Consider the following 139,898-nt stretch of genomic DNA (forward strand, 5'->3'; position numbering starts at 1 on the left):
TCTGTTCTCCGCTGCATCCTTTCCAGTTTATCAGCATCTTTTAGCTGTTCATATAATAATTATTATTATTATTTTATTTATATAGCACCATCAATGTACATGGTGCTGTACAGAGTAAAACAGTAAATAGCAAGGCCCTGCCACATAGGCTTACAATCTAATAAAATCATAATAAAACAATAAGGAGGGGAAGAGAATGCAAACAGGCACTGGGTAGGGTAAAACTAACAGTATAGTTTTACCCTACCCAGTATAGTTTAAAACTAACAGTATAGTTTTACCCTACCCAACTAACATCCTGGACTTCCTTTTATTTGTCCTGGATCTCCCACCCATCAGTTTCATGGAATGACCCCCTTGGGTTCTAGTATTTTGAGAGAGGGAGAAAAATGTCTCCCTGTCCACATTCTCCACACCAGGCATAATTTTGTACATCCCCAACTCCTTTCTACAAAATTCCCCCAGCTGCTGGTTTTACGCTTGTGTTACTCTGCATTGTTGGAAACCTTGTATAGATTAAAATTTGCTGGTAACATAGCTCACCCTGCATGCATATTAGGTGGAAATGGGCAATATTTATAAAGGAAGGAAGCAGCTATGCAGTTTTCACCGAACTGAGCGGAATCACAGTTGACACACTATGCACCAGGAGCATAATGCATCACCTTCATGGATCACTTCCCCGGTCAAGAACACACAGAATAGTATAATGCCAATCTGAAGCTCATGGCAACATTTCAAAGAGATGTTTCCCTCGTGTTGCCATTACTAAAATAACGTATTTTTTTCTGTCTTGGAGCGAGCTCTGAAAGAGCGAGGCCAGCTGTAGTAAGTGCTTATTGGCTAGAGCTTGTGACCCCACCAACTTCCTTCCAAATCCCCAGAGCATTTCCAGAGCCTGTTTTAAAACATTTATTATTATTTCTTAAGCCGCCCCCCGCCCCCCATAGTGGGAACAATGAACATATACAGTGATGGCCAAAATTGTGGACACTTTTTGAAATTTTCATGTTTTGCAACTTTGCCTGCTTATAGAAAATATTCTGTTCCACAAAATTCCAATGTTTATATATCAATTGAAAGACCTGATTCACGTAATACAACAACCCTGCTTCTTTTCCTGGGTGTCCAATCAACTTTATCCTCAGCAGATGGATAAAGTAAGTGAAAGACACTACAATGACCTCCCAAGTTAGTTGATGCTGCTACATCCATCATCCCACTGTTCCAGAAAGAGTCTCAAAGTTACTTGGAGTTATCTTTTCCTCATAGCTCTGTGCCATAGGCATGTTCATGGGATATGCCAGGTGTGTCCAGGCACACCTAATTTCCCGGGGCCTCCTCTGCTTTCTTGCGCCCTCCTCTGCTCGAATTGGGGCTTATAAGGAGGACAGGAAAGTGCTTTCCAGAGCCTCCGGAATGAGCGTAAATGCCCCAGAAAGTGCACTTTCCCACTCCCCACTGCTAGAATCGGGGCCTTAAAGCTGCACACCCTAATGAGATGAGCTGTGCACCCCTGTGCTCTGTGCATTGAACAACAGTGTACGATACAGAAATTCATCAAGTTAAGTTTTTGCCCTTACTGTAAAAGGCTTCTTCTTCTGCTGGAGTTCTGTTTGCTCGGCAGCGCGGGAGCCACCGCTGGTGAAATGCGCTCAAAGTTAACAGTCTGAAACGGTTGCAAGGTGCTGCATTTAGAAATTAAATAACACAGCTCTTAAAAGCACCAATATTTATTTACATAGAAACAGCTCATATGAAAGCAACCATGGTTTGCTGATGTCACAAAATCCAACCTTGGGGGCAGTTTATACATTCTCTGGAAGCAAGTAGTACAGCTTTGGCTGGACTGTACCACTGCACTGCATGTATGAGGGGATGTTTGAACGCTCCCCGCCTTGCCATTCTTCTTGCACACAGAAAACTAGCACACCAAACAATAAGCTACGTAGAAACTATCTCCTTTACAGGCTAGATTTCTACATGCAGAGGTTTCTCCCATAGAGGAGCTTTCAAATATGCAACCCTATCCCTGCAGCTTTTCCTATATTCAGGAAAAGTTTCACCACTTGCTTACTTACAAGTAGAGCCAGTTTATTTAAAGAAAGCGGCTGCCTGGTAAAATCCCACTGCTCCCACCATCTCTCACTCAAGGGTTTCCACCAAATAAAGGAAAGGGTACAGAAGATCCATATCTACAAAAAAAAATGTAAAACATCTTTTCAAAACAGTCTCTGAATCACAATACTTCATTAAACCCACAACTCACAATAAGCAGAATATTCTCAAGTAGACACTGCTAGCTTGGCAGCCTGAGTGAAAAACAAAAACACACAACTTTGGTTCACCACTTTTTTTTAGCATGCAAGAGAACCCAGATGTGAGGAGGAGCAAAACTTTGCAAAATGATTGATATATATGAGAGCAAATTTAAAAACAAGATACAAGAGATATCCATCCTGTCAAAAACAGGCCAACGTACAGAGGACAAGCTTTTGTCAGAGCCATCTTATCAGCACACAGCACTTTGGGGCGGTGAAGATATACCCATATCAATTCTCCTTGAAGCTTATTGGCATATACATACGTACAGACACATATATATTATATAAGATACCCTATCTTACATTTTACAAAATGTGTTGGCTTCTGCCAAGGGGGAATAAAAGGAACTCTGAAATTGTCATTTGACGTTTACGAAAATGAGGCAGTTTGGTGGCAGATGGATCAGTGCTATAGTCTTTGCCAGGAACATTCCAGATTGTGGACTCACAACAGTCGTGCAAGACATAATTCCAAAAACCAAGCGTCTCACAGTGAAGTAATGTGGATTAAAAGTGTGGAAGGCTTTTCCGACACAGAGGCACCAAAGTGGGACATGGCACCAAAACAGCGCACCTCTGAGTGTGTTGATAAAAATGAAGGGTGAGACAGACAAAGTCTCTTGGTGCCATGAGCTATTGCAACTAAAAAAGAGAGCTTTCATGTTCCATGGCAGTCTTCCTCTAAAGACAGAGAACGATTTTCATTACGCTCTCCTTGCATGATTCACTAGACCTGCCCAGTTGCAGCAAAGCATACACACACACATGCCTCCACTGTCCAGGAATCTGTTTAGAATTTAAGGCATCCACATTTTGTGGGTGGATGCTCAATTAACCCAACCGAAAGCTAAAACCAGCCATTAAGGTCCTCTTTTTGCCCTTCTCCTTTAAAGCCAAGGAATGACACCAGCTTATTTTTAAAACCAGCTGACATATAAATAGATGCTCTTGAAAATCAAGGGGGTGTTGGCTGCTTGTGCAAGGGACAGATAGGACAGGGCTCATGGTGTGTGCATGTGTGTGGGTGGGTGCTTTCGTTCCTCAACGTTTGCACACAAAAAATCTTATGAAAAGAACATGTTTTTAGGCTTTCTCATCAAACGTGAAATAAACAGGGCAGCTACTATGTCAAATTGATCTGAGAAAGCAATGCTCTCTCACCATTGCACCCTCTTGAATGAAAAGGCGGCGATATAAACGCTGAAGACCCTTACAGTTAAATGAGGTCCAAGCTTACATATTTCAGGTTAAAGGAACTCAATTGATCCTGGGACCCAGAAAACATCCCCTCCCTCCAAAAATTTTTTTATAGTGTTGGTGCCTGATTAAAACACAGCATTCAATTGATCACCTGAGAATTTTCTTTAAAATTTAATTTATAAAGAGAGTGCATACAATTCGGGGGTGAAACCCAGACGGGACTCGCTTTTGTGTAAACATGAATAGGAATCCATAAATCTGCATAAATTTGAATATGGATAACTAATTCTGGAGGGGAATCAAAGCATCCCTCTTTGTCTTTAAGAGCACACCCATACCCAAGGGAGCAAGCTCCATTTTAAAAGAAGCATTCCCTCTGAAGGAGCAGGAAAACCTCTTCTAAGATGGCGACTATATCAGCCATGGATTTATTTTTTTAAAAAAGCTATTAAAAACAATTCATTTTTAAAGAACTGCTTCCTGACTAAACCAGGGGCATGTCTTTAAACTGAAAGTCTTTTAAAATCAATTAAACTAACCAATTAAATCAAATAAAACATTGCAAGCGCAGCTCTTCCAGTTGAGGCCTACTGCAATGGAGGGGAAACTACAAGAAGCAGATGGTTGCTTAGCAACTGCCTTTAGGTCCTGGTCCTCTCCTCCGCAGCTTCCAGCAGAAGAAAGATGGGAGACAGTTGCTAGGCAACCATGTGCAACATTTTTTAGGAGATCCACAAATTGCTCCGGTCCTCTTCAAGTCAATAGCAGTCTCTGGCTTGCAACAGATTGCTAAATCAGTGTTTTTTGGGGGGGGCTGGGAAGAAACCCCCCCCCCCGCCCCAAAAGCATGCTAACCCTACTCCCCACAATACACGATTTATTCATTTGTTTTTAAACGCTAAAACGCCAATGGAAACATGGATGTCGAAAGAGGATCCAGGCGGCCAGGGCTTCCAATACATCAGCTCATTTGCTCCAGGTAAGTTGAAAGCAGAGGGTCAGGCGGCAAAAAGTTGGTGTGTTTGTTGCTGACCTTCATTTGGCGTTTGCCTTCGTAGTCGGAACCTTGGGATAAAAAGATTTAAAAATAATAATTTTAATTGCCACTAAAAACGCCCCCTCCAATTCATAGCATCCTGCCCAATTTTGACTTTCCTATATGACCAGAAATGGCATAAAACATTAATCACATTGGCAGCATTAATAGTATTAGGGTGACCCTATGAAAAGGAGGACAGAGTTCCTGTATCTTTAACAGTTGTGTAGAAAAGAGAATTTCAGCAGGTGTCATTTAGATGCATGCAGCACCTGGGGAAATTCCCTCTTCAACAGTTAAAGCTGCAGGAGCCCTGCCCTTTTGACCAGATTCAAAAAAGGGCCACGCTCCTGTAGTTTTAACTGTTGTAATGAAGAGGGGATTTCACCAGGTGCTGCATGCATACAAATGACACCTGCTGAAATTCCCATTTATTTATTTATTTTATTTTATTTATTTATTACATTTATATACCGCCCCACAGCTGAAGCTGTCTGGGAGGTTTACAACAGTTAAAAACAGTTTCTGTTAAAGATACAGGAGCCCAGTCCTCCTTTTCATAGGGTTACCCTAATAGTATTGGCAACATTAATTGCACTGGCAGACCAACTCCCAGCATCCCTCGGGGCAGGTCTAGTCCAAGGAACTGCCAATGGGTTATCAAGGCTTATTACACAACCGGCGTACATTTTAAATAGTCCTTTTCCATGCACCAGTTACACACATACACAATACAAATCTTATTTAAACACCTGCAGCCGAAAGGAGGGCAAATACATGCCTCTGCCTCTTGCTGATTATATATGCAAATTGTTTTAACTATTGCTTGTAAGCCACCCAAGCTACTGTAAAACTGGAAGGCAGGGCATCATTTTATTAAACAAGCGAACAAAATTTTAGATGCCTCTTCTGAAAAAGGCCGTGAGAGGGGTCAGAGCTGAAGCCCCTCCAAGAAGTCACTCCACCCTGTTTCTGACCTTGAAACTTTGCCCTACAGTTTACGGAGAGACTGGCTGCACTTACTAAATGGAGAAGGAAACTATACATGCCCAGAAGCACCCAATCATTTATTGATATTTCATTACATTTCTTAGATTGTTATACTGTCCCGTAGCCGAAGCTCCCTGGGTAGTTCACAAAAATGTCACAGTTCCTGTATTAGGTTTGGGGGCTAAGCCATGACCTGCCAGCCAGAACCTTCTGGCATTCAAGAGGCAGCTGGACAACCCTCTGTCAGGGATGCTTTAGGGTGGATTCCTGCATTGAGCAGGGGGTTGGACTAAATGGCCTTCTAGGCCCCTTCCAACTCTGCTATTCTATTCTATGATTCTAACCTAGCACTAGAATTGGATCCCTTCCAAGGGTCCTTCTCACAACTTTTAAGGACCTGAGAATGCCCTCTACACTGCCAGGTCATCAATTTAAATGGGTATTTGCGAGTGGCTTGGTTATCCATCCACCTGGAAGGCCAGATTGTAAGCTGGGAGGAGGCCAAGGTCTCACTGGAAGAAAGAGATAATGGTACGGGAGCAGCAAGCAAGCTGAAAAAACCTACACACCACACACACACACATATATATAATTGAATTTAGTTCTCACTGGCAGAGGCGAGGTCCATGTACTGGCAGAGGGCATGAAGGAGCAGCCGTTCAAAGCTGCAAGGAAGAAAGCAAAGACATTTTATTAACCTTTCCAACAGGTTCACCAATGACATCCTGGAGTGGGAGCAGATATTATATATATATCTCCAAGTATATCGGCCGCAAACAAACTGGCCAATAACAACGCCCTGCATTCCATCTTTCTCTGGAGACCTCAGACCAACTAAGCAGGAACCCAAATGGACATTAGGCTTAAACCCACCGCCCTGCACACCATTAAAAAAAGTTTCTTTTTTTAAAAAACATACTAATCCTCATTGACTGTGGAGTTAAACTTAAGAAGGTGGTTGTGCCTTTCTGAAGGCTGATGGGGACTTAGCTTTTAGTTGCTGGAGGAAGGTCCCCCCCACCTCCATTCTGTGATGCCAGACGTGTGAACATCTGCAGGCTGCATCCAACCCTCAGCGTTATTTTATGCATCTCCTGTTACTTCCCCATACCAGCTGCTGCTGTGAGGTGAACAAGAGAGAAACCAACAGGCAGGCAAGATGCATGAATGAGCTCAGCTGCCCAGCCGCAGAGCATGATGGCTAAAGTAGGACAAGCATCCTTGGCAAAGGCAGTCTATCCACTGCACTCCATGGCCGGAGCTCTGAGCTTGCAGTCCACCCTGGTCTTTCTCTCTCTTTTCTTGCAGCAGCGGCTGGATCCTGCACCAGCTGCTGATGCTGCAAGAAGGCTTGCGGGCAAGCGCAAGCTTGGAGGCCCAACCATGGAGTGTGGTGGCTAGAGCAGCATAGCGTCATTTGTAAGGATGACCTAGCCATGGGGTCTCCAACATGGTGCCCGTGGACACCTCTGCCCACCAGACTCCTTCCTCCTCCTGATTTTAATTATTTTTCGCTTCGCCTACTGCAAAGCGAAAGGCTGACCTGCAGCGGCATCTTTATTTGGGTTCAGAAATGTAGGGTTTTTTTGTATTTTGTAGCTCAGCCCTCACCTCTGCGTTGTACTTAGGTTCTTGGGCACATTACTTTTCTTTTAGTCTCACCAATATGCCTTCCCAAAAAAGGAGAAGAATATTTTGTAACCGGCCATGCGCACCATGACAGCCATTTTATAAATGGGCACGCCCCCACCCCATGGCAACCATTTTATGAGAGTGCCCACAACATTCTCTCAAAATTCCAAATGACCCAGAAAGTTTGGGGACCCCCGCATCTCAAACAAACAAACATGGCGAGGGTACATAGACTGTGGTCTAAAACACTGAGAAACTTTGGCATGCCGAGTGTAACCAAGGCCAAAGCAATGGCAAACCAGCCAGAAACATGGAAACCGTTGTTACCTATTGTCCATCATTGCCGTGTAGACGGCGTGAGGGTTAGCGGAGAAAAAGGCCAGTAACTCCTCCTCCAAACCTTCCAGGGTCCCCTACAAAAATAAGAAGCAAGGTCTTTTAAGCAGGGATGCATGGTGGTACACTGAGGAAGCGAGTAAGGAAATGTCTACCCAAGACAGACCTCAAGGGGAGCGCCATTAAGGACCCAGCATTTTGGAGACTCTCCAATGGCACATTTGGACATCTTAAAGGGACCGCGGCTGATTTGAATCCTAATCTTCACATAGCTGGCCCTACCGTGAGAAAAGGTGACAGGGCTTGCTTAAGGCCAGAGGTGGGGAAATTGTGGCCCTCTACAACTCCCATCAGCGCTAGCGAGCAACGCCAAACTTGTGGGATGATGTGTACTGTAGGCCAAAACATCTGGAGGGCCGCAAGCTGCCTCCGTCTGCTTTAGGATCCCTTTTTCAGCTGTTTGGAGGGAAATTACCTAGCCTGGATTTGCAAATTTGTTTAACTGGAATTATAGCCCAACGACGAGTTGCAGATTGTGTCGTGATTCAGATAGATAGTTCCTTGATAAAATGGACCATCAGTTTACGCTTAACTAAACTGAATCTTCACGAAATAATGGGGGATGTCCAGAATGGATGTATTTTGTGTCCGAAGCCCCAAGCTACGGCACAGATATCAGAAGTTGCCAAAGCCTTATTTCATATAGGGGTTAATCGACAGAATTTGGGGAAGTATTTTCAATATAATGTCACTGTTCAAGCCTTTAATTATTATATTCATTTTTTTTTCAGCCAGCCTTCACTCACCTGGTCCCCCCTAGAAGTTTTTGGACCAACTCCAATCAGTGCCAGCCAACATGGCCAATGGTCAGGAATGCTAGGGAAAATATTTGGAAGGCCCCAGCTTGGGTAAGGCTGGCTCAACTTTTTAGAAAGCAGAGATGTGTTAGGTAGGCATTGGACAAATGTCCTGGCATGAAAGACTCTCTGACTTCTACTTAGCCTTACTAAAATAGCCTGATCTTTTCAAAATGGTGGACATGGACACTTCTCTTGCCTCGTGCCGGGTTCCCTGCCCCTCTTGATTTTAATTTAAGATTTTTAAAATTATTTTATAACTGGCAGGCTGCAAAGCAAAGTGGTGCCTTCTTTCTTTCAGTTCCAAAGAGTGGCATGGTGTTTTGCAGCTCAGAAACCACCTCTGCCTTGTATTTAGATTCTTGGGCAAGTGACTTTACTGTCAGTCTCACAAGTACACCTTCTGGGAGGGAAGTGGGTATTTTGTGGCTGGCCAGGCCCACCACGGCAGCCACTTGGAAGATGGAAAATTAATCTCAGGGCTCATCTACACCAAGCAGGATATTCCACTATGAAAGCTGTATATAAAAGGCAGGAGCCACACTACTGCTTTATAGTGATATTGAAGTCTGGAAACAAAGCCCTATGAAGAGAGACTGAAAGAACTGGGCATGTTTAGCCTGGAGAAGAGAAGATTGAGGGGAGACATGATAGCACTCTTCAAATACTTAAAAGATTGTCACACAGAGGAGGGCCAGGATCTCTTCTCGATCCTCCCAGAGTGCAGGACACGGAATAACAGGCTCAAGTTAAAGGAAGCCAGATTCCAGCTGGACATCAGGAAAAACTTCCTGACTGTTAGAGCAGTGCGACGGTGGAATCAGCTACCTAGGGAGGTTGTGGTCTCTCCCACACTAGAGGCCTTCGAGAGGCAGCTGGACAACCATCTGTCAGGGATGCTTTAGGGTGGATTCCTGCATTGAGCAGGGGGTTGGACTCGATGGCCTCGTAGGCCCCTTCCAACTCTGCTATTCTATGATTCTATGAAGTGCACTGCAGGATCTACACTACTGCCTTATAGTGGTACTGAAGGGCACTGACAACTGCTGGGGCCCGTGACACATCTACATCAATTTTGCTGCGTGGTTTTATCCTGATTGTGCTTTTTATACTCTATTTTGTATTTGTGACTTTAACCTGTTGGTTGTTTTATTATGTTGGTTGTTTTATTATGGTTTTAATTTTTGTGAACCGCCCAGAGAGCTTCGGCTATTGGGCGGTATAAAAATGTAATAAATAAATAAATACACCAAGCAGGATATAACACTATGAAAGTGGTATGAAAGCAGTATACGGTATATGGCATGGGCCCCAACAGCTGTCAGTGCACTTCAATACCACTATAAAGCAGCAGTGTGGCTCCTGCATTTTTATACTGCTTTCATACCACTTCCATAGTGGAATATCTGCTTAGGGTAGATGAGCCTTCAGTCTTAGATTTGGTTTATTCCTTGCACAGAGAAGATTGAAGGATGATGGAAATAATTGCCTTTATGGAGCAAGGACTAAAGAATATAATTTATTTATTTTTTGCTTTTTCTTCTTGAGGCCAGAGATAATTGCTGGTAATTCCCTGAGAATGGAGCCAATGATTTAATCATAACATCTTCAGGGGGTGAGGTAAGGCTGTTGCTTGGAGACTAAAGAGAGAATCTATTTCTATTCAGGGGGAGAAGAGAAATGTTTAAAGGCAGAAGGACCTGTTAAAAGGCAAAGGGCCTGTTTTGAGGGGATGATCTTGTTAGCCTGCTTTTGAAGGGGAAAGTCTCTAAGGCCGTAGCTAGACCTAAGGTTTATCCCAGGATCATCCCGGGTAGGGTTGCCATATGTCCCGGAAAACCAGGAATGTCATGGTTTCCAAGCATTTCCAAAATGTCCCGGCCAGTCAGTCAAGAATCCCGGATTCCTGTTCCATCTGGCCATTCCAACCTCCGAAATGGTGCCTTGAGCCTGCTCAGTGGAGTGTAAGCCTCCATATTGAAGTCTCCTCTAGCTTTTGAGAACTAGCGGAGAAATATAATTTAGTGTCTTTTTTTCCTCCTGTTTGTTTGCTTAGACTGTTCTTTGCCTATTATTTATTTGCTTAAGTACTTTAGGCTGCAATCCTATGCATATTATTTAACTTAATGGGATTTGTTTCTGAGTAGATACACATAGGATTGCAGTGTTAGATAATTTAAGCTTAGATAGCTTTCTTTCTTTCCCTAGACTTTACATATTGCTCAGTTAAAAAAAAAAAATCCTAGCCGCCCCCCTCCAAAATTGTCCCGGTTTTGTGGATTCAGAAAATGGCAACCCTAATCCCGGGTTTGTCCCTGCCTGAGCGCTGGATGCCCTGTGTGGCACTTAGGACCTTGCTAGACGGAGATTTAGCCCGGTGCTCGCCCCTGTGCGTCCAGATGACGCACAGGGGATCCTGGAGTCAGGCAGGGGTGAAACTTCCCTGGGCGCGGGGTAAGTGAAACCCCATTTAGCCCGGTTTTTCCCGCGGTCCCGGCCTCAGGTCGGGCTGAGGCTGGGACCACGGGCGTGTGGACCATTCCGCTGCTTTTCCCGGGTACCGCACTTATGTGCTGTGCCCATCGGGCTGGGGGAGGGGAACTGCGGTGGGGGGGAGAGATGGGGACCAGGGGGAGGAAGAGCGGACCAGGAAGGAGAGATGGGGGGGAAGAGCAGAGCCAGGGTGGGGAGATCACGGCCGGGTGGGTGGGTGGAGGGGACATTGGACATGGTGGGCGGGTGAGCAGGCAAGCGAGCGAACATGGCAAGTGGGGGGACAGGCGAGGGGGCCGACAGGCGAGCGTGGAGGCGGACGGGTGAGCAAGGGGGAGGACGGGCGAGCGGGGAGGCGGGAGGAGGAGTGAGCAAGTGGGGGGGTGAGTGAGCGGATAGGCGAGCGGGGGGGCAGGCGAGCAAGTGGGGGGGCGGATGGGCGAGTGAGCGGGCGGGGGGCATCAGACATTGGGGGGAAATTGGGGGCACCCTTTAAAAAAAAGAGACTTACCTTATCATTGGTGTGGTCCTGCACACAGGGCCCCTTTAAGTTTCTTTAAAACTGGCCGACGTGACGGGGCTTTCCCTTTCCCTTACCCCGTCACGTGTCATGTGTAGACTGGGGCGACGGCCCGCGCTAGCTGCAGCGTGGCCTCGCCCCTACTCCCCACCAGATTAACAGGTAGGTCTAGCAAGGCCCTTAGATGAACAGGTTTGACCCCAGGACAATCCTGGGATAAACCTTAGGTCTAGTTGTGGTCTAAGTCAGCATTTCTCAAACTCTGGGCTGGGGGCCACTGGTGGGACTCAGTCCAGCCACTTTCAGATGGGTCTCAATGCTGCAGCCCACCCAGTACCACCAGCAGGAGAGAAGGATGAAGGAAACTGGCAGTGAAGCCAGTTCATTACAAGTGAAATGTGAAAGAAATGGGGGGCAAGAAACAACAGGGATGTGTTTAAGAACGCTTTGAGACGCATGTGGGGAAAACAGTAGAAAATAGGAAATCCTCCACTTAGAGCCTCTGGAACAGCAATCTCAGCCTGAAACTGGGGTGGGGTGCTGACGCATGATACCTCCAGAACCAATATCTATATTTAACTTAAGGAAAGTTGGATTATGGAACTGCCTGCCACAACGAAATCAGTGGTGGCACAGGATTTAGCAATTTCCAGAGAGGGTTTTAATTTGTTTTTAAAGGTGCATATTTATTGTTTCATACTGTATGCTTTTATCTGTACGCCGCTCTGAGATCTCAATGATATAGGGCGGGATATAAATGTTTTAAATAAAGAAATAAATTAGGTATCAATACAAACATTATTTATTTATTTATTTATTTATTTATTTATTGCATTTATATACCGCCCCATAGCCAAAGCTCTCTGGGCAGTTTACAAAAGTTATATCAGTAGCTGGCAGCTGAGGGCATGTCTACACCAGCCCTATATTCCGGGATCGTTCCTGCACATCTAAATGCCACACAGGGGATCCCAGGAGCAGGGTGATGGATGATCCCTCCATTTGCCTGGGATAACGCTTAGGTGTAGAAAGGGCCTGAGATGGCCAAATTCCACCTCAGTATGCCATCATAGAATCATAGAATAGCAGTTGCAAGGAGCCTACAAGGCCATCCAGCCCAACCCCCTGGAATCCACCCTAAAGCATCCCTGACAGATGGTTGTCCAGCTGCCTCTTGAAGGCCTCTAGTGTAGGAGAGCCCACAACCTCCCTAGGTCACTGATTCCATTGTCGTACTACTCTAACAGTCAGGAAGTTTTTCCTTATGTCTAGCTGGAATCTGGCTTCCCTTAACTTGAGCCTGTTATTCCGTGTCCTGCACTCTGGGAGGATCGAGAAGAGATCCTGGCCCTCCTCTGTGTGACAACCTTTCAAGTATTTGAAGAGTGCTATCATGTCTCCCCTCAGTCTTCTCTTCTCCAGGCTAAACATGCCCAGTTCTTTCAGTCTCTCCTCATAGGGCTTTGTTTCCAGACCCCTGATCATCCTGGTTGCCCTCCTCTGAACATGCTCCAGCTTGTCTGCATCCTTCTTGAATTGTGGAGCCCAGAACTGGACACAATACTCTAGATGAGGCCTAACCAGGGCCGAATAGAGAGGAACCAGGACCTCACGTGATTTGGGGACTGGCTCTCCCAACACTGCTATTTTGTGACTGGTGTATGTGTGTGTCAGTCATTTTCGGCTCTTTCAAATGAAAGTGGAAAGTTTGAGAACCCCTGGGTTGGCCTTTGGCTTAGGGGAAGCGGGTTTCATGGACAAATAAAATGATAGGTCAGATGGACTGAGGAGATGGCAGGAAGAAGGCTACTGGGAGAATATCGATCAGATTCGCATCTTTTCTAACCAGACCCTGCTGAATTGCACAATGGGTCAGGAAGCTGGAAAGCCCACATGGCCAAAACCAGCAGGAGAATATCAGACGATTAAAGGCAGAAGATACGGAAGAAGACATGCCTACGCCAGTTTTAGACCATCTCTGATGAATCTAGAGAGAAATTCGAACCAACACAATGGAGAATGTGAAGGATTAGAACTAGATGATGTTCAAAGAGAAAGTTCTTTGTGTGCGTGTCACATAATTATAAACTGAAACGTTTTCTTCTTTAGGGAAAGCATTTGGAATAGTAAGAATGTACTGGTCAAACTCAGTTGCACAGAGGGGTAGGCAGTTATAAAATTGCCATAATATTGATATAACATTTTGACAGGTTTTTTTTTTTACAAGTACCTATAAACCTAGTTAAAATAAGATTTAATCATTATACTTTGATCTAAAATTCAGCCCTGGCTCTAGATTTGCATAGTTCATTGTCAATTGACTTGTATAATATTTGATCCTAGAACTAGTAGAATTTTTCTTTTGTTCTACATGCAAACAGTAGAATGCATAGAAATAAACATGTTTCGGTGTCCATAGCTATTTGCCTTCTATTAATTGTTCTTCCCATTTTTGCTTCAATTGTTATATACAGTAGTCTCTGCTCAATCATTTTCAGCCTCATTGTTCTGACACTGGCTCTCCCTAATTTCAAAGACTTCTGAAAATGTGTCTGTATTCCTATGTGTATTTTTTCCAAGCTTAGTTGTATTTTAATTATTTTAAGAAATGTAAGACAAAATAACTTTTAAAATTAAATTATCCCAACAAGAACCCTTGCAATAAGTATGGTGAGAACCAGTGTAGTGTAGTGGCTAGGGTGTTAGACTGGGACTCAGGAGTGTTAGACTGGGACTCAGCCATGAAGCTCACTGGGGCCATTGCTAGACGAGGTCTTGTGAGGCCCGGTCTCCCTCCTGTGCATCCAGATGATGCACAGGGGATCCAGATGACGCCGGCTAAGACCTCCCTTAACCCGGGATAAGCGGATTCGCTGAGGCCGGGGCTGCGGAAAGTCTAGCGACTTCCGTGGCTTTTCCCAGCTGCTCGCTTACTCGCGAGTAGCCGGGAGAAGCCACGGACTGGGCACAACGCTCATAGGAGCGCTGTGCCCATTGGGCCGGGGGGGGGGGAATCACGGGGGGGGGGGAGATAGGGGTCAGGGAAAAGGCTGGACCCGGCAGGAGAGGGGGGGGAAGAAGAACGGGCATGGGCACGGGCATCGGGGGTGGGGGAAGACGAACAGGCATGGGCATCGGGGACGGGGGCAGGGGAAGAAGAATGGGCATGGCGTACGGGGGGCGGGGGAAGAAGATAGGGCATGGGCATGGCAGATAGGGGGTGGGGGAAGATGAACGGGCATGGGCATGGCGGCCGGGGAAGGACGGGCACGGGGACAGTCATGGCGGACGGGGGGGAAAGAAGAACGGGGGACAGGGCATCGGGGACGGGGGGAAAGAAGGACGGGTGACAAGGCATGGCGGACGGGGGGAGGACGGACAAGCGAGCGGGCAAGGGGGGGCATCAGGCATTGTGTGTGTGGGGGGGAATCAGGGGCAGGGGGAGTGGGGACCCTATATTTATTTTTTTAAAAAAACCTACCTTCTCCGGCGGTGCGCTCCTATGCACATGGCCCTTTAAGGTTAAAAAAAATGGCGGACGCAATGGGGCTTTCCCTTGCCCCGTCGCGTGTTACGTCTGGAAAAGGGCGACGGCGCGCGCTAGCTGTAGCGTGCGGTCGCCCCGACTCCCAGACGGATTATCCGGTAGGTCTAGCAAGGCCCTGGGTGACTTTGGGCCAGTCACAGACGCAGCCTAACCAATACCATAGGATTGTTGAGAGGCTACAATGGAGAGAAGGAACATCATGTAAGCAGCTTTGGGTTTCTTGCAAGAAGAAAAATGGTGATGAATCTTCTTCTTCTTCTTCTTCTTCTTCTTCTTCTTCTTCTACTACTACTACTACAAGAATACGGTAGCGTACGACGTCTTTCTTGAGCTCTACCAGATTGATTTTGAGAAGAAAGCTTGAGAAAAAAGTTTTGAAAATCTGAACAGCTCAAGCTTTGGGCAGCATGGAAAAGGAGAAAGACTGGGCAAAGGGGAGTTTAATGCATACTGTGGGTGTGATGTAATATGCGACACAGTGTACGTGTGCAAGTGTAATAATGCTTACTCCTGCGAGTTCTTAAGAGGGCTGAGCCAATGAAAGGACAGGCACAGAACTCCTTTGAAGAAGAAAAATCAGTTGGTGACAGAGGAGGAGGAAGAGAAGCTGAGGAGAAAAAGCAGAAAGGACACCAGAAGGAGAAGAGAGAGAGAAATCTTACATCATGTGTTGTTGACCTCAACATCCAAGAAATAGTAAATGGTCTTTTAAAAAAGAACAAGGGAAAAAGCCAAATATATTTTTATCCAATCATTTTCAGACTACTAACTCCCATGGCAATATGGGATTTGCAATAAAATAATAATAATAACAACAACAATAACAATAATATAAAATAAAAGCTAGACAACATAGAGAATGAAGGATATTAGAGGGCTATTTTCCAATTCAATATCATCATTTTTGATACTAGAGAGAGAGAGAGAGAGAGAGAGAGAGGAAACTTTTTATTCACACCTTAGTATATTCTATAAACAATAAAAAGGCTAAAATGAAGGAAAGGAATCATCGTTTAAAGCTGGACATTAGCTTCCACAGAGGCAGCCTATTCTAACACAGCAATCGATCAATCCCAGATACAGGGGAATTCTCCTCCCAATTTTTCAGAGACCCGTTAATCACGTCATAGATCAATCTCTGCCCAAAAGTGATCCCAATCCACGATAGTGCCACGGGGCATCTACCCACAAGCCAACATACTTTTTAGAAACAAACTTCCTTTTTCAGGTCGACTTCTTAAATAATAATTGAGTTTTCCGCTCCTGTATTCTAGCTGTTTATTTTTGCTGGCTCCTTAATCAATAGTATTTATAATTACGTTGCTGAGCATCTCTGGCTGAGAAGCAGCATAAAAAACACACAACCAGCAACATAAAATATAATGCAACCTGTTGTGAAATGGTTGTTCTATAGGGTTACCATCTGACCAGGAAAGGCCAACCTAGTCTGCTCCTAAGCCTTTAAGCAGGCACAGAGATCCGTTGGTGAAGCAAGGAAAGAAGCGTTGCTTCCTGCCGAATCTTTTATGAAATCTGCACGGAGCTTAGGAGAGTTGGCAATGCAACTTCTCTGCCTTCCAGGTAAGGCACGCATCTGGGATTTTCTAATCCTGCTCCGACACCTTTAACAGCAGCCCGACACTCAAAAATTTAGCAGGTGAAACTTTTCCTGGCATGGAGAGAAAGGCATATTCCTAGGGTGACCATATGAAAAGGAGGACAGAGCTCCTGTATCTTTTACAGTTGGATAGAAAAGGGAATTTCAGCAGGTGTCATTTGTATGCATGCAGCACCTGGTGAAATCCCCTCTTCATTACAACAGTTAAAGCTGCAGGAGCCCTGCCATCTAGACCAGATACAAAAGAGGGAAGAACATACCATGGGGATCCGGCTTCGCTTGAGCGTCGTTCGCAAGCGCCTGCTGATGCGCTGGAAACACTCTTTGGGCGAGTACGCGGGGTGCTCTGCAGTGGCAGAGAGGAAGAGAAGGAAAGCGTGATGCAGAAGGAAACCCACAAAGCAACACCTGTGTGGCATAGTGGCTAAGGTGACTGGGAGTCAGGAGATCCGGGTTCGAGTCCCCCCTCGGCCATGGAAACCCACCGGGTGACTTTGGGCTAGTCACAGACTCTCAGCCCAGCCTACCTCACGGGGTTGTTGTGATGAGGATAAAATGGAGAGGAGGAGGATTATGTACACTGCCTTGGGTTCCTTGGAGGAAAGAAGGTGGATATAAATGTAATAAATAAATAGATTTGCCTTCTCTTCACCACAGTGGTGAAGCGGATCATAGAATCATAGAATTGTAGAGTTGGAAGGGGCCTACAAGGCCATGGAGTCCAACCCCCTGCTCAATGCAGGAATCCTCCTTAAAGCATCCCTGACAGATGGTTGCCCAGCTGCCTCTTGAAAGCCTCTAGTGTGGGAGAGCCCACAACTTCCCTAGGTAACTGGTTCCATTGTTGTACTGCTCTAACAGTCAGGAAGTTTTTCCTGATGTCCAGTCAGAATCTGGCTTCCTGCAACTTGAGCCCATTATTCCATGTCCTGCACTCTGGGAGGATTGAGAAGAGATCCTGGCCCTCCTCTGTGTGACAACCTTTCAATCTTCTCTTCTCCAGGCACCAACTCTTCAAGAAGGAAGCAGAGAAGCTGGAGCGTGTTCAGAGGAGGGCAACCAGGATGATCAAGGTTCTGGAAACAAACCCCTGTGAAGAGAGACTGAACGAACTGGGCATGTTTAGCCTGGAGAAGAGAAGATTGAGGGGAGACATGAGAGCACTCTTCAAATACTTAAAAGGTTGTCACACAGAGGAGGGCCAGGATCTCTTCTCGATCCTCCCAGAGTACAGGACATGGAATAACGGGCTCAAGTTACAGGAAACCAGATTCCGGCTGGACATCAGGAAAAACTTCCTGACTGTAAGAGCAGTGCGACGGTGGAATCAGTTACCTAGGGAGGTTGTGGGCTCTCCCACACTAGAGGCCTTCAAGAGGCAGCTGGACAACCCTCTGTCAGGGATGCTTTATGGTGGATTCCTGCACTGAGCAGGGGTTGGACTTGATGGCCTTGTAGGCCCCTTCCAACTCTACTATTCTACGATTCCATGGTTCTGTGAAACATGCCCAGTTCTTTCAGTCTCTCTTCAATGGGCTTTGTTTCCAGACCGACGCCAGGGTTCCCTTGCTACTGGAGGTGGGCCTTCAGCAGATGTGCGACCTTGCCTACCCTCGATGCCCCTGAAGCTGGTGGCCACTTCCTGTGGTTCCAGCATCACTAGAGACCCGCCCCTTTTGCCACGTCTGGTCTGTTTGGGAGGAATCAGCTGCCATACCTTTCCACTTGACCTCAGCTTTGTCGCTCAGCTTGCTTTTCTGCTTCTTTCTAGCCTCTTCCTCCAAATACAAAAGGACTCGCTCCTGTTCCTCACCGGACCGGTTCATGAAGTCATTCCAAATCTAGCCAAGAGACACACAAATGTGTAACACAACCTCATGCCTACCCTGTTACGAACACTGGTTGCAGTGAGCCATAAAGAACACTATTAATTAAACATTTATATCCCGCCCTATATCACAAGGATCTCAGGGGGGCGTACAGATGAAATCATACATCCAAAATAGAACAATAAATATACAATTCTAAAACACATTAAACCATTAATATGTTAAAACCAGTATGAAATTTTAGAACAGTAAAATCCAATTAAAACAAGACTAGAGATTTTAAGGCTGCATGTTTCAATCCAGTTAGTTGGCAGATCAATAAACTGATGGGGTGAGCAATCCTAGGCCCCTTAGACTGTGTCTGGGGGACATTGGATATTTTCAGTTTTCTGGCTCCAAGCTCAGAGACAGGGCTTCAAGCTCGGAGCCAGGAAACCCTGCAAGCTTGTAGGAGCTGAAAGGGGGGACTTCCTGGGGGCGGGGAGGGCAGGAGACTGGGGATGTGGGGCTATGAGGTATCCCCAGCCGTCCCCAGCCTCCCTCTCTCCCCCTCCCCAAAGCTCCTGCTAGACAGGCAAAATCGCCCATCTAGCTCAAATGCAGGGAATGCCTCCTGCTCTGCATTGGATACTCGTAAGCCTCCGACTTCGGAGGCATACAAGTCTCCAGGGTGCATCCTATAGGATTGTTTTAAAGTGGTATTTGGCTCCGTTGCATTTCTGCCACATAAGGAATAAATGACAATTTTTTCAAAAGGCAGCCCTTGCTTCAAGAAGTAACCCTTTCCTGAGTAAACATGTTCCCAAAACTAGTCACCAAGAGGTATCTTGGTGACGGTAGTTTTAGGAACACGTTTACTAAATCAGCCTTCCCCATCACGGTGCCCTCCAGACGTGTTGGACTACAACTCCCATCATCCCAAGCAAGCATGGGAGTTGTAGTCCAACACATCTGGAGCGCATCAGGTTAGAGAAGGCTAACTTAACTGGCACTTAGAAGGTGGAAGAGGGACCGCTGTTTAGGCTTCCCACATCCATAGGTTCCAAAAACCACCCACCCCCAAACCCCAGGCCTCTGCCAGGTTCGGGGCAAGACTTGAAAGGGGAAGATTCAAGAGGCCCTCAAGAGGCAGCTGGACAGCCACCTGTCAGGGATGCTTTAGGGTGGATTCCTGCAATGAGCAGGGGGTTGGACTTGATGGCCTTATAGGCCCCTTCCAACTCTGCTATTCTGTGATTCTATGATCAGGAAAAACTTCCTGACTGTTAGAGCAGTACGACAATGGAACCAGTGACCTAGGGAGGTTGTGGGCTCTCCCACACTAGAGGCCTTCAAGAGGCAGCTGGACAACCACCTGTCAGGGATGCTTTAGGGTGGATTCCTGCATTGAGCAGGGCGTTGGACTTGATGGCCTTATAGGCCCCTTCCAACTCTGCTATTCTGTGATTCTATGATCAGGAAAAACTTCCTGACTGTTAGAGCAGTGCGACGGTGGAATCAGTTACCTAGGGAGGTGGTGGGCTCTCCCACACTAGAGGCCTTCAAGAGGCAGCTGGACAACCATCTGTCAGGGATGCTTTAGGGTGGATTCCTGCATTGAGCAGGGGGTTGGACTCGATGGCCTCGTAGGCCCCTTCCAACTCTGCTATTCTATGATTCTATGATTTACAAAGGAAAATGATTGGGCAGGGAAGTATGGCCCTCAACATTCACTGCCTCTGCTCCGAGATTTGTTTTTTAAGGGGAAAAGACATGGAGAATCCTGTTTTTATCCTCAGAGACACCTATCCTAACAGGGAGTGGTTATCTCCTTCCAACGTCCACCAAACGTCACCTCTGTTGAGGTTGTGCCAACATCCTGATTTATTTATGCAACAACAGTGGTTTCTATAGGACTTTCAAAGCACACATGAAGCATTGTGCAAAGAAGCAAGATGGCCAGGAACAAGCAGGTGTGACTAAGCCCTACGTCTTCCCCTGACCTTTACTCGTCATCTCCCTTAGTCAACACTTTCCTTCACTCTTCAGTCATGGATTACATTCCTTGTGGATTACAATCATGACGTCGGCCGCTCTGTGGTTTTATGGCAGGGCTGCGTGCCACCCTTGCAGAACTGGCATCCAGCACAATTAAGTTTTATGAGAAAAGGGCAAATGGTTACAAGCCCTCCTGATTTTTTATTTGGGCTGTCACTTCCTTGAAGGGACTGGAATTCAAATGGATTAACGGAGCTTTCCTACGGGGACATGAAGGGAGAATCCATAGCAGAAGAACCGCGAAATCCCCAAACCCTGCGGAGCTAGTGTGGATTCCTGCACTGAGCGGGGGGTTGGACTCGATGGCCTTATGGGCGCCTTCCAACTCTACTATTCTATGATTCTAACCAGGCTGGAAGCAAAGGCACAGGATTTCTTCCACTCTTTCTTCTGCCTTTTTTAAAAATTGTTTTTATTTAATTATTTGTTTTATTTTCACCCTGATTTTCCCCTCTGAATCCAGGGCCAAAATAGTTTCCCCCCCTTCTCTAGTCAATCACTGCTATGGCAGAGCCCCAAAAGCACTTAGAGACTGATAAAACCCTGCAAAATATGGACCAATTGCATTTCATCCTTGCCATGCTAACCTTCTGTGTATCGTTCCAGTTTTAGTATAAGTGCTGCCAAACGAAGCACAAATTACAAGATTCTCAGTCTGGATGGTATTTAAAGGCTACAGGAGGAGGTATTTCCAAGCTAGCATGAACAACAAGGTGTTTTGGTTTGTTTTTCCTTCTGAATTTTACAGACACAACCCTTTTTCCTATTTCCATTACTTTCCTGCCTCCAAATCCTGAATTGCAAAATTTTAAAAATGTATTTTTAAAAAAGAAAAAACCCTGTCTGAAATAGTTGAGTGCAGAAGTGGATGAGCTGGTGGGAGAAAGGCTTGGGATGTGTCATTGCTTCATTTGCATAGAATCCACCCATAATGCAATGGGGCAAATGCCAACCAACCAGGGTGGTTAAGCCAGAAAGCCAAGCTGTGTTCAGAAGACACCTTAAACCATGGCTTTAACCAGGGTGGTTATGCCAGAAAGCCAGGCTGTGTTCAGAAGACACCTTAAACCATGGCTTTAACCAGGGTGGTTATGCCAGAAAGCCAAGCTGTGTTCAGAAGACACCTTAAACCATGGCTTTAACCAGGGTGGTTAAGCCAGAAAGCCAAGCTGCATTCAGAAGACACCTTAAACCATGGCTTTAACCAGGGTGGTTAAGCCAGAAAGCCAGGCCGTGTTCAGAAGACACCTTAAACCATGGCTTTAACCAGGGTGGTTATGCCAGAAAGCCAGGCCGTGTTCAGAAGACACCTTAAACCATGGCTTTAACCAGGGTGGTTAAGCCAGAAAGCCAGGCCGTGTTCAGAAGACACCTTAAACCATGGCTTTAACCAGGGTGGTTAAGCCAGAAAGCCAAGCTGTGTTCAGAAGACACCTTAAACCATGGCTTTAACCAGGGTGGTTAAGCCAGAAAGCCAAGCTGTGTTCAGAAGACACCTTAAACCATGGCTTTAACCAGGGTGGTTAAGCCAGAAAGCCAGGCCGTGTTCAGAAGACACCTTAAACCATGGCTTTAACCAGGGTGGTTAAGCCAGAAAGCCAGGCCGTGTTCAGAAGACACCTTAAACCATGGCTTTAACCAGGGTGGTTAAGCCAGAAAGCCAGGCTGTGTTCAGAAGACAACTTAAGCCATGGCTTTAACCATGGTGAATAAAGCAAAAAGCCTTATTCACCATGGTTAAAGCCATGGTGGTTTAAGGTTTCTTCTGAACGGGCCCAATCCTATGCATGTTTAGACTGAAAAGAACCCTTCAACTCCCAGCACTGTATTGGGGAGGACATTTTCCTCATCTATACATGCATAGAATGCGCCTTTAAGGTTTAATGCTCTTATTCATTTGGAACATATTTATTTATTACTTTTCCACTCTCTGGGTGGTTCACAAAAATTGAAACCAAAAATTCATATCCTTGAAGATGCTAAAAGCACTGGGCGTGAGCTACTTCCAAGTTCAGGTTTAACAAGGTTTGCTTTGATCTGGCAACTCAGGTTTTGCAGTTTATTTTGGATTGCCTTGCGAGGAAATGAGGTCTTGCAAAGTGGCTTGCTTTAACTTCGCACTGGATCACCCATTCACTCAGGAAGTCTGCACAAAGGTGAAGCTATCATGAACAGAGGCAAAGCTGGGGAGTGCAGAGAGAGAGATAATTTCAAAACGGGAGGGGAATCTGCATCCAATTTGCAAGCATCGAATAAAACGAGCTGGTGGCTCTGGAGCTCTCTGAAAAGACACGACACGTACTTTCACGTAAGTCTCATTGCTGCAGGCCTGGGTGAAGATGCTAGGCGTGGCGGGGTGGGCAAGCTCTCCTTCTTCCGTGGTGCATTCGTCCCGCTCAAGTAAGGTCATTAGGTAACGTGCTGTAAAAGACACAGAATTTATGATGAAATGTACAGGCTCAACCTCTTCAGCAAGCTAACTGGGACACTGAATGGCAACACCCCAGATCTGACATTGTGCCCACCAGGGATAGTTATTGGCTCCTTAGTGACCGGGCAGGCACCACGGCACCTATCCTGTTATGATTGCAGGTTTGATATCGGAGAAAAGTCACTATCGAATTGTTCCAGCGGAATGGACGGGTAGCTGGGTTAATCCATCGCAAAGAAAAGCTAATAGAGTCTTGTGAAGTCTAAAAGATTAATGGATTTATTATTGCAGAAGCTTGTGTGGGTTCAAAGCCACTTCGAAAGATGCATGAAGTGTTCTATTCCGTTGACGGACAAGAGACAGAAAGCAAGAAACACACTTTTTTAAAAACTATGAAAATTATAAAATGCAAAGGTTTTTTTAAAACAACAACTTATTATTATTATTATTTATTTATTTATTTATTTATATAGCACCATCAATGTACATGGTGCTGTACAGAGTAAAACAGTAAATAGCAAGACCCTGCCACATAGGCTTACATTCTAATAAAATCATAATAAAACAATAAGGAGGGGAAGAGAATGAAAACAGGCACAGGGTAGGGTAAACAGGCACTGGGTAGGGTAAAACTAACAGTATAAAGTGAGAACTATAAATAATTATACCCTTTTCGTAGTATTTAGGTGCCACAAAGCTCCATCTTGGTTTTACTGCAATAAACTAAGGCCTCATCTACACCAAGCAGGATATAGCACTATGGAAGTGGTATGAAAGCAGTATATAAAAGGCAGGAGTCACACGACTGCTTTATAGCAGCATTGAAGTGCACTGACAACTGTTGGGGCTCGTTAATACATACTATATACTGCTTTCATACTGCTATACCCTGCTTGGTGTAGCTCCAGCCTTTCATATACTGCTTTCAAACCACTTTCATAGTGCAATATCCTGCTTGGTGTAGATGAGGCTTAAGGGTGCTAGTCCTCTGGAATTTGTGATCACTGATGATACATCTGAGATTTACATAGAAACGCTACATTTCAGGGCCTGCTAACCCTTGTTTTTCCTATGGGCCCTCCTATGGAGGGCAACCAGGATGATCAGGGGTCTGGAAACAAAGCCGTATGAAGAGAGACTGGAACAACTGGGCATGTTAAGCCTGGAGAAGAGAAGATGGAGGGGAGACATGACGGCACTCTTCAGATACTTAAAAGGTTGTTACACAGAGGAGGGCCAGGATCTCTTCTCGATCCTCCCAGAGTGCAGGACATGGAATAACGGCCTCAAGTTAAAGGAAGCCAGATTCTGGCTGGACATCAGGAAAAACTTCCTGACTGTTAGAGCAGTATGACAATGGAACCAGTTACCTAGGGAGGTCATGGGCTCTCCCACACTAGAGGCCTTCAAGAGGCAGCTGGACAGGTATGCTTTAAGGTGGATTCCTGCATTGGGCAGGGGGTTGGACTCGATGGCCTTATAGGCCCCTTCCAACTCTATGATTCTATGATATATATCACCAAGTATAACACTTCAAGTGTCCAGTGAAGCAAACTAGTCCATGCAAGTTTCTACCACAATAAACACGTTTTCTTTTTCCTAAAGCTTTTAAAACTTGATGTTGTGCAGACTTCTACTGTTACTTTCTACTGTTAGTTTTACCCTACCCTGTGCCTGTTTGCATTCTCTTCCCCTCCTTATTGTTTTACTATGATTTTATTAGATTGTAAACCTATGCGGCAGGGTCTTGCTATTTACTGTTTTACTCTGTACAGCACCATGTACATTGATGGTGCTATATAAATAATAATAATAATAATAATAATAATAATAATAATAATAAGGTGCCACTGGGATTCTCTGTTGTTTTTTGCCCACTAATTAGCATTTATGGGACAGTTTTGAAGAACCTCACATCGTTTTTAGGTTACCAAAATAACATATTTTCCCCTCCAGGAAGCACAGCCAGGGAGAAGCCCCACAAAAGGCTACGCAACAGGGAATGCCGTGAACACACGAGAGCAATTTGGTGGCTGGAAGTCCACGAAGCTAAGAGCAGGGCCACGTCAAAGGAGTGAGGGAAATAAATTTCAGAAATGGATTTGAACGTTTCCACCATCTGGTGCCCAATGGAGGTGTTGGACTGCAGCTCCCATCACTCCCATGCTGGCTGCGAATGATGGAAATTGCAGTCCGACATATCCAGAGGGTACCAGATTGGAGACAGTCTTGCTCCAAGACACAATGCTTTTGGGTTTTTTTCCATTGAACTCTTTGGGCCAAAACAGACATTGCTTTCAATGGTGCCTTTTTAAAATTTACATTCTAGAGTAGGTGCAGGTGGGCCCAGTTCAGATTTCAAAGCTCCACCTCCTCCCCACACTGGGGTCCCGAGCCAGATCAGGAGCCCTGCGCCTACTCTAGGGTAAAAACAAAAAGGCCTCATAGCTTCTAGACACACATTTAAAGCTGTGTCTCTTCGGAGCCTTATTCCGAGAACCTCTGCGACGGAGCTGCCTAGAAAAGGCGCAATACAGGCTAAACTTTTCAAATCCTTACTGTTTTCCAGGCGCTGCAGGCTCTTCCGCCCTTTGGCCTTGGGGATGAGGTCCGAGTTGCGGATGGCTTGGTTGATGTAGTAGTGTTTCCTTTTGGCTGGGGAGAACCGTTTGGTGGAAGAGTTTGCCAGAGGTGGCAGGCAGTCTTCGATCCTTCTGCAAGGGAGGGAAACCAGATGTGGCCTTTTGATGGTCAGTGAGTTCACGGCCCTTGGCGTAAGAGCAGTCTCCACTCTGACCCGTAAAGGCCCTCTCTACTACCGGCCCTCATCAGCCACGAGACCAAGATGGCATCTCAACGTACGGAGTTAGTTCAGCCTACCTTGCAGGGTTGTTGTGAGCTGAGGGAGGAAAAACTAGACCTACTCCTACATCTCCCTTCATCCACCCTTTCTCCACAGCGCTCCACTCTGGCAAAGGGGACAAAATGAGGGGAGCAAAGTAACATGACTGAATGCTCCCTCCTAAAAGAGCAAGAACATCATACCCACAGATAGAAATGTACCACCATATCAAAGACAAGGATTTGGGTCCAGCCATCTTCCTGACATTCTAGTTGTTTACATGCAGGGATTCTTCTCTCTCTCTCTCTCTCACTCTCTCTCTCTCTCTCTCTCTCTCTCAGAACAGTCAATCAGATGTGCCTCAATCTGCATCCCCTCAGCAAGAAGCAAATCTAAGGGCCTGTTCAGGAGACACCTTAAACCATGGCTTTAACCAGGGTGGTTAAGCCAGAAAGCCAGGCCACATTCAGAAGACACCTTAAACCATGGTTTTAACCAGGGTGGTTAAGCCAGAAAGCCAGACCGTGTTCAGAAGACACCTTAAACCATGGCTTTAACCAGGGTGGTTAAGCCAGAAAGCCAGGCCACGTTCAGAAGACACCTTAAACCATGGTTTTAACCATGGTGGTTAAGCCAGAAAGCCAGGCCGTGTTCAGAAGACACCTTAAACCATGGCTTTAACCACGGTGGTTAAGCCAGAAAGCTAGGCCGTGTTCAGAAGACACCTTAAACCATGGCTTTAACCAGGGTGGTTAAGCCAGAAAGCCAGGCCACGTTCAGAAGACACCTTAAACCATGGTTTTAACCATGGTGGTTAAGCCAGAAAGCCGGGCCGTGTTCAGAAGACACCTTAAACCATGGCTTTAACCACAGTGGTTAAGCCAGAAAGCTAGGCCGTGTTCAGAAGACACGTTAAACCATGGCTTTAACCAGGGTGCTTAAGCCAGGAAGCCAGGCCACGTTCAGAAGACACCTTAAACCATGGTTTTAACCATGGTGAATAAGGCTTTTTGCTTTATTCATCATGGTTAAAGCTGTGGTTTAAGGTGTCTTCTGAACACAGCCCGGCTTTCTGGCTTAATCACCATGGTTAAAGCCATGGTTTAACGTGTCTTCTGAACAGGGCCTAAGAGTCATCCAGACACACTTCTTTTGGAGGAAGCAGCCACCTCCGTGATGGTCTACAGGCTACCGACTGCAGTAGCCAACAAAGGTTCACATAGTAGGAATAAGACAACTTGATCCTCCGTTCCCCCACTCAGGCCACAGCTAGACCTAAGGTTACTGGATCCCCTGTGTGTCACCTAGATGAACAGGTTTGACCCCTGGACGATCCAGGGATAAACCTTAGGTCTAGCTATGGCCTCAGTGTCTTCCAAATGGCTTGGAGTTCCAATCCAACACATTTGGAGAGTGCCAGGTTGGAGAATGCTGACTTAATCTTCCAAAAACACTCTGTCACTCGGGGGGGGGGGGAAGCCCCGCAGTAGCCCCTAATCCAGGAACGTGGTGTGGTTATTATTTCCCCCCCAAACAAAAGTTCTCCTTCACGCGTTTCCCTTCCAGAGATGAGCAAGGAGATGTATTGCTTCATTCTGGATGGCTCTGTTTCCCTTTCAAATGATGGGTTCTGGCATTTCCTATTTTCTGAAAGGGGTGTTAGAAAGTGCACAGCGGTCAGGGGACAGCAGCCTCTCCACTGGGGCTTCTAGAGAGATCCAAAAAGGACCGGTCCTCTCCATAAAAGGAAGCAATGCACCTGACTTCCCGTCCACAATAGCAAAGCCCTAAGAAACAACTGTCAGCCCACATGAGAACATCAGAAGCGCCCTGATGCTGGATCAGACCAAGGGTCCATCTAGTCCAGCACTCTGTTCGCACAGGGGCCAACCAGCCATTGGCCGGGGATGAACGAGCAGGACATGGTGCAACAGCACCCTCCCACCCATGTTCCCCAGTGAAATCCCACCCACACTTACTAGGGAGTAAGCACCATTGGACACAGCAGGGCTTATGTCAGAGTAAAAGTGCATAGATTTGTACTAGCTGGCTGCTTTCTGTGACTGTTGGGTCTGGGCCTGGACAGCCCAATTCTTAAAAGTCTTTGCAACCTGCAATTATTGCTGTTTATTCCTCTTAAAACACTTGGGGAGGGGGGAATAAACAGCGTGCTTTCCCTATGGCCAGCGCTAAAGCATTTGAAGCCTTCCTCTCCAGCTACCATCAACTCTAGCCAGGGATGATGGGAGCTCTACTCCCAAAATCTGGAACGGGCACCTCTAGCTTGCGGGGTGGGTGGGTGGAGCTAAAAGGGAGGTATGATAGAAAAATGCAGCGTCCAGTTTGATAACCTGATAACCGGAACTAGAAAGTTCGAGCATGTGAGACCCACTCTGGCCCGCTTGCATTGGCTGCCTGTACGTTTCCGAGCCCAATTCAAGGTGCTGGTTTGAACCTAGGACCACCATACCTGACGGAACGCTTCTCCCAACATGAACCTACCCGTACACTACGTTCAACATCTAAGGTCTTCCTCTGGGTGCCTACTCCGAGGGAAGCTCAAAGAATGGCAACAAGGGAGAGGGCCTTTTCAGTGGTGGCCCCTCAATTATGGAATGATCTCCCCGACGAGGCTCACCTGGCGACAACATTGTTATCTTTTCAGCGCCAGGTCAAGACTTTTCTCTTCTCCCAGGCATTTAACAACATTTAACAGCATATGTTGAGTTTTTTAACTAACCCCAGAATAGTTGTTTTAAATAGATATTGTTGTTTTTGTTTGTATTTTATGCTTTTGATGGTTTTAAATTTTGTATAATTGTTTTTAATGTTCACTGTTTTTAACTTTTGTAAACCGCCCAGAGAGCTTCGGCTATGGGGCAGTATATAAATGTAAATAATAATAATAATAATAATAATAATAATAATAATAATAATAATAATAATAGAAGTGCATAGGATTATAGATATATAAAGTGTATAGGATTATAAGTATGTTTTTCTTTCTCACAGTATACTAAAGCAAATGAGTTGAACCTTTTTCAGACTGAAGGCCAAATGCAGTTCTGGAGAAGCTTTTGGGGGCTGCATTCCAGTGGTGGGTGGGGCTGAAGGAAAAGAGGGATGGGCACCCCAAATACCAACATATTGTACCTTTAGGTTCCTCCTGCCAGTAACTAAGTTTTAGGAGAGGCATTTCAACATTTTAGAAGGGGTGGGGACTGAGCAAAATCTGGGAGACCAGCAAAGGATTGGTGGCCTAGAGAAAGCCCCCCTGGCTATTTATTTATTTAAAACATCTCTTGGCCGCCTTTCAGGGTAGAAGTCCTCACAAGGCAGCTTACAACAATAAAATACATAAAGAAATAAAACACGATCAATTAAAAAAAACAAAAAACCCAACAAAAAAGCCAGCAGGAACAAGAGCAACAATAATATCAATAGCAATACTCATCGTGGGAAGGCCATGGTAAAATGAAATGTTTTTAAGGCCTTCTTGAAAGCCTGCAAGGATGGTGCATGGCGGACCTCCGATGAGGGTTTGTTCCAGAGGTTTGGGGCCACCACAGACAAGGCCCTCTCCCAGGTGGACACCCGCCTAATTGCCCTCACTGGTGCCAAGCAAGCTGGGTTTGGTTCAAAAGCCTTTCACTGGAGCTTGGTGTTATTTAAGGACACTGCCACAACATTGGCTTTCGACGACGGATTTGGTGGGGCGGAGGAGCCAGGGCGGCAGAACGGAACCTCCACCTTTAGAGGCATGGTACCGCTGGATACCAGCTGCTGGGCGACACACCACAGAGGCCAGCTGCTGCTGCTGCTGCTTCCTGGTGCTGCCCAGGGGCACCATGTTGGCTCAGATTCCCGATGTCAAAATATATCAGATTCCTGATTCTATTTGGGGCAGTCTCTTTATTAGAATGCAAGCCTATGCGGCAGGGTGTTGCTGTTTTATTCTTTTACTATGTGCGGCACCAGGTATATTGATGGTGCTATATAAATAATAACAATAATAATAATGATGATGATGATGGTCAATAAAATCACCAGCTCCCAACCTATTGAAACAATGGCAAGGGTGCTGCCCACCCCCGTTCCCCTACTCACCCAAAGGGCTGATCCAGGGGGGCTCGTGGCTGCTCCTCTTGGGGGGGCCTTACACCTCCATTCTCTCCGCCCTTCAGGACCACCATGGCTGGTCCGGATTGTACCCCCACCGCTGCTGAAGGTCGGCGGAGCGACCTGACCTGGCCCAGGCGCTGCCCGCCCGGCTGCGAACGCCCCAGGAAGCAGCGTCAGCCCAAGCGGAGGGAGGCGAGGCGAGAGGCGAGGCCGGGCTGGAAGAGGCGGTGCTGCTGCTGCCGCTGGGGGCCTGCGCCGGATTTAACCCTTCCTGCCGGGATGGGAGGAGGAACGGGTGGCGATTGCGGGCCGGTGCGGCCGCCCGCGCAAGGGGAGCGCGCCTTTACGCGCGGAGCGAGGCGAAGAGCTGCGGGGCGCTGGGTTGCGCTGCACGCCAGGGTCCACAGCAGCCTCTCTGCCCCCAACCTGGCGCCGCCCTCCGGCTGGGTGGGACTACAGCCTCCATCATCCCCAGCTGGGGATGATGGAGGCTGTATTATTATTATTATTATTATTATTATTATTATTATTATTATTATTATTATTATTATTATTACATTTATATACCGCCCCATAGCCAAAGCTCTCTGGGCGGTTTACAAAAGTTTCAAAAAACAGTGCACTTTGAAAAGAAATCTACAAAATTTAAAACCATCAAAAGCGTAAATACAAACCAAAACAATGTCCATTTAAAAACAACTGTAGGCTGTTAAAAACAGCATATTTATTTATTTATTTATTATTTTTATTTAAGGATTTTTATGCCGCCATTCAGCCAAAAAAGGCTCTCACGGGGGCTTACAAAAGTATTTCTTGACAGTCCCTGCCCACAGGCTTACAATCTAAAAAACATGACACAAAAGGAAAGGGGATTGGGAGGGAGGGAGGAGGAGGAGGGGGTACGGAAAGCAAATTCTGGCACTACAATCTTAGTTGTAAAGTTCAGCAGTTACAGTTGACAGCAGGAGGGAGGGGGCTCTCAGCTGGAGCTGGACCCATGCACAGTGGAGAGGTGCGACCTGACCTGGCCCATATGCTGTTAAATGCCTTGGAGAAGAGAAAAGTCTGGACCTGGCCCCGAAAAGATAATGTTGCCGCCAAGCGAGCCTCCTTGGAGAGATCATTCCAGAATTGGGGGGCCACCACTGAAAAGGCCCTGTCCCTTGTTGCCATCCTCCGAGCTTCCGTCGGGGTAGGCACCCGGAGCAGGATCTTAGATTATTATTTTTTAAATGTAATTTCTTTATTAAACTCTATTTAAACAAAGTGGTTAAAAAAGTTATATGTGTGTATATATATGTGTGTGTATATTTATATAAAAGCATACAAGTCAGACAGCTTTCTTAATAAAGACACAAACAGAGACCTCACGATTTCTGTAGATGCTGAACCGAGCTGGTTTCCCTCAATGTTAAGCGCATTTCCTTAGATGTTGAGCACAGTGTATGGGTAGGTTCGTGTCGGGAGAGGCGTTCCGTCAGGTATTGTGGTCTCAAGCCGTGTAGGGCTTTATAGGTCAAAACCAGCTCGGAAACATACAGGCAGCCAATGCAAGCGGGCCAGAGTGGGTCTTATATGTTCAAACCTTCTGGTTCCAGTTATTAATCCGGCTGGCGCATTTTGCACAAGCTGCAGCTTCTGAACTGTCTTCAAAGGCTGCCCCATGTAGTGTGCATTGCAGTAATCTAATTTGGAGGTTACCAGAGCATGGACAACTGAAGCCAGGTTATCCCTGTCCTGATAGGGGCCTAGCTGAGCCACCAACCGCAGCTGGTTGAAGCCACTCCGTGCCACCGAGGCCACCTGAGCCTCAAAGGACAGGGCTGGTTCTAGGAGGACCCCCAAGCTACAGATCTGCTCCTTCAGGGGGAAGGCAACCCATCCAGAACAGGTTGCGCACCCACTGTCTGGGCAGAAGACCGTGTAGTCCCACCATGGCAAGATGGTGAATCGTTGGTGTGCCCAGGGGATGTAGCATATCATTGGTGTGTGTGTGTGTGTGTGTGTGTGTGTAGAATTGTGTTGCATTTGCCTCCATTCAACACAGCGGGATTCACTCCTCAGTGAAGACGCATAGGATTGCATTGCTCCTGCTTATTGCTGTTCTTTAATAGGGCTGAGTGGTTTGAATTTATTTTGCAGCTTAAGCTGCAACTCCCAGCTTTCGCCAGTCAGCATAGCAAGTTGTAGAAGTTTTTTTAAAAAAATCTAGGATTGCACTCTTATTAATTTATTTACTTGCTCTTATTAACATTTATATATCTCCTGATCCGCTAAAAAGTCATCAAGGCAGTATGCAACAATTTAAAACAACCAAACTTTGCAACCCTAAATCCAAGGACATTAAAAACATTAAAAACATCATCCAACATTTGGAGTTTTTATATTGTGTTTGAATGAAAACCTTTTTAGCATCTTTTGTGTTTAACTTCTTTGCATTGTAGAGTTTTTGTGTGCTTTACCTGTACTGCATCTGTAAAGTTGATCTGACCATGACGGTTGAAAACAACAAATAAACGGTCAAATATTGTGTTTGATTGTTGTTTAACTTTTTTCCCCCCTTTTAAAAATGTAACCCGCTTGGGAAAACTCTTTTGAAATGTGGCGTGTAACTAATTTTAAACAAATTGTATTAAGTCTGGTGTTTGGGTGCAGAAGGGGATGAGCTGGTGGGAGAAAGGCTTGGGATGTGTCATTGCTTCATTTGCATAGAATCCACCCATAATGCAATGGGGCAAATGCCACCCAACTATTTCAGACTTTTTTAAAAAACACATTTTTTAAACTTTGCAATTCAACATTTAAATGCAGGAAGGCAGTGGAAATAGGGGGAAAGGTTATATCTGTAAGATTCAGAAGGAAAAAACAAACCACTTTATTGTTCACCCTGACATGGAAATATCTTCTACAGTAGCCTTTAAATAATCTCCTGAGAAGTAGGGAATTTGTGCTCGCTTCGGCAGCACATATACTAAAATTGGAACGATACAGAGAAGATTAGCATGGCCCCTGCGCAAGGATGACACGCAAATTCGTGAAGCGTTCCATATTTTGCAACCCTTTCAGCAGTCTCCAAAACGCAGATTATATTTTTTGAGAGAAGTGGTTTGTTGCAAAGTACACATCTCTCAACGTGGTGCCCTGCAATTGCCTGGGGTGGTGAAGTCAAACACATCAGGTCCCATTGACAATTAAGTTCTTCTTTGCACCTTGTCAAACATCTGGAATGCCAAAAATATATATATATCTTGTGTTCACATCAATGCTGCTATATTATTGCTGATTCTTGCACCATCAATGTGTGTATTAATTATAGTTATAGTGAATAACAACAATGGCATTTTAAATTCCTCCCTTCGTTATAGTTGTATAGTGTTTAATTATTTTTGGTTTTAATTGAAATTAAGCCCATAGCTAGACCCAAGGTGTATCCCTGGATCGTCCAGGGGTCAAACCTGTTCATCTAGGTGACACACAGGGGATCCAGTGCTCAGGCAGGGGCGAACCCTGGATGATCCCAGGATGAACCTTAGGTCTAGCTGTGGCCTAAGTGATATTGTTGTCAACAACTATGAATTCTTTTCTTCTGATTAAAAGACAGTGGCCCAGTTCAGACAACACGCTAAACCAGTGGTAAGACCCACACTGAAAAAGCCCTCCTTGGCCCCCACGGTATTGGATAACTACCGGCCAGTCTCCAACATCCCATTTTTGGGCAAGGTATTGGAGCGTGTGGTGGCCTCCCAGCTCCAGGGATTCCTGGATGAGACGGATTATCTAGATCCATTTCAATCTGGCTTCAGCCCCGGTTATGGGACAGAAACAGCTTTGGTCGCCTTGGTGGATGATCTTCGCCGGGAACTGGACAGGGGGAGTGTGTCCCTGCTGGACCTCTCAGCAGCGTTCGATACCATTGACCATGTTATCCTTCTGGGCCACCTTGCTGGGATGGGACTTGCAGGCACTGTTTTACAGTGGCTCCGTTCCTTCCTGAATGGACGGACCCAGAAGGTGGTACTGGGGGACTCCTGTTCTACTCCTTGGCCATTGGCCTGTGGAGTCCCTCAGGGCTCTGTTTTGTCCCCCATGCTATTTAACATATACATGAAACCATTGGGAGAGGTTATCCGGAGTCATGGGGCGCGGTTCCACCAGAACGCTGGTGACACCCAACTCTACTACTCCTTTCCACCCAATTCCAAGGAAGTGGTTTCTATGCTAAACCGGTGTCTGTTGGCAGTAATGGATTGGATGAGGGCGAACAAATTGAAGCTTAATCCAGATAAGACAGAGGTGCTCCTGGTCAGTCGAAAGGCAGATCAGGGAATAGGGATTCAGCTTGTGTTGGATGGGGTTACACTCCCCCTGAAGATGCAGGTCCGCAGCTTGGGTGTACTTCTGGATTCAGCCCTGAGCCTGGATGCCCAGGTTTTGGCGGAGTGCATTTGCACAGTTAAAGCGAGTGCGCCAGCTGCGCCCGTTCCTAGAGATGTCGGACCTGGCCACGGTGACACATGCCTTAGTTACATCCCGTTTGGATTTCTGTAACGCGCTCTACGTGGGGCTGCCTTTAAAGAGCGTTCGGAAACTCCAGCTGGTTCAAAGAGCTGCAGCCAGATTGTTGACCGGGGCTGGTTACGGAGAGCATAAAACTCCCGTTAAAACAGCAACACTGGCTTCCAGTCGGTTTCCGGGCACAATTCAAAGTGCTGGTTATCACCTATAAAGCTCTATATGGCTCGGGTCCAGGTTATCAGAAAGACCGTATTCTCCCTTATGAGCCTGCCCGTGCTTTGAGATCTTCTGGGGAAGCCCTTCTTTCAGTCCCACCATCTTCACAGGCGCCCTTGGTGGGAACACGGGAGAGGGCCTTCTCGGTGGCTGCTCCGGTGCTTTGGAACTCTCTTCCCAGGGAAGCTAGACCGGCTCCCTCCTTGATGGGCTTTCGGAAGCAGGCTAAAACTTGTTTGTTCCGGCAGGCCTTTGGAGAATAATCTGCCCCCCTCCCGCCCCATCTATGTTAATGGCTTATAATTTTGTTGTGGTTTTTATTTTTTTTATGTATGTTTTAAACTTTGTAAGGCTGCCTTGAGGCCCAGTATTGGGCAAAAGGCGGGATAGAAATAATAATAATAATAATAATAATAATAAAAAAAAATAATAATAATAAAAATAATAATAAAAATAATAATAATAAACCATGCTGCTTAACCACAAAATGGTTCCATTTTGTGTTTGAGCAGCATGGTTTAGCGTGTTGTCTGAACAGGGCCAGTAGAATAGTCTTAAATGTATCGTCATTACTATTACACTATCATTGTGCTTATTATTATTATTATTATTATTATTATTATTATTATTATCAGTACTAGAAGACAAATCTCTGCCCCTTGGAATTTACAATCTAAAATTTGGCACAGGGCCATAAACTATTTTATTTTATTGCTTATGAAACTATCTTGTGCAACAGCCGTGGATCTGCAACAGCTGTATAAAACTAACCTGAGAACTTGCTTGAAGGGCAGAAAAATGCCTATAATAAATAATAAAAACAACAGAGAATATTGTTTATTTTCCCTAATACTAGTGTTGGTGTAAATAATAACACTAATGGTAGTAAGTGGTGTTGTGTGAATGAGTCCTGCCAGTACTGAAAACAGATTTGAAGGGTAAATGGATACACAAGAGGTTGTGAATTAGTGCAATTTGCAAAGGTCAGGATCAACTCATGTGGAATTTGCAAAGAGTAAAGATCTGCAAAATATGGAACGCTTCACGAATTTGCGTGTCATCCTTGCGCAGGGGCCATGCTAATCTTCTCTGTATCGTTCCAATTTTAGTATATGTGCTGCCGAAGCGAGCACAATCTCACCTCTGGCAGCATTGCCTTTTAAACCTCTTTCTTGGTAATATTTTCATATTATGATGAGTAGATATTATTGTACCATTCTCTTCCCCATTCTCTCCCCACCATTCAATATCTCTAAAACTCTTTTCTTATTTTTTTCCTACTAATTTTAAAGTAAATTTATCGGGTTCTTCACACCTTCTGTGCCTGGCTGTGCACGATGGGAAATCACGTATGCAAATGTACGCCTTCCCTTCTAAAGTTGGGGAGGGAGGATAGAGGTCCTCAGGTTCAATTAGTTTATCTTTTAAACTGCCTGAAAAGAAATTTGAATTCTCCCACTAAGAGAATTGTACAGAATTAGGAGGAAACACACGTCTATCTGAGGCGGTCTAGTTTTTTTTTTTTAATTATTTGATTGAGGTATTTCTATCAGGCACTTTTTTAGACAGCACTAGAGGTGGGTAAGGAGACCCCTGCTAGCAGGAATTGGCGCAGGCGCAGGACAACCAGGATAGAGCTAGGTAAGTGGGGCAGGAATGGAAGAGTTCATTTTTCCCGGGGGGGGGGACAAAAAAAGAAAGAAAATGGATGTAGCAGCCACATTGTTTTAAGGATGGTATAATTACCCTTAATAAGCAACTTCATGGGCAGGTTTTACTTCCAGGGTCACTTTTCTTTTCTTGTATGGACTCCTGAGCCAATTGATCTTTGTGGGGGGGGGGGGGAAGTAATTTTCAGAGTTCTGATTAAGCTTGAGATTAAATGTGCAAAATTAGTGCTCTTTACATTTCTATTTGTTTCAGTCTGATTTGGAAAAAGAAAAAAAGCTTTCTGGGGTGGGAGAAACAATGGTCAAGTAATAGTAGCCCCGTTCAGACAACACGCTAAACCATGCTGCTTAACCACAAAATTAACCTTAATGCATGCCATTAACCATTTTGTGGTTAAGCAGCATGGTTTAGCGTGTTGTCTGAACCAGGCCATTGTGGTTAAGCAGCATGGTTTAGCGGGTTGTCTGAACCAGGCCATTGTGGTTAAGCAGCATGGTTTAGCGGGTTGTCTGAACCAGGCCATTGTGGTTAAGCAGCATGGTTTAGCGGGTTGTCTGAACCAGGCCATTGTGGTTAAGCAGCATGGTTTAGCGGGTTGTCTGAACCAGGCCATTGTGGTTAAGCAGCATGGTTTAGCGGGTTGTCTGAACCAGGCCAGTTGTCAGGTCAAGGAAAAGAATCTGCAAAAATCATTTTCAAATGCGCATATTGCGGCATTGTGACATGCATAGGGTGACCATATGAAAAGGAGGACAGGGCTCCTGTATCTTTAACAGTGGCATAGAAAAGGGAATTTCAGCAGTTGTCATTTGTATATATGGAGAACCTGGTGAAATTCCCTCTTCATCACAACCGTTAAAGCTGCAGAAGCTATACTAGAGTGACCGGATTTAAAAGAGGGCAGCTTTAACAGTTGTGATGAAGAGGGGATTTCACCAGGTTCTCCATATATACAAATGACACCTGCTGAAATTCCCTTTTCAATACAACTGTTAAATATACAGGAGCCCGGTCCTCCTTTTCATAGGGTCACCCTAGACACACATGCTCTTGTGTTGCTGCCTTGCCCCTCATGTTCCACTGCCTGCAGTATTCATAAGTATTTGTGTGAAACAGGAGCATTAACCTGAGTTCAGATTTGCACCTTTGCAACCCAGTGGGTCAGGGGTAGAGCAAGACCAAGGTCAAAGACCACAGACTCCAAGTTTTAACTGAAACAAATCAGTCAGGCACAATGGCTGAAATTGAGATTGCCTTCAGACAGAAAATAATATTATTAGCTTGAAGACAAGGTGTAGTAATATGTAATTAGCCTGGGTTTGATTTTGTATGTTTTTGTGGTTTTAAATTTTTGTATATTGTTTTTAAGTGTTTTTATCCTATGTAAACCGCCCAGAGAGCTTCGGCTATACAAATGTAATAAATAATAATAATGTGTTGAAAATATTCTTAACTGACATTTCTCCACATATGTGGAAGGCACCAGGCTGGGGTCAGCTGTTGTAAATGGCCAGAGAAGGTAATAAAGCAATCAACAAAGCAACAGAAAAAGTACGGTCTCAATCCTATGCATGTTTAGACAGAAAAAAGTCCTTCAGCTCTCAGCATTTCTCAGTTGCAGGACATTTTTCTGTCTAAACATGTATAGGATTGTGCTTTAAATTTATTTATTTATTACATTTATATACCGCCCCATAGCCGAAGCTCTCTGGGCGGTTTACAAAAGTGAAAAACAGTGAACATTAAAAACAAATATACAAAATTTAGAACCATCAAAAGCATACAAACAACAATATCCATTTAAAACAACTATTCTGAGGTCAGTTAAAAAAACAACTCAGCATACTAGTTCCTAGCTATGTCACACTAATCCACTATGACATTGATTTCTACGAATCCATTGATTGGAGGATTATGGGACTTGTAGTCCAACGTGTCTGGAGGGTGAGGAAGATTATCAGCTTTATCAGAGGGTAACATGTCTTTGAAACAGACGCAGCAGATTCCAAATACAATTTTCATCCGCGTAGTGGCTCCTGGCCGCTGACCTTATTGAGGGGCGATGGATCTGGCGTACGTCTGCGAATGGGAGAAGCGCCCCAAGAGCAACCACTGCCCATCCATCCCACTGGTCTGCGCCTGGTCCTGTCGCAACCTGATCGCTTTCACTACGGACCTCAAAAATGAGGAGGAAAAAGGTAATTGCCAGTGTGAGGTTGGTTTGCCTGCTTAATAATCTTTTGTCTTCTATGCTGCCTTGAACATTGCAAAGGCAGGAAACATTTTTTTCTAGTAAATAAAGGGTTGGGTGAAGGTAGGGTGACCCTATGAAAAGGAGGACAGGGCTCCTGTCTCTTTAACAGTTGCATAGACAAGGGAATTTCAGCAGGTGTCATTTGTATATATGGAGAACCTGGTGAAATTCCCTCTTCATCACAACAGTTAAAGCTGCAGGAGCTATACTAGAGTGATCAGATTTAAAAGAGGGCAGCTTTAACTGTTGTGATGAAGAGGGAATTTCACCAGGTTCCCCATATATACAAATGACACCTGCTGAAATTCCCTATTCTATGCAACTGTTAAAGAGACAGGAGCCCTGTCCTCCTTTTCATAGGGTCACCCTAGTGAAAGAAGTGGATAGAAAGAAAAATTCTCCCTCTTCCTTCATACAAGCATTTGGTCCCACCCAATGCAATTGATTGGCAATTGGGGCAAAGCAGATGTTTTAAAAAAGCACTTCACGCAATGCATACTTAACTTATGGATTCAGGCCTGGTTAAAGGGAGCATGGGTCTCTCTTATTACGGCAGCTTCACAGGCTACAGGTCTATTTCCAGGCACAATTTAAAGTGCTGGTTCTGCCCTATAAAGTTCCGTATATGACTTGGGACTAGGCTTTCTGAAAGACCGCCTTCTCCCATATAAGCTGCTTGCCCGAGTTTTAAGATATTTAGGGAAAGCCCTTCTCTTGGTCCTACTATCATCAAAAGCATGTTTGGTGAGGACACAAGAGAGGGCCTTCTCGGTGGCTGCTCCCAGACTCTGGAACTCCCTGCCAAGGGAGGCTAGCTTGGCCCAGTCTCTGTTGTCCTTCTGCCAGCAGGCAAATATTATACAGTCAGGCCTTCAGCATCTAAGCTGGTTTGTTGCTCAGGGGGAGTTTAATTCATTTATTTCTTTTATTGTTGTGTTTTTAATTCATCTGTTTTCATGTTACATAGAATCATAGAATAGTAGAGTTGGAAGGGGCCTACAAGGCCATCGAGTCCAACCTGCTCAATGCAGGAATCCACCCTAAAGCATCCCTGACAGATGGTTGTCCAGCTGCATCTTGAAGGCCTCTAGCGTGGGAGAACCCACAATCTCCCTAGATAATTGGTTCCATTGTCGTGCTGCTCTAACAGTCAGGAAGTTTTTCCTGATGTCCAGCCAGAATCTGGCTTCCTTTAACTTGAGCCCGTTATTCTGTGTCCTGCACTCTGGGAGGATCGAGAAGAGATCCTGGCCCTCCTCTGTGTGACAACCTTTTAAGTATTTGAAGGGTGCTCTCATGTCTCCCCTCAATCTTCTCTTCTCCAAGCTAAACATGCCCAGTTCTTTCAGTCTCTCCTCTTTAAAACATATAAATCACAAAAATTAAAATAGAATGTACAGTAAAATTAAAAACAGGTTAAAAAAATTAAAAATCTGTAACAGGTTAAAAGGGGGGGATCCAATGCATTAACACAGGTCCAGTATAGTTCCAGAAGCCTGTTAAAACAAAAAAGTTTTGCCTGCCTCCGAAACTGTAGCCTAGAGGGAGCCAGCCTGGCCTCCCTGGGAAGGAAGTTCCAGAGCCCTGGAGCAGCCACCGAGAAGGCCCTGTCCCGCATACCCCTCAGGCGTGCCCGGGATGTTGGTGGGACTGAAAGAAAGGCCTCCCCAGGAGATCTCAGAGCACGGGCAGGCTCATATGGGAGAATACGATCTTTCAGATAATATATTACCTCCAGTATAGGTGGCAGAATGCCTCTCAAGATCAGTTGATGGGGAACATGAATGGGAGAATGCTATTGCCTGCCAGCTACGGCCTCTCCTGGACAGCCTAGCCTTCCTGGGAAGGGAGTTCCAGAGCCTTGGAGCAGCCACCGAGAAGGCCCTGTCCCGCGTACCCCTCAGGCGTGCCCGGGATGTTGGTGGGACTGAGAGAAAGGCCTCCCCAGAAGATCTCAGAGCATGGGCAGGCTCATATGGGAGAATACGGTCTTTCAGATAATATATTACCTCCAGTATAGGTGGCAGAATGCCTCTCAATATCAGTTGATGAGGAACATGAATGGGAGAATGCTATTGCCTGCCAGCTACGGCCTCTCCTGGACAGCCTAGCCTCCCTGGGAAGGGAGTTCCAGAGCCTTGGAGCAGCCACCGAGAAGGCCCTGTCCCGCGTACCCCTCAGGCATGCCTGGGATGTTGGTGGGACTGAGAGAAAGGCCTCCCCAGAAGATCTCAGAGCATGGGTAGGCTCATAGGGGAGAATACGATCTTTCAGATATCACCTGGTGTGGGACATAACAGGGGAAAGACTATTTTGTGGGCATCGTCTAGCTGATCCGTGCTGGAAAGAACAGCAATACAATCTGCTCCAAAATAACCTAAGTCTGAATATGATCCATTCATGTTGGCTGGGAATAATGTGAGTTGTAGTCCAGCACATGGACTACAGGGTTGAGGATACCTGGTTATTCTGTTAAAGGCCAGCTTTGCTGCCCTCTGTTAGGCCCTGGGAAGCTGCAGCTGATCAGAGCTGGTACTTTGAGTTTTAGCCCTGCTTTCCTCTTCACTTCGGCCACCCTTTTCCTCTCTCACGTTCCTCCTCAGACCTCACCCACATGATCCACATCCTCGACACGGAACATCCGTGGGACGTGTATTCCATCAACTCTGGACATGTCGAAATAGTCACCTGCTTGGAGTGGGATCAGTCAGGTAAGAAGTGGTGCTGTGACTCAGCAAGATGGAGCACCTGCTTTGGGTGCAGAAGATCTGGGATTCAAACCCTGGTAGGTCCAGCTAAAAGTGGTCCTGTTCAGAAGACACCTTAGCTTACCCCTTAACCACCGTGGTTTAAGGTGTTTTCTCAACAGTGCTGAGAAGGACCTCTCTGCCAGCAATCCCCAGATATCCCCAGTGAATCTCCCATCAACTACTGTCCCACTAGGTGAAGACAGATGATCGTACTGCTGGAAGGCACAACCAAGGACCCAATGAGGCCATCGAGTCCAACCCCCTGCTCAATGCAGGAATCCACCTTAATGCATCCCTGACAGATGGTTGTCCAGCTGCCTCTTGAAGGCTTCTAGTGTGGGAGAGGCCACAACCTCACCAGGCAACTGATTCCATTGTCATACTGCTCTAACAGTCAGGAGGTTTTTCCTGATGTCCAGCTGGAATTTGGCTTCCTTTAACTTGAGCCCGTTATTCTGTATAGAATTCCATCCAGTAAAGATGGATGGCTATGGGACCAGTGGAGGTTGGTGGCACCAAAAAATCATAGAATAGTAGAGTTGGAAGGGGCCTCTAAGGCCATCTAGTCCAACCCCCTGCTCAATGCAGGAATCCACCCTAAAGCATCCCTGACAGACGGCTGTCCAGCTGCCTCTTGAAGGCCTCTAGTGTGGGAGAGGCCACAACCTCACCAGGCAACTGATTCCATTGTCGTACTGCTCTAACAGTCAGGAAGTTTTTCCTGATGTCCAGCTGGAATCTGGCTTCCTTTAACTTGAGCCCATTATTCCGTGTCCTGCACTCTGGGAGGATCGTGAAGAGATCCTGGTCTCTGTGCCTACTGTCCGTCTGCACGTTTCATGGAAATGGTTTTTAAACTTTGGGAGGATCGAGAAGAGATCCTGGCCCTCCTCTGTTTGACAACCTTTTAAGTATTTGAAGAGTGCTATCGTGTCTCCCCTCAATCTTCTCTTCTCCAGGCTAAACATGCCCAGTTCTTTCAGTCTCTCTTCATAGGGCTTTGTTTCCAGACCCCTGATCACCCTGGTTGCCCTCCTCTGAACACGCTCCAGCTTGTCTGCGTCCTTCTTGAATTGTGGAGCCCAGAACCGGACACAATACTCTAGATGAGGCCTAACCAGGGCCGAACAGAGAGGAACCAGGACCTCACGTGATTTGGAAGCTATACTTCTATTAATGCAGCCCAAAATAGCATTTGCCTTTCTTGCAGCCATATCGCACTGTTGGCTCATATTCAGCTTGCGATCTACAACAATTCCAAGATCCTTCTCGTTTGTAGTATTGCTGAGCCAAGTATCATAGTACCATAGAATTGTAGAGTTGGAAGGGGCCTACAAGGCCATCGAGTCCAACCCCCTGCTCAATGCAGGAATCCACAGTAGGGGTGGTGGTGGAAGAAGTGGGATGTGGGGTGGAGGCTGTGGGTGCCACACTGTTACTCCCTGTACTGCTGGCTTTCCGTCAGCTGTTTTCACCCAGACACGAAACAAAAGATGCAAATCAACCACCTTTCTACAGGGTCAGGGCTCAGCCCCTGTCGGTCCCTCTCTCTCTATTGAATGACCTGGGCCAAGATGCTCCTGCCATTGTCTCCAGGGGCTTCTTTAACCTCCCCCCCACCCCATCCCAGCTGCACGCCTCAGCTCAGCGCCAACATTCAGAAGCCTCCAACTGACTTCCCTCAATACAAACAAATAAGAGGTTTTTTTGTGGGGGAAGCTCATATTCCCCCAATTCTAGACTGAACTGGCTGGATTTCGAACTTGCTGCTTGTTCACCCACTCTCTCCCAACCTGGCAAATTTGGCAGCTTTCACGAGACAGGCCTTCTCACACTTTTTCCTCGAATTTTCACACTCAAAAATAAACAAATTCTACCAGAGCCTTTGCGCTAGAAGAACTCCCCATGGGCCTATATCTCAAAGGGCAACGCTCACCTCCTTCCATGTGGCCCTACGTGAGGGGTGAATACTCCCCCCACATAACATCCCATAAAAAGCTTTGTGAGGCATCACACCTATGAAAAATTACGTGCAAAATTTGGGGGCGGTTGGACAGTTTATGCCCCACAAACTGACTTTTTGCCCCTATGGGAAATATGCGCAAAATGGTGTTCCCAGCCGTAGCTATGATTTTATGTTATTTTCCTGGCATGGCAATCTTTTTATTATTATTGTTTCTTGCATTTATATCCTGCCTTTTTTCCTCTTAAGTAACCCAAGGCGGTGTACCAGGGTGGATAAAAATCAATGATTTTTTTAAAAAAAATCAAAAAAACATGGATTTTTTAATTTAAATCGGATTTTTTTAATAAAATGCTTTTTGAGGAAAAATCTATCGAAAGATAGTTTTCTATTTAAGATACTTTATAGTCCAAAGGTCATTCATCATGAAATAAGGATTAGTTTTTAATTATGTCGCATGAGGCTTTATATTCAAACTTTTTGGTGAATGAATTCCATGAATCCATTCACCATGTCATGCTCTTCCAGAGGTTTCTGTAAGACTATTGGGCAATTTATCTATCTGGAAGATATTATCACAGCTGCTTGGTTTTACAGTTCTCAAAACTGTGAATGTGGGTCTGCAGGGATCAGAATCCTGTTGTGCCTTTGCAAATCTGTGTACACAGAATCAATCCCTTACGACTTAAGTGCTAAGTTTAAAAAAATCCAATGAATAGAGTGCACTTTTTTGAAGGGGGTGGGAAGTCACAGGATTAAATCGAGTCTTTCTGAGTAGTGATTTAAATCATGATTTAAATCAAATCCACCCTGCGGCGTACATAATCCTCCTCCTCTCCATGTTATCTTCACAACAACAACCCTGTGAGGTAGGCTGGGCTGAGAGGCTGTGACTGGCCCAAAGTCACCCGGCGGGTTTCCATGGCCCAGTGGGGACTCGAACCCGGATCTCCCGACTCCCAGTCCGACACTTTAGCCACTGTGCCACACTGGATCCATTTGAGGAAGAGGTGGGCTACCAGCTTAGCAAGTGCCTAAATAATTCCTGCCCTAGCCTTGCCCCTGCCCCCTCCCCTGCCCCCCAAGATGGCAAGCCGTCGCCAGTTCCAGCGATGGGCTCTCCTGACATTTTCGCTCCTCTCCAATGCAGGTTCCCGGCTTCTCTCGGCTGACGCGGACGGGCACATCAAGTGCTGGACCATGATGGACCACCTGGCTAACAGCTGGGAGAGCGCAGTGAGCAGCGTGGTGGAGGGGGACCCCGTCGTGGCCCTCTCCTGGCTGCACAACGGGGTGAAGCTGGCGCTGCACGTGGAAAAGGTGGCCGAGAATTCTGGGGTGTGGTCAGAGGGAGGCGGGAGCAGGGCTGTAGGCCCAGGAGCTTGTCTGAGAAACGCTCAAGGACAGTTCTGGCTTCGTGTGGGTTGGAACAGTCCCTCCTTTAAGACAGTGAAGCCTTCAAACACACCTTCAAAGCCCTACATGGTTTGGGTCCAGGCTGCCTGCGGGATCGCCTTCTCCCGTACAATCCGCCCCGCACACTCAGGTCCTCTGGGAAGAATTTCCTTCGGCCAGCCGAAACTAGGCTGACAGGTATTACCCAGAGGACCTTCTCTTCTGTTGCTCCTGCTGGCCTGCTGGAGGAGATTCGTCAACTTGACAGTCTTTTAGCATTTAAGAAAGCTATAAAGACTGATCTCTTCCGGCAGGCCTATCCAGGGGAATTTTAGGATGTTTTTAGAATGTTTTAGCAATGTTCTTAATTCAGTTTTATGTATTTTATATTTACTGTTGTTCCCTGCCTCGATCAAAATGGAGAGGCAGGCAAGAAGAAATAATAATAATAATAATAATAATACAGTTGTTAGAGTTTGCCACATTGTCCCCACCCCGACTGAGTGAAGCCACGCCTGCTAGCACCCCTAGGTGCAGCCTCTGCCATGGTGCACCCCTGTACCATCAGGGAAGGGTTTTGCTCACTCCATTCTCTCAAGAGGGCGGGCTGGGTCCCTTGGGCTACAAATCCCCCCTGGCTTCAAACTGCATGGACTGCAAAGTTATCTACCATGGGAAGCCTGCCTCCGGTGGCTGAAGATATTAGTGCAGAATACAAATTAAAATTAATTAATTGTGTTTGAAAAACAAAATAACCCTGATGTGCGCGCACACACACCCCCACCCCACCCCGAGCCTCTGTAGTATGTATGCCAAGTTTCAAATATCTAGGTCTTAATGCTGTGGTGCTGACAGACAGACAGACGCACAACCTCTTTTATTATTATAGATTTATACTGGTCTGGTGTTGTGGTTAGGATGTTGGATTAGGACCAGGGAGGCCTGGGTTCCAATCTCCGCTCAGTCCTAATGTTCACTGAGTGATGTTGGGCCAGATGCTTGCTCTCAGCCTAATCTACCTTGCATGGTTGTTGTGAGGATAAACTGAGAGCAAGGGAGACCAATAGTGTAATAAATATTGTGCGATACTTTTTAGTGGCAGGATATAAATTTGTGTTAAAAAACACATCCATGAAAACTGAGAAATAAATAGCACCAACCAGTTTAAACCTATTTCAGCAAAGCTGAACTCCGCTTAAAGGCCAAAAGCTTGTCTGAGTACAGGTGAAGACAAAGATGGAGCTATCTTGCCCTCCCTGGCAGGGAATTCCACAGCCCGGGAGCAGCCACTGAGAAGGCCCCGTCTCACATCCCTACTGAGTGTGCCTCTGATGAGAAAGCCCCCTTCAGGAGGATTTTATTTATTGATTGATTACATTTCTATACCACCCAATAGATGGAGCTCTCTGGGCGGTTCACAAAAATTAAAAACATTCAAAGTATAAAACAACAGTGTAAAACCATAATATAAAAGACAATATAAAAGCTCAACCAAATAAAAACAGCAGCAATGCAAACTTACGAATGTAAAACACCAAGTTAAAATTTATTTATAGACTGTTAAAATGCTGGGAGAATAAAAAGGTCTTCACCTGGCGTCTAAAAGCATATAATGTAGGATCTTAAAACCCTGTCATAGAATCATAGAATACTAGAGTTGGAAGGGGCCTACAAGGCCATCGAGTCCAACCCCCTGCTCAACGCAGGAATCCACTCTAAAGCATCCCTGACAGATGGTTGTCCAGCTGCCTCTTGAAGGCCTCTAGTGTGGGAGAGCCCACCACCTCCCTAGGTCACTGGTTCCATTGTCGCACTGCTCTAACAGCCAGCTCATAGGGAAGCATGCCGCCTTTCCTACCAAAGTCATGATCTAAATTATTATTTTTCTCTTTGACCCCTTTGCATTGGTTATTTCCATTGCAATAGTAATCTTGATAATTTACTTGTTTTGCAGCAGCTCTGTACCATTCATTCATTCCATTTATATCCCGCCTTTTTTTCCTCCAAGGAGCCCAAGGCAGCATACATAATCCTTCTCCTCTCCATGTTTTCCTCACAACAACAACCTTGTGAGGTGGGCTGGACTGAGAAGTCTGTGACTGGCCCAAAGTCATCTAATGAGTTTTCATGGCTGAGTGGGGACTAGAACCCAGATCTCCTGACTCGCAGTCCGACACTCTAGCCACTACACCACCCAGTAATGCCCCCATATCTTTAACACAGGGGACCAGATCTCCCCCCTCCCAGGCTTTTGTGCAGTTTGTTCCCTATCCTAAAAGGTTCCTTTGTTACTTTGTTAGGCTTCGTTACTAGAAAGAAAAGGTTGAAGCTCAAATAGGCTGGCATTGTTGTTGCTGGCAGCTGATTGGTGGGAAATCGGCCAATCCCGTTGCCCTACTCTCAAAGCTCCGCCCACATGTCAAAATCCGATTTAACTCCCCCCAAAGACACAAAGCCATAACGCGGTGCAAACTCGGACGTGATCCAAAAGTTGTGGTAAATCGCGAATGCGGAGATGCGCGTTCTCGGGTTAAAAAACCTGGCGCTGCGGTGAATGGGCGGCTGCGTCGTGTGTCCTGAAATGCGAATCTGCGCATTTAAGTCGGGGTAAACAAGCCGTCTAGACAAGCCCCCTGTCCCTTTCGCCCCGCCTCTCTGTGCCAAAAACTCTGCCAGCCGCTAGAAGGCGGCCCCCAAGAGCTTCTCCTTGCTTGACACTTCCTGCTTCCTTCCGTCCTCAGTCCGGAGCCTCCAACTTTGGCGAGAAGTTCTCTCGGGTCAAGTTCTCCCCGTCCCTGACGCTCTTTGGTGGGAAGCCCATGGAGGGCTGGATTGCCGTCACCATCAGCGGCCTGGTGACCGTCTCTCTGCTGAAGCCCAACGGGCAGGTGCTGACCTCCACCGAGAGCCTCTGCCGCCTGCGATGCCGGGTGGCCCTGGCGGACATCGCCTTCACGGGCGGGGGCAACATCGTGGTGGCCACCTCGGACGGCAGCAGCGCCTCGCCCGTCCAGTTCTACAAGGTCTGCGTCAGCGTGGTGAACGAGAAGTGCAAGATCGACACAGAGATCCTCCCCTCCCTCTTCATGCGCTGCACCACGGATCTGGCCCGGAAAGACAAGTACCCGGCCATCACCCACTTGAAGTTCCTCGCTCGGGACATGTCGGAGCAGGTGAGGCCTGGTCGTTCCCTGCCTCGGGATGTGGGGTCTGGGAAGCGAGGCCCACAAGGAAGGGTGGAAAGAGCTGGGGGAGGCATGAGCTAAAGGGCTGTCATGCAGAACAGTGCGATGTGGCTGCAAAAAAAGCAAATGCTATTTTGGGCTGTGTTAATAGAAGTATAGCTTCCAAATCGCGTGAGTTCCTGGTTCCTCTCTGTTCGGCCTTGGTTAGGCCTCATCTAGAGTATTGCGTCCAGTTCTGGGCTCCACAATTCAAGAAGGACGCAGACAAGCTGGAGCGTGTTCAGAGGAGGGCAACCAGGATGATCACGGGTCTGGAAACAAAGCCCTATGAGGAGAGGCTGAAAGAACTGAGCATGTTTAGCCTGGAGAAGAGAAGATGGAGGGGAGACATGATAGCACTCTTCAAATACTTGAAAGGTTGTCACACAGAGGAGGGCCAGGATCTCTTCTCGATCCTCCCAGAGTGCAGGACACGGAATAACGGGTCAAGTTACAGGAAGCCAGATTCCGGCTGGACAGCAGGAAAAACTTCCTGACTGTTAGAGCAGTACAACAACAGAACCAGTGACCTAGGGAGGTTGTGGGCTCTCCCTGCTAGAGGCTTTCAAGATGCAGCTGGACAGGGATGCATCTGTCAGGGATGCATCTGTCAGGGATGCTTTAAGGTGGATTTTTGTAAACCGCCCAGAGAGCTTTGGCTATTGGGCGGTATAGAAATGCAATAAATAAATAAATAAATAAATTCCTGCCTTGAGCAGGGGGTTGGACTCGATGGCCTTATAGGCCCCTTCCAACTCTACTGTTCTATGATTCTATGATCTTCTTGAAGTTAAATTCATACTTTCAGAATACAAAGGCCTTGACCATTTTTGGCCCGCAGGCCTTGTGGATGCATCGCTCTGCCCAGAGAAGCTGCTCACGCCCATCCTGAGATGTATTTTCACCTTCCTTCCTTCCTTTCTTGCCTCCCTCCTTGCACAGATGCTGCTGTGCGCCTCCAATCAGAACAACAGCATTGTGGAGTGCTGGTCCCTGCGGAAAGAGGGGCTGCCGGTCAACAACATCTTCCAGCAGATATCTCCTACAGGTGAGTCTGCGGCAGACGAAGCTTCCTTGGAGGAGCCCGGTGGAGTAAAACCAGTCCTTGCGCTTTCCCCCCAATCTTTAGCTGTTGTTCTGTTCTGTCCTTTCTTGAGGCTTACAGCCGGAACCAGTAGAGGGTGATGGGATCAGTTCAAGGCAGGTAAAGTCCAGGCTAGGAAGCGGAGTTAAGTCACGGGGCTGGATCAAGGATCTGCCTACATAGGCGTGCACACCGGGTGTGACAAGGCACACCCTAACTTCCCAGGGCCACCTCTGCTTTCCTACGCACCCTCCCTTCTCGAATCGAGTTATACTTCTTATACAGCCATCATCAGTTGCATTCATATCAGACCCACACAATTCATACTGCCTGACCATTGTTGTGGCCGATGCCGTAGCCACCCGTCTTCTCTGCAGCCTGAGAGTAGGCACTCCTAGCTGGCTGGCATCAGAAAAGGGCCTGAAGCAAAGAGACAGGTGTAAAGCAGGGCGCGAGGGCGGGGATGTGCATTGCGATGGATCCTAGCAACGAGGATGAGGGCCTTCTCAGTGGTGGCCCCTGGCTATGGAATGAATTCCCCAGTGAGACCCTGCTCACGCCAATGTCACCTTTTCAACACCAGGTTCATAGAATCATAGAATAGCAGAGTTGGAAGGGGCCTACAAGGCCATCGAGTCCAACCCCCTGCTCAATGCAGGAATCCACCCTAAAGCATCCCTGACAGGTGGTTGTCCAGCTGCCTCTTGAAGGCCTCTAGTGTGGGAGAGCCCACAACCTCCCTAGGTAGCTGATTCCATTGTCGTACTGCTCTAACAGCCAGGAAGTTTTTCCTGATGTCCAGCTGGAATCTGGCTTCCTTTAACGTGAGCCTGTTATTCCATGTCCTGCACTCTGGGAGGATCAAGAAGAGATCCTGGCCCTCCTCGGTGTGACAACCTTTCAAGTATTTGAAGGGTGCTATCATGTCTCCCCTCAATCTTCTCTTCTCCAGGCTAAACATGCCCAGTTCTTTCAGTCTCTCTTCATAGGGCTTTGTTTCCAGACCCCTGATCATCCTCTGAACACGCTCCAGCTTGTCTGCGTCCTTCTTGAATTGTGGAGCATAGAACTGGATGCAATACTCTAGATGAGGCGTAACCAGGGCCGAATAGAGAGGAACCAGTACCTCACGTGATTTGGAAGCTATACTTCTATTAATGCAGCCCAAAATAGCATTTGCCTTTCTTGCAGCCGTATCGCACTGTTGGCTCCTATTCAGCTTGTGATCTACAACAATTCCAAGATCCTTCTCGCTTGTAGTATTGTAGTTTTGTAGTATTCCGACTTTTCTCTACTCTCAGGCATCCGGCAGTATATGATAAGGTCATAGAATTTCCTACTGTTGATGGTTAAAACTGTTTGGATATATATGTCTGTCTTTGGCCGCCCACACAATCTGTCAATATGCTTGTATGTAAACTGTTTCTATATTGTGTACAATATATTGTTAAGGTTTTTAACCTCTTCAAATTGCCCTGGGAGCTTTGGCTTTTGGGTGGTATAGAAATGTAAGAAATGAAAAGAAACGAAAGAGGGGAAAGAAAATGGGAAAATCGCCCCCCAGTGGCCCAAGCACTGTGGGTGCAAGGTTGCCTAGTGGTTAAGGGCAGATTTGTGTGACAATCCCTTCTCCCTCACCTCCAGATTTCACTTGGATTAAGAAAACCCGCCCCATTTTTGTTGCAGCAACAAAATTGCTCCTTCCTTTCCCTATTTACATTGTCATTTGCAGCAATTTTCCTGAGCCAGGGGCGAACGAACAAATGAGAGCAATTTAAATGTTGCTTTTGCACAGTTAACCACTTATGTCATCAGCTTCTCTCCACTCCTGTCTCGCTGGGAACAAGATGTGCTGACTGTGCCCAGGTGAGAGGCAATTTCATCGGTTGTGTTTAGACTCCGGGAGTCCCAATCTCCAGCTGTGCCTCTTTTGTCCGTAATAGAATATTTGACGACGGTTTAGATGGTTTCTGCCCCGTGACAAGACAGGTGGCTTTTCAAAAGGAGTCGTTTCAACATGCACCCTATTGCTGTCTGCGCACGTCTTTCAGACCATACAACAGGGGCGCTGAACCTCTTTTGCCCCAAGGGACGAGTTCCATTCTGGGGGACCTCAGTGGTGGGTCGGACCAAAAGGGAAGGTTACATCACTTGGGATGGTTTAGTTTGGAAAAAGGGAGGCTAAGGGGAGACATGATAGAGGTGTACAAAATTATGCATGGTTTGGAGAATGTAGACAGGGAAACCTGTCCAGAGTGCAGGACACGGAATAACGGGCTCAAGTTAAAGGAAGCCAGATTCCGGCTGGACATCAGGAAAAACTTCCTAACTGTTAGAGCAGTGCGACGGTGGAATCAGTTACCTAGGGAGGTTGTGGGTTCTCCCACACTAGAGGCCTTCAAGAGGCAGCTGGACAGCCATCTGTCAGGGATGCTTTAGGGTGGATTCCTGCATTGAGCAGGGGGTTGGACTCGATGGCCTTGTAGGCCCCTTCCAACTCTGCTATTCTATGATTCTATGATTCTCCCCCCCTCAAAATACTAGAACCCAAGGGGGTCATCCCATGAAACTGATGGGTGGGAGATCCAGGACAAATAAAAGGAAGGACTTCTTCACACAGTGCAGAGTTAAATTATGGAACTCACTACCACAAGATGTAGCGATGGCCACCAACCTGTATGGCTTTAAAAGGGGGTTGGATAAATTCCTGGCAGAGAGGGCTATCCATGGCTACTAGCCCTGATGGTTGTGTGCTATCTCCAGTAACCGAGGCAGTAAGCCTGTGTGCACCAGTTGCTGGGGAACATGGGTGGGAGGGTGCTGTTGCACCATATTTATTTATTTATTTATTTATTACACTTATATCCCGCCCCCATAGCCAGAGCTCTCTGGGCGGTTTACAGAAATTCTAAAATTGAGATAAAAACAAGTATACAAAATTTAAAATTCTAAAACACAGAACAGACACACATAAAGCATTAAAAACCGTTAAAAAAACTAAACATGTGGGTGATTAAGATGTGCCGCCATATGCCTGGGCAAAGAGGAAAGTCTTACCCTGGCGCTGGAAAGATAGCAGCGTTGGCGCCAGGCGAGCCTCGTCAGGGAGATTGTTCCAGAGCCGGGGGGCCACCACTGAAAAGGCCCTGTCCCTCATTGCCACACTCTGAGCCTCTCTCAGAGTAGGCACCGGGAGGAGGACCTTAGATGTTGAACGTAGTGACTGGGTATATTCACGTCGGGAGAGGCGTTCCGTGAGATATTGTGGTCCCAAGCCATGTAAGGCTTTATAGGTCAAAACCAGCACCTTGAATTGGGTTGTTGCACCATGTCCTGCTTGTGCATCCCTGGCCGATGGCTGGTTGGCCACTGTGTGAACAGAGTGCTGGACTAGAAGGACCCTCGGTCTGATCCAGCATCAGGGCTCTTCTTACATTCTTATATTAGTGGGTGCACGAGGCATAAAGCTAACGTGAATGTCAGTTTCACTTGGGAAAAGCCAACTTTGGATCTCCAGTGGGCACAAGGGTAGGCCTGGTTGTGTCCCTGCTGTCAAGAGCCCCCTGGACTTCCCCGTAGCGCCCTGTTCCAACGGTGGTGATGAGAAGGAAGAGCCAATGCCCTGCCCTACCTGTTGCCTGGCTTTATGCTGCTCAATCAAGCAATTGGGAGCAATGCTGAGAAAGAGAAGGGGGGGGAATAGTACCTGGTGACAATGGAGGTGAGAAGACCCCCCCAAAAAAATAACCCCTGAAGCCAGTACTGACACTGGATGGAATGGCAAAGCCCTCTTCTTATTAGGTCACCTTGCTCTAGTCCAGGGGCGGGCAGAAAGCAGCTCTCCAGGTGTTTTGGACCTCAGCTTCCAGGTGCATTCTGGGTTACGCGCCACACCGCCTGAGAGTTAAAGCCCCAAACATCTGGAGACCTGCCTTCTGCTGCTCACCCCTGCTCAAGCCCCCTGCAAACAAGGCCGCCTTGAGGCCCAGCATTGGGCAAAAGGCGGGATACAAATCATCATCATCATCATCATCATCATCATCATCATCAAAGCGTATCAGAGGGCGCACCTGAGGACTTGGGCGCATGAAGAAAAAGCAACATGTCCGGTGGGCTTCTGCCGGGAGTATTTGCCATTTGCACCCTCATTTCGGGCAAGTTGTTTTTGCGCTTGGCAGGTATAAATAGACCAATGGAGTCATCCTTTCTAGAGGCAGTAAACAAAGCCTCCAGCCCTTTTCTCATGTCATGTATTAATTTTCTCCATGGAAAGATTGCAGTTAAATCAAAGAGATATTGAAAGCTGTACACAGTGCTCCAGAGATGATTAGCTGTTAAACACGGTAGCGTGATGGAGAGATGTGAGGTTGCAAATTAGCTGCTGTGTGTTTATTGTTTATTTATTATTTATTTATTTATTACATTTCTATACCGGCCAATAGCCGGAACTATTGTAGACGTGGGGGAAAATTTCCTTCTCCCCGCCCTCAGGGAAAAAGTGACCAGGAGCCAAATAATGGAGGTGGATGGGACTGCAGCCCAAAGTATGCACACAGCTTCTCCATATGGGGCTTTTATCCTGCAGTTGGGATTGGTTACACATGGCCATTTGTGGGGAGGGAAACATGTGGAGAGGAAGACATTTTTCTCCCTCTCTCAAAATACTAAAACCCGGGGTCATCCGATGAAGCTGATTGGTGGGAGATCCAGGACAAATAAAAGGAAATATTTCTTCACACGTTGCATAGTTAAATTATGGAACTCACTACCGCAAGATGTAGTGATGGCCACCAATCTGGATGGCTTTAAAAGAGGGTTGGAGACATTCCTGGAGGCAAAGGCTATCAGTGGCTACTAGCCCTGATGGTTGTGTGCTATCTCCAGTATTCATAGAATAGGGGCCTGTAAGGCCGAGTCCAACCCCCTGCTCAATGCAGGAATCCACCCTACAGCATACTTGACAGATGGTTGTCCAGCTGCCTCTTGAATGCCTCTAGTGTGGGAGAGCCCACCACCTCCCTAGGTCACTGGTTCCATTGTCGTACTGCTCTAACAGTCAGCACATTTTTCCTGATGTCCAGCTGGAATCTGGCTTCCTGTAACTTCAGCCCGTTATTCCATCTCCTGCACTCTGGGAGGATCAAGAAGAGATCCAGGCCCTCCTCTGTGTGACAACCTTTTAAGTATTTGAAGAGTGCTATCATGTCTCCCCTCCATCTTCTCTTCTCCAGGCTAAACTTGCCCAGTTCTTTCTGTCTCTCTTCATAGGGCTTTGTTTCCAGGCAGTAAGCCTGCATGCACCAGTTGCTGGGGAACATGGGCGGGAGGGTGCTGTTGCACTATGTCCTGCTGTTCATCCCTGGCTGATGGCTGGTTGGCCACTGTGCGAACAGAGTGCTGGACTAGACGGACCCTTGGTCTGATCCAGCATCAGGGCACTTCTCATGTTCTTATGACAAGGCAAAAATACCAATATGTTTTAGCTTAAAGCTCTCCCAGCCCTGGGAGTGGCGTTGCAGCTTTTAAGAACGTGAAACAAACCACGCAAAAGCTGGAAAACCACTCAATGATGGTGGCCGTTTCGTGGGGGACATTGGAGGGGGGAAAGGGGTGTGGCCCTTTGGGGAACCCAGGCCTGCGTTCCTCCACCCCTGCCAAACCATATTCTCTCATCAGACAAAATATGAAAAAGCAGTAACATCTCATTACATTTCTATACCACCCAATAGCCAAAGCTTCCTGGGAAGTTTACAGAGATTAAAAACCTTAAAAATACAACGTTGTACATAATATATAATATATATAAAAAGTTACATACCAACATATTAACAGATTGCAGATGCACACGCACACGTTTATATACACAAACAATTTTAACAACAGTAAGAAAACCCGCGACCTGATTAAAAACCTTAGAATATGCTACCAAAGGTCTAAGAGCCAGTGTGGCGTAGTGGCTAAAGTGTTGGACTGGGCGTCGGGAGATCCGGGTTCGAGTCCCCAGTTGGCCATGGAAACCCACCGGGTGACTTTGGACCAGTCACAGACTCTCAGCCCAGTCTACCTCACAGGGTTGTTGTTGTGAGGTTAACATGGAGAGGAGGAGGATTATGTTCACCGCCTTGCGTTCCTTGGAGGAAAAAAGGCGGGATATAAATGCAATAAATAAATAAGAGGAGAAGAAAACAAACCTCAAGAACAAGGGAAAGCAAATTCATTTTCACGTCTTGTCTTTATTGATTTATTAAACAAATGTTCTCTTTCCAAATAGAAGAGGTTGCTGCTAAAATGCACGATTAAAAATGTAACCGAAATAGCTTCCGTCTGCTCTCTCTCCTCTTCATTCCCCCCATGCCGCCCATCACGCACCCCAGCCACGGAGCCCGGCTCCTGCCTCTGGAGACCTGGGCAGAGCGGGGATTCCCTCCCTCAGAGTAAAGGCTTCAAGTGTGCGCTGCTCGCTAGCCTGACCACGTGAAGGAGTACAGGGTGAGCTCCGCTGCTGAACGGCTCGTGCAGCTCCGTTTCGCTTTTTTGAACCATCTCCCCGTCTTTTTTAGTCGGGGACAAGCCGCCGATGATCTTGAAGTGGCGCATCCTTTCTGCCACCAACGACCTGGACCGGGTTTCGGCCGTGGCCCTGCCCAAGCTGCCCATCTCCTTGACCAGCACGGACCTGAAAGTGGCAAATGACACCAAGTTCTACCCGGGGCTAGGTAAGGAAGCTGGGCGCTGGGCATTTCATTGGGCTGTTTTATCTCGCTGCCTTAAGTGTGATTTGGGGGATACACCTGAAATGAAGACAGGAATGCATTGTTTTAGGGCAGCCTTCCTCAACCTGGGGCGCTCCAGATGTGTTGGACTACAACTCCCAGAATGCCCCAGCCAGCTGGGGCATTCTGGGAGTTGTAGTCCAACACATCTGGAGCGCCCCAGGTTGAGGAAGGCTGCTTTAGGGGCTGGAAAAGAGCGATTTAATGTTCCTCCTAAACCCCAGCAGCTCCACCCTCAGGCACAAGCGTTAGTCAAGAGTTGAATCAGTGATAATGAGCTGGAGGTGCAACGGTTTGACTCAGGGGAGTCAAAAGACTCATATTGTTTAGGTTTTGTTCCTAGGCAGGGTGGCTCTGACTTTGGCACCTTTTCCATCAATAGTGGATGGCAGTAAAGAGAAGTCTGAAGATCCCTGGGGTCTAATGCATGTGCAGAGTGCCAGGCATGACTCACCCTTGTCGTCTTACAAGAATCTGTCCCTGCTTGCAGAGTCTGCCTTATAACTGGTAGAGCACTCGTGTTGCATGCAGAAGGTGCCAGGATCAATCCCCCCGGCATTTCTGATTCAGGATTGGGGTGGGCAGGTGATGAGAAAGACGCCTCTACCTGAGGCTCTGGACAGCCACTGCCGGTCAGAGGGGTCTCTACCCAGTGGAGGTGGGCGGTTCCAATGTCAGCGGGGTGGTGAATCCACTCAGGGGTTCATTCAGAACCAGTCAGAGTTCTAAAGCAGGGGGTTGGACTTGATGGCCTTTTAGGCCCCTTCCAACGCTAAGATTCTATGATTCTATAAATGGTTCTGGTTGAAACCTGGAGCAGATTCACTGACGATGGAGCTGCTGGCCTCCGCTGTCTATACCAGGCTGGATGGATCTGCCCTGATATACAAGGGGAAAGTCTACAGCACAGTGGTTGAGTACCTGCAGAAGGTCGCAGGTTCAATCCTCACCATCTCTAACTAAGAGGGCTGCTGTTCAGTTTTGCACTAGGCTGGGGTGGGCAAAATTGGGGGCACACACACACATGGGATCACTGGAGGAGGAGGAGGAGGAGGATAAAGTCTGTTCCTCGCCATCCTCCCCCACCGCCTTGATGTGGATTCCCAGTGGGGATCACTGTCCCGGCACTGAGAAGCAGGTTTTTCCTTGCAGGGAAACGTGGGTGAGCCTCCCGAGGCCGTACAGGGAACGGCGGTGCCAGCCTGCTCGATACAAAGGCAACCAGAGCTCCGAGTGAGAAAGAGGGGACAGGCTGAGCAGCAAATATTTAGCCACTGTATAGGACCTGGAGAAGGATTATATGATGATGATGATGATGATGTTGAATATTTATATATCGCTCCCCATTGAAAAATTTCGGAGCGGTGTACAAGATAAGATGAAAATAAAAACAGAATAAAACAGTTAAAACAAAATTTAAAAGAAGCAAAAACAGAGATTCAAGGCTGCATATTTCTGGCAGGCCTATCCAGATCAATGTGAAATCAAGAATTTTTAAGATGTATTGAATCATAGAATCATAGAATAGCAGAGTTGGAAGGGGCCTACAAGGCCATCGAGTCCAACCCCCTGCTCAATGCAGGAATCCACCCTAAAGCATCCCTGACAGAGGGTTGTCCAGCTGCCTCTTGAAGGCCTCTAGTGTGGGAGAGCCCACAACCTCCCTAGGTAGCTGATTCCACCGTCGCACTGCTCTAACAGTCAGGAAGTTTTTCCGGATGTCCAGCCGGAATCTGGCTTCCTTTAACTTGAGCCCGTTATTCCGTGTCCTGCACTCTGGGAGGATCGAGAAGAGATCCCGGCCCTCCTCTGTGTGACAACCTTTTAAGTATTTGAAGAGTGCTATCATGTCTCCCCTCAATCTTCTCTTCTCCAGGCTAAACATGCCCAGTTCTTTCAGTCTCTCCGCCTAGGGCTTTGTTTCTAGACCTCTGATCATCCTGGTTGCCCTCTTCTGAACACGCTCCAGCTTGTCTGCGTCCTTCTTGTGGAGCCCAGAACTGGACACAATACTCTAGATGAGGCCTAACCAGGGCCGAATAGAGGGGAACCAGTACCTCACGTGATTTGGAAGCTCTACTTCTGTTAATGCAGCCCAAAATAGCATTTGCCTTTCTTGCAGCCATATCGCACTGTTGGCTCATATTCAGCTTGTGATCTACAACAATTCCAAGATCTTTCTCGTTTGTAGTATTGCTGAGCCAAGTGTCCCCCATCTTGTAACTGTGCATTTGGTTTCTATTCCCTAAATGTAGAACTTGGCATTCATCCCTATTAAATTTCATCCTGTTGTTTTCAGCCCAGCACTCCAGCCTATCAAGATCACTTTGAAGTTTGTTTCTGTCTTCCACGGTATTAGCTATCCCACCCAATTTTGTGTCAAAATTCCTGTTCTAATGTTCTTCCCCACCTCAATCCAAAGGGAGAGGCGGGTAAGAAATTAATAGAATTATTATTATTATTATTATTAGGAATTATATTGGTGAATTCTGTCTCCTGACCCCATGCTACAATGCCAGCTGCAATGCCACTCTCTGGCCAGCTGCAACGGAGCAGCCGAAAGTACAGGCCAACAGCTCCCTCTGCTGTTTGTACTTGGCATTTGGGATTTAGAGGTAGACTGCATCTCAGTGTGGAGGCTCCACCTCTCTGTCGTGGCTAACAGGTGCTGATTGACCCAACTCCCTCCTTCAAGACCCCTCTCTGGCCTTTTTTTTGTAATAGTAGCTACTGAAAGAGCCAATGTGGTGTAGTGGTCAGAGTGTTGGACTGGGAATTGGAAGATCCGGGTTCGAGTCCCCATTCAGCCATGGAAGCTCACTGGGTGGCTGTGGGCCAGTGACAGACTCTCAGCCCAACCCTACCTCGCAGGGTTGTTGTTGTGAGGATAAAATGGAGAGGAGGAGGATTATATACACAACCTTGAGTTCCTTGGAGAGAAAAAGGCAGGATATAAATGTATTAAATAAATAAATAAACAAAAATGGCCCCTGCCTGTGCCACCGTCCATTCCAGGCCTCGCTCTCGCCTTCCATGACGGTAGTGTCCACATCATCCACCGGCTCTCGCTGCAGACCATGGCTGTCTTCTACGGCTTGACCTCCCAGCGCCCAGTGGATGAGCAGGCTATCAAGAGGCAGCGGGCAGCCGGTCCCCTGGTCCACTTCAAAGCCATGCAGATGTCCTGGACCTCGCTGGCCTTAGTTGGGGTTGACAGCCATGGAAAGGTAGGTTGATGGAAAGAGAATTGTTAGATTCCCTTTACCCCAAGGCAGGCACGTAAGAGCCATGCTGGATCAGATCCAAACATCTATTTCCCCCCAGTATTCTGTTTCCAGCAGTGAGTAGTCAGTTGGAAGGCCAGAAATATTATTAGACTCCTCCTCCAAGCTTTGACTAATCCCCATTTAAAACCAACTAAGCCAGTGGCCATCTTGTAGCAGGGAGCTTCATGAATCAGGTCTATATTTGGGAATAAAACATTCCTTTTCTGCTTCCAGTCAATTCCATTGGGTGACGCTCCCTCCCAAGTTCTAGTCTAATGAGGGAGAGAGGAGAAGATGATCTCTCTTCTCTGTAGCAGCCCTGCGAGCTCAAGGACCGGAGAACAGTAGTCTGTGACCCCAGACAGCTCGAGGAAGTGAGCCAAGCCACAGAGCAGTGACAGGCAGGCAAAAGCCCCCTCACCCCTGTTCCTGGGTGTTGTGGGCTAATCTGACCGGGGGATGTAGCCGTTTGAGTGCCGAGTGTCAATCCAGCCGCAGAGTTTTCTAACACGGCACACTTTGGCAAAGAACCCGAGGGGGTGGAAGAAGCACCAGGCACAATTTGGTCAGTGGCCCCTTACAGATCCCATTGGTGGCCCCTCCGTTCCCCAACAACCACCAGAAGGGCTTGTGAGGAACCATCTTGCCCTGAGGGGATGAGAGCAGAAGCAGACAAAGTTTGAATTCGTGAACCGAAAGCATAAGGAGAATCATAGAAGAGTAGAGTTGGAAGGTCCTCTTAAGACCATCAAGTCCACCCCCCTGCTCAATGCAGGAATCCACCCTAAAGCATCCCTGACAGATGGTTGTCCAGCTGCCTGTAGTGTGGGAGAGCCCACAACCTCCCTAGGTCACTGGTTCCATTGTCGTACTGCTCTAACAGTCAGGAAGTTTTTCCTGATGTCCAGCCGGAATCTGGCTTCCTGTCACTTTAGCCCGTTATTCCGTGTCCTGCACTCTGGGAGGATCGAGAAGAGATCCTGGCCCTCCTCTGTGTGACAACCTTTTAAGTATTTGAAGACTGCTCTCATGTCTCCCCTCAATCTTTTCTTCTCCAGGCTAAACATGCCCAGTTCTTTCAGTCTCTCTTCATAGGGCTTTGTTTCCAAACCCCTGATCATCCTGGTTGCCCTCCTCTGAACACGCTCCAGCTTGTCTGCGTCCTTCATAGAATCATAGAATCATAGAATAGCAGAGTTGGAAGGGGCCTACAAGGCCATCGAGTCCAACCCCCTGCTCAATGCAGGAATCCACCCTAAAGCATCCCTGACAGATCCCTGACCCTTGAAGTGTGGCGATGTAAAATGCTTTGAGTAAATCAACCCACAAGCCTCCAAATCGCAGGTATAAGCTGTTGACCTCTTGGCTGCATCTCACTTGTAATTTCCGCCCCCAGCTGAGCATGCTCCGGATCTCCCCTTCCATGGGCCACATCTTGGACGTGAACATCTCCCTCCGGCACTTGCTCTTCCTCCTGGAGTACTGCATGGTGACGGGTTACGACTGGTGGGACATCCTGCTTCACGTACAGCCCGGCATGGTGCAGAACCTGGTGGAGAAACTGCACGAGGAATACATGCGCCAGAACGCAGCCCTGCAGCAGGTGAGGGTGCCGAGCCCCGCCCCCTTCCCTCCCACCCCTCCTCCCTGGGGGCGGGGCTTCAGGTCCGTTCCGGACTTAGCCAGACCCTTCACCCTTAAGGGATTTCTCTCTTCCTCCGTTGCCACCTGGCACTTTGGGGTGTCTCCAGGGCCAGCGTCAAGGGTCGGCACGGTTGGGCTCCTGCTGAGGGCCCATATGCCAGTAAGGGCACAGGGGCAAGGTCCTCCTTTTCAACATTGCAAACTGTGCCTCTTGCTCAGGCCCAGGCAGTGGCAGTGGTGAGGAGGAGGAGGAGGAGCAGCAGCAGATGCCAGGACCTGCTTATCATAGAATAGCAGAGTTGGAAGGGGCCTACAAGGCCATCCAGTCCAACCCCCTGCTCAATGCAGGAATCCACCCTAAAGCATCCCTGACAAGTGGTTGTCCAGCTGCCTCTTGAAGGCCTCTAGTGTGGGAGAGCCCACCACCTCACCAGGCAACTGGCTCCATTGTCATACTGCTCTAACAGTCAGGAAGTTTTTCCTGATGTCCAGCCGGAATCTGGCTTCCTTTAACTTGAGCCCGTTATTCCGTGTCCTGCACTCTGGGAGGATTGAGAAGAGATCCTGGCCCTCCTCTGTGTGACAACCTTTTAAGTATTTGAAGAGTGCTATCGTGTCTCCCCTCTTCCCCAGGCTAAACATGCCCAGTTCTTTCAGTCTCTCTTCATAGGGCTTTGTTTCCAGACCCCTGATCATCCTGGTTGCCCTCCTCTGAACATGCTCCAGCTTGTCTGCATCCTTCTTAAATTGTGGAGCCCAAAACTGGACACAGTACTCAAGATGAGGCCTAACCAGGGCCGAATAGAGAGGAACCAGTACCTCACGTGATTTGGAAGCTATACAGTCCAAAATAGCATTTATTTATTTATTTAGAATATTTATATACCGCTCCCCATTGAAAAAATTCGGAGCGGTGTACAAGGTAAAATGAAAATAAAAACTGAATAAAAACAGTTAAAACAAAATTTAAAAAGAAGTAATAACAGTAATCCAAGGCTGCATGTTAAAGAAAGGCTTCTTGGAATAAAGATGTTTTCAGGAGGCGCCGAAAGGAGTACAAGGTTGGTGCCTGCCTGACCTCCAGAGGCAGGGAGTTCCACAGGAGGGGGGCCACCACGCTGAAGGCTCTTCCCCTGGTGGATTCCAAACGGAGGATGGATATAGGTGGAACCACCAGGAGCAGGCCCTCGGATGACCTCAGGGACCGGGCAGGTTGGTAAGGGAGAAGACAGAGCTCTCTCACGTATCCTGGTCCCAAGTTGTTTAGGGCTTTGTACACAAGTACAAGAACCTTCAACCTGGCCCGGTAGCGAATAGGCAGCCAGTGCAGTTCCCTCAGCAGAGGAGTTCCATGCTGGAAAGGGGCAGCTCCAGACAGCAGCCGAGCTGCAGCATTCTGCACTAGCTCCAGCTTCCGGAGCAGCTTCAAGGGCAGCCCCACATAGAGCGCGTTGCAGTAATCCAATCTTGAGGTTACCAATGCCTGTACCACCATGGTCAAGCTATCCCTGTCCAGGAGAGGCCGTAGTTGGCGAACCAACCGAAGATGGTAAAAGGCACTCCGAGCCGTGGCGGCTACTTGAGCCTCCAACGACAGAAATGGGTCTAAGAGTACCCCCAAACTACAAACCTGTTCTTTCAGAGGCAGGGCAACCCCATCCAGAACAGGCAATGAGCCTGTCTCCCGGACTCGGGAACCGCTCACCCACAGGGCTTCCATCTTGCCAGGATTCAGTCTCAGTTTATTGGCCCTCATCCAGCCCATTACTGAGTCCAGGACTTGCACAACCTCACCTGATTCAGTTGTCACAGGGAGATAGAGCTGCATTAATAGAAGTATTATAACCCACTGGGCTCGTCGGTGAAAAGTGTTTCATGAACGGTTGTGATCCGCATTTGCCAGGTTCTCTCCACGCGCATCATCGCCATGAAAGCTTCACTTTGCAAGCTCTCCTCTGGCACGGTGGCACGGGTGTGCGATTACCATGCCAAGCTGTTCCTGATCGCCATCAGCTGCACCCTGAAATCGCTCCTCCGCCCCCCTGTCCTGAACACGCCAGACAAGAGTCCCGGAGACCGGCTCACCGAGATCTGCTCCAAGATCACTGATATAGGTATGTTCAGCCAGTGCTGGTTCTCTGACAGCCTGGTATGAGAGGAAGGAGAAGAGTAGCTTCTAAGGGTCACCGTCAATCTGCCTGCTTCTCCACACTGAGGACTAGTACAGTGGGATGGCTGGTTCCTCTGTTCATTGGACGGGACACTTCCAAATTCTTCTCACCCAAATGTCCCCTTGAATTTTGAGTTCCAAAATGCTTGGTTTCGTTTCTGAAGTGGAACCAATGCACGGCACGTTCCTAATAAATAACATCATTAGGAAGCCCATGATGTTATTTATTTATTTATTTATTTATTTAGAACATGTATATCCCGCCCTATACCATTAAGATCTCAGAGTGGCGTACAGATAAAAGCATGCAGTATAAAAGAATAAATAGGCACAGTTAAAATCAAATTAAACCATGAACCAAGTTAAAACAATATATAGTTTAAAAGTAGTTAAAACAATGTGCCATGATCTTCTGTTTTTAAATTTCGGACGTTTTAAATTTAAACTTGTGCAGCGTTTTCCACAGCATCAGTAAAACGCAGCACAAAAAGAATCTCACGATCATGCATACAGTCTCGTCGAAATTGTTTACTTTTTTTTGTTTGGATGATTTTAGAGCTTTTATCAGCATACAGGAGTTGGGAGAGAAAAGTGAAACAGGAGGAATCAAAAAGCCGTGGTAAAACTTTTGCAACGTGCAGCGCTTTGTACAAAATTTGGATATTTAAAACCGGAACACCAGGGGACAATTCATAATAGGCCAGGTGGAACGGATGCATTAAGAATCCTCCACTGTTCCATGTTTTAAATTTCCAAATTTTGTATAGGGCCCTTGTGACGCCACCCCGTCACATACACGGCTTTGACGCGAGCACCTCCCACAGGCTAAGCACCACCACTTAAATACCTGAAGAAGGGGTAACAAGAAAAGTATAACCTTTCCTCTTGGGGAGGGAAGAGGAAAGCAGAGGGGAAAGGTAAGGAAATTTGGAAAAGGCTTTTCTGTGAATAGAGCAGGCTGAAGGTTTAATGTAATGTGTTTATTTATGAACTAATAGAGCAAGGAGACACAGCCAAACTGACACGTGGTTTTATGGTAGCAAAATAAAGAAAACGTTTATTGTTGTTTACAGTTCTTAGTTCCTTTGAATTATATTCCAATCCTGCCTGTTCTTAAGAATACTGATACCCTGTTTCCCCGAAAATAAGACAGTGTCTTATATTAATTTTTGCTCCCAAAGATGCGCTAGGTCTTATTTTCAGGGGATGTCTTTATTTTTCCATGAAGAAGAATACGGTACACATTTATTGTTGCACAAAAAAAAAGGTCTTGTTTTCGGGGGGATGCCTTATATTACATTAGAGGCAAAACTGGAAGTAGGTCTTATTTTTGGGGGATGTCTTACTTTCAGGGAAACAGGGTAGCAGCCAGTCTAATAATAACAATCCTTAGTCTCCATGATCTTATTTTCACTCACTCCTCACGCAACTCCCGACAAGAAATCACACAACTAAACACATCTACCCTCTAAACCAGGGGTCCCCAACCCCGGGGCCACGGACCGGTAACGGTCTGTGGCCTGTTAGGAACCGGGCCGCGCAGGTGAGCTGCTTTTACCCACCCCCACCCCAGCGTAACTGGGCGCGGGGTGAAGCCAGGACGCTGGGGTGGGGGGGCGGGAGGGCTTCCCCAAACCATCCCCTCAACCTCCCCCCCCCCCAGTCCATGGAAAAATTGTCTTCCACAAAACCGGTCCCTGGTGCCAAAAAGGTTGGGGATCACTGCTCTAAACCCAATCACCAACCGAACCCCTCAAACCACTCAGCTCCCCCATATATTTATTTATTTAAGGATTTTTATGCCGCCATTCAGCCAAAAAAGGCTCTCACGGCGGCTTACAAAAGTAGTTCTTGACAGTCCCTGCCCACAGGCTTACAATCTAAAAGACATGACACAAAAGGAAAGGGGATTGGGAGGGAAGAGGAGGAGGGGGAAAAGGAAAGCAAATTCAGGCACTACAATCTTAGTTGTAAAGTTCAGCAGTTACAGTTGACAGCAGGAGGGAGGGGGCTCTCAGCTGGAGCTGGACCCAGGCATGGTGGAGAGGTGCCTGGCTGCTGCTTCCTCCCTCACTGGTGGCCTCTGCAGAGACAGTTGACAGCAGGAGGGAGGGGGCTCTCAGCTGGAGCTGGACCCAGGCACGATGGAGAGGTGCCTGGCTGCTGCTTCCTCCCTCACTGGTGGCCTCTGCAGAGACAGTAGGTAGCAGGAGGGAGGGGGCTCTCAGCTGGAGCTGGACCCAGGCACGATGGAGAGGTGCCTGGCTGCTGCTTCCTCCCTCACTGGTGGCCTCTCCAGAGACAGTAGGTAGCAGGAGGGAGGGGGCTCTCAGCTGGAGCTGGACCCAGGCACGGTGGAGAGGTGCCTCTCCCATATATAGACTCCTCCCCCCTTTCCACAGCATCACCAGCCACACCCACTCAGCCCAACATTCCTCACTCTCTAGACATACTCAGCCAGACATACCTAAGGGAACAGAAATGTGGGTAACGCCACAGCTCTCCTCAACGTTACCAAAACATGGATAAAGACAATGCGGAAAAGGGCGATTTTATGATTTTATATATGATTGCATCAAGATGAAGTGCTGTTTTACCGATGTGCAGAAGGAACAGATGCATGTCAGTAAAACGGTACAGGAGAAGAATCTCAATGCGGTTGCAGATACAGTCACACCCAGCTTGCTTTTGTGCAAGTGTTTTACCTATGCACACATGAGCAGCGGAAATGTGGAGGACTGGGTGGGAAAGACAAATTACCTGCAGGGCCCTTAACTGCAGTCCTTGGAAATTTTTAGGAATTCCAGTCCTTGGAAATTTTTAGAAATTTTCCAAGTTAAAACAGACCTCTGGATGGATGGAACAAAACCTCAGAATGGTAAAGGGAAAAGGTTGGGAGAGATTCTCTCGTCCCCGGACAGAACTGGTTTGCTGAGCCAGCAAAGTTCTGTGGATGAAAACAAAGAGACGGTTCCTTGAAATGTAAACTTGTGCAGTACGGGCTATTTATTTATTTATTTATTTATTACGTTTTTATACCGCCCAATAGCCGAAGCTCTCTGGGCGGCTCACAAAAATTAAAACCATAATAAAACAACCAACAGGTTAAAAGCACAATTACCGTATTTCTTCGATTCTAAGACGCACTTTCCCCCCCCATATAAGCATCTCTAAAAACGGGGTGCGTCTTAGAATCGCAGGTGTGATTATTATTCTTAGAATCAAAGCTTTTTTCTGTTGTTGGTACTGAAATTAGTGTGCGTCTTACAATCGATGGTGTCTTACAATCGAAGAAATACGGTACAAAATACAGGGCTATAAGTTGCTGCACCACCAAATGAAGCCAAGTCAGTTGCAGAAAAACACCCGCGGCTAAATCTAGGACTACTCACTTACCAGCACTTTGCAATCACAGCACAAGCAAGTCTGAGCAGGAGGGAACCTGCAGAGCAAAGATTTCTAGGTGACTCGAGTAAGTAAGCCAGCCCACATGCTCAGTGCGTATGCTAAGCGTTAACTTGGGCTTTACCCTTCCAGACATTGACAAAGTGATGATTAACTTGAAGACAGAAGAGTTTGTCCTGGAGATGACCACCTTGCAGTCACTCCAGCAGCTGATCCAGTGGGTTGGTGACTTCGTGCTCTACCTGCTTGCCAGTCTCCCCAATCAGGTGAGAAATGCTTGGACACGCCCCCCACTCCCACTTGTGCAGTTCCTCAACATGCTTCAGTTCATCAGTACAAATAAGCAGCGGGTATTTCTAAAATTGTGAACCGCCTCCTCTTATCTTACGTAGGAAGGTATGCCTCTTGTAAGATAGTGCCTGCTGTGACACGGCTGTGCGCCATCTGAAAACAGCATAGAAAGGGCTGGGTTTGCACATCACTTTAAGCCAGGAATCCTGGCTTAATAAACCCTGATGTAAGTGAACAGCGCGCTATCGTGTGAGCAGGTAAACAAGCCAGGAAGGGAATGCATCACATGAGATCCAAACTCAGGATTATGGTTTCTTGCACCCAAACAAACCAGGATCAGAAGCCAGCTTTAGACCAGAGTTTGTTGTTGGCTGGCAAAGCCTGTCTCGTTTCGGTGCTCTTAAACCATAATCATGTGAAGCTATCCTTTCCTGCTTGTTTACCCCCTCAAGTGAGGGGATGAGCCAACTGGCTATTTTACATCCTAGTTTATTAAGCCAGGATTCCTGGCTTAAAATGGTGTGCAATCACAGCTTATGTGTCTTCACCTACCTTCCCCCACAAACAACATATTTTTATAATACCTGTTCACATTTATTTATTTATTTATTTTATTACATTTATATTCCGCCCCACAGCCGAAGCTCTCTGGGCAGTTTACAACATTAAAAATAGTAAACATTAAAAGTATACAATTTTTTTTAAAAAAAACACATTAAAACAGTATAAAAACAACAGTATCCATTTAAAAACAACAATTCTGGGGTCCATTAAAAACAAACTTAACGTTGTTAAATGCTGTTAAAATGCCTGGGAGAAGAGGGCCACATGTAGAGGGCATTGCAGTAATCTAATTTGGAAGTTACCAGAGTATGGACAACTGAAGCTAGGTTATCCCTGTCCAGATAGGGGCGTAGCTGGGCCACCAACCGGAGTTGGTAGAAAGCACTCCGTGCCATCGAGGCCACCTGTGCCTCAAGTGACAATGCAGATTTATGCAGATTTAAACTGCTTATTGAATCTATTTAACACCATAATGTTTCATCTGCTAATATTTCTTAAATTGTGGCGGCCCTAACATTGGTTCGGTCCTGCTTCTCTCTTTGGCCCTATGGTTTTTACCCACATGCGGTAGACTGATAGATTTGAAACTCGTGCAATTTACCAACTTAACATTCGTGGAGTTGTATGCCAACTGATCGTGGTTATTTGGCGTCGTGATGTGCCTCTTCTTTATCAGTCACCCCGTTTGTGAGCCAGTGTGGCACAGTGGCTAAAGTGTCAGACTGGGAGTCAGGAGACCCGGGTTTGAGTCCCCACTTGGCCATGGAAACCCACTGGGTGACTTTGGGCCAGTCACAGCCTCTCAGCCCAGCCTACCTCACAGGGTTGTTGTTGTGAGGATAACATGGAGAGGAGGAGGAGGAGGAGGGTTATGTACGCCACCTTGGGTTCCTTAGAGGAAAAAGGAGGGATTTAAATGCAATAATAATACAAAATAAATCTTTCCCGCTCCGTAGGGTTCTGGCCCTGTTCGCCCAGGTCACAGCTTCCTGCGCGAAGGCTCCTCGCTGGGCATGCTTCGTGAGCTGATGGTCGTGATCCGCATATGGGGCCTCTTGAAGCCGAGCTGCCTGCCCATTTACACGGCTACTTCCGATACCCAGGACAGCATGTCCTTGCTCTTCCGCCTTCTCACCAAACTCTGGCTGTGCTGTGAGTGTTTGGGAGTCCTTCAGGGTGTGCGGTAGCGGCACAAGGGTCAGGAGCACGAGGGTCAGGAGCAGAGAAAGCCCTCCGTTTCTCCTCTTCCATCCCGCTTTGCCTGATGGGTAAAAGATGGGAGGAAATTGTCTATTTAAAAATGGACTTAAGTCATAAATAATTCGGAAAGGTACAAAAATGCAGCCCTCTATTTAGTTAGATTAGAACAACCTTCCCTCGCCTGATCCTTTCCAGTTGTGTTGGAGTGCAACGCCCATCATTCCCTGATGTTGGCCATGTTGGCTGGGGATGATGGGGGTTGCATTCCACATTTACAGGACACCACGTTGGGGAAGTCTGTCTAAAGGATGTCCAGGTAAAGCCTTTGGCAAGTCAATGTACAACATAGAATCATAGAATAGTAGAGTTAGAAGGGGCCTCTAAGGCCATCGAGTCCAACCCCCTGCTCGGTGCAGGAATCCACCTTAAAGCATTGTTGTCCAGCTGCCTCTTGAAGGCCTCTAGTGTGGGAGAGCCCACAACCTCCCTAGGGAACTGGTTTCGTTGTCGTACTGCTCTAACAGTCAGGAAGTTTTTCCTGATGTCCAGCCGGAATCTGGCTTCCTGTAACTTGAGCCCGTTATTCCGTGTCCTGTACTCTGGGAGGATCGAGAAGACCAGGCAGTGATGCTCTTACACTTTAAAAAATCGAAAGACGCTTCCTCTGGACCCCTCCCTCCCTTGTAGGTCGTGACGAGGGGCACCTGAGTGAGCCGGACGACACCTTGATTGACGAGTGTTGCCTCCTGCCCAGCCAGCTGCTCATCCCGAGCCTCGACTGGCTTCCTGTCAACGATGCCATCATCAGCAAGCTCCAGAACAAGCAGCCTGTCCGGCTGCAGTTTGGCAAGGCCCCTGGGCTCGTCGCACACTCCGCTTCTCTGCAGTTCGATGCCTTGGTCAGGTACATGGAATGCAGTTTGTTTTCATGAGATGCCAAGGAATGCCAACCTATTGGCATGGGGAGTGCTCATCCCTGGTGGGGCAAAGGTGGATTTATTAATACTACTAATAATGTCATCATCATCTTATAAAACATGTAACATTTTCTAAACATTGTACAGATGTTGAAAGATAAACCCATCTCCACCTGCAGCCTTGCAATCGAATAAACATGATGCAAAAGGAGGAAGGGTTGGGGAGGGAAGAGGAAAGCAAGCAAACATAGAATCATAGAATCATAGAATAGCAGAGTTGGAAGGGGCCTACAAGGCCATCGAGTCCAACCCCCTGCTCAATGCAGGAATCCACCCTAAAGCATCCCTAACAGGTGGTTGTCCAGCTGCCTCTTGAAGGCCTCCAGTGTGGGAGAGCCCACAACCTCCCTAGGTCACTGGTTCCATTGTCGTACTGCTCTAACAGTCAGGAAGTTTTTCCTGATGTCCAGCTGGAATCTGGCTTCCTTTAACTTGAGCCCGTTATTCCGTGTCCTGCACTCTGGGAGGATCGAGAAGAGATCCTGGCCCTCCTCTGTGGGACAACCTTTTAAGTCTTTGAAGAGTGCTCTCATGTCTCCCCTCCGTCTTCTCTTCTCCAGGCTCAACATACATGGTTGCAAATGCAGTTTCATTGGCCAGTGGGTAGGGCCAGATTGGTTTCCCCCTTATTTATTTGTTTATCACACTTATATCCTGCCTTTTTTCCTCCAAGGAACCCAAGGTGGCGTACATAATTTTCCTCCTCTCCGTTTTATCCTCACAACAACCCTGTGGAGTAGGTTGGGCTGAGAGTCTGCGACTGGCCCAAAGCCACCCAGGGGGTTTCCATGGCCGAGTGGGGACTAGAACCCGGATCTCCAGACTCCCAGTCCAACACCTTAGCCACTACACCACACTGGCTCTCAATCCTTGCCAGGCTGTTCTCCCTGCAGCCTCCTGGTGGCCTGTGGCAGAGGTCAGAGCGCGCCTTTCCTTCGGGTTTTCCTCCGATGATACCAGGATTGCCATGTCATGAAATCTTGATACCAGGATTGCCATGTAATTGATTGGCAGTATATTCAAGACAGAAAAACAAGACGCCATGTTCATTGGAAGCCCCTTGGGGCAGGGACTTGTCTCTCAGACTGGTCGGACACCAAATATTCTTTGCCTCTCTGTTCAGGGCCCCTGGGCAGCCGAAGATTGACCACCTGCGGCGGCTGCACCTTGGGGCGTACCCCACTGAGGAATGCAAGTCCTGCACCAGGTGAGGGCAGCGGGCCACAGCAGGGAGAGGTTTGGGGCCGGGATGCCCCTTGGCCTGTCTCTTGAGTGCCACCCTGTCGTCCTTGCTTTGCAGGTGTGGCTGTATCACGATGCTCCGGTCCCCCAACAAGACCACGGCGGTGAAGCAGTGGGAACAACGGTGGATCAAGAACTGCCTCTGTGGCGGGCTCTGGCGGAGAATGCCGCTCAGCTACTCGTGACTGAAGTGCCCGGGAGCCTTTAAACCCGTGGCCGGCTGGGCCTTCTGTAGCGTTCGCAAGGGACCTCCCCACTCAGACGCCTGGATGTGCGCGGTGTGGCTTATTCCCCAAAACACGGCTAGGCGAACACGAATGGATTTAAGTGAAAAGCCACCAAAAAGGGATGGTGGTGTGGGCAATTCGAGGTAGTTTTCGACACCACCTGCAGGGGGCAGGCTTCTTTAGGGGGAAAAAAACCAGTGAGAGGGGATGATTTGAAGGGACAAGGAAGTCTGGGTCATGTTCCAGGATGGTGGGTGCTTCCGGAAGCCAACGGAACAGGCCTGCTTGGCTGCTGACCAGTGCCAGAACTGCCTCCCCCTCTTTGCATCCCCACCCACCGGCCATTCCCATGGCAGTTTTCAGTTCAATACTGGGACTTTGGGGTTTGTGATGATCTCCACGTTACGTAGAATGAAGCCGCTTAAAATGCCGGGGCTTGCGTTGCTTCAGACTGCAGGCTGCAGAAAGTCCCTGCGTGTAGAAAATTAGAAGATAAGAGAGGTTTAGCATTCCTCTCTTCTTGGAGCTTTTGTTTTCTACATGCAGAGAGTTTGTATTTTATGGGGAGCATTCGAAACGTAATCTCCAAGTTCCATTTCTGGATGCGTCAGCCACCTGTAAAACCACCCCCAGCTACCTGGATTCAGAAGACTAATGCATTCAGAGGAAAAGGGAGGCTAACAACAGGATGACCCTATGGAAAGGAGGACCGGGCTCCTGCATCTTTAACAGTTGCATAGAAAAAGGAATTTCAGCAGGTGTCATTTGTATATATGGGGAACCTGGTGAAATTCCCTCTTCATCACAATAGTTAAAGCTGCAAGAGCTATTCTAGAGTAACCAGATTTAAAAGAGGGCAGCTTTAACAGTTGTGATGAAGAGGGAATTTCACCAGGTTCCCCATATATACAAATGACACCTGCTGAAATTCCTTTTTCTATGCAACTGGTAAAGATGCAGGAGCCCTGTCCTCCTTTCCATAGGGTCACCCTAACTAACAATGCAATCCTATACATTTCCATTGAGTTTAATGGGGCTTAGTCCCAGGTAGGGGTGTATAGGATTGCAGCCTGTTCCTTTTCCCCTAATGAACTCTTTTCCATATTGAGGGAGTTTCTGCCTGCAGTCTGAAATGGTCCAGTCATTCTGCATAACGTATAGCTCAGCTTTTAGGTCAGTGGGTCAATAAATCTGTATTAGGACTTCTACCCCTATTCCAGGGGTGTCTCCTTTGAAAAGTGTGCTATGCTACAAGGACCCAACAACCACAGCAGCTATTTTGAGGTTGTGATCTCTAGGGTATCCCAGAAGTATCACTCCCTACATGAAACCTCATGGAAACTTCACTTTCGGGTTGGATTCGTGTAACTTTTATTTAGTCTGTACAAGCAGCCTCTGTCTGCATATTTTTCCAGTCACCAAGCTGGGAAGACAGACATGAACATTAAAAATATGTTGAGATTGGTGGTAGAAGGAGAATGATTTTGTAAATAAAGAGACTGGATTTGTGCAAATGTTGCAAAGTTCTGTATTTATGAGTTTATTTATTTCCTCCTAGTTTTTCCTACCAAAATCTCTTCCTGTTGGCTCTTTCAAAAGAAAAGAGCTAAAAATCATGTACTCATCGCTCAGAGCACTTTCAGAGGGCATGCTTAGACCAAAAAACCCACAAAAAACCCACAAAAACCCTGTCCTACAACACCTAGCAAACAGCATGGCTGGCTGGGGAATGTTGGGAGACTTAGGACTTTTTTCCTGTCTAAACATGCCTGGGATTGTGTCCGTCAGCTCCATTCATCGGGGTGTCTGCCCTGCCATTTTGTTTGGTGGAAAATAGGGTGGCGGGAAGGTTTGGGCAAATTAGGGAAAAACTACTGGAAGCTTTTAAACAACGTTTTAGATCAAACAACATTTTGGATCATCTACAGAGAAGCAGGCCAGCTGTCTCCAAATTGCACGTTAATTAGAAGGAGGAGGGCTGATAACCAGCCTTGGTGTGACTGTACCACTTCAGATTGTGGGATGGGGATGGCACACGTTCAAATGTTCCCTCTGTGGGGGAACAGCGTCCCTGCATGCTGAAAATTAGGGTGATAAGGAGAAAGCTCTAGCCAAGGTTCCTCTGAATGCTACTTTTCTAAATGCAAGGCGAGTGTGTATTTAAAGCAGTTGGGGGCAACCAGATTTGGCCTACAGCTTCTGTCAGCCCTAGCCAGCATAACCAATTGTGTGGGGTGATAAATTCCTGGGGGAGAAGGCTATCAATGGCTACTGGCCCTGATGGTTGTGTGCTGCCTCCAGTATCCGAGGCAGTAAGCCTGGGTGCACCAGTTGCTGGGGAACATGGGTGGGAGGCTGCTGTTGCACCATGTCCTGCTTTGTTGGTCCCTGGTCAACCGTCTGAAGCAGGCTGCCCCAAAAGATTCCATGTGTGTCAATTGGGCCCTTGGGAAAGATGTCAAGACTGGAATTGCTGTGCGTCTCTTCTTCCTAGAAATCCAAGTGTTTAGAGGATCTAATAATGCAGCCTTCCCAATTTTGAGGGTTCCTTTCCCTTTGAGCAGACGATATGTTTGGGGCTTCCTAGTTCAGAGAAAGTGACAACTAAGAAGGTACATGATTAAGGTTTATGGAAGTGTGAACAATGTGGAGATAATATTTCCGCCTCCTGATACTTGATCAGTTCAGAACCATTGGAAAGGAGCCATAAGTCCCTCCTGGAACTCACTGCCACAGATGCTAGATTAGAGATGGCTTTGAAACCGAAGGAATTGGACAAAGTCATGATCTTATCAGCGCCGTTATGAATTGAGCCTCCATGTTCGTGGCAGGAAGGCCGGAAAACAAGGGAAGGGGTGCGGTTGTCTTCATGCAACATGGGAGTTTCCCAGAACCATCTGCTTGGTCATTATGGGAAGCAGAATTCTGGGCTAGGTGGATACGCTCCTGGTCTGATCCGTAATACAATTTCCGTGTTCCTCTCCTCTCTACCTGCACTTTCAATACACTCAAAGCCAGAAAATACTCTCTCTAATCCTCTCAATTAGGGCTGATCTGCTTTTCCGCGGCCACTCCTGCATCCTGGTGCATGTTTTAATCACTAAGCCCTGCCCAATTAATTTCATCTGCCTCTTCGCATCTGCTGCTCACGCTTTCCCTTGGATCCCTGCCTTGAACGTGCACTTTTGTATTGTTGGCGTGCAAAGCTTCCGTGAGCTTAATTAGTATTTTGTAGCCAATGCCCTTAATGGCTTGTTCAAAGCCGCTTTTCCCGGAAGGTTCCCTTACGGCTTTATTTGAAAAGAAAAATAGATTTGCTCATCTGAATCAAAGCAGAGCACGGTGCCCCCAGCAAGGGGACATTCCCTGAAAGGGCTTTGCTCCTTCTCTGTGTTCCTGGCTCTCAGTAATTCCGTTTCCCAATCATTCCCGCTCTGCAAAAGACAGCCCTTCGTAGGTTCTTGCACAAGGGACAGAATTAAGCCAGTTCTTGGTGAGTCCAGACAGCCCACAACTTCACAATTTAGAAAATATAAGCAAAGGTTGATGTGATTAGAACAGAAGCAAAGTCAAACATTGGCATCGAGACGTTAGAAAGAATAGGGTCGGCTCTCAGATCCCAGCTGGAGAGAGAAGTCAATCCAGGTTTTTATGCACCGCAGCTCTAGCTTGGTCATTAGATCAGCATCAAACTGCAGGGAAAATAGAAAACTTAATTGGCGTCATCATTAACCTTAATGTCTCCGAAGCAGATCCCCTGCTGGTTATCTCTGGAGAAACCGCTTTTTGGAAAACTTAACTAGGCCAGGGAGATCTCCAAGGAGATAACATTTCTCATCTGCGGTCCAGATAATGTGTGGTTTTTGTAGATAGTCTGGTTAAAAGGCAAGTATACGCTTGCAGGTATTACTGGGGCTGGGCTATGTGGCCTCACCCCTTTTCCTTTGGCTGTACACCTGCAACCATGCCCCCCTTTTCATAGAATCATAGAATAGTAGAGTTGGAAGGGGCCTATAAGGCCATCAAGTCCAACCCCCCACTCAGTGCAGGAATCCACCCTAAAGCATCCCTCACAGATGGTTGTCCAGCTGCCTCCTGAAGGCCTCTAGTGTGGGAGAGCCCACCACCATCCTAGGTAAATGATTCCCTTGTCGTGCTGCTCTAACAGTCAGGAAGTTTTTCCTGATGTCCAGTCGGAATCTGGCTTCCTGTCATTGGAGCCCGTTATTCCGTGTCCTGCACTCTGGGAGGATCTAGAAGAGTTCCTGCCCCTCCTCTGTGTGACAACCTTTTAAGAATTTGGCCTTGTAGGCCCCTTCCAACTCTGCTATTCTATGATTCTATGAAGGGTGCTATAATGTCTCCCCTCAATCTTCTCTCCTCCAGGCTAAACATGCCCAGTTCTTTCAGTCTCTCTTCATAGGGCTTTGTTTCCAGACCCCTGATCTCCTCTGAACACGCTCCAGCTTGTCTGTGACCTTCTTGAATTGTGGAGCCGAATTAAAAACATATGAAGTCGTCTAACAAGAAAGGTATCTCTGAACATGTTCAGAGTGTCTTGCCCTCACCACTGACCAACTCCACTGGTTGCCCTACCCAGTAAGGATTGAGTAGTCAAGACTTAAGAACAGAAGAATTGCCTTCCTGCGTGAGACCAATGGGCCCAGACATTGGAGGGCTCTTGGTCAATACCCCCTCCATGGGCTCCTTCCCTTAGTGAGTCTCCTTCTCACACCATTGTCATTGTGTTTTGTCTCTAGCAGCCCGTAATCACAGATAGACTGCCTCTGAACTTGGAGGTTCCACACCAGGTCCGCTCAACAGGTCTCTGAGGTTTGAAATTTAAGAAGGATGTTCCATCATGGGGCTTATTTAGGCATCTCGACCTATCAGGAGACCAGAGCTGGCCTCCCGTCAGGGCCTGAGGTGAGGAATGGCGGAGAGGAAATGACACTGAGGTCTTTCTCTCAGTGGTTGAAGAAATTGGGGTCTTTTGTTTAATACAACTGTTTCGCATTCTGTAGGTTTGCAAGTTGTGCTGCTCAGAGCATTATTCCACATGTTCAGGTACCAACATTGCCCCTTTGAAGGCACCGCTGGGCTCGCTTTTTCTCTTCTTTGCAGTAACAAACTGACACAGCTAGTTTTCTGAAATTGAGCATGTGTAGAGTGTCTTCCGCCCACCCCTGAGCAATCAGTGCCAGTACTAAGGAGGAGGAATTCCACTCCGTGCAGGTTGACGTTGTAGTCGTGTTGATAACTTCTTTAGTCCGGCTCCCTCCCCGTGGGACAGCTCCCCCCACTCAGGGAAAGGGAGTGGGGCAGCCACCCTTCTCTGGGACCCATAGCAGGGGATGTGCCCTCGGTTGCCACTGGGCAGGGCTTCACTCAGGTGGGGCAAGGACAGCAGCACGGGATAGCTTCACTTGAAGGCTTCACTGCATCCCACGAAGGGCTGTTCCCACCTCTGTGAAGCCAGATTTGTTTCTTAGTTCAATATGAAAGCAAGAAACTGTGGGAGAGTGAGGGGGCGCAATTTGAACCGGGCCTCTGTTTCTGTTTACTCCCGGAACTAGTGATGCGATTTAAAAAAAAAAGAAGAAGAGGGGGGGAGGAATTGTGTTTCTGAGCATAAGCAGAATGCCACCTCCTGAACAACACAGAGGAACAAATGTCATGCCCCTTGGTGCATCTAACTCAGTATTATCTACCTTGACTGGCAAGGGGTTCAGGCAGAGGCCTTTGCTAGCCATACCTGGAGTTCAGGCAGGGGTTCAGGCAGAGGCCTTTGCCAGCTGTACCTGGAGTTCAGGCAGGGGTTCAGGCAGAGGCCTTTGCCAGCTGTACCTGGAGTCCAGGCAGGGGTTTAGGCAGAGGCCTTTGCCAACCCTACCTGGAGTTCAGGCAGGGGTCTAGGCAGAGGCTTTTGCCAGCCCTACCTGGAGTTCAGGCAGGAGTTTAGGCAGAGGCCTTTGCCAACCCTACCTGAGGGTCGAACCTGGGACTTTTTGCATGGAGAGTATGTGCATGAATGATGCACTCAGCACAGTGTAGAATTGGGGTCTCCAATGCCACTCTTCAATGCCCACTGTGGTCATTTCAAAGGGGGAATTTAACAAAGAGCTGGATTTTCTTCCCTTTCCAGAGTTTTCTAGAGGGTCCCTAAGAGTTGGCATGTCCAGAAATAAATGCATTTAAACAGACCAATTGTGGGTACAACTGAGAAGAGTTAAAAAGAACGTGTATGAATGAATGGCTACATATTAGCCATGTCACCAGTCACAGGATTTGTTCTTGGAATATATTTTTTTCAGAGATCTGCTCAGGCTACATTGAACATTTTAAGTAAGTGTACGTAGGCAGAGTTGCAGCTTTACGACATTTAATAAGATATTTTTTTAAAGTATAAATGTAAACCAATGTGTTGTATTGATCACTTTTGGTATAGTTCCTGAAGAAGGCCTAGAAATATATCATTCAGAGCTGAAATATATCATTCAGAGGTATTCCAAGGAATAAAACCTTTTTTTGCTTTTCTTCTCTCTCTCTCTTTTTTTTTTACACCCTGGGATTTTGTCTCTTCTTTTCACCATGTGCTTCTGGATGTTCTCCAGTTTCGTCTGACTTCCGTATTTCTTCTGTGCCCAAATGGAAAAGGGAAACCCTCCCCTACTTTCTGTTGCTGTGTTGACCTCTCTTAAGGAAGCTCTTTTCTCAATGGTGTTTAATCTCGTAAAGTTTGTCATGTATCTTACATTCTTGATGCTGAAAGATTCCCAAGCAAGTATTCATTCATTCATTCATTCATTCATTCACCATGTGGTTAATTGCTCGAAGCCAAGACCCCAGTAATCCAGTCAACATAGGGAGGGATCCGGGTATAAATTCCGGGTTTCTTCCAGTTGCCACAAATACGGGAGCCAGTGGCCACGATCCCTTCCGCAATGCCGTTGCAAACAAGAGGTCCTCCAGAATCTCCCTGAAAGGGGGAAGCAAATCAGAAATACCAGATATCACTATTTACAGACCTTCCGGTTTTTTAAAGCTAAAATGGAGGGTGGAGGAGGGCTTGCTGCCTTTGTGCCTGGCTTAGAGGCTTCCTAAAAGCATCGAGTAGGCCACTGCAGCAAGCAGGTTGCTGGGCTAGTCACAGAATCATAGAATAGCAGAGTTGGAAGGGGCCTACAAGGCCATCTAGTCCAACCCCCCTGCTCAATGCAGGAATCCACCCTAAAGCATCCCTGACAGGTGGTTGTCCAGCTGCCTCTTGAAGGCCTCTAGTGTGGGAGATCCCACCACCTCCCTAGGTAAATGGTTCCCTTGTGCTGCTCTAACAGTCTGGACGTTTTTCCTGATGTCCAGCCGGAATCTAGCTTCCTGTCACTGGAGCCCATTATTCCGTGTCCTGCACTCTGGGAGGATCGAGAAGAGATCAATGGAGGCTGGTGGCTCCAAGGTCAGTGGGTCGGTGAATCTGCTCTGGGTTTCAGTCAGAACTCGGAAGGTGCTCTCTGAGGTGCAAAGGACCCTGGACAGCTCCTTTAGACCACTGACTGGTTCTGACTGAAACCTGGAGCGGATTCACCGCCCCACTGGCGTCAGAGCCACCAGCCTCTTCTGGAGCTAGCTGGCCCTTTTGCCTGATTTTGCAGCCCTCTTCCTGCTATTCCATGAACACAGACCCCCACCCACCGACCCACCCACCGCCTGCAACCTCTGCAGAAGTGCTTCCCTTCCCTCGCTGCCGTGCCAGGGCTACCTTGCAAGAATCCTTCTTCCTTGATTCAGCGCACATCATTTTTTCCGTCACACTGCCGTCGTGGTGTTTCCGTAAATTGCACTCTGTCCGGCTGATGATGCCCAGCTCCACAGCATGCAGCTTGTCTGGACGCCTCCCACTGTTGCTTGTGATGCCCCAGCCGGCCACTTCGCACCGGGTGCCAGCCGGCACCTCTCGGTCTTCTCTCTGGTAATTCAGGAGCTGCACATCTGGGCCCAGGGGCACATGCTCTTCAAGCTGCAGGGGTGATGGGAAGAGATGGTTCATAGAATCATGGAATAGCAGAGTTGGAAGGGGCCGACAAGGCCATCAAGTCCAACCCCCTGCTCAATGCAGGAATCCGCCCTAAAGCATCCCTGACAGATGGTTGTCCAGCTGCCTCTTGAAGGCCGCTAGTGTGGGAGAGCCCACAACCTCCCTAGGTCACTGGTTCCATTGTCGTACTGCTCTAACAGTCAGGAAGTTTTTTTGGGGCAAGGGCTGGTAGAGTCATAGAATCATAGAATCACAGGATAGTAGAGTTGGAAGAGGCCTATAAAGCCATCAAGTCCAACCCCCTGCTCAATGCAGGAATCCACCCTAAAGCATCCCTGACCTCTTGAAGGCCTCTAGTGTGGGAAAGCCCACAACCTCCCTAGGTCACTGGTTCCCTTGTTGTGGTGCTCTAACAGTCAGGAAGTTTTTCCTGATGTCCAGCCGGAATCTGGCTTCCTGTAACTGGAGCCCGTTATTCCGTGTCCTGCACTCTGGGAGGATCGAGAAGAGATCCTGGCTCTCCTCTGTGTGACAACCTTTAAAGTATTTGAAGAGTGCTATCATGTCTCCCCTCAATCTTCTCTTCTCCAGGCTAAACATGCCCAGTTCTTTCAGTCTCTCTTCATAGGGCTTTGTTTCCAGACCCCTGATCATCCTGGTTGCCCTCCTCTGAACACGCTCCAGCTTGTCTGCGTCCTTCTTGAACCATGGAGCCCAGAACTGGACTCTGGGCTCCACAAAGCAAGTGGCATCCAAGGTGACCATTTTTAACATGGGTGGAAAAACCTCAAGTCTGGAATCCCAATCTGGACCTCGGGGGAACCCCTCCCCTGGCCACGCCCTTTCTCCCCACCTCCTCGTGGCCACCTTCAGGTGGACAATACACACACATACACGCACAAAGGTTTAGGGTTCCCTCAATCTTGATAAAGAATAGGGTGGCGGCTGCGAAGGAGATGTTTAATAATAGGCGTCAGAGAGGCAACACTCTTCAGGTTTTGCACAGAGGATTCCCAATGTATCACACACAACTCCCCTATTACAAAACCAGGCCAGGGGATTTGGAACCTCCAAATCCAGGGAGAACCTTCTGATGAGGTCAGTTTCAGAAACTACCCTACAAAGAAGCCAGAACTAAGAGAAAACAGTCCCTCAGAATATTGGACTCTGAGTCCCATCAGCCCCAGCCAGCATGGCCCATGGTCAGGAGTTATGGGAGTTGTAATCCAAAACATCGGGTGTGGAAGGTTGCCCTGTAGGATATTATTAATAAGGGGGGAAGTAATTAATATTGGACCAGGTACAAATGAATCTTTGCTTGGTAAACTGAACCTACAATACATTTTGGTCACAAAGCGATGCAACAGCTTAGTCTTTCCATGACTCTGCCTTAAGGGGAAATCATGGTGCTTACCCAGTTCTTTGTACTTCCTGGTTCTTTTGTTCAATTGTTATAGGCTATATTACACGGCTGTAGAGGGGCGATGATTTGCTTTGAATTAATACTTCCCCTCCTTTCACTTCTATCGAGACAGCTCCATCTAGTGGTGGAAAATCCCACTCCCCCCCCCCCGGATATTACCACATTAAAAGCGCTTCTTTTCATAGCAGGATTTCCAGGGGATACCATGGTACATGTCCTGGTCATTGATGACGTCATGTAATGGACCCGAAAACTTCAGTAAGTTGTCAATTGCAATTGTGCAATAAATCACTTGTTTAGAAGAGGCCTTTGTTGCAAATTCTGCATCAGGATTCAGCAGGGGAGGGCCGCCTGTCAGGACTGGAAGCACTGAGGTCCACACATACCTCAAACCCCAACGCAGAAAATGCTTATAGAAACATCCCAGCATGCCCTTTCTGTAGGGTGACCCTATGGAAAGGAGGACTGGGCTCCAGTATCTTTAACAGTTGTACTGAAAAGGGAATTTCAGCAGGTGTCATTTGTATATATGGGGAACCTGGTGAAATTTCCTCTTCATCACAACAGTTAAAGGTACCTCTTTTTAATCTGGTCACTCTAGAATAGCTCCTGCAGCTTTAACTGTTGTAATGAAGAGGGAATTTCACCAGGTTTCCATATATACAAATGACACCCATTGAAATTCCCTTTTCTATGCAACTGTTAAAGATACAGGAGCCCTGTCCTCCTTTGCATAGGGTCACCCTACTTTCTGGGACTTGCATAGAGAACGGTTCCATGGCTCTCACCCACCTGCACAAGCAAGAGGTCATCGAAGTTAGTGTCTCGGCTGCTGCCAGGATGACGAATGAGTTGACGTACAGCGATGAGGCGCTTGTTTGGTTCAGGGGCCGAGAGCGAATGCGCCCCCACAAGGGCCTGGAACGTCCCATTGTCCCTGCACAAGAGACAACAGTTAGCTTGGCTTCATTGCTGCTTCAACCACGAAGCAGCTGCCCTTTTAGAAGAGGCCTTTCCCCTTTGCTCACCTGCCTCTTCTAAGAGGGCACCTGCCTCCTGCAGTTTTGATATGAACTTACATTTCATGTAATTTTAAAAATCTGCTGACACCTTAATCAGAAGCACCTTCACGATGTGTGCAGGTGTGTTTGCAATGTATCAAGGACCAAAGTCTTCCCCAACCTGGCACTTTCCAGATGTGTTGGACTACAACAGTCGAACAACATCTGGAGGGTGCCAGGATGGCGAAGGTTGAACTAAACGTTGCCACTCCAACTTTAGGCCAAGGTTTGTGCTTCATCTCCATCTCTTTAAAGAGCCTCACCTGCTTCTTTCGGCAGGTTCAAACGGTTGCTAAATGCACAAGGGCAAAGACCGTTGCTTTCCTGGCCAGCTGCCAGCTCTCCTTCGCTTGTACCAACATTAAGACAAACAACCATTAAAACGCAGAATATTATAATCCCTCCCCTATCCCACCCCGAAACGTACTTCTTCCCCAAATCCTATAGGAAGGAAACACGTGCGGAGCCATGCAGAGGATGGATCCCCCTCCAGGCAACACACAAAGACACTCACGCATCCTCCAGGCAATGGGCGGCGCTCAGCACCCACTGGTCCGTGATCAGTAAGCCCCCGCAGATATGTTTTCCATCCACCTGCAGCGACACCATGTAAGGCCTCTGGTGGGGGGGAGCCTCCCGGCCGCCCAGGATACGGCCCCTGGGCCGAGCCGCTGAGAGGGTGACAACAACAGAACGTTAGCCAATGCCTTTTTGGGTGGTGTTATAGGAAATAACCTTAATTCTGCCCAGAGACAGGGCAGAAAGCCCAAATATCTGCCTTTTCAGTATGTAAGGATCATAGAATAGTAGAGTTGGAAGGGGCCTGTAGGGCCAGGAATCTACTGAAACCATCCCTGTCTAACAGATGGTTGTCCAGCTGCATCTTGAAGGCCTCTAGTGCGGGAGAGCCCACGTCCTCCCTAGGTAACTGGTTCCGTTGCTGTACTGCTCTGTCAGGAAGTTTTTCCTGTTGTCCAGCCAGAATCTGGCTTCCTGTAACTAGTGCCCCATTATTCCGTGTCCTGCACTCTGGGATGATCGAGAAGAGATCCTGGCCCTCCTCTGTGTGACAACCTTTCAAGTATTTGAAGAGTTCTATCATGTCTCCCCTCCATCTTCTCTTCTCCAGGCTAAACATGCCCAGTTCTTTCAGTCTGTCTTCATAGGGTTTTGTTTCCAGACCCCTGATCATCCTGGTTGCCCTCTTCTGAACACGCTCCAGCTTGTCTGCATCCTTCTTGAAGTGTGGAGCCCAGAACTGGACACGATGCTCAAAATGAGGCCTAACCAGGGCCGAATAGAGAGGAACCAGGACTTCACGTGATTTGGAAGCTGTACTTTTATTAACGCAGCCCAAAATAGCGAGAAGAGCACTGTGGATCAGATCCAAAGGTCTGTTCAGGCCAAAGATCCCCAAACTTTTGGGGCCTGTGAGCATGTCATGGGCATTCTCCGTCATCAGTCACAAAACATCCATTTCCCAGAAGGCAAAGCATGAAGGGTAAAAGAGAAGTAATGTGCCTTTGCATTAAATACAACAGATCGATGCGTATTTGTGTGTGTGTGTGTGTGTGTGTGTGTGTGAGAGAGAGAGAGAGAGAGAGAGAGAGTTCCAAAACAGAAACCCAGTCTCATTACCCAAATTTGCTGCTGCAACACTCTCTTCATAGAAGCCAAAGTGCTGATGTGCAGGGAACGCACACTAGCTCCCTGGAAACCCCCGAGGATGTCCTGTTCCACGCCACATGTACCTTTCCTTTTTTCTGGGCAGCTGGGCATGCTTCAAAACAAAGCACTGGGCTGCAGCCCCCCCCCCCATATTTTTACTTCCTGCAGCTGGAGACATTCTTTCCCCCCCCCTCTTTAAATGTTTTATTGTTTCAAAAACACAAATAAACAAACATCGCAAAAACAACAACGAAACACACACACAAAACATTTGATTTTCTCCACAGCAAAGATATGTAACAATATTTTCTCTTACTCTATATAATTACAAAAAAAAACCTTCCCCTCTTTCTATTATCTTTAAGTTTTCTTCTTATTCGTTGAAGCCACAGATAAACAAAGTTTTTTTTCTGATTCCCGCAAAAAGCCAACAAGAGATTTCCATTCGATTATAAACCTATGTGTTGACTTTTCTCTAATTACTGACGTTTTTGCCAACTCCAACATCTTCACCAGCCATTCATCCATTGTAGGTAATGTTGATCCTTTCCACTTTTGTGCATATAATAGTCTCGCTGCCATTATCATATAGAAGAATAAGGTTAGGGTGGAGACATTCTTGAAATAAATGTGGTGCTAGAAAGCACTTCGCTTTGAAGCAGGCTAGCCCCACTCCGTGATAAACACCAAGGTGGGCGGGGGGCAGCAATGGAGGCGTCCGTGAGCACGTGAGCAGACACAGGTTTTGGCAATACAGGGGCACACATTCTGGTGTCCTGTGGCCACCCTGTTTCCTCCAGAAAGTCCAAAAAAGGGCATGTTTCAGTGGGCTGGCAATTGTGTGTGTGATGGTGGGGAGGACACAAATGAGTAATTGGTGCCCCCCACACATATACACACATCAACGTGCATAGTACCGAAGGCTGGACAAGTTACTGTCACAGGAAATCCCACAAACACCTCTCCCTAGGAGTAAAAAGAAAAAGAAAAGAACAGGCAGGCAGCTGTCTAATGGTAGGGCGCTTGCCCTAACAACTGCCTCTCCAGCACTGGAGCTTCAGAAGTAGAGGTAGACTGCCTCCCAACTTGGAGGTTCCATTTAGCTATTAATCCATGTAGTTACCAATCCTCCATCGAATCATAGAATAGTAGGGTTGGAAGGGGCCTATAAGGCCATCGAGTCCAACCCCCTGCTCAATGCAGGAATCCACCCTAAAGCATCCCTGACAGATGGTTGTCCAGCTGCCTCTTGAAGGCCTCTAGTGTGGGAGAGCCCACAACCTCCCTAGGCCATTGGTTCCAATTTCGTACTGCTCTTAGAGTCAGGAAGTTTTTCCTGATGTCCAGCCGGAATCGGGCTTCCTGTCACTTGAGCCCCTTATTTCGTGTCCTGCACTCTGGGAGGATCAAGAAGAGATCCTGGCCCTCCTCTGTGTGACAACCTTTTAAGTATTTGAAGAGTGCTATCATGTCTCCACTCAATCTTCTCTTCTCCAGGCTAAACATGCCCAGTTGTTTCAGCCTCTCTTCATAGGGCTTTGTTTCCAGACCCCTGATCATCCTGGTTGCCCTCCTCTGAACACGCTCCAGCTTGTCTGCGTCCTTCTTGAATTGTGGAGCCCAAAACTGGACGCAATACTCAAGATGAGGCCTAACCAGGGCCGAATAGAGAGGATGCAGTACCTCACATGATTTGGAAGCTATACTTCTATTAATGCAGCCCAAAATAGCATTTGCCTTTCTTGCAGCCACATCACACTGTTGGCTCATATTCAGCTTGTGAGCCAACAGTGTGATGTGGCTGCAAAAAAGGCAAATGCTATGAATTCCTCTCGTTCTGTGCAGCTAGCATGAACACTACTACCAGCGGTGCACCCCAGGGCCCCTAAATGTCAATCTAGAGCTGCCTTCCTTCCAAACATGCCTTCCAGACATTTTGGATTGCAACTTCCAGGATGCTGTCTGGGGCTAATGGGAACTGAAGCCCAAAACATCTGGAGGGCCCCAGGTTGGAGAAGTCTAATCCAGACTTCTAATCCAGGTTGGCAAATGGCCTGGCAGCAGCATCAGAATCAGGGCCGGTGCTGGACATGGCCGCAACCACACCATTCGTCCTTAAAAACATTTTATAGTTGGGGCCACCAGGACAGAGACGTGCATGGTTACCGACGCTCATTCGATTATTATTTTTGTAGTAAGGGATAATATATTTTAAATATATACTAACTTTTTCTGCAACAAAATTGTGCTTATTCCCCAGTAAATGCATTTAGCATGAGGTTAGCAGAAGCAGACTCTGTTTTATTCCGGTAGCCACGATGGTGCCACGAATCAAGTGAGTTTACAATGCAAAACTGTGCATAGAGTATTTCTTTTCGTATTGACATCGGCAAACGTGTTTGTTTTTATCCGTCACCCCAACATACCAGGAATGTAGAAGTAGTTATAATAGGGTGACCCTATGAAAAGGAGGACAGGGCTCCTGTATCTTTAACAGTTCTATTCTAAAGGAAATTTCAGCAGGTGTCATTTGTATATATGGAGAACCTGGTGAAATTTCCTCTTCATCACAACAGTTAAAGCTGCAGGTGCCCTGCCCTCTTTTAAATCTGGTCATAGTATAGCTGCAGTATAGCTCCTGCAGCTTTAACTGTTGAGATGAAGATGAAGAGGAAATTTCACCAGGTGCGACATACATACAAATGACACCTGCTGAAATTCCCTTTTCTATGCAACTGTTAACGATACAGGAGCCCTGTCCTCCTTTTCATAGGGTCACCCTAAGTTATAAAGCACAGAATGGCAGAGTGGAGGTGGAAGATAGAAATATTAATTGTATGCTTCACATATGAATGTCTAAAGCAGTGGTTCGCAATTAGCTAAGTACTGCGGACCCCTTGTTTTTCAAACGCCAAGCCATGGACCCCCTACTTTTGAAAATTTGTTATCTCTATGGTAGTTACCTGTGCGAAGCAATTTTTTGGAGAAAATAAGGGGTAGCCCCTAATAAGCAAAGGATTTTAGGGATACTAAAAAACAGACCATAAAATTTGTGAGATTACCACGGAAAAATGACAATGATTTAGTTAGGGTTAAAGACGAATTTAATTTTACTAACGTCTCGTTTACAATTGAACCTGTCGAGCAGCTACTAAGCCTAAATGTGATGGGAGAAATCATGCCTCTTTTTGTCCCGAACAATCCCTTCCACATCCGGTTCAATATTTCCTAATCTCAAATCTGGATCAACATCGAGCGGATTTCTATGCTTGTTCTTCGTATAACAAAATGTCGAAAACGTTTGTTCACAAAGATATGTGGAACAAAAGGAAAATAGACGTTTCAAAGCTTTTTCACCTAACTTCTTATAATCAGGAAAAACCTTCACCCAGAATTGGTCCAGTCTATATTCTTTGAAAAATGATTTCAAGGAACCATCACAAGTCAAGTCAACAAGTGCATCTCGCCGTTCCGCAGAGAGAGTTGTTAGTTGAATATCACCAGATTCAGAAGGATTCCTTCTCCAGGAGTTTTCAGGATTAGGTGCAGGGAAGGAATCTCTGAAGCTAGTCGCTAAATCACATAGGTGCTTTTGCACATGATGTCACTGTCGAAGCAAACAGAGCGTGGGAGACGGCGTATTTTCTTTTATTAAAATGCAGACCTTGCTGAGCTAATAGACGAATGATGCCATGGACCCCCTGGGTGGGTTATGTGGACCCCCTGGGGTCTGCGGACCACCAATTGGGAACCACTGTGGTCTAAAGCACACCCACCCACCCCTTAAGTGCAAGATCAAAAATTACCAAACTGTATCGCTGTTTAGTACAGGATCTGGGAAAAAAATTATCATTTCAGTAATATAATTTAGGGGCAGGGGTTCATTTTGTTGGCTGTGAATAAACAACTGGAAGGCAGAAATCCTTGCTGATCTACTGCAAATTTCTCCGAGATCTACCTTCTATCCAGACAATTTGTCTCAAGAAAGTGAGCTAAGCTAATCACCTCTAAAAATCAGTCTCGTTTCCAGCTTTAAACAGGTTGGTTAGCTATTCCCTCTCCCCAGGGAACTGTGGGTAATGTAGTTTTTGTGGGAAGGTCTCAGGTATCTTTAACAGAGTCCTCTAACTGTTCAGCAGTGGATAATGTTTTCCTCTTGCAACTCTCTTTGATCCCTTGTTCTTTCTGACATTTCTTCATTTCAGTCAATTCCTTTGAGAGTAACTCTCCTATCTTTTTTGCACGATGTACAATTAGATCATGGAATAACCTCCTGTTGAATAGAGTCAGCCAGGCTACCTGCCTATGGAGGAGGCTGTCTTTTGAATCTCTGGGTGAGTCCCTGGCCCTGTTCAGAAGACACCTTAACCATGGCTTTAACCACGGCTATTAAGCCAGAAAGCTGCTTTTTGGCTTAACCACCATGGTTAAAGCCATGGTTTAAGGTGTCTTCTGAATAGGCGCCCTGCCTCCCCAAACCTGGCAGGATATGTGGAATAGGGACTCATGCAGAAACACAGAGGAATGAGCTCCTTGGAAATTCTTACACATGCACACTCTAAAAATAAAACATTTTAGAGGCTAAAGGGTGCAATCTGCTCCAGATTTTATTTTGTTTTGTTTTTTAAAGAGAGGATATTTCAGCTATCTGATGTTTGGGAAACACTAGTCACTGTAAGGAGGACGGGGCTCTTGTATCTTTAACAGTTGCACAGAAAAGGGGATTTCAGCAGGTGTCATTCGTGTGCAAGCAGCACCTGGTGAAATTCCCTCTTCATCACAACCTTTAAACCTGCAGGAGCTATACTAGAGTGACCAGATACTGTTGTGATGAAGAGGGAATTTCACCAGGTGCTGCTTTCATACAAACGACACCTGCTGAAATTCCCTTTTCTATGCAACTGTTAAAGACACAGGAGCCCGGTCCTCCTTTTCATATGGTCACCCTGGAAGTGGATAAATGGGTGGGGGGAGCAGGGGGAAGTAAAATTTGCAAAACACCAACCGACTCACCACATGAAGAGATGCCCAAGAAAGCAATTAAGGGCCAGACTGAAGAAGGACCCATCTTCATTTCAGGCTTGGGGGGCTGACACTTCCTCGAACCTGGTGCCGTGTCTTGCTCTGCTGTGAAGCTCAGAACCTGCTGAGCTCCTACTTTATATATACACACATTTGAGTATAAACAGGAAATTTCCCAAAAATGCTTTGAGGTCAAAGAGGTGTCCTCGAGGCAGGGATTTTTCTGCAGGAACAATGTGCGAGGGAAACAGCCTGTCCCAGCTGTTTGCTTTGGCAACGGACACCCCTGTGGGATGCGTGTTGCTTCCTCTTTGAAACATGACATTTGAGAAAGAGGTTTGTTTTCCGTGCGAACTCTGTTTGTCCTTTCAGATTCAAATATTGCACCCTTTGAGGTCCCCGGTTTCATGAAGGGGCCCTAGAGTGGTTGGTTCTCCAAGCTTACGTTTTACTCCTGATTACAACCTTCGGCACAGATGTTTTTGGGCCTCAAACAAAAATAAAATGTCCAGGTCGAGATTGCAACGCATTTTACTCCCCGCTGTTGAAAAGACATGTAAGAATGGAGCTGAGCGGCAGGAAATCGTTTATAAAGATGCTGATCTGGCTCTCTGAGTTAGAACACTGTTGCATGCAGAGGGTCCATTTCATGGCTTATGAGTAGAATCAGAGAATCATACACAAGTAGAGTTGGAAGGGACCCACAAGGCCATCCAGTCCAACTCACTGCTCAATGCAGGAATCCACCCTAAAGCATCCCTGACAGATGGTTGTCCAGCTGCCTCTTGAAGGCCTCTAGTGTGGGAGAGCCCACCACCTCCCTAGGTCAATGGTTCCATTGTCGTACTGCTCTAAGAGTCAGGAAGTTTTTCCTGATGTCCAGCTGGAATCTAGCTTCCTGTAACTTGAGCCCATTTTTATTTATTTATTTATTTATTTATTTATTTATTTATTTATTTAGAATATTTATATACTGCTCCCCACTGAAAAAATTCAGAGCAGTTCCTGTCACTTGAGCCCGTTATTCCGTGTCCTGCACTCTGGGAGGATCGAGAAGAGATCCCGGCCCTCCTCTCTGTGACAACCTTTCAAGTATTTGAAGAGTGCTATCATGTCTCCCCTCAATCTTCTCTTCTCCAGGCTAAACATGCCCAGTTCTTTTGGTCTCTCTTCACAGGGCTTTGTTTCCAGACCCCTGATCGTCCTGGTTGCCCTCCTCTGAACACGCTCCAGCTTGTCTGCATCCTTCTTAAAGTGTGGAGCCCAGAACTGGACACAGTACTCAAGATGAGCCCTATCCGGTGCCAAATAGAGGGGGACCAGTACCTAGCACGATTTGGAAGCTAGCCATTGAAAGACCCTCCATTAATCTTTCTCTGTGTTGGCAAGAACCTGTAGTCAGCAATGCAGCTCAGGGTGGTCCATGGGGCCAAAGTCCAAAGCCCTACAGCCCCCAAACGACCACCCAGAACGCAGCAGCTGATGAGGGCATCAGGAGATCAGACACAGACTGGTTTCACACAGCATGCTGACCCACCGTGGGTTATTGTGTAGGGTGACCCTATGAAAAGGAGGACAGGGCTCCTGTATCTTTAACAGTTGCATAGAAAAGGGAATTTCAGCAGGTGTCATTTGTATATATGGAGAACCTGGTGAAATCCCCTCTTCATCACCACAGTTAAAGCTGCAGGTGCCCTGCCCTCTTTTAAATCTGGTCACAGTACAGCTGCAGTATAGCTCCTGCAGCTTTAACTGTTGTGATGAAGAGGAAATTTCACCAGGTGTGATATGCATACTAATGACACCTGCTGAAATTCCCTTTTCTATGCAACTATTAAAGATACAGGGGCCCGGTCCTCCTTTTCATAGGGTCACCCTATTATTGTGTTGCCTGAATGCTGTGCGCTTTCTGCAGTGTGGGTTACCGTGTTGTTTGAACACAGCACATTTTCTGCAGGGTGGCTTGTTAGCCATGCACTGTGGTTTATTTTTCTCCAACAAGCCACCTTGAGAACCCATGGCTTCTTGTTGGGTTGTCCAGGGTGGTTTAAAAGCCGCACTGCATGGCTAACGAGCAACCCTCCGGGAACATGCTTCATTCAGACAACACGATAACCCACTGGGTGAAGTAGTGTGTTGTGTGAACCCGGACTCCATTTTATTCCTGTAGTCATGATAGTGCTATGATTTAAGTGATCTTAAAATGCAAAACTGTGCATGCGCAGAGAATATATTTTTCAGGTTTGACAAACATTTTTTTAATTATTATTCCGCCTTTTGTCCATATAAGGAATGTAGAAGCAGTTGTAAAGTATGGAATGGTGGTTGTGGGGTGGGGTGCGGGGAAAGAGAAAGGTTTGCCGTGTGCTTCACAACTGAAATAATACATGTGCCCCGTAAGTCCATCAAGTCTGGGGTTCAAAATCACCCAGCTGCACCAATGCCTTTAGCAAAACCTTCCCCTGAGAGTTTCCATTGAATTTTTAAATTAGGGTCACTTCTATTCTTTGGTGTTTTGGTCCACCGACATTTCTCTGTAAAAATCCATCAGTGCATTAGTTCACCATAGCCTTGGTGCCGTCCAGGTATGTTTGACCAGAACTCCCATCATCAAGTGCCATGATGGCAGTGGATGATGGGAATTGTAGTCCATGACATCTGAAGGATACCTGGTTGCAGCAGCAGGCCATGTCAAAAAAGTTACAGGTCAACTCCCTTGTTACTGCATCCATTTTTCTCTGAGCCTGCCTGCCTGAAAAAGAACCCCAGGTGTCTCAAAGGCTTGCTTCCGCTGTGTTAAAAGATTCAAGCAGCACCAACAAAAAACTAAAGGCAATGTGTGATGCAAGCTTTCAAGTTTCACAGAACGCTTCTTCAAAATGCTTATACTATTGGATTTTTTTAAAAAAGCCTATCCCCTCATTTTGAAGGGAGGAAGGGGTGTGTCCTGTTTCCCCATTTAAGTCTTAAGATGGCAATGAAGGAAGCCCTCTGTGAACTAGTTAGGAAGAGACCCACCCACCCCACTTTGAAAATATATTTTTTTAAACCACCAGTTATCAGAGTCTTGCTCTAGCACTGTGTAGGCCCCTTGAGAAGCAGAAGAAACATGAGCTTGTCCAGTCAATTCCTTGGGCTACTTGCTGTGCTCTTCACTATGTCACTAGATGGTGCTGGTCCTTCATGAGCCTGGAAGACTGAGGTCCTCCTCCTCCTCCAAAGGAAGAAATGGAACTAGATGGAAGCTGGGAGCATCTTGTGTCCTACCTCTTGAGGTCTTCCTGGAGGCATCTAACTGCCCACTGTCAGAAACAGGATGTTAGTCTAGAGGGGCCCACCTTGGTCTGATTCAAGTCTAGAGGGTCTCACCTCGGTCTGAGCTTGGTCTTCTTATGTTTCTAAATACTGGGGTTTATCAACAGTATAGTTACCATGATACCTGGTTAGTAATCCCAATATTTACCTGGGTACAGGTAACACTAATTGAGGCCTCTGTTCCAAATCCAGAAACGTCTTTAGATAGGGTGACCATATTTTGGAAACCAAAAAGGAGGACAACATGGTCGGCCCCCAAGGAGGCGTGTCCAGTACCAAGGGGGCGTGCCCACCCGAACATAGCCTTGGTTACATGTCTGATTTTACAGCACACATTTAAGACAAATCTGTTCTACATAACATCTTGATGTTAAAATCACTGAAATAAAGAACAAGTGAGAGATTCAATGTATCTGAAATTAACTTCACTCCTACTTTTGTAGCTTTTGCTGTACTTTGAAGCTTTTGCTATACTCTGTGTGTTACATTCTCCCCTTCCCTCAAATATCTTTTCTGACTGTATCTTCACTCATTGCAAGTTGCTGTTGTTGTTAACAGGGTTTGCTACTGGCCCCAGATATGTTTCAAATTTGGTATGGCTAAAGTTCTACCTAAAAGCTTATCATGGTGCCAACTTTCAGCTCTTTATCTTTAAAAATGACAGTTTTAAAAATAACAATTTTAAAACCTCATTTTAAAAAAAAATCCTAAAAAATCAATGGATGAACGGATCTGTTTCAAATTTGGTGTGGCTAAAGCGCTACCTAAATCCTATCATGGTACAAAGTTTCATCTCTTTATATTTAAAAATGACAATTTTAAAAATAATAATTTTAAAACCTCAATTTTTAAAAAATTCCTAAAAAAATCAGTGGATGAACAGATCTGTTTCAAATTTGGTGTGGCTAAAGCTGTACCTAAATCCTATCATGGTACAAAGTTTCATCTCTTTAACTTTAAAATTGACGATTTTAAAAATAATAATTTTAAAACCTTAATTTTAAAAAAATTCCTAGAAAATCAATGGATGAACGGATCTGTTTCAAATTTGGTATGCCTAAAGCCCTTCCTAAGAGCTACCATTGTGCCAAGTTTCATATCTTTATCTTAAAAAATGACGGAGTTATAAGCATTTTTGTTAATTCCCATTAGAGCTGCTCTTTGGAAAAAAAATAATCCGGATTTCCCCCTCCCGGATTTGCCATAAAAACCCAGACAAATCCAGGCAAATCTGGTCATATGGTCACCCTACTTTACAAAACAAAGGTGCATGCGATGGGGTTTGGGTGGGAGGCCAGGCGCTTGTCTATACGGCTTGTTTACCCCAACCTAAATGCGCAGATTCGCATTTTAGGTTACATGACGCAGCCACCCATTCACTGCAGTGCTGGGTTTTTAACCCGATAATGCGCATCTACGCAGTTGCAATTTTTAGATCACGTCCAAGTTTGCACCGCATTATGCCTATGTGTCTTTGGGGGACTTAAATCGGATTTTGACATGTGGGCAGAGCTTTGAGGGTAGGACAACGGGATTGGCCGATTTCGCGATTTTGCATGAATTGTCTGCCTCATTCGTTTGTGCCAATTTTCATTTGAAGTCTCTCTGCGGAGCTCCCCAAAGAAAGCTTTTTAAAACCAATTTATTTCTGTATTTATATATTTATTGCATTTCTGTACCACCCAGTATACGAAGCTCTCTGGGCAGTTCACAAAAACAAAGAGGGGGAAACAGGCAGCCAGACAAAGGAGACGTGTTCTGCTGCCTCGTTCCTTTCCCTCTGCTGCCTTGTTCCTCCCCACCCCCCGCTCTTGGTGTGTGTGTTATATGAATCTGCAGAGCTCCGCATATAAAATTATAGCTTCACTCCTCTCTCCTCCATAGCTTCGTATGTGAGAATGTGCGTATATGCGCATGTGCACATTTATAACTAAAGTACAAAAAAAATTCAAGACATAAATCGCTGTTGCTGCTGCAGTGTGACACTCTTTACCTAGATTCAAATCAACGAAAAATTGGGTTTATATTTAATGAGGAGCAATCCTGTTGTTGTATAGATGGGGGCCAGGTGACAGGTATCTTTTTGTCCAATTTCAGTGTAAAGTGAATGAACCATAAGAATGGTTCCCCATCACCAGTTAGTGCCCAGACAAAAGGCTGAGCCACTTACCTGGTTACAGTCTTCCACACTATAGGAAGAACTTCTGCTTTTCTATTTCAATTATAATCAGTGTTTATAAATTTGCATCCATACCTATAAATTAGCATATACACATGGTATGCAAATAACTGTAATGCATTTTTTTCTTTGGCGATACATAAGAGGCCGCCCTAAAGGGTACAGAGCTTCCGCCAAGGGAACCAAATCCAAACCTGAACATTTATTGCTCAATAGGGCTGTGCACGGGGGGGAAAATACCTGAACCACTTCGTGGCCCAATCTGCAACTTTTGGATCGAGTCGATCCGTTTTGGGCCAATCCGACCCTTCCCTGCTCCACTCCGCGGAGCGAGATCCAGAGCAGCGGATCAACATTTTGCCCCCTCTTTCCTACTTACTTGCCAGCAGAGGCAGGTAAGTGGGGAAGGGGGGGCAAAATGGGGGCTGAATAAGCCCCTCTCCCCACTCCGCTTACCTGCCTCTGGCACAGTCCGGTGCAGGTTTCAACTGAGGGCCAGGGCTCAAGCTGCGGCCTGCTCTTCCGGCTTGAGGCCTGGCCCTCAGTCGAAGCCTGCGCTGGACTGCGCTGGAGGCAGGTAAGCTGCCCTGCCCCTTTACCTGGCTCCGCCGTCGCTGCACAGACTGCAGTGGTGGCAGCAGGTGAGCCCCCCTCCCCCCTTACCTGTGTTCGGAGCTCCGGATGGAGGCGAACCGCTTTGCCTCTGTAGTATCCCTGAGGGATACTACAGCCTCGATCCGCAGCTCCCCTGACCCGATCCGGATCTGCCTTTGGCGGAGGCGGATCGGGTTGGTCCGCTCCGGATTCACTATCCGAATCAGAGCAGAGCACAGCCCTACTGCTCAATATACAACCCTAGATTTCTCCATTTTGTGCTTATGAGACATAGGGGGTTAGAACGCAGAGATCCATAACTATCTTCTCAGCCTGCGGACAAAACTGATGCCTCGCAAATGTCTATCCTAGGCACAGTCCAAGCCAGACAAGGTCCCTCGTCGTCCATCTTGTTTGGAAGTTTCTTAGGACATCTCTATCCTCAAGATCAGCCTCTGTGTTGCTAGGCAACTGGGATGGAGGCTTTTCAGCGATGACGCCAGCCAGGCTGCTGAGCCCCTCTGCACACCTACATACCCCTTTCCTCGCTCCCAGCCGTGGGCTGGCTTTGAAGTACGCATGTATGTTTGTTTTAATTGAAATATTTTTACCTCACCTTTCAGCCCAAGCCACTTACAAGGACTAAAACGATGCAATTTTTTTTGCAGAAACAAGTAACAATGCAAACTGGCATCAACAACATCCGCAGCTAATCAATCCGAAAAGCCTAGATCCTGCCTTCACGGCACCGCTCAGCCGCGAAACCCCATGGTATTGCTGCTGTGGGGAGATGGCGAGTAATCTTAACTAGAGAAGGCCATGTGGGCTTTCTGGTGGCCATTTGGCTTGCTGGGCCGGCCCACTCGCCTGGGTTCCGCCGACCTATTAGAGGTCACCTTCTACCTGGGAACACCCCTGGCGTGACGCCGGAGCGAGGCCAGACATCGGAAGAGGTGTAGCGACCTCGCTGCGGTGGGAAAAGTCAGGTTATGTCCCTGACTTTTCCAATGCGCAGCTTCACGGGAAAGCCCCACGGTGGCTGCGTGGCAGCTGCTGTGTCATATAACAGACGCAGCGCCCCCACGCAGCCAACGTGAGGCTTTTAAAACCTATAGACAGCCCCCTGGTCCTCCTGAACCATACTGGGGGGGTTGTTCTTTTTGCAAGAGGGGCTGTGAGCTGCGCTTGGTGTTCCATACAGGACAAAGTAGCTGTGACCAGACCAAGAACGGCTGGGTTTGCTTAGCAGGCCCTATTTTCCATCTAAAGCTGGTCCTTGGCATAGACTAAGCCAGGAGGGATCAGGATAGATCTACCACCTGACAGAGGAGGAGGAAGGGAGAAAGACACCATGGTTAGCTAAATGGGGGCACTTTTATGTGTTAACAAAACCTGCAGGGCCCCCCTGCTAGATTCTTTATATCTTGCAGGCAGCTTTCCTACCCCATCTCTGGGAAAGCCTAACCCAGCTAAGGAAATGGGTGGGGTAGAGTCTCCCTCCTTTCAATTCTCGTCTCGAGGTCTACTTTCTCCCAGGCAACACAATAACCCACGGTGGGTTCGCATGTTGTGTGAAACCAGTCTGTGTCTGATCTCCTGATGCTCTCATCACCTGCTGCGTTCTGGGTGGTCGTTTGGGGGCTGAAGGGCTTTGGACTTTGGCCCCTGGTCCCATGGACCAGCCCGAGCTGCATTGCTGACTACAGGTTCTTGTCAACACAGAGAAAGTTTCCTGGAGGGTCTGTCAATGGCTAGCTTCCAAATCGCGCGAGGTACAGGTTCCCTTCTATTCGGCCCTGGTTAGGCCTCATCTTGAGTACTGTGTCCAGTTCTGGGCACCACACTTCAAGAAGGACGTAGACAAGATGGAGTGTGTTCAGAAGAAGGCAATGAGGGTGATCAGGGGTATGGAAACAAAGCCCTATGAAGAGAGACTGAAAGAACTGGGCAGGTTTAGCCTGGAGAGGAGAAGATTGAGGGGAGACATGAGAGCACTCTTCAAATACTTGAAAGGTTGTCACACAGAGGAGGGCCAGGATCTCTTCTCGATCCTCCCAGAGTGCAGGACACGGAATAATGGGCTCAAGTGACAGGAAGCCAGATTCCGACTGGACATCAGGAAAAACTTCCTGGCTGTTAGAGCAGTACGACAATGGAACCAGTTACCTGGGGAGGTTGTGGGCTCTTCCACACTAGAGGCAGCTGGACAACCCTCTGTCAGGGATGCTTTAAGGTAGATTCCTGCATTGAACAGACTGGATGGCCTCGTGGGCACCAGTTAGGCCTCATCTAGAGTACGTGGTGCCCAGGGGTACCCTCAGGCACCTGCTTCTTCTGATTTTTATTTCATTTCTTCAGACTTTCAAAAAAAAAATTTTTTAACTGGAAGTTGGTGTGCTACAGCGTGAAGGGCTGCTATCAGGATGGTTTTGTGCATTATTATTATTATTATTATTATTATTATTATTATTATTATTATTATTAGTTCTATACCATCCAATAGTTCACAGAAAATGCACATTATAATACAAGATAATCTATATAAGAAGATAGATGTACCAGACTGGTTTTGGTCATTTTTGTCTTAAACTGAAGCTTAAGCAGTGTAGGTGTGCAGATAATTTTGAAAGTTCAGTTTTTCAAAACTTCATTTTTAATAGCAATTAATTTCCTCTTCACCCATCAGGCAGAGTAGCCTCTGCCAGTGGGATGATGGACAGCCCTGCTCAGCCAATCAGTGTGGCATGAAGGTGGTCCCCGGGAGCAGTCACACAGTTAGACTGCTGCTGCCAATGGGGAGGGGGAAAGGGACAGAGGCAACCAATGGGGGCACATGAGGGAGGGGCCAGGACCACTCTGCATGCAAATTTGGGAGTGGGGATTTACTTTTCATGAACCGCATTTGCATTTTTCAAGTGCTTCTCTGTGATGGGACTGTGGGGCAAAAAAGTGGGAAAAGACCAGAACTACTGTGCCAGTTTAGAATACTTTAAGCTTTTCTACACAAGGCTGTTAATTGGCTGCATCTACTTTCAGTTTCATTGCAGAATTGAGATCTGAGCATTTCCTTTTCCTGCTTTACTGCTACATAACCTCTAGGTGGCACAGTGGCATATTAGAATAGTGCAAATACACAAAAGGAAATTCTGATTTCATTTGCTTTTAAAATTACATGCTGTATTTTCCCTGCTCTAAAAAAAAAAGCTTGCCAGAAGTGCTGGTTAGACACACAAATGAAACTGGAGGGTCATGAAGTCGTCTAAAGAATCTATAAACAACGGTGAGTAGGGAATGACGGGTGTATGATAAATCCTTCAGCGATCCATTGGTGATCAATCAGGGGTGGGTAGAAGATCTGGATCTACTGGTAGGTATCTGGATGATTTGCAATAGATCAGCAAGGATTTCTGACCCCCAAATGTTTAATAATAGCAGCCTTCTAAATTATACTGCTGAAATGAAGAAAGCTTGGTATAATTAACTAGGAGTGTATTTTTGTGTAGGACGGTGAGCTGGCCTCTTAAATTTATTTATTTATTTATTACATTTATAACCCGCCTTTTTTCCTCCAAAGAACCCAAGGCGGCATACATCCTCTCCATGTTATCCTCACAACAACAACCCTGTGAGGTGGGTTGGGCTGAGAGTCTGTGACTGGCCTGTGACTCTCTATTCGGCCCTGGTTAGGCCTCATCTAGAGTATTGTGTCCAGTTCTGGGCTCCACAATTCAAGAAGGACGCAGACAAGCTGGAGCGTGTTCAGAGGATGATCAGGGGTCTGGAAACAAAGCCCTATGAAGAGAGACTGAAAGAACTGGGCATGTTTAGCCTGGAGAAGAGAAGATTGAGGGGAGACATGATAACACTCTTCAAATACTTAAAAGGTTGTCACACAGAGGAAGGCCAGGAACTCTTCTCGATCCTCCCAGAGTGCAGGACCCGGAATAACGGGCTCAAGTTAAAGGAAGCCAGATTCCGGCTGGACATCAGGAAAAACTTCCTGACTGTTAGAGCAGTGCGACGGTGGAATCAGTTACCTAGGGAGGTTGTGGGCTCTCCCACACTAGAGGCCTTCAAGAGGCAGCTGGACAACCATCTGTCAGGGATGCTTTAGGATGGATTCCTGCATTGAGCAGGGGGTTGGACTCGATGGCCTTGTAGGCCCCTTCCAACTCTGCTATTCTATGATTCTATGATTCGATGATTCTATAAAGTCACCCACTGGGTTTCCTTGGCCGAGTGGGACTAGAGCTAATAAACTGAAACTCAATCCAGACAAGACTGAGATGCTGTTAGTAGGTGATTCCGCTGACAGGATGGGGGGGGGGGGGGTTTCTACCGGTTCTGGATGGGATTGCGCTCACCCTGAAGGAGCAGGTTCGTAGCTTGGGGGTTCTTTTAGATCCATCATTGTCACTTGAGACTCAGGTGACCTCAGTGGCACAGAGTGCCTTCTACAAACTCCGGTTGGTGGCCCAGCTACGCCCCTATCTGGACAGGGATAACCTGGCTTCAGTTGTCCATGCTCTGGTAACCTCCAAGTTAGATTACTGCAATGCGCTCTACGTAGGGCTGCCTTTGAAGACGGTTCGGAAGCTGCAGCTCGTGCAAAATGCAGCGGCCAGATTGATTTCGGAAACCAGAAGGTTCGACCATATAACACCTGCTCTGGTCCGCTTGCACTGGCTGCCTGCACGTTTCCGAGCCCAATTCAAAGTGCTGGTTTTTACCTATAAAGCCTTACACGGCTTGGGACCACAATACCTGACGGAACGCCTCTCCCGACGTGAATATACCCGGTCACTACGTTCAACATCTAAGGTCCTCCTCCGGGTGTCTACTCTGAGAGAGGCTCGGAGTGTGGCAACGAGGGACAGGGCCTTTTCAGTGGTGGCCCCCAGACTATGGAACAATCTCCCTGACGAGGCTCGCCTGGCGCCAACGCTGCTATCTTTCTGGCACCAGGGTAAGACTTTCCTCTTTGCCCAGGCATATGGCAGCACATCTTAATCACCCACATGTTTAGTTTTTTAACGTTTTTAATGCTTTATGTATGTATGTTCTGTGTTTTAGAATTTTAAATTTTGTATACTCGTTTTTATCTCAATTTTAGAATTTCTGTAAACCGCCCAGAGAGCTCTGGCTATGGAGGCAAGATATAAGTGTAATAAATAAATAAATAATAGAACCCGGATCTCCTGACTCCCAGTCCAACAACTTAGCTACTACACCACACTGGCTCTAGTGTATTGTATCTTGCACAATTCTAAGTGTATTGTTTTTTGGTGGATCTCAGCAGAATTCTAGGAAAAGCAACAACGAAGTAAATCCCGCAAGCCTGATCTGCCTACCACCTTGCCCCCAAACCATTTAGGGTGCTAAAGGTTATCATCAGCACTTTGAATTGTGCACAGGAACACCAGTGCAGTGTTCCTGGAACCCACCACCATCTGGGTGACCACATTTTACACAGTTGCCTTCCAACTATCTTCAAAGGCAGCCCCACATGTAGAACATTACAGTGGTCTACTGTGGAAGTAACTCGTGTATGAGCAACCGAAGGTGGTCTGACCACTCTAGATAGGGCTGCAGCTTGCACACCATCCTAAGCTGGTAAAAAACAATCCTAGCCCTTACATAGACAGCAACAGGTACAGAAGAACCCTGAAGCTGCAATATTGGTAGGAGATCTTGTAAGCTGTCAAATACCACCATTACACATCAGCTACTAAATTCTCCCAAATTCGATCACTGCATGTCAACGACCAAAATCTCTCCCCAAAATGACCATTGCATGTCCTCTATCAAACACACAAATACCCCTGGGCAAGTACCATATATTAAAACAACTATATCAGGTGTTGAACAGAAGCTTGAGAAATTTGGTGGTAATTGGAGAATATTAAAATACTAGAATCATAGGGCTGTACAAGGCCATCGAGTCCAACCCCCTGCTCAATGCAGGAATCCGCCCTAAAGCATCCCTGACAGATGGTTGTCCAGCTGCCTCTTGAAGGCCTCTAGTGTGGGAGAGCCCACAACCTCCCTAGGTCACTGGTTCCCTTGTCGTCCTGCTCTAACAATCAGGAAGTTTTTCCTGATGTCCAGATGGAACCAGGCTTCCTGTCACTTGAGCCCATTCTTCCGGTGCCAAGGTCCAACCTTTCCTCCTCCTCTAGATATTGTGGAAGAAGCGAGGCAGGGCTCAGCGAAAGGCACTCTGCACAGGCTCTGGGCCCTTCCCGTTGCAAAGCAAGCCTCGCCTTGCCATTCCCCCAAGACGGCGTGTGGGAGCAGGTGCGTAGCACAAAAACAAGCAAACCGCTCCCAAGGGAGAGGGGGGCACTCTGCGTATGCTCAGAGACCTCCCTCCCCTCCTTAAGCAAGGGCAAGTGATTCTTGCAAGAAGAAGGACAGTTCCGTGGTCCCGTTTTGTTTCTGGGGGTCCCTCTCCATCTTCTTCATCGTTCTGCTCTCTCTCTCTCGCTCTGGTAGTGCCACCCTACTCTGGGATCGCTCTCTATGGAAACCGGAGCACGCGAAGAAAGACACAGGCACCCAGAGCTCTCCCCTCCCCTCCCCTCCCCCTCAAATCAAACCTAGCCCCCTCCCCTCCCCTTTTGTGCTCAAAGCTTGCAGCAGCTGGACAGAGCCACCTCCAAGCCATTTTGACTAGAGGCGGAGAGCGAAGCGGAGTCGCCCCTTTCGCTGAGGGTGGGGCGCAGGTGGCCATTCTTGCAGTCCAAGCAGGCGTGGAAGAAGGAAGCCCCCCTCCCCTCCCCTCCCCTGCCTTTTCCATTCTCCTCGCCTGCTGGATTCCCGTTAGAAAGCGCCTCGGCCAGGGACCGATTTGCTGCTCTCCGTAGAGGCCAGCGGTGGGCGAAAGAACCGCTGAGCCCGGGGGAGGACCCCCCTCTCCCCTCGGAAGGAAATCCCCCCTCCTCAACAATTCCAGTGCAGCAGGGCAGGGAAAAGATGCCCCTTTGCCCCCAGCAGCATCGAGAAGACTGAGGGAGGGGTCCAGACGATGCCGAAGCGCTCCGCTTCACCTCCGAAGAAGGCTTGACACCCCCCCACGCCCCATTTAGTCACCATCGGTGGCAGGGGGGGCATCGCAGATGTGGGGCAGGTATGTGTGTGATTTAAATCTATTTCCCCCCCTTCCTTTATTCAGCTGTCTGCCTGCTATCACACCCCACCAGCCAATGCACTGGCATTTTGCATCTCACTTCTAGACAAAGGGCTGGGTTTAGTTGTGACTGCAAGAAGCATCCCAGGAGGAAACAGGGGTCCATCGCCCCCCCCCTTTAACCCCCCAAAACTGCTCCTGCTTTGGGACAGGGACACCCCGTTGAACAATAGCAACAGCTATTTCGTGGGATGCTTGCAGCCTCCCTGGGATATCCTCCGGCGATATTGAGGACGGACAACAGCAGCACCGAGCGCTCCATCATTAAATGCCGTTATCTTTAGTCACACATAGCATTAGGGATTTTTTTGGGTGTGTGTGTGTGTTATCTTGACACCCACATTCTCCCCCCCCCCCATGCGCTGGGATTTTAAGACCATCCATCATTTGTAATACTTCAGACCACAGTGACTGCTTTGGTCTCTAAAGCGATATTATCCACGTAAAATAAAAATGAAAGAAGAGGGGAAGAGGTTTAAAATGATGTGGCTCCATCCAGCCACGGGTAACTTTCTAAAGAGCCCTTTAGCTGTGATGAAACATTATTTTTAAAATAAAAATAAAAATCAGTAGCTGAGTGTATGAGATTTCTTTGGCACACGTTGCTACGTGATGTAGTGAGAGACACTAACTTTGTCGGCGGTCCCCCCCCCGCCTTTAAAAATGGGTCGGACAAACCCAGTGCAGAGGGGTGTATCATAAGGTATTAGCTATTATGGATCAATGGAACCTCCATGTACAGAGGAAGTGTACCTTTGAGTAACCGCTGCTTGGACTAACGAAGGAAGGCTTTTCCTTCATCCCTGCTTTCTAAGCTTTGCCAGAGGTGTCTGGTTGGTAGCGGCGGCTGCAAAAGAAGCTGAGCATAATTGGACAGAACTTGAAAATGGTAATCGCGCAAAGAAGCAAAGCAGAGCAGGGGGTTGGACTGGATGGCCTTGTAGGCCCCTTCCAACTCTGCTATTCTATGATTCTATGATATGCTCTACCAGTGATGGTGTCCCTTTCATGGATTCACCTTTATTTGAATTCCAATTGCCCAGTGTCGCCCACTGAAATGAATGTTGGATTTCAACCTTTGAGTCTTGGGTTCAAATCCCCACTTGACAGTGACTAATTTCTTTAAAGCAGCCTTCCCCAGCCTAGTCCACTCCAGATGTGTGGGACTGCAACTCCCATCATTCACAGCCAGGTCAGGAAAGTCTGGTTTAAATACATACCCCCACACATGTTGAAATATTCCTGAGAGCTGTATTCCCCTTCTTTAAAAACTACTTTCCAGCCATCCCGGGTGAATGGGTTTCCAGATACTCAGTGGAGGAAGAGACTGCACTCTACGCATGCTCTGAGGCACAGTCTGCTTTATTAGTATTCAGAATCTCCCCAGCTTGGCTCTATGCAAAGCTGTGTAGGCCATCACTCCGCCTCATTTGCCCTCCTCTGAAAAGTGGGAGAATAGTGGATATTCCTCACGGGGGTTGTGGTAAAGGCAAGCAAAAACGAAGACAATTTTGAATGTTTAGAAATGATCTGCAAAATGGTTATAGGTAGGGATTGGGGGTTGGGGTGGAGTTCTCATTTGAGAAAGGGCTCTTTCTTGGGCGGAGACTGCAAAGAATGGTTCCTATTTGCGGAAGGCAAAACAAAGCTAGATGGACCGAAAGCCAGAGTCGGTACAAGGTTGAATTTGAATTTGCTGCCTCCTGGGATTCCCCTAAAGACAACTGGATGTTTGGGGCATTTATGCATTCATTTCTTAGATTTGTATTCCACCCGACTGGCAAATGCCCAACGAAACAACAAAAAGAACAATAGCAAAGGCCCAACCCCCCCCCCCCCCAAAAATACAAAAATGAGAATATCAAAATAATACAGTATTGAACATTAAACCATTATTTTTTAAAGCAACCTTAAACATTAAAAACATTTTTAAAACGTAAAAAAACATTAAGGAGCGAGCAGTAAAATGAAAAACCAGAGCAGCAGATGAAAAAAAATAAATGTCTGTTGGAAGAAGAAGGTAATCTAAGGCCATTTCTACACCTGCCTTTCCCCCCAGGGATCGTCCCGGGATCATCCCTGTGCATCCAAATGACACACAGGGGATCCCGGGAGCAGGCAGGGACGACCCCTCCAGTTGCCTGGGATAATCCTTAGGTGTAGAAAGGGCCTAAATGTATACTGTGAAGGTGCCAGGTGCATCTTCCTGGGAAGGACAGTGAACAGAGGGGGTCCACCACAGGGTAAGCTCTTTCATAGAATAGCAGAGGTGGAAGGGGCCTACAAGGCCATCAAGTCCAACCCCCTGCTCAATTTCTCTCGTAGCTGACCATCATACCATCATACTCTCAATATCACACCATCACACCATTGTGGGCAACAGACCCAGAGAAGAGCCTTCAGAAGTGATCTTAAAAATTGGGCAGGGGCATATGGGAGAATGAGCTCCTTTAGAGAGACATGGTGCATATCTGGGCTGGGCCATGCTCTCTCTCTCTCTCTCTCTCTCTCATATATATATATGAGACAGAGAGACATGTCCAAGAGCAGCAAGAGGAGGGCATATTTATTTATTTAATTTATTTATTGCTCTTACCATCTGGCTTTACCAGCTCCTTGTCTGATGTGCCACTCATCAGAAGAGCCCTGATGCTGGATCAGACCAAGGGTCCATCTAGTCCAGCACTCTGTTCACACAGAGGCCAACCAGCCATCGGCCAGGGATGAACAAGCAGGACATGGTGCCACAGCACCCTCCTGCCCATGTTCCCCAGCAACTGGTGCACACAGGCGTACTGCATCAGTTGCATCAGTATTCCAGGACACGGAATAACGGGCTCAAGTTAAAGGAAGCCAGATTCCAGCTGGACATCAGGAAAAACTTCCTGACTTTAGAGCAGTACGACAATGGAATCAGTTGCCTGGTGAGGTTGTGGGCTCCCCAACACTAGAGGCCTTCAAGAGGCAGCTGAACAACCACCTGTCAGGGATGCCTTAGGGTGGATTCCTGCATTGAGCAGGGGGTTGGACTCGATGGCCTTGTAGGCCCCTTCCAACTCTGCTATTCTATGATTCTATGCCTCTGATATTGGAGGTAGCATAGAGCCATTGACAGCCTCCTCCTCCAGGGATTTCTCCAATCTCCCTTTAAAGGCATCCAAATTGGTGGCCGTCACTACACCTTGTGGTCGTGAAGGCCATAGTTTGACTGGTGACTTGGACCAGCAGCAAACAGCTCATGAAAATGATGTAAACCTTGTATGGTTTGTGGGTGCCATGAGCAGGGCCAAGCAAAGCTGGTTAATAGGCTTGGGCCAGATAGGAAATGTAGTCCCCTTTTCCAATTGCTCATTAAGTATTTTTTAATCCGTTCTAAATACATATGAACTAGAACAATTTATTAAAAAAAGGTAATGGCAAGTCATGTATATAAGACATCACTTCTTCACATGCTTTTCTTTGGGCAAATTCATCATCAACAACAGAAAAATCAAGCAACTTTGCCCAGGGGGACTCGGAGTAGCCCCCCTCAAAATCGTAGGCCCATGCCAACTGGCCCCACTGGCCCCCCTCCTCTGCCCAGCCCTGGCCATGAGCTGGAATCGTGGCTTATTCAGTGCATGAAAAGCTTATTTCTGGGAATGCCTTCCTGAGGATCTGCAAGAGCCTTTTTCCTTCTCCCCCATAGACTTGCAACAGGTGCATGCCTCTTTTTCTAAACTTGTTCTGTTCCTGCTGGGAAGGAACTTGAGAGAAGACTGAAATAATAATAATAATAATAATAATAATAATAATAATAATAATGATGATGATGATGATGATGATGATGTCATTTTTTAAAAAATTGGGTCATAGGAGAAGGGGTCTGTAGGAGCATGAAATGCATACATGTGCCTTTATGGATTCCATGTTTCAGTTCTGTAACTTCCCACCACGGAAACGTCTGCCTATCCTATCCTATCCTTCTATTTTTAACCTTGTCCTTCAACAGAACCTGAGCTGAGACCCGCCCCTGCCCACCCCCATTCCTCCGTATCCCACTGCTGACACCATGATCTCTGCAAAGGACAAGCCAAAGGTCCCCAAAGACAGCATGACCCTCCTTCCCTGCTTCTACTTCGTTGAGGTAAGGGGAAGGTTTTCACAGGCTGCCTGCCGCAGCCACCACCACCAATTAGAGGAGGGTGGCGGAACATATGGAAAGCAGAGCAGCTAAAAGACTTCAGGTGGGCACCAGAGACTAAGGTACTTCAGAGGGTGATGCTACACAGCCTTGTCTTCTTTCTGCATTTGAGCAGACACCATCCCTGGTAGCTCACTAGGGTTGGCCTCACTCTGAGGATCCTGGTTCAAATCTGATTCTCATTTTGATCTCATTTTATTCTTTTGGCCTCCAGTTGCCCATTGTGGCTTCCTCCATCGTGACGCTCTATTTCCTGGAGCTGACTGACCTCTTCAAGCCAGCCAAGGTGGGCTTCCAGTGCTACGACCGAGCCCTCTCCATGCCCTACGTGGAGACCAACGAGGAGATGATCCCGTTGCTGATGCTGCTGAGCCTGGCGTTCGCAGCTCCCGCAGCCTCTGTGAGTGGACCCGGGCAGACCTGCTGCGTCTATCGATCTCTTAAACATTTAACTGTATTGACACTCCACCGATCCTCCCCAGAGCGCCAATTAAAGCCCTACTTAGAGTAGACCCATTGAAATGAATGGACTTAAGTTTGGATTCTACCCAAAGGTTCATTTCAAAAACAATGTGTGAACTGTAGCTTTCCTCAGCATTTCAACTCTCGTCTCTGTCCATCCTCTCTCCCTCTGCTAGTTTTCTTCCTTCATGTGGAAGTGGGTTTGACTAGGGTGACCCTATGAAAAGGAGGACAGGGCTCCCGTATCTTTAAAAAGGGAATTTCAGCAGGTGTCATTTGTATATATGGGGAACCTGGTGAAATTCCCTCCATCACAGCAGTTAAAGCTGCAGCAGCCCTGCCCCATTTTAAATCCGGTCACTCTAGTATAGTTCCTGCAGCTTTAACTGTTGTGATGAAGAGGGAATTTCACCAGGTTCTCCATATATACAAAGGACACCTGCTGAAATTCCCTTTTCAATACAACTGTTAAAGATATAGGAGCCCTGTCCTCCGATCACCCTAGCTGATGGAAGCTGATGCACAGCAAGACCAGGGAGAGGAAGGCTGGGGCAGCCAAGGCAGGAGACACCTCCTTGCTCCACCCACAGAGTGGCTGCACACATCCCATAATACCCGCTCAAGATGGCCACTTGCTTGTTATTGTTATGATTACAAAGGCAACACAGGCCGCCCCTGTCCACTCCTGGAAAGCGAGCGAAGGGCTGCCTGGAACGTCTGGTTACAAAGAGGATACGGAACGAGAAACAGCAATGGAGCGAATTCTTGGAAGCGGCCTGCATGTTTTCAGGAAGTGGTCTCAGCGAGCTGTTAGGCCTGTGAAACGCACGGGCCGTTGACTAGCATTTGTCCCCCTTTCCTTTCCTTTCCTTTCCTTTTCAGAATCAGCAACAAACCATACCAAACAACAGGCTATATGTAAACCTGAGAGTGTTGAATAGGGTGACCCTATGAAAAGGAGGACAGGACTCCTGTATCTTTAACAGTTGTATTGACAAGGGAATTTCATTTGTTTGCATGCGGCACCTGGTGAAATTCCCTCTTCATCACAACAGTTAAAGCTGTAGGAGCCCTGCCCTCTTTTGGATCTGGTCACTCTAGTATAGCATCTACAGTTTTAACTGATGTGATCAAGAAGGAATTTCACCAGGTGCTGCATGCACACGAATGACACCTGCTGAAATTCCCTTTTCTATGCAACTGTTAAAGATACAGAAGCCCGGTCCTCCTTTTCATAGGGTCACCCTAGGTTTGACTCCAAGCCCCACCCCCTCTAGTTCTTCTTCCCTTCATCCATCTGGATGACTTCCAATTCTCCTTTTCTTCCCATTGTCTCTGTGTGTGTATGTGTCTTTTTATACATTTCCTAGGCTCCCCCTTCCCCAAAACCTGGTGCCCTCCAGATGTGTTGGATTACAACTCCTATCATTCTCAGCCAGCATGGCTCTACATTAAAAACAAAAGAACATAACCGAAACGCCTTGCTGGATTAGTTTGGAAATTTATCTAGTCCAGCTTTTTCCTACTAGTGGCTGCTGGGAAGTCCACAGGCAGGCCTGGATTTAACCAGCATCTGTCAGGGATGTTTTAGGGTGGATTCCTGCATGGACTCTATGGCCTTAGAGGCCCCTTCCAACTCTACTCTTCTATGATTCTATGATTCTTCCCAGAAATCAAAATTTAGAGGTAGACTTCCTCTGGGCATGGAGGTTCCCTTCAGTTCTCTTCCCTTCAATTTCTGCATCATGTGGCAGCGAATTCCACAAGCTAATTCTACATTGTGTGAAGATCTCCGTTCCTCCCTGAAATTGGAGAATCTCTCAGGCAACGGCAGCCAGAGCTCTGTAGTTTAGCCAAGGACAAGGAATGCCAACAGGCACACAACTGCGTATCAATTTTAACAATTAAATCAGACAACAGTAGTATCAAGAGTCAAAATAATGACTTCTATTTTTTTATAATTATATCAATTTTAAACAGTTCAATCAAACAAAAATTGTATCAAGAGTCACGGCACCATAATAACTAATAACTTAGTACAAAAAATATAATTCAGTCTGTTGTTATAATATTATTGTTTAGATATCTAAAAAGCAACCATTTGCCTTATGTTCTTGTCATCCATGTAACGGTTTAGAGAAGTCATTATTCTGACTCTTGATACAATTTTTGCTTGATTGAACTGTTTAAAATTGATATAATTATAAAAAATAGAAGTCATTACTTTGACTCTTGATACTATTGTTGTCTGATTTAATTTTTAAAATTGATGCACAGTTGTGTGCCTGTTGGCATTCCTTAGCATTGGTTATTATCAACTGCAGCCTTCGTGTGTTTTGGTTTAGCCAATGACAGACATGAGTGCATTCTGTGATGTAAGAGCAGTTCAACCAACCCCCAGCAGCTCTTTCACCATCACCACCAAATCCTCCCACGCAGGGTAATCCTGCTTTAAGAGGGGCCACTCGCTTAGGAAAGGAAAGGAACCTGTCGTGCAAAGCACTTGAGTCATTGCTGACTCCGAGAGGGACGCCTGCTTTCGCTGACGTTTTCTTGGCAGGCTTTGTAGAGGGGTGGTTTGCCATTGCCTTCCCCAGTCGCTTAGGCAGTACAAAAGAAACAGATGAAGTTGGGTGAGGCTTGCCTGGAGATGCCACCTCTCCCTGCTCCCTGCTCCACTCTCTCTCCTCCTTACCTCCTAGATCATGGTGGGCGAAGGGATCGTGTATTGCTTGCAGTCCAAGACAAAGGGCCGTGGCAGCTCTGAAGGAAGCATCAATGCCGGCGGTTGCAACTTCAATTCCTTTCTCCGCAGAACAGTCAGATTTGTGGGTAAGTTTATCTGACTCCTCTCCAGTTCTGGGGCATGGGGCAAGTTGCCCAATTATTATTATCATCATCATCATCATCATCATTTGTATACCACCATTTGACATTTGTATACCAATCATTTGACATTTTGAACAAGCTGAAGACTGAAACCCTGGCTGAAATTGATCCCCCCATTCAGGTGTCCACGTATTTGGCCTCTGTGCCACAGCTCTGGTGACAGACGTGATCCAGCTGGCCACAGGATACCACGCCCCATTCTTCTTGACTGTCTGTAAGCCCAACTACACTCTTTTGGGTATCTCCTGTGACTCCAACCCTTACATCACTCAAGATATCTGCTCAGGTCAAGATCAGCATGCCATCCTTTCAGCCAGGTAAATCCATTTCCGCATCTGTCCCCCCTGCTTTGAAAGATGGTCTCCTGCCTCTACCTGCATTTTGGCCAGTATGATCATAAAATCATACAATAGTAGAGTTGGAAGGGGCCTAGAAGGTCATTGAGTCCAACCCCCTGCTCATTGCAGGAATCTACCTTAAAACACATATTAATGTCATTTTTGTCAATTTCACCAGTGCACTAGTCAATATCACTTCCCCAATGGTCTTCAACCATGTTATTTATACTGTTGATTCTGCGGAAAAGTACATGAACTGAGTTTTTGGGAATCTATTGCAATTTGAGAGTTTGCTGCTGGAATAGAATTACCCTGTTTCTCATGGCCTTCTAGAGCCTGTTCTATACAACATACAGCAGAAATGATGTGATCAAAGTGTTCACCATTTCATTCTTTAAGTGGCATGTCCTTAAATAAACACATCCTTGGCAAAGAGAAAACTAGCACATACTTCTCCTTGATATGCTAGTTTTCTGCTTGCAGGGATTCTTTTTTTTAAAAAAAATGTAGACTGCAATTCCCCCTCCTGGAATGGAAAACATAGGCAAGTGGTCGTTTTAACAAAACTGATGATGATATGACAGCAGGTGTAGGTATACCTAAGATGGCTCAAGGTCTGAGTTCGATTTCAGTGAAGCTCTCAGAGGCTGCATTCCAGTGGTGGGCAGGACATAAGGTAGGGTGACCACATGGAAAGGAGGACAGAGCTCCTGTATCTTTAACAGTTGTATTAAAAAGGGAATTCCAGCAGGTGTTATTTGTAAAGTTGTAACAGTAAAGTTGCCAGAGCCCTGCCCTCTTTTGTATCTGGTCACTCCAGAGGGGGAAAAAACCTGCACTTAAGCTGTGAAACTACCACATGATTGACAGTCAAGGAAAAAGGGAAATATGGCATTGGCCATCTGGGAAATCCCCAGAAAAAAATGAAATCGGGACAAAGAAAGATCTAAGTAACAAGCTCTGCTAATCCTGAACTGCTTGCAATACCTTCCTTGCAATACCTTTGTATGAAGATAAACTTTCCTAAACTTGAACTCAGGCCTAGGGTTTGCAAGACGGCCTTGTGAAACCTCATTTCTTTCATCAACTGAACAAGATTAGAATATACAAAATGGATTTAGCTGATGCTTTACAGACATGATCTTAATCAACGCACACCCACCCACAACCCCCATTTTTAGTTTCAGACACGGGGAACTAGAGGTGGAGTCTGAGACCAGAGAAATGAACTTAAGTTCCTCTCGTTCCACAAAAGAGTTCTTTCCCTGCCCCAAACCAGCTCCACTCAAACTGATATCGAAAAGGGGTCCCAGTCTCTCCTTGCAAACACCCTAATAGTAGGGTGACCATATGAAAAGGAGGACAGGGCTCCTGTATCTTTAACAGTTGTATTGAAAAGGGAATTTCAGCAGGTGTCATTTGTGTATATGGATAACCTGGGGAAATTCCCTCTGCATCACAACAGTTAAAGCTGCAGGAGCCCTGCCCTCTTTTAAATCTGGTCACTCTAGTATAGCTCCTGCACCTTTAACTGTTGTGATGAAGAGGGAATTTCACCAGGTTCTCCATATATACAAATAACACCTGCTGAAATTCCCTTTTCTATGCAACTGTTAAAGATACAGGAGCCCTGTCCTCCTTTTCATATGGCCACCCTACCTAATAGTCCCAACTCTCCTTCCTAGGCTCACTGTCGCCACTGAAGATAGCAGCAATTCCCCCACACCCCCATATGACCATTTCTTTCTCACTAGGAAAACGTTCCCTTCTCAGCATGCCACGCTGTCTGCTTTTGCTGCTGTCTACGTGTCGGTGAGTTTCTCCACTCAGCTGGATTGTTGGTTGCAAGGAGCAACTACTAGCAAAGAGGGTTGGCGAGGTATCTCAGCACTGGAAAGAAGCCGGATGCTATCGGGAGGGAGGCCAGGGCAGTTTAGCATCCTACTCAGTAAAAACAGAAAGGTTACGGCCTTGCTTATTGGGGTTGCTAAAAGTATCATTAGGATACCCACTGCTAAGGACTGTCTACGCACAGGGAAAGCCCCACAGTGGTTGTGGATCTGTGCCCTGTTGGTTAGACGACGCAGGCGCAAGTTTACAGCCACCGCAGGGCTTCGCCAGGATGCTGCGTTTTGAAAAAGTCGAGGACTTACCCCAACTTTTTCAAAGGGAGCAACATCAACACGGCACTTCTGCCATGTAATCATAGAATCATAGAATAGCAGAGTTGGAAGGGGCCTATAAGGCCATCGAGTCCAACCCCCTGCTCAATGCAGGAATCCACTTTAAAGCATCCCTGACAGATGGTTGTCCAGCTGCCTCTTGAAGGCCTCTAGTGTGGGAGAGCCCACAACCTCACCAGGCAACTGATTCCATTGTCGCATTGCTCTAACAGTCAGAAAGTTTTTCCTGATGTCCAGCTGGAATCTGGCTTCCTTTAACTTGAGCCCGTTATGTCGCTCTGCTGCCAATCTGGGACCAACCTGGGGGTGGAGCCTGGTGGAAGGCGACCAGCAATTGGCGACCTTCCGCCAGGAAGAGGACGAGGGAAGCTCCGGGACCCGGACAGCCACCCAAAAATTCCACACTCCCTCCTTGGGGTCAGGTTTACCTGATGCCACCCTGAGAGATGGAAAGCACGGGGTCGAGAAGGGAGGTGGCGCCGTGAATATCGCCTCCAAGCTAGCCAATCAGTGAACCTAGTCTGGTCTGTTTCGGTCTTGCACCACTTGCTGTGAATATCAAGGCTCCGCTAAACGCTCATAGCCAAGAGCCAGTGGCTATCCACCACCATCAATTTGTGGCTGCAAATTCTTTCAGTTAATTACGCAGGGTGTGAAGAAGGGCTTTCTTTTGTCCATCTCAAATCTACTGTCATTCAGTGACCCCCCAAGTTCTAGTTTATTGGTAGACCCTCTCCGGTCTTTCTCCACAGCATGCATAATTGGATAAGCCCCTGTCATGTCCCGTCCCCACCGTGCCCCCAAAACAGCCACCACCAATGCTTCAGACTGCCTCTCTTTGCTACCTGGGCTGTTTTTGCCAGCTTTCACTGCCGCAAGCACAACACGCTGTGAGATTTCAGATGTGTTGAACATCAGCGACAGCGGACGCAAGAACACCTTGCAAATACCACTGTATTGTTTTTGCAGATGTACTTCAACTCCATCATCTCCGACAGCACCAAACTCCTCAAGCCAATCTTAGTGTTTGCTTTTGCAATTGCGGCTGGGATCTGTGGTTTGACGCAAATCACCCAATACCGCAGCCACCCCATTGATGTTTATGTGGGCTTCCTGATTGGCTCTGGCATCGCAGCCTATTTGGTAAGTTCCTGTCATTCCAAATCCCATTGGGTGGGAGACCGGGAGAGAATGGCTGAAGACACGGCGTCCTTTTAAGAGCAATACAGACAGTGTGTGTGTGTGTGTGAGCCCTTCTCAGACTGTATCACTTTGAAATACAGGTGGGGTAAGTGGAATTCTTGGAATGCTTTCCAACCTCACAAAAAAATTCACTCAGAAACCTAGCATGTCAAGAGAATGGACAGGCTAGGATAAGGCTGCACTTGATATGCTAGCTGTCCACATTTTAACTTTAAATACAGGGAAGTTTTTAATACAGGGAAGGATGTGATAATTGAATCCTCCTTCCTCAGCATTGTGAACTGGTACAGTCCCAGGGGGCTGAACCACACAGTTTTCATTTACCTTTTTTAGGCCAAGTCAAAGATCACAAAAAAAAAATGTGCAAGCTTTTGAGATCTCCAGATCCCTTCATCAGGCAAAAAAAGAATACAGCAATCAGGTTGGCAGTGGGAGTGGGGGAGAGGAGTAGAAGGGGGGCGAAGGATGAGTGGATGTTCGTAGTCAAGATGTCTCTGCATAAGGTGAATTTGCAGACATTCAGACTGGGCTCCTCCAGGTGATGTGATGGTTTCAGTGCCCCTAGGACCACTGGGAAGAGGAAAATTGCAGGCAATTGTTGGTCTTCCATTTTTGAAAACATAAAATCCAAGTGTTAACTCAAAAAATGTCTCCATCATGGTTGAACCAGACGAGATCCTTGATTGATGGAAAAAAAGAAGTTTTTGTATTAACAAAGCTGGAGATAAATATAAATGGCATGCTAGGTTAATAGAACTCAAATTGGGTAGTAATAGAAGCCAAATTGGGTAATTTTACTTAGTAGTCGAAGGGGATGAAAGCTCAGAGAATAAAGTCCCACCAGCTTCAGGTGGTATAATATCCTCTTCCTCCTCCAAGTCACACACACACAAAAAAATCCATTGTAAAAATTCCAAACTTCATATAGTAGGATGACCATATGAAAAGGAGGGCAGGTTCCCTGTATCTTTAACAGTTATATAGTAAAGGGAATTTCAGCAGGTGTCATTTGAATGCATGCAGCACCTGGTGAAATTCTCTCTTCATCACAACAGTTAGAGCTGCAGGAGCTGTACTAGAGTGACCTAGTACAGATACAAAAGAGGGCAGGGCTCCTGCAGCTTTCACTGTTGTGATGAAGACGAAATTCCACCAGGTGCTGCATGCATACAAAGGACACCTGCTGAAATTCCCTTTTCTATATAGCTGTTAAAGAAACAGGAGCCCTGTCCCCCTTTCCATATGGTCACCCTAACATCTAGTGTAATGCCTCAATAGGCCGAAGTGTGATGTGTTTGCCTGTAATGGCCACCTCCTCTTGCATCACACAGGCATACCATGCAGTGGGCAACTTCCGAGCACCAATCGAGAAGGTCCCCTCCAACCCCCCCACCAAGGATGCCCTGAGAGCCCTGACCCAGCGTGGCCACGACTCTGTTTATCACCAGAACAAGTCCGTCAGCACGGACGAGCTTAATCCCCAAACCCGTCTGGAGGGGATGAACCGGCAGGTACAGCGAGAGAAGAACTCCCTTGGCAGCTTAAAGAGGGCCAGCGTTGACGTAGACCTCTTGGCACCCCGTAGCCCCATGGGCAAGGAAAACATGGTCACCTTCAGCAACACTTTGCCACGGGTCAACACTCCCTCCATGGATGACCCCGCTCGCCGCCACATGACCATTCATGTCCCTGTGGACGCCTCCCGATCCAAACAGCTGATCACGGAATGGAAGCAGAAATCGGTGGAAGGGCGTGGCATGACCCTGGCAGAGGAAGTTGCCCGACGGGTCGTGTCGGATTCTTTGGTCGGAGAAGAGGAGGATCACATCCCATCACCCTTGTACCCCACAGTCCAGGCTCGAACTGCGGAGCGCGCCTCCATGGGACCTCGGGTTCTCATCCAGCCAAGACCTGGGGCAACTCAATTAGTCCACATCCCCGAGGAAAGCCAAGCCAACGCTGGTGCTAACATTTCACCCAAAAGCAGCTCCGCCGTGAGGGCCAAATGGATGATGATGGCCGAGAAAGGGACCCAACGGGTGGCCAACCCACCCCGCCTCATGCAGGTCATTGCAATGTCTAAACAACCAGGCATGGTGTCGGTGACACCCAAACACTCAGAGACGTCCTCCTCGTCCACCAGCTCTGATTCCTCCCAGTACCGCTCGCCGTCAGAAAGAGACAGTTCTAGCGTCGTCACCATTGATGCTCACGCCCCGCATCATCCGGTCGTCCATTTGTCTTCTGGGAACGGGCCTTGGGAATGGAAAGCCACCCAGAAAGCTTCTGACTGCCAAGATGCGTATGAGCTCAATGAGATGGGCAAGGATTATCGCGGCTTCCGGCCCGCCAAGGGTGCCGGCGTGTCACCCGGCTCTTCTGTCAGCGACATCGAACAGGACGAACCACGCTACGGCAGCGTAGCCACCATCAACATTGCCCCGGGGGTGGGGGCAGGCCCTTGCTTGGTTTCAGCAGAGACCAGCCCTGCAGAAAACATGTTGGGGGTCGCCAGCCGGGAGTCGACGCTACGGAGGAAGCCCACCAGCCTTACTGTGGGAGACAAGGATGGGCAAACAGAAGAGACGGAAAACTTCTATAAGAAGATGCAAGCCAACCGGAGGTTTAAGGAATAATCCCATCCCGCTAGTCTACGCCATCCAGGGCCAAACCGGGACGGGGAAGGCTTATTTTTCAGACAGGAATTTAATTTTGATGGTGGGTCCAAGATCAAGGCTTGGACAGTGGGGTTGGTTCCAACGTCAGCATAGTTGAAATCATGGAGTCTCCTAGACACTGGGATCTTTCAGGAAGAGAGTTGAACCAAGGAATTGGCCTCCCGTTTCTGGATTATCATACTTTACTCCACACTGGGAATGGGGTGATTGTGAAGGCATGTTGGCTGGATTGTTCAGGGGATTTCAAACAAACAAACCAGTTGCTGATGGTGTTAAGGACAGCCGTAACTTTTCTGTAATTACTGACTGTAAAACCAACGAGGGTGGAGGTGGGAATTAAACCACCCAGAAAGGGTTTCGGGTTTCCCCCTGAGCCAGGCTAGTTGTACAAATCGGTATTGTTTTCCACACCCCCAGGGCCAGCGTGTGTGTTTTTGCAATATCAAGAACGAGCGAAAGTGTCATGCAGGGAGGGGTAATTTTACCCACGAAGGTGACATTCCCCCACGGAGAGGCTGGAGAGACATTTTCCTTGATTCAGACTAAATTGGGGATCTGTAAATATCTCAGTGTTCCAATGGCAACTGGGGGAAAGGAGGGAGGGAGAATAGGAAGGGGGGGAGGTGTTGCCCTGAACTGTTTGAGGAAGTTATGTTTCGCCTCTCTTGAGACAAGAATCTCTTGGTGTCTCTCTCTTGGGACAAGAATGGGTCAGGCATCAGACAGAGCGAATGTTTGTCTAGGGAGCCGGGCCGCAAGAAGAACCCTAGCTGGATCAGGTCAAATGTTCATCCTGTCCAGCCACTGCACACCCACTGTGCAGACACCTTTGGGGAGCCTGCAAGCAGAGAAGGGATGCAACAGCCCTCCTTCCATGTTAGTAATTGGAGGTAGACTGCCCCTGAGTAAGGAGGCTCTGTTTAGCTAACTTGGTTACGAGCTATTGGCAGACTTGCCCTCTGTAGAAGTATAAGAAGACCCAGGCAGGATCTACACTACTGTTTTATAATGCTTTATAACAGTATTGACAACTGTTGGGGCCCAGGACAAATTCTATATACAGTTTTCAAACTGTTTTCAAAGTATCCCCGCTTGGGATAGATCTGTCTCCAGATGCAGCAGCTAACCAGGTGGCCTCAGAGAACCCAGGTCTTGGTCAGATTGCCCAAACACCGGCTTGTGTGCAACCAGTTGAAAGAACTCATGACCAAGGCTGTGTGTCTTTTGCTTTTCAAAAAAAAAAAGATTGTATGTGTGTGAGAGAACTCTGCTCCCTCTCCAAGGCCGGATCTACACTACTGCTTTAAAGCACTTTATAACAGTTATAAAGCGCTTTAAAGCAGTACTGTAGAACCGGCCTATAACCTGCTTCGTTTACAACATTTGCTCAACTTCTTCTGGCAGCCATGGGTAGGGTGACCATATGGAAAGGAGGACTGGGCTCCTATACCTTTAACGGTTGCATAGAAAAGGGAATTTCAGCAGGTGTCATTTGCATGCATGTAACAGCTGGTGAAATTCCCTGTTCATCACAACAGTTGAGGCTACAGGAGCCCTGCCCTCTTTTGTAGAGTGACTAGATACAAAAGAGGGCAGGGCTGCTGCAGCTTTAACTGTTATGATGAACAGGGAATTTCACCAGGTTCCTCATATATACAAAGGACACCTGCTGAAATTCCCTTTTCTATGCAACTGTTAAAGGTACAGGAACCCTGTCCTCCTTTCCATATGGTCACTCTAGCCATGGGAAAACACAAGGATGTAGATGGGACAAAAAGGCTCATCTCTCAATGGCTGGGAATCTGACTCAGAATCCTGCCCACCCCTGCCAACATCTGAGATTTCGCCAGGCATTCAACCGGAGCCATAAGGACTATAAGCTTGATTTGCAATGAGATTATCAGGCTGTTGAATTGTACACTCAAAGGATTACACACTGACCCGACGCGAGTGCAGAATTGGAGGAGCAGGGCGGCGGCGGACACAGAGCCCTGGGCTGTGAATGCTGCCCCAGGTTGGGCAACAGTGGCTCTTTGAACCGCAGTAACATTTCTTCAAAATGGTAGCTGTTAGTTATTGACCTTGGGGCAGAGTTGTGGCCAAGACCAGTTACCAGTGAAACAGGCTGCTGCAGGAGGTGGTGGGGTCTCCTTACCTGGAGTTGCTGAAGCACAGGCTGAGTGGCCTAATTAAAAATGGACAATGAGGGGACCAAATGGTTCCGGGGACCCCCAAAAAGGCTGCTTGCAAAGGCATAAGGTCAAGCAAAGATGGTCTTCATGGAATTCTAGGCCTCTGCCTCCATAGTGACGGTGAAGGATAAATTGTCTGGGAAGAGGTAGCTGCAAGATTCCTGTACTGAGGAGGGGTTTGGATTAGATGACCTCTGAGGCCCCTTTCAACTGTATGATTTGTGAGGCCTGATGTTAAGGCATGAATATAGGGTTCAGGGGGATTTGTTGGAGGGAAGGGCTGTACAATTGTATGGGGAAGTGTGGGGTCATTGGGGGGGTGTCCCCTGTTAGCATGAGATGGGTTTATTAATGTTGGGGATGGGATGGGATGGAGGGGGGGGAAAGGGACCTAGATATCTATATATAATGAGCACTTAGGGTCCAACTGCACTCCAAAAACAAAATGGGGGAGAAGGTTTTCCTCAACCCAATTGTTAAATGTTAAAATAACCTTCCAGATAGAAGCCACTTTTGGGAGCGGGTCTGTTGGGTTCAGCGAACTACAAATGCATGAGGCAGAGAAGGGCCTAGGATGCCCTTGGGTGGAGGCGGGTCAATGGAAAATGGAGCGCCCTTTACCCTCTCTCCCTGCTTGGGTGAGATGGTAACCGGGACATAAAACATGGGAATCCTAAAGCAGAAGTAGTAATAGTTTCAGTCGATCTGAGGGCGCATCGTCACATTTTTTAAAATGGCTACTCTTTCTCATCGTTCCTCGTGGAATAGTCAACCCAAACCCGTTTCGTGCCATGGTTCTTGTCCAAGGTTTAATTGCTGACTTGTACAATGTTGGTTTGGGTTACAGCGGTCCTAACAATACACTCAAGAATGCGGGGACCCAATGTTTTGGAGGACTCCCAAAATGGCGGCTTGCTAGGCATGAGCTCAGGCAAAGAAGGCCTTCATAGAATTCTAGGCCTCCGTCTCCGCTGTGACTGGGAAGGATAAATTGTTGTTGGGGAATGTTGTCATGTATAAAAGGGTTTGCCTAAGAAAGAAATATATAGCCTTATGGGAAGGTGTGGGTTTTTTTTAGTAGGGTTCCCACCAATGGCATGAGAAAGGTGGTTAGATAGAGGAGATTGTTAGTGAAAAGGGAAGCATGAGGGAATTAATAGTGTTTAAGGGGTCCCATCGTCGGTTTCTACAAGCCCTGAGTTGCCGAGATGTTACGACAGGCAGCTGCAAGCCAGTTGTCAAATGGCTTGTTGTCTTTGAGAGATGCTTGGAACCCTAAATTGTCTCTGTTCATTAAAAATAATTATTATTTTCCTCCTGAAATGAAGTGTGGGTTTGCGCCTGTTATGAATTCAATGATGGGAATAAGAAATCGACGAAGAACAGGAGGTCTCAGGGTGGATAAAGCAAACGTTTTGGTGAGTCTCTGGTCTGCGTTGGGTGTGGTTAGAGCATTATTACCTTTGTAAAGGTTTGTATCACCACCATTATAAAACAGCCAAGGTGGCTTCCAATTAGGATAAAAATACACAAATACAATAAAAAATAACGACACGAAGAAAAAACAACATCAATTCAAAAATGTACCCAGAAGTAAATCCCCTTGGGTTCAGTGGTGTTGCTTCCTCTTTAGGATTGCAGCCTCACGCAGAGACACAGCGGAAGAACTCCTCTTGAAGCAAGGCATTCTTATGCACGCAAAAGCACCAGATAAGCTTTCACCAATTAGGATTGCATCTCCTCTGTCTTGCTGTGGATTTACACGGACTGGTGGTGGTCCTATTTCAGGTGACATTCTACAGGTCTCTATAGTAATCCTTCGCTAAGCATCCCAAACCCTCTGAATTGTTTGCAGGTTCGAGAGGTGAACCAGGGGAGTGAAAGCAGATCAGCAAACGTTGCAGGGGGTCCTCCTTCCCCACCTCCCTCCCCACCTGCCCTGGCCTGCTTTCTAGGGCTGTGCACGGACCCCCTGAACCGCTTCGTGGCCCGATCTACAACTTTTGGATCGGGCCGATACGCTTCGAGTCAATCCGACTCTCCCCTGCTCCGCTCTACAGAGTGAGATCTGGAGGGGCAGATAGAGATTTTGCCCCCCCCTTCCCTACTTACTTGCCTCTGCAGCGGATGGCAGAAGCAGGTAAGGGGGGAAGGGGGGGCAAAATGGGGGACAAATAAGCCCCCTGCCCCCTTACCTGGCTCTGTCACTGTCACCACACAGACTGCAGCGGCGGAGCCAGGTAAGCCCCCCCCCCCACTTACCTGCCTCTGTTGTGGTCTGGCGCAGGCTTCAGCTGAGGGCCAGGCCTCAAACCAGAAGAGCAGGCTGCAGCCTGCTCTTCTGGTTTGAGGCCTGGCCCTCAGTTGAAGCCGGCGCCAGACAGCGACGGTGGCAGGTAAGCCTCCCTCCCCCCTGCCCCCTTATCTGGCTCCGCCACCATCGCTGCATGGACTGTGGCAGCGGAGACAGGTAAGCCCCCCTCCCCCCACTTACCTGCCTCTGTCGCGGTCCAGCGCAGGCTTCAGCTGAGGCCCAGGCCTCAGTTGAAGCTTGTGACGAACACAGGTAAGCCCCCTCCCCCCTGCCCCCTTACCTGGCTCCACCGCCATCGCCACAGGGACTGCAGTGGCGCCAGGTGAACCCCCTCCCCCCACCTGTGTTCGGAGCTCCAGATGGAGGCGAACCGCTTTGCCTCGATCCGCAGCTCCCCAGACCCAATTCAGATCCACCTTTGGTGGAGGCGGATCGGGTCGCTCCGCTCCAGATTCGTGATCCGAATCGGAGCGGAGCACAGCCCTACCGCTTTCTTCCTGCACGGGCCTCGGGGGCACTCTGGGAAAACAGAGGTGGCGGGTGCAGCTGGAGCCTCAGCATCAGGCCTTTGGTGGGCAGCACCACTAGAAGCTTAAAGAGTGTTGTGCGGTTCCAAGGCATGGTCTGAAAGCCTAGGAGGCTAAAGCTAAGCAGGAGTGGTTCTGCTCAGTGCTTGGAAAGGAACCACGTGCAGCCACCTTGAGTTTCCCAGTGGAGAAAAGGTGGGATATAAATGTAATATAAATGCAGGAGCCGCCACCGCCACCTAGATGCCGCCACTCTGTCCTCGGTTGGCTCTTGGGGGCCCCTCAGGTCCAGGGCCCTGGACTCTGCCCGGAGCCAGTATCCCTAGTTAAGCAATCAAAGAAACAAGGCTCATCGGGGATGGATTTTAATTTTTCCCCTATCCCTGAAATGTTTGTTGCAGATCTCTACTTAAGAGACACCCCACAGAGGGCAAGGAGCTCTGCTGTAAAATCTCCCTCTTGCAGAACCCCAGCAGAACTCAGCCACCTGCAGCAGAAGCAGCCGGTTGCTTGGAAGCCAGCAGGGACACAACGGTAGCCTCCTCCGATGGCACGTCCGTTTGCTGTGACTCTTCTGGGAGTGAGCGGGTCAGTCATGCACCCAAAGGGGGAGAGGCACCCGTCTGGAAACTGGGTGCGAACGCGCCAAGTCCAGAGGCGCAAATCGTGCGGAGACGCTCCAGGCAGATGCCTTTGATGGGTGGGTACTTGAAATACACAGGAGCCCAGAATTATTCTATTACTTTATTACTTTATTTATTTATTGCATTTTTATACCGCCCAATAGCTGAAGCTCCCTGGGCGGTTCACAAAAATTAAAACCATTCAAAGTATAAAACAGTATAAAAACATGATATAAAATACAATCTAAAAGCACAACCAGGATAAAATCAGCAGCACTGCAGAAATACAAATTTAAAACAGCCAAGTTAAAATTGAATTTATAGACTGTTAAAATGCTGAGAGAATAAAAAGGTCTTCACCTGGCATCTGAAAGAATATAATGTAGGTGCCAAGCAAACCTCCTTAGGGAGCTCCTTCCACAGCCGGGGTGCCACAGCAGAGAAGGCCCTGCTCCTGGTTGCCACCTGCCTCACTTCCTTTGGCAGGGGCTCGCGGAGAAAGACCCCTGAGGATGACTTTAGGGTCCGGGCAGGTACATAGGGGGTGTAGAACTGCAGGCCAAATTTGGCCTTCTGGGATTTTGCAGATGGCCCCTCCCCCTTCCCATAGCCCCACCCCTTTCCCCTGATTACCAAATATTCATTGGGTTCCCGGCTTTTGCGTGTTTATTCCCCAATCTGAAAGGTTGAAATGCCTCTGCTAAGGTTTAGTTACTGACAATAAGAACTATAAGCTAAACTATGAAGGTATTTCGGGTATTTGGCCCCACCCCTTTTGCCCCGCCCACCACAGGAAGGTGGCCCCCAAGAGTTTCTCCAAAATTGAATTCACCCCTCCGGCTGAAAGAGGTCCAACATCCCTGCCAGTAGAGTGACCCTATGGAAAGGAGGGCAGGGCTCCTGTACCTTTAACAGTTGCATAGAAAAGGGAATTTCAGCAGGTGTCATTTGTATGCGTGCAGCACCTGGTGAAATCCCCTCTTCATCACCACTGTTAAAGCTGCCCTCTTTTAAATCTGGTCACTCTAGTATAGCTCCTGCAGCTTTAACTGTGGTGATGAAGAGGGAATTTCACCAGGTTCTCCATATATACAAATGACTCCTGCTGAGATTCCCTTTTCTACATTACAGTTAAAGATACAGGAGCCCTGTCCTCTTTTTCATATGGTCGCCCTATGAGGGAATGATTCATTTACCCAGAGCGGCTTTACAGAGGTTGAAACTTAATAACTGATTAGTAATATGCTAATTGGGCCATTGATATGCTAATAAGCCTGAAGGACTAGCATCTAAGTTGCCTAAACCAGCGAGATCCAGTAAAGACGATGCAACTTCTAAGGTAGCAAGAGGATGTTTCATGCTGGTCTTCCGTTTAGATCCTCCTAGCACCCACACTACATCTATGTGTGATCCACCCTGTGCATGCGCTGCATCTATGCGCAATGTTACAGAGCAAACCACAAGCCAAGTTATCCACAGGGCAGTGGATAAATTATATGTCAGCCTGGGTCATCCCCTGTCCTTCTCTTTCCTGTTTCCATGGCTTCTGGCGAGAGAATCGGCTTTCACTCTTTCTGATTTACTCACTCAAAGAAGCTTAAGCCTTTAATGTTGCTCTTCAATGCTCTCTTTTCTCAGTCAATGCACAAAGCTAATTATGCGCCCCCCCTGCTCTAAAAATGGGGAGAATCTCTCTGCTTAAGCAGCCTGCAGCTGGAGTGATGTTAATACCCTTCGCATTATCATCCCTCCATTTCCCTCCCTCGCGCCCCTTTTTTTTTCAAATTCTGTGCCAGGGAGTAGGAGTAATTCTGCATTTGGAGTGGATGGTGGTTTTTTTCCCAGTTGCAAAAGCCCTCTGGAACCAAATGGATTTTTCTCTTTATTCCCAGCAAAGGAAATAATGAAATAGGAAGGTTATTCTCCATGATTTAATTTTTAAGGGATCTGCACCAAAAACAGCTCGATTCTGCAACCGGTAGAAGTTCTTAGGGGTTAAAGAAATCATAGAATCATAGAGTTGGAAGGGGCCTATAAGGCCATCGAGTCCAACCCCCTGCTCAATGCAGGAATCCACCCGAAAGCATCCCTGACAGATGCTTATCCAGCTGCCTCTTGAAGGCCTCTAGTGTGGGAGAGCCCACAACCTCCCTAGGTCACTGGTTCCATTGTCGTACTGCTCTAACAGCCAGGAAGTTTTTCCTGATGTCCATGGCAATGCATCATATTAGCTGATTCATCAATTAAGTGATTATATTTTCATATGTGGGGTGGTCACAAGGGAAGCCAATTTTGAGTGGTTAAACTCTGTTACCGAGCGTCAACCTGGAATCAAACAACTCAACAGGCTTCCCCACTTGCTGAATATAGTTGCACCCCACATGGATAAATTGGGACAGAAGCATAAATTGAGTTGAACTTGGTTTTATAGAATCTTTCAGTGCATCCATCTACAAGAATACTAGAGTGATGGGGGGTGGCGGGTGGGGGAGGAATAAAGTCTACTCACAGGTAGTAGGTATTCTGCATCTTCCGTTCAGGTGGGGGTGCAGGAAACAGAGAAAGACCCTGCTCACAGACAGAAGAGGGCAACCAGGATGATCAGAGGTCTAGAAACAAAGCCCTATGAAGAGAGACTGAAAGAACTGGGCATGTTTAGCCTGGAGAAGAGAAGATGGAGGGGAGACATGAGAGCACTCTTCAAATACTTAAAAGGTTGTCACAAGAGGAGGGCCAGGATCTCTTCTCGATCCTCCCAGAGTGCAGGACACGGAATAACGGGCTCAAGTTAAAGGAAGCCAGATTCCGGCTGGACATCAGGAAAAACTTCCTGACTGTTAGAGCAGTGCGACAATGGAATCAGCTACCTAGGGAGGTTGTGGGCTCTCCCACACTAGAGGCCTTCAAGAGGAAGCTGGACAACCATCTGTCAGGGATGCTTTAGGGTGGATTCCTGCATTGAGCAGGGGGTTGGACTCGATGGCCTTGTAAGCCCCTTCCAACTCTGCTATTCTATGATTCTATGATTCTATGACCTCTTGTTATTACCGGAAAGTTTTTTGTGTGTGTGTTTTAAAGCCAATTGGGCCACTGAACGTCTTGAGACTTGTGATGCTGTTGGCTCCTTCCCAGTGGGTTTCAAGGGGAAGAATACAAGTCCTATGATTACTTGTGCAGGCTGTGCTATCGTCCCCCATGAAGCCAGGGCGACTGAGACTGCCTGAAGCCTTCTCCAGCAGAGACTAAATCCGTAAACCTCCGAGGCATAAGGCGCTTCGTTTGATTTGTCATCCTGGCAGAGTGGCAAAGGCAGAGGTAGGGGATTTGGTGGTGCAGGCTCACCTAAGGGCTTGGGGAACGCCTGCGTCCCAAAGGCGCTACGCTCCAGCTTTACTCTGACAGCAGCTCTCCAAGAAGAGGCCTTTCCTAGCCATGTTATGTTTTAGCTTAACTGGCCCTGCACTACCAAATCCCCTGCCGCTGCCTTTGCCATTTTGCTAGGAGGATGGATCAAATAATAATAATAATAATAATAATAATAATAATAATAATAATAATAATAATAATGGTACCTTCCCCTCCCTAAGGATTGAGGCAGGGAACAACACCAAATAAAATATAATACATAAAACTAGTTAAAAGAGCATATAAAACCAATACAATATTAAAATAACAATCACAACATCTTAAAATTCTTAGGTTTAAAATTCATCTGCCAGAAGAGACTACTCTTTACAGCTGTCTTAAACTCAGGAAGAGCAATTAGCTGACGAATCTTTTCCGGCAGGCCATTGCCACAGCCTGGGGGCGGCAGAAGAAAAGGTCCTCTAATGAGTCTAGTTGTAGTAGACTGAAGTAGATTCTTCCCAGAGGACCTGAGTATGTGGGATGGATTGTATGGGAGAAGGCGATCCTGCAGGTAACCTGGACCCAAACCATGTAGGGCTTTAAAGGTGATAACCAACACTTTATACATCGCCTGGAAACTAATCGGCAGCCAGTGAAGAGATTTTAAAACTGGTGTAATGTGGTCCCCCCTAGGTGTACCAGTGACCAGCCTGGCTGCCATATTTTGAACTAGTTGAAGTTTCCGGACTAGGCACAAAGAATCATAGAATCATAGAATAGCAGAGTTGGAAGGGGCCTATAAGGCCATCGAGTCCAACCCCCTGCCCAATGCAGGAATCTACATTAAAGCATCCCTGACAGATGCTTGTCCAGCTGCCTCTTGAAGGCCTCTAGTGTGGGAGAGCCCACAACCTCCCTAGGTAACTGATTCCATTGTCGCACTGCTCTAACAGTCAGGAAGTTTTTCCTGATGTCCAGCTGGAATCTGGCTTCCTTTAACTTGAGCCCGTTAGTCCGTGTCCTGCACTCTGGGAGGATCGAGAAGAGATCCTGGCCCTCCTTTGTGTGACAACCTTTTAAGTACTTGAACAGTGCTATTATGTCTCCCCTCAATCTTCTCTTCTCCAGACTAAACATGCCCAGTTCTTTCACTCTCTCCTCATGCGCCCTATGTAGAGCGCATTGCAGAAGTCGAGCCTCAAAGTTACCAGCACATGCCTTACCTTCTTTAGGTCTTCCGACTCTAGGAAGGGGCGCAGCTGGCGTATCAGCCAAAGCGGATAGTAGGCACTCCTGGCCGTTGCATCTATCTGGACTGTCATTTGGAGCGAAGGATCCGGAAGCACAACATGAAGATGTTGTGGTCTTTTGGCTGCAAAGGAGGTGACTCACCACTGAGCTAGCCAAACTGAGACACTCTCTACATGACCCCACTCACCCCTGGCTAGGAGTAACGGACAGGCTGCTGCAAAGGTGAACCAAAGGACAGGTGAGGTTCACTCAGATTCTCTGTTGCTCCAGAGGGCAGGACTGCAAACAAGTCATGGAAATGAGCTCTCTTTCGCTGGAGGTATTTAGGCAGAGCTGGAGAGCCATCTGCCAGGGATGGCATAGCTGCAAGATTCCTGAGGAGTGGTTGGTGTCAGGACCGGCGTCAAGGGTAGGTTTGGTTGTTGAGAGCCCATGGCACAGACCACAGTGGGGGTGAGAAAGCGGGAACAGATGCCGAATGGTAGCAATGGAGGGTACCTTGGCCAAGGGCTCTCAAAAACGTGGAACCATCATTGGTTGGTGTCAGTGGGGCAGTGAATCTGCTTCTGGTTTCAGTCAAAACTCTGAAGGCGCTACCACCCCACTGACATCGGAGCCACCAGCCTTCACTGAGTAACACCGATTCTGGCCCGCTTGCATTGGCTGCCTCTATGTTTCCGAGCCCAATTCAAGGTGCTGGTCTTAACCTATAAAGCCCTACATGGTTTGGGACCGCAATACCTGATGGAACGCCTCTCCCGACATGAACCTCCCCGTACACTGCGCTCAACATCTAAGGTCCTCCTCCGAGTGCCTACTCCGAGGGAAGCTCGGAGGATGGCAACAAAGGAGAGGGCCTTTTCAGTGGTGGCCCCCCGACTGTGGAATGATCTTCCCGATGAGGCTCGCCTGGCGCCTGACTTTTCTCTTCTCCCAGGCATTTTAACAGCATTTAACAACGTTAAGTTTGTTTTTAATGGACTCCAGAATTGTTGTTTTTAAATGGATACTGTTGTTTTTATACTGTTTTTTATGGTTTTGATGGTTTTTAAATTGTGTATACTTTTAATGTTTACCATTTTTAATTGTTGTAAACCGCCCAGAGAGCTTCGGCTGTGGGGCGGAATATAAATGTAATAAAATAAATAAATAAATAAAATAAATGATCTCCAAGGTCTCCTCCAACTCACTTTTAAGATTGTTTGAATTGAATTGAACCAAATGCTGCATTGCTGTTGAAGTGGTGTGCTGGCTTGGGTGGAGCACATTCTGCCATTGCGAAATCCGCTTGAGAAATTCCTTTCAATCATCGGAACAGTGTGTTTGCAAACACATTTCTGCACGGCGGGAAACGTCAGCTACTATTTACCACACTGTGAGCACAACAAGGGTCTGTGTGGGTGCAGGAGATGAGACGGGTGTGTTGAGGAAGACTCACCTTGATCCTCTGGGGAGCTGAACGTTGGAGCACTGACTAATAGTGACAGATTCTTAGCACCTCAAATGGGGGCAAGGACCTTGAAGTTAGCATTTATAAGTTGCCATTAGATGCGGTTTGGAATTAAAGTTATCCATAGAGGAATAACTTCAGTGTCCACCACTTTGTGGAATTGGAAGGACATTGGGGCTGTTAGCTGCAAAGTTACAAGCAAGAATTCAATATTTGGTGCACTGATCTTGTGTTAAATTTTAGCACAAATGATGTTGCCCTATCAGAATGAAATTTAATAGGGATAAATGCCAAGTTCTACACCTAGGAAAAAGAAACCGAATGCACAGTTACAAGATGGGGGATACTTGGGTCAGCAATACTACAAACGAGAAGGATCTTGGAATTGTTGTAGATCACAAGCTGAATATGAGCCAACAGTGTGATATGGCTGCAAGAAAGGTAAATGCTATTTTGTGCTGCATTAATAGAAGTATAGCTTCCAAATCACGTGAGGTACTGGTTCCTCTCTATTCGGCCCTGTTTAGGCCTCATCTAGAGTATTGCGTCCAGTTCTGGGCTCCACAATTCAAGAAGGATGCAGACAAGCTGGAGCGTGTTCAGAGGAGGGCAACCAGGATGATCAGGGGTCTGGAAACAAAGCCCTCTGAAGAGAAACTGAAAGAACTGGGCATGTTTAGCCTGGAGAAGAGAAGATGGAGGGGAGACATGAGAGCACTCTTCAAATACTTAAAAGGTTGTCACACAGAGGAGGACCAGGATCTCTTCTCGATCCTTCCAGAGTGCAGGACACGGAATAATGGGCTCAAGAGACAGGAAGCCAGATTCTGGCTCTGCATCAGGAAAATCTTCCTGACTGTTAGAGCAGTACGACAATGGAACCAGTGACCTAGGGAGGTTGTGGGCTCTCCCACACTAGAGGCCTTTAAGAGGCAGCTGGACAAACATTTGTCAGGGATGCTTTAGTGTGGATTCCTGCATTGAGCAGGGGGCTGGACTCCATGGCCTTATAGGCCCCTTCCAACTCTACTATTCTATTATTCTAAGCCACACAGCTCCCACGTAGGCAAAAGTTTCACCATAGCCGGTGAAACTCTGAACTGAATGGAGAGAAGAAAACATTGCAGAGAAAATGTATGTGCAGTGCATCCCCCACCCGACCCGTCCAGTGTATTTGGTGTTACAGCTGAGAAGGATCAACTTGTATATTTAGCAAACAAAACATCTGGGCTTTGGGATTAACTATGAACAGAACTGGTGCACAGGAGGTTATGAGGGACGCAGCAGGCCACCCAGTATCACCACCTGCCTTTGCCCCTCTTCTCAAGACAGGTCTGTGCTACAAATTAACCTTCCTTCCTTCCTTCCTCTCAAATTTCAAGGAGAATGCAGTTCTCACATAATTCACCCCAGGAGGCCACAATCAGCTAGTGCCCGGATGAATTTTTGCATGCATCCAGAGCTTGGCACAAATTCAGAATCTTTCAAAGGTGGCTTTCACCCGCTGCTCTCTATAACAGTGATGCATTCAAGGACACAGTGGCCAGCCTCCCCGTCAGGGTGGGCCGTTCTTTTGCATCTCAGTATCAGGAATGATCCTATCACTTCTCATGCAGAGACCCATCCAGCAAGACGAACTAACCCCAAAAGAGGCTACCGCAAGGAGGCAGAACCAGAAAATCATAGAGACACAGCGTGCAAACTCTTCCAAGAGGCAATCCATTCTCAGCGTAACATCGGCTAATGTGTTGCATATCCAGTGAAAACCTCATGCTCTGAGAATTTGAGCCTTGCAATTGTCCCTTGGCTAAGATTTGTTGAATATTTTCCCCTCCAAAACAGGGAGCTTGCCCTTAAACAAATGGCTGTGTAATATAGTGACAGTTATTAAACAAAAAAAGATAACAGTGTTTTTCAAGGTGGTAGATGAAAAGACCAGATAGGACAGACTGGTACATACGCCCACCTACAAAAAGAAAAAAAGAAAAATGCTAGCCTGTTTGCTTTACTAGCTAGTAATCTCCAGTTCTGGGCTCCACACTTCAAGAAGGACGCAGACAAGCTGGAGCGTGTTCAGAGGAGGGCAACCAGGATGATCAGGGGTCTGGAAACAAAGCCCTATGAAGAGAGACTGAAAGAACTGGGCATGTTTAGCCTGGAGAAGAGAAGATGGAGGGGAGACATGAGAGCACTCTTCAAATACTTAAAAGGTTGTCACACAGAGGAGGGCCAGGATCTCTTCTCGATCCTCCCAGAGTGCAGGACACGGAATAACGGGCTCAAGTTAAAGGAAGCCAGATTCCGGCTGAACATCAGGAAAAACTTCCTAACTGTTAGAGCAGTGCGACGGTGGAATCAGTTACCTAGGGAAGTTGTGGGCTCCCCCACACTAGAGGCATTCAAGAGGCAGCTGGACAACCATCTGTCAGGGATGCTTTAGGGTGGATTCCTGCATTGAGCAGGGGGTTGGACTCGATGGCCTTGTAGGCCCCTTCCAACTCTGCTATTCTATGATTCTATGATTCTACAATATTCCCCCCTTCCCTCCAACAGTCAGTGTGGAGTAGTGGCTAACGTGTCAGACTGGGAGTCAGGAGATCCGGGTTCCAGTCCCCACTCGGCCGTGGAAACCCACTGGGTGACTTAGGGCCAGTCACAGACTCTCAGCCCAACCTACCTCACAGGGTTGTTGTTGGACGCTGCCCCTTCCAGAGCTGCCTGAGTCCCTGGCTTCACCCTAGCCGTGCAGGGGGGCACCATATGAGACCACTTGGTTGGCACTGGGAAGAGTTTCCACCCCTCTCATCACTGCCTGCGTCTCCCCTGTTATCTCCAACCTGAGATTGGAGCTAACAGTGGGGCTTCCTCAAGGGGGCAGAACCTAGGGTGACCCTATGGAAAGGAGGACGGGGCTCCTGTTGCCTAGAAAAGGGCATTTCAGCAGGTGTCATTTGCATGCATGCAGCACCTGGTGAAATTCCTGCTTCATCACAACAGTTAAAGCTGCAGGAGCTAGAGTGACCAGATACAAAAGAGGGCAGGGCTCCTGCAGCTTTAACTGTGATGATGAAGAGGGAATTTCACCAGGTGCTGAATGCATGTAAATGACACCTGGTGAAATTCCCCTTTTCTAGGCAACTGTTAAAGATACAGGAGCCCCGTCCTCCTTTCCATAGGGTCACCCTAGCAGAACCTCCATGGGTCCGACGAGGCCTGTGAGATAGAGGTAGAAATTCTGAAACCTGCGGTCAGTTTGGCATTGTGATCTATCAATGGGGGGGGGGGAGAGAGAGAGGAACAAGCCGTGGTCAGCAGCAGTGCTGAACAGCTCGGACATATTTAGATGAAACAGCGCATTACTAAATGGGGACTTTCTGCACATGCACCAGGTCCCAGGTTCAATTCCCGGCATTCTCAGGTTATTACTATTTTTAAAAAATGTTCCAGTAGCAGGTGATGGTAAAGAGACCCTTCTTTGCCTGAGAACCTGGAGAGCCAGTTGATGTATCCCACAAGGTGCCCTCCAGATGTACAACTCCCATAATCCCCACCCAGCATGGCCATTGGAGTTATAGTCCAATGCCTCTGGGAGGTGCTAGGTTTGGGAAGGTGGGACTAGTTAATAAGCGAATACACATGAAAGGCCTAAAGACAGAGAGAGAGAGAGAGAGAGAGAGAGAGAGAGGTCTTCGCCCCACGACGACAGCAGGAAAATGCTGACCACTGCAGTTTTCTCCCCAATGTTGCCGTGACAACGGTAGAGCATAGCAGCATTGTGCATCCCACCTTGCTCTGCCCTCGGCCATTGATCATGGGTGGGGGGGGTGGGGGGGAGTAGAGGAAGAGGGTGGGAAGGAGGGGGAGGGGGGAATCTAGTTCTTTGTTTCTCTTTTGACAGCCTCAGCAAATTTTAATTTAAAATACCATTTTGCAGGAAGGAGGGGGGGGGGAATCACGATCCTGTTTGCACCGGAGCCCCAAGCATATGAAAGCTGCTTCCACACCGTGGAATGGGGAACCTTCCATCCTTTTTTTTTAACATTTAACAATACAAGGAACCCTTCAGGGTGCTAAGAGGGGCAGAGCCATAGGAGTGTGAGCCAGAGAGGATGGCAGAAGATGGCAGCTCCCATGTCAGCGGGGCAGGGAATCCGCTCCAGGTTTCAGTCAGAACTCCAAAGGAGCTATCCAAGCTGCGAGTTCTGATTGAAACCTGGAGCGGATTCCCTGCCCCACTGACATGGGAGCCAACAGACTCCACGGGTGTAGTGTTAGGGTGACCCTATGAAAAGGAGGACCGGGCTCCTGTATCTTTAACAGTTGCATCGAACAGGGAATTTCAGCAGGTGTCATTTGTATATACGGAGAACCTGGTGAAATGCCCTCTTCATCACAGCAGTTAAAGCTGCAGGAGCTATACTAGAGTGACCAGATTTAAAAGAGGGCAGCTTTAACGGTTGTGATGAAGAGGGAATTTCACCAGGTTCTCCATATATACAAATGACACCTGCTGAAATTCCCTTTTCTATGCAGCTGTTAAAGATACAGGAGCCCGGTCCTCCTTTTCATAGGGGCACCCTATGTAGTGTACATTCCGAAGTACAGGCACTCATCATGACAGTCCCAATAGCCATTGGCCAGGCAGGCTGGGGATTATGGGAGGTGTGGTCCCACATATCTGGAGAGAAGGTTGACATGGCACAAAGTGAAAAGAAGAGAGAAATGAATTCTCAGGATGCGGAACTTTTTATTATAGGTTGTAAAGCCCGACGCATTTCGGCTTGTACCTTTTCAAGGCCTTCTTCAGTGGCCTGTAAACATTTAAAATGCATACTATAAAACATGGTAGGAAAACATATAAGAAATATATATTCTTATTATTGAATTAGATTGACATATTGCAGACATCTTCCTACAAGTAAGATATGATATATATTCTTTTGATAAGAAATCTTTTGTATGAATGTAATAAAATATCGTATACAGAGCACTTTGTCTTATCATAAATTTGAAAAATGCTTTAAACTATTTACATATGTACATAGGCCCCTGTAAAAAAACACCCTGCTTTTGATATGGCACAAAGCACAAGAGAAGAGATCCCTTATTTATTTATTTATTTATTTGTTACATTTCTATACCGCCCAATAGCCAAAGCTCTCTGGGCGGTTCACAAGGGGCTCCTGGCATAGGGGTTATTTCAGTGTGGGTGACAGGTACGCTTCACACACTTGGTGGGTCCCATGTGCTGAATTCAGAGCAAACCCAGAATCCTTTGCAGCATGCAAAGAATCAGCCACCATCCAATTAACATGAAAAAGGGCCATTGCATAAATAAATAGTTCCAAAATCCCATGTCTTAAACCAGGTGTGTTGAACCTCTTTCACCCTGAAGGCCAAATTCAGTTGCAGAGGATCTCCCAGGACCATGTTTCAGTGGTGGGTGACTTCAAGTTCAAACTGCCAATAATCTAACCTTAGGAGAGGCATTTCAACCTTTTAGAATGGAGGGAACACGGCACAAAAGCCAGAAAATGACTAGTTGACCAGTAGTCAGGGGGAAAGGGAGGGGCCATCTGGGGAACCCTGGAAGGCCGGATTTGGCTTGCAGGCCGGAGGATCAACACCTTTGTCCTAAGTGCATCAATGGATGTTCATGCTTGTGTGATGAAAGGCTGTGCAGATAGGCAAAGTGCAATTCATTGCAAAGGAACCCAAAGATCAAACACTAACCATTTTCATGGGCAAAATTCCTCCACCATCCTGAGAGGGAAACTTCCACATGTTCTGTAAAATAAACTTTCTGTTCTACAAAGTGCTACAAAGCTGTATTTGCTCTGTTCATAGAATCATAGAATAGTAGAATTGGAAGGGGCCTATAAGGCCATTGAGTCCAACCCCCCTGCTCAATGCAGGAATCTGCCCTAAAGCATCCCTGACAGATGGCTGTCCAGCTGCCTCTTCAAGGCCTCTAGTATGAACTCCCTAGGTAAGGTAGGTAATTGGTCCCATTGTTGTACTGCTCTGACAGTCAGGAAGTTTTTCCTGATGTCCAGCTGGAATCTGGCTTCCTGTAACTTAAGCCAATGATTCTGTGTCCTGCACTCTGGGAGGATTGAGAAGAGATCCTGGCCCTCCTCTGTGTGACAGCCTTTCAAGTATTTGAAGATTGCCATCATGTCTCTCCTCAATCTTCAATTCTCCAGGCTAAACATGCCCAGTTCTTTCAGTCTCTTTCCATAGGGCTTTGTTTCCAGACCCCTGAACGTCCTGATTGCCCTCCTCTGAACACACTCCAGCTTGTCTGCATCCTTCTTGAAGTGTGGTGCCCAGAACTGGACGCAATTCTCAAGATGAGGCCTAACCAATGCTGAATAGAGGGGAACCAGTATCTCATGCGATTTGGAAGCTATACTTCTATTAATGCAGCCCCAAATAGAATTTGCTTTTTTTGCAACCACATCACACTGTTGGCTCATATTCAGCTTGCAATCTACAACAATTCCAAGATCCTTCTTGTTTGTAGTATTGTTGAGCCAAGTATCCCCCATCTTGTAACTGTGCCTTTGGTTTCTATTTCCTAGATGTAGAACTTGGCATTTATCCCTATTAAATTCCATTCTGTTGTTTTCAGCCCAGGGCTCCAGCCCATCAAGATCACTTTGAAGTTTATTTCTGTCTTGCAGGGCATTAGCTATCCCACCCAATTTTATGTCATCTGCAAATCTGATAAGCGTTCCCTGCACCTCCTTGTCCAAATAATCAATAAAAACGTTGAAGAGCCCTGGGCCCAGGACTGAGCCCTGTGGTATCCCACTCCTCCGAAAGGAGCTCATTCATTGTGCAGACAGAGGGGGGGACTAATGTGCCACCTTCCTCAGCTAGAAAACATGCGAGAGGAGGGGGTTAGGGGCTCACGCTATAGCTGCAAAGTGTGGGTGGAAGAACTGGGTTGTCATGGCAAAGCTGGGGGTATGGAAGAGAGGAGTCTTACAGCAAAGGTGGGCGGAATGCGCTTGGCTCCAAAAGGAGCTCTACTTGTGGAAGAAGCGATGACTCACTGGGTGCCCATTTTTCTCGCCCTGGCGTTGTGGCCCACACCACCTGCTGAAGCCTCCCAATGAGGGCTATGTTTGAAAAGTACCCTGGGGTCTCCGGGGCTGTGACACCCCCCTTCCACATTTAGCAGTTCCCACAGCTCATTAAGATGATTTATGGTTGCCCTCATGCTGTGGCTGACCTCACTGTCGTCATAGCGACAGCCATCCCTGTCTTGAGCATCCCTTCCCACCACCATCGCTCGAAATAGCCAGGCAGGCTTCAGACTTTCCCAAGGCAGCAGCTGTGCGGCCCCTTTCAGCGGCACCAACAGCCACCGTGGTGGCGGCACAGTTTCGGGGGCTTTTCCAAGCCCTCGGGGCGGCCGCTGATGAATCACCAGTAGGACAAAAAAAAAAAAGATGGCAATTTGCATAAATGCAAAATCAGGAAATTCTTTTTAATTTGAATGGAAATACAGCACCTCTCTCCTTTGTGTGGAAGAATGTGATCAGGGGAGTTGCCTGTTCAGCCTGCTTCCTGCCGATGGGTAAAAGTTCTGGTGGTTCTTCAGACTGGGCTTGAGCAGGACAAATACAGGGCAGCCCTTCAGGTAGAGGACTGTCTTCTGTAAAACAGGACCCACGGCCATTCTAAGTGACCCACCTCTTAAGGAAGTGAGCTACTTCCAATTGTTGGGGAAAGTGGTGCAGAAATACAGGGGAGGGGGGCGCTAGTCCCTCTTGGTCATTGTATGCATCCAGTGGGCGCACAAATCTCTGTAGCTGAGGAGGGCTGATGCACCTTGAATTGTACCCTCCAACAGATTTTCCTCCCAGGTCTGTAGCCTCCCCAAGAAAGATGTGGTGGTGCACAAGCAAAGGTCAGGGCATTTGATGAAGGCCTTGCTTGTGAAGAGTACGCCTGTGCGGAGTGCATCCTTTGGCCTTGAGTTGTGGGCTACGTTCCAGGAGTGTTTTTTGCAGGGGGTTGGGTTGAGCATAAGGCGCAATTAAGACATGAAGGCAGCCTTCTCCAATGTAGTGCACTCCTTCTGCGCGACAACTCTGAGAATCCTATAGCATAGCTGCAACGTTACACCTATACTAGGCCCACCGCTTAAACCCTTCTCAGGCCAAGGGTTTTGGACACTTCGGTTTTAGACTGTTGGATGTTTTATTATGGTCTTGACGGTTTTAATTTTTGTGAACCGCCCAGAGAGCTTCGGCTATTGGGCGGTATAAAAATGTAATAAATAAATAAAAAAATTAATTAATAAACCTGAGGGGGAAGGGTTAAATAAAACCTTCCCCTCTAGATATGAGGGAAACAAGTTAAATACAGGATCTGTTTTTAAATGTACTGTGGGTATATTCTGCTGAGGGCGTTTGATAACTGTGAGGCAGTTAACAAAATAATAATAAGTTTATTGTAACGTTAAACGCTTCAAATGAAAATATAATGCTTCCAATCCTGCCTAATCCAAACATCCCACACACCAATCCTAAATCCCTAGCAATTAATCTCTCACTCTTGGAATTGTTGTAGATTGCAAGCTGAATATGAGCCAATAGTGCAATATGGCTGCAAGAAAGGCCAATGCTATTTTGGGCTGCATTCATAGAAGTATAGCTTCCAAATCGTGTGAGGTCCTGGTTCCTCTCTATTCGGCCCTGGTTAGGCCTCATCTAGAGTATTGCGTCCGGTTCTGGGCTCCACAATTCAAGAAGGACGCAGACAAGCTGGAGTGTGTTCAGAGGCGGGCAACCAGGATGATCAGGGGTCTGGAAACAAAGCCCTATGAAGAGAGACTGAAAGAACTGGGCATGTTTAGCCTGGAGAAGAGAAGATTGAGGGGAGACATGAGGGCACTCTTCAAATACTTGAAAGGTTGTCACACAGAGGAGGGCCAGGGTCTCTTCTCGATCCTCCCAGAGAGCAGGACACGGAATAATGGGCTCAGGTTACAGGAAGCCAGATTCTGGCTGGACATCAGGAAAAACTTCCTGACTGTTAGAGCAGTACGACAATGGAACCAGTTACCTAGGGAAGTTGTGGCCTTTCCCACACTAGAGGCCTTCAAGAGGCAGCTGGACAACCATCTGTCAGGGATGCTTTAAGGTGGATTCCTGCATTGAGCAGGGGGTTGGACTCGATGGCCTTGTAGGCCCCGTCCAACTCTGCTATTCTATGATTCTATGATCCACAAACAATCCCAACATCCACCTAACTCAACACACCAACAACTTCCTCTTCCCCTCAATCATTCTTTATGTACTCCTTCCCCCATATTACATCACAAACCACACCCACTCAATTCTAACTTTCCATACTCACCAGACATAAGACGCATACAGGAGACTCAATGGTGGGGTACCGCCACAATAGCTGACTGGGAGTTGTAGTTTAAGACATTAAGAAGGCACCAGGTTGGGGAGCTGCCTTGAGACGAACACATATACACTTGAACGGCCTGTTCGCTCATGCCAATTGTCATGGATCTGTCACCTGAAAGTACTACCCTCTTTTCTGCCTTTGCAAGAGGCTTTGCTGAAATGTTTCAAGGCGAGCTGCCTGCCTCCATGACTCCCTCTCCACTCTCTGACTGGGGGGCGGGAGAGATGGACACTAGAGGCTTCTCATCTTGTGCTCAGGCAGAGAAATACCTGGGCACGATCGTTAAAGCACCCGGCAATGGTCAGCCCTTCCGGTTCACCAAATTTCATGCGTATTTTTACCAGTTGTCAGCTTATGAAGAACAGCAGGGCTGGATCAGAGCAATGGCCAAGGGGAAGCCCACAGTATTCTGTTCCCACAGTGGCCAAGGGCATGAGCGTAATAGCATCTTTTTGCCCGTGTTCCCCAGCAACTGGGGAGAAACTCATTTGGAACTTTGCTCTACTCCTTTTTAACCATCTGTCAGGGATGCTTTAGGGTGGATTCCTGCATTGAGCAGGGGGTTGGACTCGATGGCCTTGTAGGCCCCTTCCAACTCTGCTATTCTATGATTCTATGATTCTAACCAAGTTGGTGTTGTCAGCCAACCTGGGCCACCTCACTACTCAACCCAAGTTTAAAATGCACCAGTTTTAATACAGATTCCATGTTTAGGCCCTCTATTACAAGAACTGACCATTTATTCCTACATTCTCTAACCATTTCCTAATCCGCAAAAGGCCTTCTCCTCTTATCCCATGACTGCCCAGTTTTCTCAAGAATCTTTGGCGAGGGATTCTTAAAAGCCTTTTGGAAGTCCAAATAAACAGCACTTAACATAAGCACACGGCTGTCATTCTCAAAGAACTTTAAAAGTTAGTGTGATAGGGCTTAACTCAGCAGAAGCCATGTTGGTTTTTCTTTGGGAGGAATTCATAGAATCATAGAATAGTAGAGTAGGAAGGGGCCTATAAGGCTCAATGCAGGAATCCACCCTAAAGCATCCCTGACAGATGGTTGTCCAGCTGCCTCTTGAAGGCCTCCAGTGTGGGAGAGCCCACAACCTCCCTAGGTCACTGGTTCCATTGCCATACTGCTCTAACAGTCAGGAGGTTTTTCCTGATGTCCTGCCGGAATCTGGCTTCCTGTAACTTGAGCCTATTGTTCCGTGTCCTGCACTCTGGGATGATCGAGAAGAGATCCTGGCCCTCCTGTGTGACAACCTTTCAAGTATTTGAAGTCTCTCTTTATAGTGCTTTGTTTCCAGACCCCTGATCATCCTGGTTGCCCTCCTCTGAACACGCTCCAGCTTGTCTGCATCCTTCTCGAAGTGTGGTGCCCGGAACTGGACGCAATACTCAAGATGAGGCCTAACTAGGGCCTAATTATACTTCTATATTCTTGATAATTGTATCTTTAATAACAAGTGTCTGCTATGATTATTCTCAAAAAGGGTTTTTTGTGTGTGAATAATCCATAGCAGACATCCAGATGCTTTTCTCTGCAGCAGAATGGGTGACTACATCTGGATGTTGTACGCTGTGGATTATTCACACATTTCACCAATTTATCCAGAACAAAAGTTAAAGTAACTTGCCTGTAATTTCTTAGGTTCTCCCACCATCACCGTGATCCCTCCTTATAAACTGGGTTTACATTGGCAATTTCCCAAGTTCTCTGGTAAGGAGGTTGATCTTGGGGACGTGTATATACGGGCATATGTTTTAGATCAGCAATTACACATTTGAGTTCACTCTCGGATGGGCATTATCTCAACCAAGTGATTTGTCTTCAATTCATCAATAAGGCTATTTCATTAAAAACCACAAACCCTGGCTTCTGGTTCTTAAGCCGAAGAATTGCAGAGTAAACTAACACAGCACACAAAGATGAGAAGAACCTAGACAGGTGGGTGTAAAAACAGGAGCCATGATCTTTGGGATGAAAATTAAAGTGTACAAACACATCTCTTTTGCACACCAACCACTTATCAATACAAAGCAGGTAAAAATGAAAATGGATACACGTCCCCGTAGGAACACTTCTTCACTGAGGCTTCCTTATAGAGAACCTTCCCTAAAATTCTTAATGGCTTTCTTGTGGCAACACAGCATTTAGAACTGGATGTATGAGATTTTAGGAAAGTGTGTGCGTGTATAGAGAAAGAGAAGAGACAGGAATACAATACCCAGCCATCCCATTTGTGCTTTTCCAGGACTGTTGCTATAGAGATGCTTCTCCCCTGCAATGTAGCTAAAGGCATAATTACTCCAGACAGCCGATAATTAACAATTCATTGCCATGCAAGACTTAGTTTTTTTTAAAGCAGGACAATCAACAATACCCCCATTTGTTCATAATGGATTTTTTTTAAAGGTTAGCAAGAATGCAGATTGATATGTACATTTACAAGTGGCTAAAAGAAAAAAGGGCAAGAGTTATGCAGCAGTGAATATGAAAACCAAAGTGCCCTGGAGGTGCTAACCACAATATGTAACTTATGAAATCCATTGCCCTTAAGAGCCTGGGACCACTTTAGAAATGGATTAAAAGGAATCAATTGGGGTTTAATTAGCAACTGTCAGCCACAATGGCCAAGTCAAACCTTTATGTGCAGACAGAGTCTACTATGGAGTGCATTATTTTGGGGACAAACAGGAATGGCTGATGTCTTCAACCCACTTCTGAGAAACATCTAGCTGACCTTTTGAAATAGGCAGGGGGACTGCAAAGGTTCATCCTGCCTTGATCCAGCAGGGCTGTTATATTATCTCAACATAAGCTTTGTGCCCAACCAGTTTTCAGTATTTCAAGTTTAAAATGGCACATTTCTAAGGGGCAAATTAACCAGCTTAAGCTTTATTCTATAAAGCCTGTAAAGTTTATAGGTTAAGTGATGAGAAAGTTAATGGTAGGAGTTATTAATTGTTAATTAAATAATTATTAAATGAGTTATTAATTGAAATATAATTGTCTGGGCTTCAAGAAGAATGCAGACAATGCAGAGAATGCAGACAAGCTGCAGCGTGTTCAGAAGAGGGCAACCAGGATGATCAGGGGCCTGGAAACAAAGCCCTATGAAGAGAGACTGAAAGAACTGGGCATGTTTAGCCTGGAGAAGAGAAGATTGAGGGGAGACATGATAGCACTCTTCAAATACTTGAAAGGTTGTCACACAGAGGAGGGCCAGGATCTCTTCTCGATCCTCCCAAAGTGCAGGACACGGAATAACGGGCTCAAGTTAAAGGAAGCCAGATTCCGGCTGGACATCAGGAAAAACTTCCTGTTAGAGCGGTACGACAATGGAATCAGTGACCTAGGGAGGTTGTGGGCTCTCCCACACTAGAGGCCTTCAAGAGGCAGCTGGACAACCTTCTGTCAGGGATGCTTTAGGGTGGATTTGTGCATTGAGCAGGGGGTTGGACTCGATGGCCTTGTAGGCCCCTTCCAACTCTGCTATTCTATGATTCTATGAGTTTGGGAATTTAAAAAAAAGTGTGCCTTCCACAAATAGGCAGTAGAACGGTAAATTCTCACATTTCCACCCAAGGCTTATTTTGGGTGTTTCCTTTCAAGGCTGCAAGTGAGTAATCTTCAAGAACATGGGGGGGGGGGGGGGAAGACAGCGCTGAAAACTTTTCCCAGAGCAACT

General features: G+C 47.1%; 4 protein-coding genes, 2 non-coding genes and 1 pseudogene across 6 annotated transcripts; 3 read left to right on the forward strand and 4 right to left on the reverse strand.

The window, feature by feature from the left end:
- Positions 1 to 1,717: 1,717 nt before the first annotated feature.
- On the reverse strand, positions 1,718 to 29,971 carry R3HDM4 (R3H domain containing 4). The gene is made up of 8 exons (XM_063147258.1): positions 29,800 to 29,971; positions 25,410 to 25,564; positions 22,722 to 22,840; positions 18,271 to 18,394; positions 16,814 to 16,899; positions 7,510 to 7,595; positions 6,160 to 6,215; positions 1,718 to 4,589 (listed from the first exon to the last, which is right to left on the reverse strand). Exons 1-8 carry the CDS (start codon positions 29,883 to 29,885, stop codon positions 4,486 to 4,488), a joined length of 816 nt encoding a protein of 271 aa, XP_063003328.1. The 5' UTR covers positions 29,886 to 29,971; the 3' UTR covers positions 1,718 to 4,485.
- Positions 20,957 to 21,055, reverse strand: LOC134413260 (U6 spliceosomal RNA; annotated as a pseudogene).
- A 2,790-nt stretch (positions 29,972 to 32,761) lies between the features above and the next one.
- On the forward strand, positions 32,762 to 32,868 carry LOC134413258 (U6 spliceosomal RNA). Its single transcript, XR_010026459.1, has one exon. It is a non-coding gene; the product is annotated as a U6 spliceosomal RNA (small nuclear RNA).
- Positions 32,869 to 35,571: 2,703 nt separating this feature from the next.
- LOC134413259 (U6 spliceosomal RNA) lies at positions 35,572 to 35,678 on the reverse strand. Its single transcript, XR_010026460.1, has one exon. It is a non-coding gene; the product is annotated as a U6 spliceosomal RNA (small nuclear RNA).
- A 525-nt stretch (positions 35,679 to 36,203) lies between these two features.
- On the forward strand, positions 36,204 to 70,829 carry MED16 (mediator complex subunit 16). Its single transcript, XM_063147251.1, has 15 exons — positions 36,204 to 36,281; positions 38,247 to 38,414; positions 41,074 to 41,181; positions 44,334 to 44,503; positions 47,320 to 47,751; positions 48,745 to 48,850; positions 55,447 to 55,602; positions 58,675 to 58,886; positions 60,322 to 60,528; positions 62,473 to 62,683; positions 66,277 to 66,410; positions 67,956 to 68,151; positions 68,887 to 69,103; positions 70,300 to 70,383; positions 70,477 to 70,829. The coding sequence occupies exons 2-15, from the start codon at positions 38,279 to 38,281 to the stop codon at positions 70,601 to 70,603; spliced, it is 2,496 nt and encodes an 831-aa protein (XP_063003321.1). The 5' UTR covers positions 36,204 to 36,281; positions 38,247 to 38,278; the 3' UTR covers positions 70,604 to 70,829.
- A 6,175-nt stretch (positions 70,830 to 77,004) lies between these two features.
- CFD (complement factor D) lies at positions 77,005 to 87,948 on the reverse strand. Its single transcript, XM_063146932.1, has 5 exons — positions 87,846 to 87,948; positions 81,679 to 81,835; positions 80,896 to 81,040; positions 78,405 to 78,662; positions 77,005 to 77,624 (listed from the first exon to the last, which is right to left on the reverse strand). The coding sequence occupies exons 1-5, from the start codon at positions 87,904 to 87,906 to the stop codon at positions 77,469 to 77,471; spliced, it is 777 nt and encodes a 258-aa protein (XP_063003002.1). The 5' UTR covers positions 87,907 to 87,948; the 3' UTR covers positions 77,005 to 77,468.
- Positions 87,949 to 105,182: 17,234 nt separating this feature from the next.
- On the forward strand, positions 105,183 to 115,025 carry PLPPR3 (phospholipid phosphatase related 3). Its single transcript, XM_063147025.1, has 7 exons — positions 105,183 to 105,257; positions 105,529 to 105,714; positions 108,479 to 108,608; positions 108,787 to 108,982; positions 110,758 to 110,815; positions 112,156 to 112,329; positions 113,721 to 115,025. The coding sequence occupies exons 1-7, from the start codon at positions 105,183 to 105,185 to the stop codon at positions 115,023 to 115,025; spliced, it is 2,124 nt and encodes a 707-aa protein (XP_063003095.1).
- Positions 115,026 to 139,898: the final 24,873 nt, after the last annotated feature.

The sequence above is a fragment of the Elgaria multicarinata genome, chromosome 23 (assembly GCF_023053635.1).
Source record: "Elgaria multicarinata webbii isolate HBS135686 ecotype San Diego chromosome 23, rElgMul1.1.pri, whole genome shotgun sequence".
Lineage (NCBI taxonomy): Eukaryota > Metazoa > Chordata > Lepidosauria > Squamata > Anguidae > Elgaria > Elgaria multicarinata.

Excerpts from the sequence above, each read along its gene's own strand:
- MED16 (XM_063147251.1), top strand. The coding sequence starts at position 38,279 with ATGGATCTGGCGTACGTCTGCGAATGGGAGAAGCGCCCCAAGAGCAAC. Across the intron at positions 47,752-48,744 it reads CTCGGGACATGTCGGAGCAG|ATGCTGCTGTGCGCCTCCAA; the intron begins GTGAGGCCTGGT and ends CTCCTTGCACAG. Across the intron at positions 66,411-67,955 it reads TTGCCAGTCTCCCCAATCAG|GGTTCTGGCCCTGTTCGCCC; the intron begins GTGAGAAATGCT and ends CCCGCTCCGTAG.
- R3HDM4 (XM_063147258.1), bottom strand. The coding sequence starts at position 29,885 with ATGGTGGTCCTGAAGGGCGGAGAGAATGGAGGTGTAAGGCCCCCCCAA. Across the intron at positions 18,395-22,721 it reads GCAATGAGACTTACGTGAAA|ATTTGGAATGACTTCATGAA; the intron begins GTACGTGTCGTG and ends TCTCTTGGCTAG. Across the intron at positions 7,596-16,813 it reads AGCGAAGCCGGATCCCCATG|GGGACCCTGGAAGGTTTGGA; the intron begins GTATGTTCTTCC and ends TTATTTTTGTAG.
- CFD (XM_063146932.1), bottom strand. The coding sequence starts at position 87,906 with ATGAAGATGGGTCCTTCTTCAGTCTGGCCCTTAATTGCTTTCTTGGGC. Across the intron at positions 81,836-87,845 it reads CTTGGGCATCTCTTCATGTG|CGGCTCGGCCCAGGGGCCGT; the intron begins GTGAGTCGGTTG and ends TCACCCTCTCAG. Across the intron at positions 81,041-81,678 it reads GCCCATTGCCTGGAGGATGC|GGACAATGGGACGTTCCAGG; the intron begins GTGAGTGTCTTT and ends TCTCTTGTGCAG.
- PLPPR3 (XM_063147025.1), top strand. The coding sequence starts at position 105,183 with ATGATCTCTGCAAAGGACAAGCCAAAGGTCCCCAAAGACAGCATGACC. Across the intron at positions 108,609-108,786 it reads CAGAACAGTCAGATTTGTGG|GTGTCCACGTATTTGGCCTC; the intron begins GTAAGTTTATCT and ends CCCCCCATTCAG. Across the intron at positions 110,816-112,155 it reads TTGCTGCTGTCTACGTGTCG|ATGTACTTCAACTCCATCAT; the intron begins GTGAGTTTCTCC and ends TTGTTTTTGCAG.